Source organism: Heteronotia binoei, chromosome 9 (genome assembly GCF_032191835.1).
Source record: "Heteronotia binoei isolate CCM8104 ecotype False Entrance Well chromosome 9, APGP_CSIRO_Hbin_v1, whole genome shotgun sequence".
NCBI lineage: Eukaryota > Metazoa > Chordata > Lepidosauria > Squamata > Gekkonidae > Heteronotia > Heteronotia binoei.
Window position 1 is genome coordinate 83,859,218 of NC_083231.1, and position 144,179 is coordinate 84,003,396.

General features: G+C 43.4%; 2 protein-coding genes across 2 annotated transcripts; one reads left to right on the forward strand and one right to left on the reverse strand.

Moving 5' to 3' along the window:
• Window positions 1-9,724: 9,724 nt before the first annotated feature.
• On the reverse strand, window positions 9,725-69,200 carry UGT8 (UDP glycosyltransferase 8). Its single transcript, XM_060246869.1, has 6 exons — window positions 69,140-69,200; window positions 44,433-45,256; window positions 17,084-17,226; window positions 14,670-14,746; window positions 12,310-12,529; window positions 9,725-11,937 (listed from the first exon to the last, which is right to left on the reverse strand). Exons 2-6 carry the CDS (start codon window positions 45,252-45,254, stop codon window positions 11,574-11,576), a joined length of 1,626 nt encoding a protein of 541 aa, XP_060102852.1. The 5' UTR covers window positions 45,255-45,256; window positions 69,140-69,200; the 3' UTR covers window positions 9,725-11,573.
• A 25,079-nt stretch (window positions 69,201-94,279) lies between these two features.
• Window positions 94,280-95,596, forward strand: LOC132577593 (uncharacterized protein F54H12.2-like). Its single transcript, XM_060247381.1, has one exon. It carries the CDS (start codon window positions 94,280-94,282, stop codon window positions 95,594-95,596), a length of 1,317 nt encoding a protein of 438 aa, XP_060103364.1.
• Window positions 95,597-144,179: the final 48,583 nt, after the last annotated feature.

Here is a 144,179-nt window from a genome sequence, read left to right on the forward strand (position 1 = left end):
GTTGCAGCATTAAAATTCTCAAAGGAAATAATTACCCTTTTCCAGATTTCTGATTGGAAGAAGTTGTGTGGCAAAATCCTACAGGCTTTGAAGTGGCATGACTGATAGTCTGCTCCATTCATGCTTGAATCTCTGTCACAACAGTTTGTAAGTCTAGCCTTTGTGTGTGTTTACAATGGTATTCATTGAATGAGCATTGAGAGGGTGCAGAGCGAGCCCTGACAATGCTGGTACCACAGCAATAGCAGTCCAGACAAGGAAGATAACTTAAGTCCCTAAATTTTACACAAACCAAACACATACAGATTTGCTCTGAACTCTTGTACTGCTGGTTCTGCTGCTGCTGAATCTAAGCATATAGTTTTCATTTTTCAGCCCTTAGATGTGGGTGTGATGCTGACATTGATTTGCTACTGCCACTGGATGTCACCAAAGGCTTAGAGATAATTTTCATACACTTTACAAACCGCTTAACCAATTTATGAAGTTTTAATGTATTGGATCAGAGTACTCTGCAGGAATAAGTCCACAGTCAAAATCCATGACAGCATAATTTAAAACATATATATAACCAGGGCTTGAATTCAGCATAGCTCCTGAACCTCCAGCCAGGGTCTGCATGCAGTGTAGAATTCTCTCCCTGCTGCACACAGATCCCGGGGCATATGCAAACGAGATATGCTACTGAGCTCCTGCACCTTTTTTCCTACAAAATGACCATGTATATAACCATTTTACTGATTGTGTGCATATAATTGTATTGCTGAAAACAACTGAATTTAGAAACAGTATTATCCTGACATGGGTATCTAGGGTAGCCCAATCTCATCAGATCTCAGAAATTAGTAGGGTCAGCCCAGGTTAGTATTTGGATGGGAGACCACCAAGGAATACCAGGGTCACCATGCAGAACCAAGCAATGGGAAACCAGCTCTGAATATCACTTGCCTTTAAAACCCCACGGGGTCACCATAAATTGTCTTTGACTTGAAAGCTCTTTCCATCATCATGTTGTGCATTCATAGCACAAGATCCAGCCAAACATAATCTAGATTTCCCTACCAGGTATGGTGCACAGTTAGTGATTTCTGTTTTATGGCTAAAAAGGTAAAGGTAGTTGAAGGGGGACCCCTGAATAATTAATGAATACCCCTATGATAATGAATGAAAGCATGCTTCTGCCTTTAAAAAGAGGGTGTCTGATGCAATGTTCGTTAGAAGCACAGACAGCCTTCAGTGGGTGGGTGTTCACAGATGTGTATTAGGATAACGCAAAGGGGCCTCAATGAGAAGCTGCTTGCTGGAACTGATAAAGCATGGAGACAGGAGGTATGGAAAAGTACTAGAAGGAGAGCAAGGGGGTGGGGAATGTTGAATCAGATAAACTTGTGAGCCTGCCTGCTAAGCTTGTTTAAAAAGATGGTCTGAGGATGGGGGGGAGGTTCAGTATTTTGTAGCTATGATGCTCAACTGGACCCTGCTTTTGGTACCAGAAGTAAAAAACCTCGCTTCATACCAGTAATGTGTGTGGCTCTGTTATTTTCCTGCTACATAGTCCCCTGTGCAAGCACCAGTCATTTCCAACTCTGGGGTGACGTTGCTTTCACAATGTTTTCATGGCAAACTTTTTTTACGGGGTGGTTTGCCATTGCCTTCCCCAGTCATCTACACTTTCCCCCCAGCAAGCTGGGTACTCATTTGAGCTATTTTCTAGATCACTTGGTTCATGTCCTCTAAATAAGGGGCAGTTAAGATGGGGTGTGTGTCTGGATTGCTCTGATCTCTGCACTGAAATTATTGTAAATTACTTCTGGCATGGCTTCATCAGAAGCAGCTTCTACTAAAGAATTACTGCAAAATATCTGCCCATAAAGATGAAAGTAATTATTCCAATTACAACAACTATACTGACTGCTGCTTCTGGCTTTACATTTTCTTGCTTGTTTTCCAGGAGTAGCTGTAAGGAAATGGTGCATTTTTATAATGCATGACTGGCAGATCCAGGCCAAGACATTTTGTCACCATGAGCTATTGTACTGCATGAACTGAGGTACATGTTAGGATCTTTTGCAGAAGTTACTGAGAGGGGGCTACTCTCAGGTCGTTCATGCCTGCATGCAACTCCAGGGCTGCCAGTGGTGATGACAGGTATGGATTGGGGTGAGGCAGAAGTCAACACAGTGGAACTTAACTACTTATTACTGAGTAGATATATATGAACACCATGTGCATTTATCTGTGAACATGGGGCAGGATTAATAGATAAACTGACAAGATGTTAGTGTTGTGCATTATCATCCAATTTGGGGTTCCCGTAAGACCATTAGAGTTTAAAATTGCCACTGAGATCTGCATTCCAAGATCTTCCATAGTCCTCTGGTTGCTGTTGTTCAGTCTCTCCTACTTTAACTCTGATTGGATTTTTTAAACTGTTTGTTAACTTGCCAGCACTCATCAAATTCGAGACAAACACAGATATATGAAGGTCAACAATTCTCCACACAAATCATTGCTGTACCCAAACTTCACAGCCTTTAGCCAACAGTGCTGTGTGTGGGTGTGTGTTTTAATGAAAATATCAGGTAGCTTAGTAAATCTGCCCTGTTATGTACTTTTATCCTGTCAGGGTGGGTTCAGTTGCCTTAAGTTGTAAATAATGAAGAGGCATTTTTGAAATTACACCATGCTGCCCTCCCTCTATAATTTGGTAAAATGACCTGGCATTGAGGAATGCACACATTACACAAGTAGATGTTGAAAGTCGCGTACCCTACTTCTGTGTAAATATGAATGTGCATATTTGTGGAGATAGAGGGATGGGGTGAGACAAGCTTCCTAGAACTTCATGCTATGCATTACCATTTAAATGAGAGTTTTCATAAGACCACAAAGTTCAGAGTCTAAAACAGCCACTGTGAAACTTATATCTGCATCCCAGAATTCTCTGCATTCTTCTAGGCTGTTTAAGCAGTTGCATCAATCCTGGTGAATGACATGGAACTTTGCCAGAGGTGTGTTTTTACTATTCATAAATGACATGATGAGCATCCATTTAGGTGGTGGTACTAATTTTTTGGGGGGCAAAGTACATGGGAATTAACAGGTAAGCTCCCCCCAAGTATGGCCCTAACTGAAATCTCACACATCCAAGGCAGCTTATTTGTCTTGAAGAAAGCTGCATTTAGAAGTGCCTCCATTTTTCATCCATCAAGAGTTACCTTGCATCATAATTTGCTCAAAGGGGAAAACTTTGTTGAAGCCTTGGTATCCCAGATGGATCACTGTGCTGAGAGTTGGACAGAGGGAGAGTGATTCTGGTGATTCTCCTGGACCACTCAGCAACCTTAAATGCCATCATTTATAGTATTGTTCTGGATCACTCAGATCACTCAGAGTTACAACTGCTCTCCAGATGGCAGAAATCACTTCCCCTAGAGAAAATGGTTGCTTTGCAGAGTGTACTCTGTGTCATTATACCCTTCTGAGGTCGATCAGCTGTTTTGTGGGCCCTTTAAATAGCAGGCGGCTAGGGCTGCTTCTGCCTCCACCCCACACTATTTTAATGGCGGGGAAAGAAGGGTTTAGTGTTGGCAGGGGCAGGCAAGGAAGAGCTTCCCTTCCCTCCTCTCCCTGCTGCTTTCCCCGCCACCACCCTCCCTTCCTTCACAGCCACTTGCCCCTTCTCTCCCACCTAGCCCCCATCAACGCAACTTCTCCTCGCCCCTTCTCCTCCCTCCCAGCCCCGATCACCACCGCTTCTCCTCGCCCCTTCCCCTCCCATCCAGCCCCATCACAGCGGCTTCTCCTGCCCCTTCCCCTCCCTCCCAGCCCCGCTCCCCACTGCTTCTCCTCCCCCCTTCCCCTCCCACCCAGCCCCATCACAGCAGCTTCTCCTTGCCTCTTCCCCTCCCTCTCAGCCTCGATCGCCTCTGCTTCTCCTCGCCTCTGCTGCCTGCCTCTCCCCCCGCCTGTTCCCGCAAGTAGCCCCATGCCTGCCGCCTACTCGGAGGGCTACTCATGAGTAGGCAGCAGATCCGGTGACTGGGGCAGGGCAGAGCTGTACTGCCTAGCCAGAAGGGCTAGGGCCGGCCCTGCCTGTCACTAGAGGGATGGTCATGTGGGGCGCTGGGGGGCATCAGTGCCCCCTGAAAAATGTAAGTGCCCTCTGACCTTCCAAATCCTGGCTACGGCCCTGCAAAGCATCACTGCCCCAGACAGAGAGTTCCAAAAATACACTGTGCCTAATAGCCACTGATGGACCTCTGCTCCATATGTTTATCCAATCCCCTTTTGAAGCTGCCTATGCTTGCAGCTGCCACCACCTCCTGTGGCAGTGAATTCCATGTGCTAATCACCTTTTGGGTGAAGACGTACTTCCTTTTATCAGTTCTAACTGTCCTTTTCCTAGGTAGAGGCTGCAGGGAGGTGGAGGAGATGAAAAGCCAATGTCAGATCAATTCCCCTACAGAAAATGGCCACCTTGAGGCACATACCCTATGGTATACCAAAACACAATCAGGTCAGGCCAAAAAAACTAGGTCACGCCACAAGTTCACACTGATTCTAATTGTCGTAAGGAAAAGGTGGCAACAATGCACTGCAAACAAAAGAAATACTGAGCTTCAGTATCTATGTGATCATCATCATGCTATGATGCCACAACAAACTGTCACTGAGTACCCAATGCCAGTGTACCTGCCCAGAGCCTCTTTCTAGAACCTGTTGTATTTATTTTCACAATGGACCTTATTTCTAGTTTACAAAATATTTCACCTGATCCTACTGGGGAGGGGCTGTGGCTCAGTGGAAGAACCACTACTTTGCATGTAGGTTAGGTTCCTGATATCTCCAGTTAAAAGGATCAGGTAGTAGGTGATGTGAAAGACCTCTGCCTGTGGACCCTGGGAGCTGCTGTCAGTCTGAGAAGACAATACTGACCTTGGTGGATCAATTTGACTGATTCAGTATAAGGTAGCTGTGTATGTGTTCATTTTATATTTTAATAGCAAAGTCAATCAGGTGACTGGAGCTGCGAATAGGCATGACAGATCTTCCTACAAACCTGAAAAGGGCCCTAGGTTTGCAGAAAAAAATGTGAAATCTGAACAAAATACACCAGGCAGCTTAAAAAAAATCTGGAAAAGGTAAAAAGAGAGTCTGTAGCTTTAATCAATGGATTCCCTCAGTGGCTGTTGCTTGGCAACCACAGTATTCCAGGCTTCAGTTTCTGTGAGTAAAAAGGCAGGAGGAGGGGGGCCTTTGAGGGGCACTTTGGAGCTAGGTCTGACTAGGGTTGTCAGCTCTAGTTCAGGAAATTATTGGGAGATTTTGTCGGTGGGGGACAGGGTTTGGGGAGGGGACAGTCCTCAGCTGAGAAAAATACCATAAAGTCCACTCTCCAAAGCAGTCATTTTCTCCAAGGAACAGATCTTTGTTGTCTGGAGTTGTAATTGTAAGAGATCTTTCAGGTCCCATCTGTAAATTAATAATCATGGGCTTGGAAGAAACTTCTCGGTTACTTGATATCACTCAACTTCCATGACTCCACTCTCCAAAGCAGCCATTTTCTCCAGACACCTATGTTTCCAGGTGAGGGCTGGAAATCACCCCATATTACAACTGATCTCCAAATGACAGAGATTAGTTCCCCTGGAGAAAATGGTTGCTTTTCAGGGTGGAGTATGTGGCATTATACCGTGCTAAGGTCATTTCTCTTTCCAAACCTCACCCTCTCAAGGCTCCACTTGCAAACCTCCAGGAATTTCCTACCTGGCAATCCCAAGGAGAACTGATCTCTGTAGCTGGGAGATGTGATTCCAGAAGATCTCCAGGTCTCATTTGATGAGTGGCTACCTTAGAAGGAAGGATGGAAGCAGGAAAAAGGGAAAGGCTACTGAAGCTCTCAGGAAAGGGAAAGAGGAAATAGTGGGGGAAGAAAAAAAGATGCCTCTGGCAAATCCTTGTGGGTTCCCACTTGTGTGGATACAATTCTTAATTCTGTGTGTGTGTTTGGTTGTTTTGCAAGATACCATGTACAAATGGAATAAATTATACCCATGTATAAATATAAACTGTCATTTACAGAAGTAGTTGCTGAGATAAAATAGTTTTGTTTGCATTTTGTTTAGCATCTAACAGTTCATCAGTCAAGCAATTTTCTATTTGTTTAAACTGAATGTAACCACAATAAAAGTTTGATAGGAACTGTATTCCTGAAGAATTCTCACTTTGAAGATTGCCTCTTCTTTATTGAAAACACTGAGTGAGAAGTTCCAGAACCTCTACACCAGGGGTGTTAACCCTGCAACCCAGGGGCCGAATCAGGCCCTCAGAGGGCTGCTATCAGGCCCCCGAGCAACTGGCTGTCATCTGCTTCCTTCTCCCTCTCTTTTGCTTCCTTCTGCATAACAGCTTGCTTTGCCAGGCTCTCTCAATCACACAGCAGAGCTACTGATCCAAGCCTCTCTTCCTTCTATTGGCTGAGGCTTCTCCCCCTCCTGGTTCCATGGAGAAGGAAGGAAAGAGCAAGAGTTTCCTTTGCCCAGTTCCCTGGATGCCATATTTTAAGCAGGTTTTAAGTTTTTAAAAAACCTTTAATTGTGTTTGTCTGTATCATTTATAAAGTTTATATCTCTGCTACCTAATCGGTACACACATGGCTCAGCCCAACAAGATCTCATTTACGTCAGACCTGGCCCTCATAACAAATGAGTTCGACACCCCTGCTCTACACCACCCTCAAAACTGACCAAGAAAATAGTAGGAAATATACTTGAATAAATTACTTCCAAATTTTGGAAAAGAAGTGGTGGGTTCAATATCCTTAGCTGAAGAGGCACAGTCTTCACTGTAGAGATTCGCTCTTTGTATGCATCTATATATGAAAGCAGCTCCCCACCATGTGAAACATATTCAGACTGAAGATAAGTCTTGGGATAGTTAATGGGAGAATGATGCTACTGTCTTTCTTGCAAGGGATAGGATGCTATCATGGCAGATGCTACAACTTAGAGCACTGCAACTGCTTCGCTTCTGTAGTCTAACTTGTTCGTTTCCATGGCTGCACATTCCATCTATCACAGCAATTATGTTTTACGCAAAGCAGGACTGTTAACTACAGTTTCTTTTCAGTTACTTTAGCCTTCTTCCCCTTTTTATGCCCATCAAAAGGTGCCTTCTTTCTTGTCTTATGCAACAGAGAAAATGGAGATGCAGATCGGCTTTCACTGCACCCTCTATAAACACCTCTGTGAGGTCACTCTGCATCTCTTTTCCAGGCTTAATAATCACAGTCTTTGTAATCTCTCAGACATAAGGCACAGTTACCACTTCTGTTCTCTATTGTTTTGGTTTCTTAAGGGCTCATACAAAGGCAAAGAGCGGGGAGGGAGAGATAATAGCATCTATGTTCCGTTTTTACTTTTTAGAGAAATATCATTTCATTGATTAGCATTAGTTCCAACCTGCTCAACTCACCTTTGACATTAACTCCATTTAAAAGGAACTGGTGAGCTCCTAGCAGCACCAATATACACACTGGGCAGATTAAAAGAAATACAAACTACAACTTTTGAGCACATCCAGTGGAATGTATTCATTTTCCTCTTAACTAACCCAAGGATCTGCAACCCTGTGACTTGGTACAGTAGGGACCTAACCATGGCTCTTTAAAGGAGAAATCTGATCATAAATTAGGAGCACTAGGTAGGATGCGACAATAGCCAGTATAGGAACAGAGGGGCAGGCAAATTTTTATGTTATTAAGCAGCTTCTTTGATATGCTTTTGTGTATAAAGTGCTGTCAAGTCATAGCTGACTTACCATTGCCTTCCTCTATAGAGTCTTTGAGGAAGGGCTGTGACTCTGTGGAAGGGCATCTGCTTGCCATGCACAAGGTCCCCAGGTTCAATTATCAGCATCTCCAAATAAAAGTACCAAGTAGTAGTTAGTGGGTGATGTGAAAGTCAGTATGGTGTAGTGGTGAGGAGTAGACTCCAATTTGGAGAACTGGGTTTGATTCCCTACTCCTCCACATGAAGCCAGCTGGGTGACCTTGAGTCAGTCACAGTTCTCCCAGATCTCCCTCAGCCCCACCTACCACACAGGGTGTATGTTGTGGGGAGAGGAAGGCGAGGCAATTATAAGCCTCTTTGAGACTTCTTCGGGTAGTGAAAGGCAGGGTATAAAAGCAGCTCTTTTTTCCCCCTTCCTGAGAGCTGCTCCCAGTACTGAACTTAATGGACCAATGGTCTGAGTCAGCCAGCACAAGGCAACTTCCTGTGTTCCTCTGCAGAGTCTTCCTTGGTATTTTCCTTTCCATGTATGAACCCTGCTTACCTTCCAAGATGTGACAAGATTGGGTTATGCCATGCTGCCTTCCCTTCCCTGAGATGCTTTAACTTATATCCCAAGCTACCCCACAAGCGGGCACTAGGCAGCTGACAATACAGTAAAAACGCAATAAAGCCAATAAAATCCAACAATCAAACAATTTAAAATAGGATGGCATTAAAATACTAGTAACCCAAATCTCCTTCAGTATTTTATAGGCAATGGCAAGTAGCCTGAATCATAATGTTTGTCAAATGGTGATGGTACCCTGTTGTACAGGTGGTGCCCCCCCATATGTAGTAAGCAGCATCTGGGCACTGGACAGGTACCAGAAAGCATTGGAGGCTGAGACTGTTCAGTGCCCACCACCTCACCCAAAGGCCTGGCGGAACAGCTCTGTCTTGCAAGCCCTGAAGAACTGTAATAGCTCTCGCAGGGCCCTGATCCCAAAAAGGCCCTGGCCCTGGTTGAAGCTAAGTGTCTCTTGAGCTTTATAGAAAGGGAAATATTAGAGGAGAATAGATGCCAGTAGTAGAAGTGTAAACTATGCAGAGATTTATGCCAATGCAGGTATTTCTGTACATATTTATTACTTTTTGTGAGATCTTGTGCATGCACTTGCAAATAAAGCACTCACAACAACTAGTCTGGGCTGAGAAAAGATTATGGATTATTAGTCAACATGTTTATTGTTCATAATGTTTTTTTAAATAAATTATTATTAAGTTAGACAAATGGATTCTCTTTAACTTCGGCAAGTCACATTCCTTTCTGTACCATGGGGAATATAATTTTTTCTTCCTAAGGAGGCATGAATGATAACTGTTCTAGCTGAGCAGGACTATGACCTGGCTTCTTTTCAGACATACTAGACACACATTGCATTAAACGATGTTATTTTTAACATCTTACACTTGATAACTAAGTAAAACATCTTTGGAGTGAGATAGGGGTGTACAAAAGTGGGAACACAGAAAAAGAGTCAATTTTTGAAAGTACCATTTAGATCCCCTTCTTGGTTTCTTGGGTAACGGTGCAATTCTAAGAACCTTTTATAGGAATAAGTCTCACTAAATAGAACTGAAGTTCAGTAGGCCTGTTCAGGATTGCATTGCTCTCTAAATTAAGAACTCCTGAATATGAAAAGATAAGCTATTGTGGTTTGTCATCATGAAATTAAAATGTGTTGATCAAGGAAGAATTATCTAGGAGTTACTTTCTTAAATCAGAAGCTGAAGTAATTTCAATGCTCATTATTTCAGCATAACAGATTGTGCAAACTGAAGCCTATTCATATCACTATTTTGAGGCACAAGAATAATGAATTAAGATATTATTCCTGCATACATAAATGGACAAATGTGCTTGAACAAAATGTGCTTCCAACAATGTGTTTCTGTATTAAATCCATGTTTATTGCTTAAGTTTTTATCACAGTGGAGATTAAATTATTCTTAATCATCCGGTCAGTGCTTGTGTACCTTCTTCAATACGAAAAACATTAAAACCAGCTCATCCATACACTCTAGGTTCTGTCACTTTCCCACCATTCATTGCCTCTTTGTGTTCTTTTAGTTACCACATATTGATAAGATTGTAAAAAGATAAAGCTAACAGGCTTATTGATAATATTTTCTTCAAGTATCTGGAAAGCAGTACAATTGCTTGTACTGAATATTAGAAACATATTTCAATGCTACTTTATTGCTATTAAGATCGAGGCTCCTGATGGGACAAAATGAAATATCATGTCACCGTGTACGAAAATGATCTTAAGCATTCTGTATTGTTTCGGAACTCTTCCAATGTTAATGAACAGTACTCAGTAAATGGACCCCACATACATTGCTGTCAGTCATGGGACTGGAAAATGAAAATAAATAAAGCATACACTCACAACATGTGTAGTGCAAATTCCAAGTAAACAGAATGACATGGAGACTAATAAACTCATAGTTGCCAATGCTGGTTCAACAGGACTGTCCTGATTTTATGTCCAATGCCCTGTGTCCCCATTCTTTGTGTTAGACAGAAAAGTCCTGTATCAATACAGTGATTCAAAGAGTGTTGTGCTAAAGGGCTACTGTGGACATGAGAAAAGGCAAACATTCTAATCAGGTTTAATGTCATGCATGAAATCAAACCTCTATTAAGATGGTGGCAACTGACTGAACAGATAGCCTCCATCATATTTCTGGAACTGATGTTGGCAACTTAAGTGACATGGATTGTGTGACCCAGACCCAGTATAAGGAGCATAAATAGAACTATTTAAAGTGAACCTCTGAAACACTGTGATTTAGAGGGGGTGGGGGAAACTTAATTACAGTAATATCCATAGCAATAATGCAGTGAATTAAAAGGAAAGACATTCAACTTTATAACAAACCACCACAATGGTTTGATTCTGCATTGCTCAAGGGATATGGCAAAACCTTCTCAAAGAACCTGGGGTTTTTTCTCCACTCTACTTCATTTATTTTGTTCAGTATCCCATCTATCCACACAGCCCTTTTAATTCTTGGAGTAAAACACCCTTACAATGGCATAAATTATAGATGTGGGGAAAGACAAAAATGAAACAAAACTATACATAAATATAAAATTACAGCTTGCTATACTCTTGTGAAGAGTTAAATAGTCTATCAAAAGTCTGGTATATTGCTATCATATTCTTCAGTGCTTTTTAAGAATATGATCTATATGGCTGCATTTTGAGTCAGCAGTTTGTTAATTGCTGTGTTCCAAACTCGAGAAAAGATGACTATATGACATCATTCTCAGATAACATATCGAACCTTAGACAAATAAAACGAAGCTCTCTCTGGTAACATATGAATGAATCTAGGAAAACAGGAAAAACCCTTACAAGTAAAGGGAAACCTTTCCTTATTTGAGACACACATTTAGATTCACAGATGGAGAGTCCATAGATATACTTATTGAATTACGTCAGACAATTAAGGCTTCTAAAAACTTCAGTGCCAGAATAACCTTTCTGCATCAGTATTAAGAATAAAATACGTTCTGCATTTTAGGTTTGTATTTCTGCTTTGCATTTCTGGGTTTTTAAAAAAGATTCTCCTTAGTTCTGCAGAATTTAACCGCATAAGATTACATACTGTAGGGGAGAGTTAGAACTGTTTATTGAGGTTTTACTTTAAGTAGGTGTTAAACTAAGTTACAGCTATAAAATTCAATTCTAGAACTGATTCACTGCTCATGTACATAGGGAAGTTGGCTCATTTCACCTTTTTTTCATGCTTAATGTGGCCATTTCTTCTATACTTGCCATTTGGTATCCCATTTTGGTAATGTCCATTAACAGCAGTGTGATCATCAGCAGACCAAAGATGTTTGCTCTGCTTGCGGACAAATGTTGCTATCCTGGACAAAATGTAGCAGAGTAAGGCAGTACTGAGCAGTATGACAAAGGCAATATCCAATAAGAAATACTGATATAAAGAAATGGTGTAAACAGCAGCACGTAGATGTTGCGCTCCATTGTGCCGAAGGATATAATTAATCCAGTAGACGGTTCGCTCAACAGGATGACCAGGCTGGTCTTTATGAATTTCAGACAGTTTCTGAGCCCGTTGTCGGTAGCTGTGTGAAGAAAGAAGACAAATTCAGCAAATTCAGTGGGCATTACCCATTGCTACAAGATCCACACATAATTTTATGCAGGATAAGCTATGACACACAGGCTTGGATCCCATGCCTTTTTTCCTCTTGAGTAGCAATACAGTTGCAAAGGCAATCCTCCACTGCGGTGTGCATTCCTCCAGTATTTCTCCCCAAAGGCACCTATTGCTTGAGCAATAAATTCCACAGTGGAAGATTTCCTGCGCAACTGTCAAAGAGCTGTGCAAAAGGAGGTAAGGCACAGGATCTATGCCATAGCTATTAGCTACTTCTTAAAATTTCTATTTCCATATCAGTGAAAAGTTAGTAAAAAAGAAAAGAAAAAAGCATTACCTGGGATTATTAATAACTTCCACCAAAGCATCATATAATTCATTCTCAGTAATAGTCTTCCAGTTTAGTAATATCCCCATGCCTTTGGACTGAACTCGAGTCATAGTGTCATAATGGTCTCCAAAGAGAGGAATTCCCACCACAGGTACGCCGTGGTACATAGTTTCAAAAATGCTGTTCAGACCACCATGACTAAGGAAGGCCTTAATATTACAGTGACCTAAAGAAAAAAAAAAAGGCGTCAGAAGAATTGCTATCGATGTAAATGTATCTTATCATATAACAGAACAGAAATCCATGTGTCTGAAATAGGAATTGCCATTTGAATAAGCAGGAATTCCCCCATCTCCCTTAAATTTGTTTCCTCTGCCGCAGCTATAGCTGAAAATCACGTAACAAAACGATCGTTTCCCAACGCTCCTTACCTTTCATTTTTGAAATTATACATGAGATCAAAAATCTGCATCCTCGCTTCCTGTATGGACCCCACATTAACAACACTAACTTGAACAAAATAAAACGTTTCACTTTCCTAATGAGAGCAGATTAGGTCTGATAAATGTCTGTAGTGAACAAAGAAGTAATCTGCCTTCAACATCACCTTAGCAATGACAGTAATGATTGTGGTATACCACATACCAGTATGTTAGTTTCTATTACTGTGTTGGTGCATGGGGAAGAACATATTTACATAATCAATAAATAGTAAGCAAATAACATCAGTGGCAAGATTACAAATTACATAATAATTGGAAAAGGTCTCTAATGGAACATTCTTGAAGAATACAGTGTGTTGTTTAAACCAGAGGTTCCCAAATCCCAGGTCCCGGACCAGTCCACGGCCTGTAAGCAGCTGGGCCCCCACTCCCTGACCTATGACACCCCCACTTCAACAGGGACCGGCCTGATTCGACGTTCTTGGAAGAGCAGGCTGGAGGGGGAGAAGGGGAGGGGGAGAAGCCTCCTTCAGCATGCTAGAATCAGCCTGGTCCTGCCGAAGCAGCCCTAGCCTTCTCGTGGCTTCCCTCTGATCAGGCACGGGGTGTGGGGGGGAAGAGGCTGGCTTTGGGGCTCGGCTCTACCCTCTGCAGCAGTGGCCCCCTTTTGGGATGGAGTTGGTTCCTGCTGCCACTGGCCTGCCCGGGTGCTGAGTGAGCTCAGCGCTACTTTCCTATCTGATCAGGTGATTGACGGGGGGGGGGGGTTGCCTTTACACAGCCCAGAGTGGAGTCCTTCCAGACATTGAAATTAACCTGGGATGGGGAAGGGAGGGAAGAGGAGGTAGGGCAAGCTAGGCAGGACACCGTGGGGGGAGGCAAACGCCTAGTTTCCTCCTCCCTCCCTTCCCCACCCCAGGTCAATTTCAATGCCTGGAAGGGTACCGGAAAACAACCCTATTTGCTTTATCCCCCCCCCCCCTTCTGTCAGGCAGTCTTTTCCCGTCTTCCTTCCTTCTTTCTTTCTCTCTCTGTCAGGCAGTCTTTTCCTCTGTCTTCCTTCCTTCCTTCTCTCTCTCTCTCTCTCTGTCAGGCAGTCTTTTCCCGCCTTCCTTCCTTCCTTCTTTCTCTCTCTGTCAGGCAGTCTTTTCCTCTGTCTTCCTTCCTTCCTTCCTTCTCTCTCTTTCTCTCTCTGTCAGGCAGTCTTTTCTCCATCTTCCTTCCTTCCTTCCTCTCTCTCTCTGTCAGGCAGTCTTTTTCCTTCCTTCCTTCCTTCCTTCCTTCCTTCCTTCCTTCCTTCCTTCCTTCCTTCCGTCCCTCTCTCTCTCTCTCTTTCTTTCCTTCTTTCCTTCTTTCCTTCTTTCCTCTTTCTTTCTTTCTTTCTTTCTTTCTTTCTTTCTTTCTTTCTTTCTTTCTCTCTCTCTCTCTCTTTCTCTGTCAGGCAGTCTTTTCCCTGTCTTCCTTCCTTCCTTTTCTCTCTCTATTTCTCTCCCTCTCTCTCTCTCCCTCTGCCATTCTTTTCCCCCTGTCTTCTTCCCCTGTGACCCTTGTGCTTTTTCTTGATTTTTATTTTTAAAATTGCATTGCAAAATCCCCCTATTCTCCTACCTTTCCTAAACAAAATATTGCAAGAGTTTTAAGCATGTTTGTACATAATTTCTTGTCTCCTGGCTCCACCCCCAAATTTTAGTAGGCCACGAAGGAGAAGTGTCAAAATAACTGGGCCACGGGGGAGGGGGGAGTTTGGGAAACCCTGGTTTAAACCATCTGCTTTGCTCAAAGTATACATTAACAACTCAGGTAAGGTTACTATAACAAAATAGTGTTTGAGTGCACAGATTTTAAAGAATGTAAGAAGAGCCTTGCTGGATCAGACCAGAATCCTGTCTCACACAATGGCTAAAAACTTCCAACAGTACTCACCAAGCAAGTCATTTTGTGGTAACCAGTCTATCAGTTTTGTATTGTTGCCTAAATTCCTAGGTTTATTTCCTGAAAACCTAAAACACATAAGAAAAAAAAATCATAGTCACTCTTAAAGGGGTAAAGATGTGTATATGAATTTGTTAGTCACTTTTCTATTAATCAAAGTGACTAATCCTCAAAGGTTAAAAACCCCTGACAGAAAAATTCTTTAAAAAAAAATAAACAAGTAATACATATATGAAGTTGTGACTGTCTGGCCCCTGAAGGTGAAAAAGTTAATTAGCTATTAGTGCTTGAGCTTATATGAATGGTGCTTTAACATCCAATCACTTTTTAGAGGCTTAATTGAATATGAGTTGTGAGAAATATAGCAACTGACAGCTTCTAGTCTTCCTCAGCAAGAATGCAGCTCTGTCTCAGAAGGAATGCACTTCAGAGAGGGGTTGGCTCTACCTCAGAAAGAGAAGCATGACTGTTTTAGGTCTGTCTGTGGTAATGAGCAAACTTGTAACAATTAGTCTGACTCTTGGGGAAAGAAGAAATCTGGTGCAGTTGGAACCCGTTTATGTGACAACGTCTAACTTATAACATGGTTACTGTCTACCAAATTTATCCTTTAAATCCAACATTCCATTTCTTTTCCTCTAATTTTGTTTTGATCAAAGAGAAATTCAATGAGAGCAGGGTCAGGAAGGGAAGTTTCTGCAAAATTTCAGAATTTCACTCTGTAGATACTCAGTAGACAATGTCTTCCCATCACCCCCCTAAACCTTCCTATTACTCTACTAAATCACCTCCTTGTGGGATAGAACATAAAACAACTTCAAGGGCTGAAGCTACAAAAAGGTGCATTGATTAATCTGCAAAGAGAATAAAGGGAATCAGTGGGTGTACCTAAAAACGTAATTTTGAAAAAAGGAATTCCGCTCCACATGACAATGCTACTACATAGGTGCTAAGGCTGTTCAAGTCTATCTGAAACTATCAGTTTCAAGGGACATGATAAAAGGCTGAGGATCCTCATAAGGTGGTGGTTTAAGTCTTAAAACCTGTGGTCCATAGGTTACAGTGAACTTGAATTCCAAGCTGAAGCTGTAACTAACGAATAAGTACCAGTACCAAAGCCAGGCTACTTCTTGACAGAGTTTGGAAACCTATGCAGGATGAATGATTTTTTAAAAATTCTCTAACACAAATAATGCATCTATCTTATTTGTTCTTTTAAAATTCTTGCCTCAGATATCAAACTACTATTTCACATCAAAACTTATCCTTGAATTGTGAACTGGCAGTGAATTGTCTGCTTTAGAGATACTACCATATATTTTAAGTATAGAAGCAGATGTGTGGGGAAGATTTTATTTAAATAAGCTAGATGTCCCGCAATCTTAGGAGGCTGTGTATCCCCTTGATTTTTTGTCAAAGAAACACAGCTTTTTTTTTAGCAGGAACACAGTTCTGGCTGGCTTGGCATCAGGGGGTGTGACCTAATATCCAAATGAATTCCTGCTGGGCTTTTTCTACCAAAGAAAGCCCTGCAAAGAAGTATTTTGGTGTGTGTTGGGACATTAAATGAGATAAAGCTAGTGATGAATGTTACAGACAAGAAACAATTTACACGAACATGCTTGGAAGCCAAAGTACACAAAAAAAACACTTTAAATCAATTCTCAGCTAAAGGAAACTACCACAAAGTAGTGATCTTGTATAAGAAAGCTGGTATCCAAATGGAACAACTCCAAAATTTTTGAGTAAAATCTATACCTCTTTTTCTGCTGTTTCAAACACCTTGAATTTTTACAAAATCCTTCACCTATACCTCTAGAACTGTGTGGTTGTATTTTCTGGGACAAGATTGATTTCTACTACTGAAGTTGTTTTCACCACATTAAATTACAGATGTTCATGCTATGTTAATTACTGAATTTGGGGAAGCTACCAAATGCAATGCTTGGGTGACAAAGTTATAAAAATTAGACTTGCCTTGCTGGCTAGATCTGTGCCCCCAAAATGAATGACTTTCGTATGATAATACCCTAAATTAAAAACAAGTATGACTCAGAAGCAACACTAAGCAAATAAGTTGAGAGTTGTCTGGTCCTGGACACAGAAGTTCAAAAGAAAGCTCAACTCAAAAGCAGTATTAAATTATGAGACAACTCTGTAATATCTGGATGAAATATTTACCTCTTTTTCCTGGAGACCTTAAATCATTTTCCATCCTTCTTTCACACCTGCTGTGGACAATAACTAGAAAAGGTGGCAAATAAGGGTAGGTGAGGGGAAAACCCTTCTTAGAACAGGTAATGCCACTGCTGGCCATCTTCTTGTTGAACTTCTAAACCTTCCTGGCCAGCATCTATATACCATAAAAATGATTTAAACCAACTGCAAAAATGTGTAACACTTACCTCCAAATAACTCTTTGAGGAAGTCTTGCCAGAGCATGTGCTAATTTATGAGCTATATCTTCAGACAAATATTTCACTCCTGCTCCAAACGAAACAAGTACAAAGCCATTTTCATTAGCACCATCCACCCACGTTTGAAGATCCTGAAGAAACAGAGACCTAGTGTCAAGGCTAAGAAGCATAGTATCATGAACATTATCTTCAAATATTGCAAATGTGCCCTTATTACTAAAGGATGGGACATGGAGAATCCTCATGATGAAAAGCTTCAGCTGAAGCTATGTCAGCAATTATTTATCAGCAGGATCCAGTCTCTGTACATGGGGCCTGGGTAAAATGTAAACAACATTGCTTTGTGCCAGACCACTGCAGAATAAGCAGACAATCCAAAGGAAAGGAAGCTCCTAATGGCTCTCACAAGAACCCTTGCACTTACGGACCTGGTGGTAGAAACAAATAGGAAGGAACCAAACAAAAGTCCAGGGACATCACTGCCAATGCCGCCTTTCTACATTCTCTCAGTCCCATAAGTAAGGGTATAATGTGCAATCAGACCACAATCAAATAATGAATCCTGCTGGATAAACTGCTGAGGGGATTCAGAAGGCCCCCTATCACTGCTCCATAATGGTACACTGTGAGCTTTTTCCCACACAGCTTACCGCGGAGCAAAGTGCCTCCTCACCGCGCAGCGTCTGCTCGGATTTCCCACCAACTGCTCCACAGAAGCAGGAAGATCCGCGGCTTTTGCGTCGCTAACGTAAACTGGGTTTTAGCGATTTACATTTGCGACACAAAAAGCCCGGCACTTCCTGCTTCCGCGGAGCAATTGGTGGGAAATCCGAGCAGACGCTGCGCGGTGAGGAGGCACTTTGCTCCGCGGTAAGCTGTGTGGGAAAAAGCTCTGTATTTGAGATGATTATGGTATTGGATACTTTTTATGCTCACAGGACCTGGATACATGAAGTTGAAGGACCTGGGAGGCCAGGTGCTTCAACTTCATGTATCTAGGTCCTGTGAGCATAAAATGTATCCAACGCATGCTTATGTGCACAACAGCCTTCACAATCTGCTCTCTATGCATGCAAAGAAAGATTAAAATGTGTTCCAAGAATGCAGATTTAAAAGATGTTTTATTTCCTAAAATAATATCCTGCAGCCAAAAAGTATTAGCCTAACATTTAATAATTAAAACAAAATAAATAGCTTTTGACTTAAAATCTTAGAATGGTTTAGTACTCAAAAACTGGAAAGCTAAAGTCTCTTTTTATGTTTTATAAGAAAAACAAATGCCATAAGGAATACACAGACTACACTAACAATAATCAGTACTGGAAAAAACAGCTTCCCCAGCCCATGCCTTTTGCTGGTTCTGCTAACATTTTCCACTCACAGCTTCTGTAAATCAGTTATTTCTTGCAAACCGAACATTTATTTAAAAGAGAAATTAAATTAGCTGTCTGCGAACAAAGCAATTTATTTTGTATACATGTGAAGAAAACCATGTTTTGTACTAAAGATCTAAATGTGCAGTAAAGGACATGTCAGCTGTACAGAGGTGCATAAAGAACCTCAAACAATCCAATACATAAGTAACCCTGTCTCTCTATTCTTTATTAACTATGAACAAGTAAGTAATACACAAAAACTTTCCCACAAAAAAAGAGGTGGGGCTGGAGCTGGTTGGATATGCAGTGCTGGGGCAAATGTAGAAAGAGAGAGAGGACAGTGGCAGGAGCTGTTCTTGGATATATGGAGCAATGGTGCGCAACTCTTACATTTCAGAACACTGGCCATTCTAGTGAGTTGTTGCAACATGGTACTTAAACTATGACCTAGAAGGACCTAGTGGGATGATTCTCAACTCAACCTTAAATTTACTTTGCATACCTCAGGAAAGCATAATCACTCAGCTTCACATATGTCATCTGCAGTATGGAACCTTAATCCTAACTGACTTCAGGAGGTTAGTCAAGAGTGTATCTAGCACTAACTAAAAAGTTAAAAGCCTGACAAAATGGGTTCCAATATATAATAATTAAGAGGAAATGGGAAATTTTCACATGCAATAGGAAAAGCCCTGAATATGAAGGTTTCACTTGTCCAGTCTAGCACAAAGTAAGCCAAATCACACACAGGGCAAAGTTGGATGTCCCATTAAATACCTGATTCATTCTTAAGGACAGTTTATCTCAGCTTCCAGGATGCAAGGTGTGTCTGTTTATGGGTATACATTAAAAAACATTGAAACGTTACAAAAGGAAATCTCCATGGGCTGTATTTAGATGCTGAGAACGGAATGTTCTTTCCTTTTAATCCTATCTAACTTCATAATCTACAACAGGCTGCACCTTTGCATGTTACTACTGTTTTTCCAAGCCCTTAGCTAAACCATTGTCAGGGACACATTTCATGGCACACAAATAAAAAAGTGTATCTATCTTACAGTGTGCTTGTAGTCATTAAGACACCAATAATGCATGAAACTATTTGATACATGCAACCAGGCCTCGGATTCAGTGGGAGCTCACAGGAGCACAGCTCCTGAACCTTTCTGAGAGTTCCACCTCCTACTTCTGAGAGTTCCAACTCGTCCACTGAATAGTATGTGTAGCTGCATAACAATCCCTGGATGAGTTTCACCACCTATTTTTCTACAAAACGACCCCTGCATGCAACTCTTTACCTAAAATTGGTAACCATGGGCTGATTACAGACCGGCACTTTGGGCCGACTCAGAGAAGCTTCTGAAGTCAACCCAAATAATCCCTCCACACAGAAACATCTGCTGGGCGTCCTCAGCTCGCACTCACCCTGTCCTTCTGGCCGCTCCAACCGGCTCGAAAAGCAACCACTTTGAAAGTGGTAGCAAATATTTGAGCCGGCCGGTAGTTGCCTCCCCGCCATCTGGAGGGGGGAGGGCACAAGTGAAGCGGCTTAGCGGTGTGGAGCCGCCAAGCCGCCCCAAGCTGCTTTGGGGGGGGGGGTTGGAAGGACCCATTGAGAGCGCTGGAGCACTCATGCGCATCAGCATTTCCCCCTGAGGGGGAACAAAGAGGAATCCAGCTTCTGGGTCGCCTTCCTGTGCAGAGGCGCCCGGCAGCCGTGCAGACCGGAGGCGAGCGGCATGTGGGTGACTGTGAGGATGCTCCGGGGCGGCTCATTTTGGGCCGTCCTGGTTTGGGACGCCTCCAAACTGCCCCAAAATGCCTGTCTGTTATCAGTCACAGAAGCCCTAATTGCTGGTGGTTTCTAGTAGGTAATGGAAATGCTTGCTCCAGCCCAGAGCTAGGCAACTTCCTGGGCAGGCTACCATATACATACATACATGCATACATACATACATGGTTGTTGCCATCTTGCCTGTTCTGAGCTTCTACAGCTTTTGAAACCTGAAAGACAACAGGCCAAGCCAATGATAGCACATACTTTCTAAATGTGCAAGAACTAGGTATTACATTTCTGTTTTCTCTGCCAGGAAAAGAAACCATGTGGATGGCTTGCAACCAATGCTTCCTATGAGCTGTGGAGCAAAAATTCTACTTTGTGAGCTACTGGCATTAAAGGTGTGAGCAAGCAATTTGGCTACTGTATAAATTAGTTTGTTCTGGGGCTATCCTTCCTGAGCTAACACAAAAATGTGTGAGCTGGAGGTGAAAAAACTGTGAGCTAGCTCACACTAACTTAGCTTAGAGGGAACACTGCTTGCAACCCAGTCCTATCCATTTTCACCTACTGAGTGCAGTGGGATTCATCTAAAGTGTAGGGCATTCTCCTCTGGCAAAACTAGTAGAGAAGTAGAGTTGAAAAAAAACTAAAAGCACAAAGAACAAGACTGCAAAGAAAAGAGGGTCCCTAATTCCCCTTTAAACTAGACTGGATGTGAAGGACAATTCATGTGCATGAAATGAGAGAAGAAATCACTGAGTGTATCACTCATGCTGTTCCCAGGCACATTTTTGAAGTGAAGCAGCTTAAGACATGGCAGAAAGACAAAACAGTTGGGCCTTCTCTTCTACTCCACAACCAGAGATCTAAATAAAAAGAGAATATTTTGTTTTAATATTTCTGATCAGAATGACTGTACTCAGAAATCCAAACTGGGGTTTAAATGGCATTAGAACAAAGAAGGGAAAGTATGGATGTATTACTCATCTGTGATACAAGAAAGATGAAATACTTGAATTGTGTGATCACAGTCTGACACAGTGTTAGAAAAGATTTAAATTGCCTGAAAGTTATTAAATATCCACATCTACCATTTTAAAAGTACTTTAAATTGCCTTAATTCTAGACCATTTCCCATAATAGTCTAGAATAAAGTGCCTTAATGTAAAATACCAGATGCATGTTAATTCTTTCATCCTTTAAAACTGTGGTTTCCATCCTTTTTGGTATAGTGACTCACAAATCCAAACTTACTTGGTATGCAGACTCACTTAAACAAAAACAGTCACAAAATAAAACTGCAAAAGCCTGCAACCCACTTGAACAGGCTGCATGACCCACTTTTGGGTTGGGACGCACAAGTTGGGAAACACTGCTTTAGACCAGGGGTGTCGAACTCATTTGTTATAAGGGCCAGATCTGACATAAATAAAACTTCATTGGACTGGACCATGTCGGATTGAGCCAAGCCATGTTGGGCTGAGCCATGTGTGTACCTTTTTAACATTAGGTAGCAGAGATTTAAATTTTATAAAGAACACCGACAAACACAAATATATATATTTTTAAACTTAAAACATGATTAAAACGTTAGCATTCATTGCTGGTCTTAAAGATGCTTTTTTTGTATTTCTCCCACAGGATCAAGGGAACTTGGCAAAGGAAGCACTGGCTCTTTCCTTCCTTCCCCAGGGGACTGGGGGGGAGCCTCAGCCAATAGAAGGAAGAAAGGCTTGGCTCAGTAGCTCTGCTGTGCGATCGAGAGAGCCTTGCAAAGCAAGCTCTCCCTCCCCCTCTTCCTTCCCAAGGAAGGAGCTTCAGCCAATGGAGAAGATAAAGGTTTTGCTCTGTAGATCCTGTGTGATTGAGCAAGCCTTGCAAAGCAAACTGTGATGTAGAAGTAAGCAAGAGAGAGGAAGAAGGAAGCAGATGACAGCCATTTGCTTGGAGGTCTGATAGGAGCCCTCCAGGGGCCTGATTCGGCCCCCGAACTGCATGTTTGACACCCTGCTTTAGATAGTCTAATCTCAAGATTTGCTGTGCTGATAAGTAACTATTCAAAGTGGGCTGCGAAAACCAATGTGTAGGTGTAATGTCACAATTCAGGACTTTGTATTAGTCTCACAAACTTTCTATGATTACTTGATCCTAGCAGAAAGAGAAGAAAATGACATTTTACCAGGACATCACCTATAACATTGGTCCATTCACATGACACAGAAATTGGCAGAGGCAAGATTTGACATTAGAGAATTGCTGAGACAGCATCTCAAAGGACATACATGCATCTAGGTCTTCACGAACCCTTGGCCAACAGGTCAGCATGTGGCACAAGACGTATCAGAACTGTCAAGAAGTCAGGTTTAGAAGAGACTTGCAACTGTTTGTGCTTCTGAATGTGTGTGTGCCTTTAAATCTTGGCAGGAAAGCTGCAGGGGGGCAGGGTGAGCAGACAGAGCCACATGGCTCTCAGTCCCTCTGTTTGTTTAGAGGAAAACTCCACCCCCAGGCTGTTCTTTTCCTATTAGTCTGAAGAAATTGATTGAAATACAGTAGATGGTTATATTCAGCAATGTGAATGAATTGCCCCAGTGAGATCACAAAAGTGTATGCTTGCTGTGTTTATTTTGGCTGCTTTCTGATTCTATTTCAGTCACCTTTTACTTTGGATTCTCATCTTTCTTTAGCAACTTTAAGAGTCTCATCAGACATCCATAGAGGCTTTCAATTTCTTCTGGCTATAGGAATAGTCTTTTCACATTCTTCCTTGACCATATCTCTGATTTCAAACCAAAGTTCTTCAAATTTACTTGAGCTTTGTAATGCAAATCTGTTCTTTACATGGTCTTTAAACTCTTTAGAAATGTTGTTTAAATTGTATTTTGGCAATAGGGATATTTTAGTATATTTCTTGTTTTATTCTAATTTTTAATTAAAGTCTGTACCACAATCAGCTCCTGGTTTTGTTTTAGCAGACAGAAAAGAGCGTCTCCATTTTCTACTTCCATATTATCTAGTCTTCAGTAAACATCTAGATGTAGATCAGAACAGCATTTAAATCAATTAATAAAAATAAGAAGCACTGACTATAAGACAAGAATCACTACTTGGTGGACTCATGCATTGTCAGGATGTGGGAATGTGAAGGCCTGAAAAAAAATCTGGGAAAATGAAGCTGATGACGCCCACCCCCCCAAAAAAAATTCATTGGCGATACTAGGCATATGAACATATGAAGCTGCCTTATACTGAATCAGACCCTCGGTCCATCAAAGTCAGTATGTGTCTACTCAGACTGGCAGCGGCTCTCCAGGGTCTCAAGCCTGGACCCTTTTCAGTTGGAGATGCCGGGGATTGAACCTGGGGCTTTCTGCTTACCAAGCAGATACTCTACCACTGAGCCACCATCCCACCTTTGAGGGAGCACAGAAATAAAAAGCTCCTATGAGATATTTTCTCTTCTTCACCGAGTCACCTTCCACAGCAAGAACTTGTGTCTGGCAGACTCCACTCTGATGCCCTAACTTGTATGCCCTCCTCAAATTCCACCACAGAAATCTCCAGGAATTTCCCATCAACCTGTGAAGGTATGACTAAAGGTCTCTGGGCGAGTCCCCTCCAGCCTTGCTGTCTCCTCACCCACCCAAGTGAAGGCATTCACTCCTCCCCACACACACACCTCAAGAGGAGCTGATTTCTGCCATCTATCTGGATAGCAGTTGTAATTCTGAGAGATCTCAGTCCTCACCTGAAGATTTATGCAATCTGAAGAGAAACCAGCCATTTATGCGATCTGAAAAGAAACCAGCCATACTCACCTGGAGATTGACAACAGTGATTCCCCGGGAGGAAAGGCCTCTTCCTCAGAGGCCTGTATTGATACCTTAGGATTTTCACACCAACATGGAAAGGTACCACTAAAGGCCTCTGGGTGAGTGCCCTCCCAGCCTTGCTATCTTCCCACCCACCCAAGTGAAGGCATTAATTCCCTACACACACCCCTCAGGGGGAGGTGATCTCTGCCACCTGGAATTTCCTAACCTGGAGTTGGCAACCCGGCAGCATCTACATGGGAAAAGGACAGTCTTTCTTCACAGTGTGTGTGTGTGTGGAGAGGGGATACCAAGCACCTGGAGGTTGGCAACAGTGGTTCCCTTGGAGGAAATGGCTGGTAGCATCAAGCAGCTGACACTGTGAAGAAAGCCACTGCAAGCCTCCATTTCGCTCCCACTGAAGTGGCCCCTCCCTGCTGTGAACGAACATTCCTTGTCAGTTGAAGACATGTTAACTGCGACTGTGTGTGTGGATTAAAGGCAAAAAAGGTAGACAAACAGAATGAAATAAAAAGACTGAAATATAGAGATACAGAGAAAGAATGAGAAAAAGAACAGAAGAGGGAGGTAGAAAAAAGGGGAGAAAGGAGTGAGAGAAAGAAAAATGAGAAGGAAAATAGACAGGGCCCTGAGAGAGGCAGTAGTGATCCATAAGCCTCCAGCAGAGAACTGCCTCCCTCAGAGTTCAGTGGCCATCTGATAGTGTTCTTGCCTGACAGGGCCGGCAGTCAGCGAGGGAGAGCAGAATCAATCAATGGCATGCCAGAGACAGATTGCAAGCCCATCCTACAAGAATGTGGGGAAGGCTGCAGTGGGCAGGTGACACAGAGGCTACCAATGGTAGTGGAAAGTGGTGACAGAGTGTCAACCAATACTTGATGCAGTGCAGTCTCAGTGACTGCAACAAATCAGGATGCCAGAAATTGTCACCACGGCTTCAGTTTTATGACTAAAGGAAGGATAATAAAACCTTACTCTCCCATCATACTTTTAAAATTATTTTCTCCTATGTGGCTACAGTGGCATGATGAAGATTTACATCTGTCTGCTTTATATGGTTTTATAATTTCAATAAGGCTATATCATAATGCAATGGTTCAAGAAGCTGCTTTAATAAAGGGAATAGGGCAGTGGGCTATGCTACTATATAAGAAATACATCATCTGTTAGCCATATGCATTACCTTGCACTTACTATATTTTTTTCTACCTATGTAATTCCAGTTTTTGAAATTATGATTTGTTCTCAGATTTCTATAAGCCTAGTGTCACGTTCTCAGGGCGCAGGCAGGCGGGAGTCCAAAGTCAGCCCGAGGTCAAAGTTTAGGAAGTCAGGCAGGAGCCGAGTCACCATAGCAAAATTGCAAACCAGAAGCAGAAGTTAGTGACCAAAGCCAAAGGGTCAGGGTGCCAAGGAATTCAAACCAGACAGGAACTGGAATCAGGAAGGAGCGTGGATGAAAGTCGGGGAATTGACTTGTTGCTTCCATGAGGTTGCCAAGTCCCGGATGTGAGTTTTATGGGAGCCTCAATCAGCCTGCTCCCTGGGTGGCCATAATTCTCCTAGAACTCAGGGCTAAGAGATCAGAAGCATTGGCACGCCTCGTGCCTGCGTTCTGAGAGTGCTTTCCGAAGCCGGTTCTGCATTCTTGAGATGAGAGGGGGAGAGCTTGGAGGAGACTGATTGTCAACAGCTGGGTCTAGTGCCTGGAATGTGGGGAGAGTGATTGATGGACCAGCTGTTGGTTCTTCGCTGAGGTGCTGGAAGGCCGTTCTTCTTGGTCTGTTAACCCTTCCAGCTCCGCCTCCTCAGGGCTCATGACACCTAGTAGGATTACTAAATTTGTCTTATTTGATTGACTGCACTGACTTACATAATATAGCCGCCTTGGGAAAGGCAGGCAGACAAGCAGTAAGTAAATAAAGAATGCTGATTAAAGCACAATGTTTTCAATGTTATGAAATTTAACTTCATATTGATACATGCTGGAAGTCCCACATATTGTGACTGCATGAGAGTGTTTCTGAATAGTGTTTATTTTGTTTACTACATAATTTGTTTTCTACCTTCAACTTTTATTTTCTTCTATCTCTCAGATGTGCTAAGATAGCTCAGTGTGCAGCAGTTTGCAGTTCTCTCTCATGCACTGGGTATATTTGAAATACTTCTTACAGAGTATCAGGTTGTTCATGAAAAGTTATAAATGATGCATTTTACATCATTAAATCAATAACAAGTTATATTACTGATTTAACAATAATATAACAAAGGGCATTGTTGGCATATACAATGTTAGAAGATTAGCAATGAACCAATCTATGCAAGAAATACATTTTCTGGACACTACTGTAACAATACACAATGGACACATAAACACCATCTTATACTGGAAACCTAATGACCGACAAATATACCTTCATGCCTCCAGCTACCATCCTAAACATAACAAATGATTCATTGTATACAGCCATGGCTTTACCCTACAGCCACATATGATCCAACCCTACAGGCAGCGATTCTCACCTGAGAGATCTACAACAAGCTTTTTTGGAACTAAAGTATCCACCTGATGAAGTCAGGAAACAGATCAACAAAGCCAAAAAGGTACCCAGAGAAAACCTGTTGCTAGACAGGCCCAAAAAAGACAATAATAGAACATCACTAGTGGTTACATAAAATTCTCAACTCAAAAGGGTCCAATGCATCATCAATTACTTACAACCTCTACTAGACAATGACAGTTCTCTTTCACAAGTAATGGGGGGCAAACCTTTTCTTGCACACAGACAACCCCCCAATCTCAAACAACTCTTCACCCACAATAAGGCAACATCCAGGGGTCATTTTGTAGAAAAATAGGTGATGGAGCTCATTAGCATAACTCATTCACATATGTTGCCCCCAAGTCAAAAGCAACCTGATGCAAGAAAGGAGAGCCCTGGGCAAGTGAGGCCTGCTTGGACTTGGCATATGGAGCAGAGGTTCATCAGTGGATACTAGCCACAGAGTATTGTTGGAACTCTCTGTCCGGGGCAGTGTTGCTCTGTATCCTTAGTATTTGAAGGGGGGTACAGTGGGAGGTCTTCTAGCCAGTACTGGTGGTCCTCCTGAGAGCCAGTTTGGTGTAGTGGTTAAGTGTGCGGACTCTTATCTGGGTGAACCGGGTTTGATTCCCCACTCCTCCACTTGCACCTGCTAGCATGGCCTTGGCTCAGCCATAGCTCTGGCAGAGGTTGTCCTTGAAAGAGCAGCTGCTGTGAGAGGCCTCTCCAGCCCCACCCACCTCACAGGGTGTCTGTTGTGGGGGAGGAAGGTAAAGGAGATTGTGAGCCGCTCTGAGACTCTTTGGAGTGGAGGGCGGGATATAAATCCAATATCTTCTTCTTCATCTTCATCTGATGGCACTTGTTTCTTTGGCCACTGTGTGACACAGAGTGTTGGACTAGATGGGCCATTGGCCTGATCCAACATGATTTCTCTTATGTTCTTATGACTTACTAGAGATCCAGCCAGCCCAAGCAGGCCTCGCTCGCCTGGGGCTCTCCTGGGCTATCTCCCCCAGTCAAAAGGCCAGCACTGCCCAAAATCACATAAAAAGTAGAGAAAGGGTGGCATGGGCTTCTCCAGAGGTTAATGAGTGCTTCTGGGGGTGTGGCAAAGCCCTTAGTGGCTGGCTGGCTGCCCGCTCTCCTAATCCAGGGACTGTTATGCAGCTGCACATACTATTCAATGGACAAGGTAGAGGAAGAGGGAGAACCCTCGGAAGAGTTCAGCTTTGTTCCTGTGAGCTCCTGCTGAATCTGAGGCCTGGCAACATCTATTTTGAACACTGACACTGGTACCAGAGCTTGCAGTAAACCCAAATGCCAACTTTTCTGCCATATGAACCCAGACAACACAATCAATGGACCTAACAACAGCAACTGCAATATCTCAGGCTCATTCACTTGCTCATCTTCTAACACTGCACATGCCATTAAGTGCCAACAATGCCCTTCAGTTGTCTACATAGGACAAACAGGTCAAACCCTACACTAAAGATAGTGTCATGTGTTAGATCCTGTTTCATAGTAATTCCCAAAAACTTCCATTCTGTCACCTGTTCTACCATAACCCCATCAATAAACAACGGCTGAATGTCCAGACTACTCTTCCTATAATCCACTATAATTTCCTTCGTCTTTACATTAAAAATAAGATTATTTGCTTTACTCCAGAGGGACAGCTGATGAACTTCCCTCCTATAAGCAGACTCATCATTCTCAGAGATGAGCCCCACTAACGTCGTAAGTAGGTTTGGCCAAGGGTAGCTCTCCAGATGTTTTTTGCCTACAACTCCAATCAGCCCCAGCCAGCATGGCCAATGGCTGGGGCTGATGGCAGTTGTAGGCAAAAACTTCTGGAGAGCTACCATTGGCCACCCCTGCACTAAAGGATAAATGGACACAAATATGACATCAGGAATCACAAAACTGAGAAGCATGTAAGTGAACACTTCATCCTTCCAGGACATTAAATGGGTGACCTAAAAGTAGCTGTTTTACTGCAAAGGAATTTCAAAAACAGAACGGAAAGAGAAATTGCTGAATTGCAAAATTGTTGTTACAACACTTAGAACAAACACCTCTCCAGGGCTCAACAGGATATTGTGTTTTTATCGTAATACATATGCTAAACTCATTCAGTCCTTACATCTGTATTCCCACCAAGAAAGGCTATGTATCCTCTTTATTTTAGTGTATTCCTTATTTGAAATAGCAGAATACTGACTGTAACTGTAATGCAATGAATCAGAATGGTATTTTGGAATGCACTCCTCTGGTCTGGCAACATAGGAGACTACACCAACATCTCAGCTAAGAAAAAGATACTATTAGTTACCTCCACACTTGAGAGGGGATGAGACAGAATTGAATCTAAACTATAATCACTTTATGAACTTAGCTTGTTATTTTTATTTGCATCTGTAAAAACATTTCATTATATTGTATGCTTGCATGCTAATTTGATGTTCAACCTCTACCTTATATATATATACGGACAGGCAAGTCTGATTCCATCCTGTTTGACAAAGTGTGCAAGTACATGAAAGCTCACAGCCTGAATAAAACTTTGTTGGTCTTAAAGGTGCTATTGGACTCTAACTTTGTCACATTGCTTCAGACCAAGGATGGCCAAACTTGCATAACATAACAGCCACATAGAATAAATGTCAGATGTTTGAGAACTGCAAGACATGAAAGTCAAATGTTTGAGAACTGCACGACAGGAAGGAAGTGATCTTCTCAAAGGTGAGAAGAAAGCAAACAGATGGGGGAGGGGAGGAGAGGTGGAAAGGAAGCAACTTTAATTTTAAATTCATTCTTCAAGCCACAGGCCAATGTGGTGGTGGGGTTTGAGAGCCACACCATATGTGTGAAAGAGCCACATGTGACTCCCAAGCCACAGTTTGGCCATCCATGCTTCAGACCAACACAGCTACCCACTTGGATCTATCAATAATATAACTTTAAGTTTGATAAGAAAATATTGCATACTTTATCATTTCCCACAAAATTTCCAATTTGTTTTCCTAGTGGAAAAAAAGGAAAAGGGAAAAAACTTTCCCCTCATGGTTTCAAAACCTGTGGAGATTTTATATTTCTAGTGAGAACAGCTCTTAGCATCCATCCTTATAGGAGCCTAGTTGTATGCTGCCTTCTTGCAGTTTGAGTCCTTGCAGGCGCTGTGGAACAGTGAATTTAAAGTAGTGGTTCTCAAACCTTTTGTATCTTATATCCCACCATAACAAAAACAGAACACTCATTTTTTCAAGAAGGACATTTGTATGTTCACAGGCATTCTGTTATTATGCTTATAATTTACTGTAAATTTAAGGACCTTAATCCTCCCAAGCAATCTGGGTGGTGGTTGACCCTGGAACAATGCAGGGGACGGGGGCTGATTTACCCATTTAAAGCTTTCTACAGGAACCAAACTCCTAATAAGCCTTCTTCTCAGTGAACTGTATATAGTGCCCTGAAGTCCCTCTCTTCCCTCCCCACTGCCTTTCTTTTTTTAATTTTTTATCAAAAGTGAAATAGGGTCAAACTGCCCCCCAACAGACTTGGCTTGAAAATGAAAACACTACGCATAATAGTTACTGGGAGTTCTACTGACCCCAACAAATCCTGAAAAAAATTATTTTAGCACTGTTTTTGTGTTTATATAGATGGACCAACATCTATTATCTCCATATTACTGAAAGGTGGAACAAGCAGTGAAAACAACAAAAAAAAATTCTCACCATTTATATCTATTTTTGGGGGGCTTTGAGACTTTAGAACACTTTTGGAATTGGGGTTTGCAATGATTCCAAGGGAAAGCAGTCTTTGCGGCCGTAATTGTTGAATATATAGTAGGAGCAGGAAAAGACCTGTGTCTGTGCTCCGTCAAAGCTTCCCTCATACCCACAGCCTCATGGAAAAGCTCAAATTGAACTACACTGCACTTTTGGAAAAGGGATCATTCTGTTGACAATCAGAAGTTTGAGAGCCGCAAGACATGAAAGTCAAATGTTTGAGAACTGCAAGACAGGAAAGAAGAGATCTTCTCAACTTTACATATCTGGGGGGGGGGGGGGGAGTACTCTAAATAACTCCAGCCACCTATCATCTCAACTTTACAAGAAGAAGTTACTCTAGATGACATACAGCCACCTTTGTACTGAACTGTTCACCTTCAAATTTTCCAAACCTCTGAGTCACCTCAACTTTACATACTTGGGGTATTGGGTGTGTGTGTGTAAGGTCACAATGATTGCTTTCTTTAAATAAACAGTTTTATAGATTCCCAACTGTGTCTTCTGCTTTAAAAATGGTGGGGTCATTTTGACTCCATTTATGTTTTTGTGGGGTTTTGATATTTTCAGTGGTGGGTTATTTTTGAGCCAATTCCAAATTTTACTCTCCTTTGGCCTGCATTTCTGAAGGAAGTTATTCTTGAGATCTGATTTTTTTTTCTTAGTAGCTAATGCCACGACTGAGAGAGCTATGAGGTCTCCATTGCTTTTTGCTGTAATGTGGGATTATACTTTGATCCCTATGCCAAAGTAGTATAGCTCATTTTTTTTCCCCCTTGGGAATGAGCCAGGTTTGTGTAGTGGTTAAGTGCACGGACTCTTATCTGGGAAAACTGGGGTTGATTCCCCACTCCTCCACTTGTAGCTGCTGGAATGGCCTTGGGTTAGCCATAGCTCTCGCAGAGCTTGTCCTTGAAAGGGCAGCTTCTGTGAGAGCCCTCTCAGCCCCACCTACCTCACAGGGTGTTTGTTGTCGGGGAGGAAGATAAAGGAGATTGTGAGCAACTCTGAGACTCTGACCAATTTCGCACTCACCTTACTCCACTGTCACGTTCCTCTTCTCACCGCAGCATCCTTCGGATTTCCCACTATCTGCTCTTGGGTTGCGGCAAACATCATGGTTTTCGCGTGGCAAACGGAAACCAGCTAAAAACCAGTTTCGTTTGCCACGTAAAAACCATGATGTTTGCTGCAACCCCAGAGCAGATAGTGGGAAATCCGAAGGACGCTGTGGTGAGAAGAGGAATGTGACAGTGGAGTAAGGTGAATGCAAAATCGGTCTCTGATTCAGAATTGAGGACGGGATATAAATCCAATGTCGTTATCTTCTTAAAACAGCACTGTATTGAAGGGAGTAAATTGTGTTGCTATTAAACATAATTAAAAAGAAATCACAATTTTATTAGTAACTAAAAATTGTAATAATGTTGAGTGTAAATTTTACTGCTATGGTAACTGTATAACCAACATAGTAAATCAAAAATTATAGTAGTGTCATTGGGGTAGAGAGAGTCAGAATTATTAATCATTGTTACTCCTGTGATACCACTGTTATCTGTGTCCACCTGAACTATTTCTGCATCCCACTGGTGGTACCCATCCAACCATTGGTTTAGAGTTCTTCCAGTTCTAAAATCCTCTAAAATCCTCCTAATTGATTAACACGTTGTTTAACTAATATCCTATTCTGAAACACTGACTTTATATTCTGAACAAGCAATGATCCAGATTCATGTTATTAACCTGGTATTCTCTGTGATTCCAGCCGCAGTTTTTTCCCCAGAATGAATTCTAATGTAGGGACTATTACCAGTGTTTTAAGCCAAAATGTTAATTATACTGACCATAAAAGTTCAAATTCTACATAAGTGACCATGTAAAAGACATGAAATGAAATTAGCTGAATTTAAATTAGTGATATACAAAACCCTACATTTTATAACTAAGGATATAAGTGTGCAGATGTGTTATACTGAAGTTTCCGTTGCAGTTGGACACTCAGAATTATGGCTCAGTTCACTAGCCATTTCAGTATTCATAAAAATACATTATATCAGACAGCAATGGTATTGTGCTTAGTCTACTATGTGATCTTTGTTCTCTTTGGTTTTTCTAATTAGATATTCTTAGCAGGTTTAAATGCTAAATACACAGCTGTAACTATAGTGTGAGGTCCCAGCTGGCAGTAACCAGTGGTGCCTAATACTGAGCTTTGTTTCAGATAAACAAAGCACACAAATACAAACATAACTGGGTTTCAAATGTCTGAAGCTCTCCCTGCTCAGCTGCTGGAATAAGGATGTGCAAAAACATCAGTGGCCATTTCCCCAATACTTTTGTGGTGGTCATAATTCACAGAAAAATACTGATTCTGCTTTAGAAGGGGGGGGAAAGATCCTGAATATGGAATTTCGAAAACAAGTGAAAAAGTACTTTAATAGCTACATAACAGCGATTATTATGTAATATTATGTGATAGTTCAGAAACCAAAGTATCAACAGTTGCTTCTTTCTTATTATATTTGGCTTTCTCGATTTAGTTAAAAAGAGAAGGTGATTCTAGATCTAGGTCTTTGCTGAAGAGAATGTTCTTTTAGGGTGTTAACAGACAGGCATTTTAAGCTGCCCTGGGGATGGGAGGCAGGCGGATCAAAAAAGTGTGTCCACATGTGCACATCTGCCTGCCAGCCCCATCCCACCCCAGCTTGCCAAGAGTCAGCTTGAAAGTGGTGCCTTTTTGCCAGGGTGCCTCCGAGGCACCTCCCTGGCCATCTGGAAGGTCGGGAAGCACCCAGGGAGCTGCAGACAGGGTGCGTGAACATCCAGACACTCCCTGGGGTGCCCACAGCCTGTCCCAAGCACCATCCAGAAGCTACTGGGTGCTTTATTTCCATCTGGCTCTCTTCTATGGCGGCTTGATGCCGCCCTGAGCTGTCTGTTGTCAGTCTTAATGTACCTGTTTCCTGCTCTGTGTTCAACAAAAGTAAAATTTGACTTTCAAATTAAATTGTTAAGCCCTATAAAATATAATGGCTGAATCAATATTAATTAGAATATCCCTCACACCATGACTTTATATCAAAAACCCTTATGAGGATTCCAGCACATTTGTTACATGCAGCTTGATGCCAGCATCTTAAAATGTTCTGAAAATCAGGATTGTATGCATTGATTTACTGGAATTTACTTCACAGAACTTGGAGAGACCTGCTACTCAAAAGGATTTCTAGTGGTACATTTTAAAACAGTAACCTCTATCAGAAAATCACAAGTGGCAGCATCAGAAAGAGAGCATAATTAATCCTACCAATATCAAAATAATATGATTGCTGGACTCATATTGCACTAAGCTGGTGCATAAACAGGAATATTTAGAAAGTTTCACACATTCTGCTTTCAGTCAAAGTATCTGACCCTTGTTCAGCGTTTTTTCAGCTGCAGCTCAAGTATTACTGTAGCATCAACAACAAAAAAGAGCTCCCAAGGGTTGGTTATTGGCAGCATAAAACTGCAATCAAGAAACATTCATTGCTTTTGAAATAACAAAGAACTGATTTCCATGGAAATCTGCAACTAGACCTTTCCACAATACCAGTTAGAAAGTTGGAACAGAACTTTCTGTAACTATGTTCCCCAGAGAGCACTACGATCAAGTTCAAAAAATCTTCTCGAAATCCCTGGGCCAAAAGAAACCAAACTAAAAACTACCAGAGAACAGGCGTTCTCTATGAAGGCCCCCCAATGGTGGAATCAACTGCCGGAAGAGGTGCGGGCCCTGCGGGATTTTAACCAATTTCGTAGGGCCTGCAAAACTGTCCTCTTCCAGCTAGCTTTTTAAGACAGAACCCCTGATAACATCAATAACACCGAGCCATCTTATACACAATTTGATTATATTATAATGTTATATTGTTTTATTGGTTTTACTGTTTAAATTATTAATTATATTATGTATTGTTTTATGGTATCATGGTTTTACTATGTCTTGTTAGCCGCCCTGAGCCTGCCTTGGCAGGGAGGGCGGGATATAAATAAAAGATTATTATTATTATTATTATTATTATTATTATTATTATTATTATTATTATTATTATTATTATTAACTACTGTCTGTTATAATTGACAACAGGAGCAACACATAAGCACAGAATTTTGTGCTATAGTTAAACTCATTACAAAAGGCCTGTGTGATTTCGTTTTGATTATGGGTTGAATCCAACCAATTTTTCCACTGGTGAAAAGGGGAATTAAGGGTCCCCTTTGACCACCAAAAAGTCTCCACTGGGAATAATGGGTTTTACATGGATAAAAGCCATATGGGACACAGAATAGTTGTAAGGTGAAAAAACTGGTCAAGATTGAATTTAAAAGATGGTGGATCCAACCCTCAAAGTCCTATGCTTTTAATTACAATGATGATTAATTTTATAAATGGTTGAGTTATAATATGTATGTACTTATAATATGCATTGTTTTAACTGTTGAAGTGTCTGTGTTGTGAGCCACCCTGAGCCTGCTTCAGCAGGGAGAGTGGGATGCAAATTAAATATTATTATTATTATTATTATTTGCATACACAAAGGGCATCATTCTATTCCCAGAGTAAGGGGAACAGTGTACAAAGTTCATATAATGTCAGGCCTACAGCATGATATGTTTTGATCCTCCCACTACAGCACTGCCCCAGACTTCTGAAGCATGTACTATGTCTGTGCATACTGTACCTGCCCAAAGCAGCAGTGTGTGCAGTTATGTAGCATGGCCTGCTCTTACATCTCCTCCTACAAAATAAACAAAATGTGTGCTGAATGTGAAATGAGAGTAACTATTCCGCCTTCCATCTCTTCAAATTTCTGCCTCTTCAGGCACTATCTGCACATTCAGAGAGGACTGTGCCCATATATTTAATATTATTTATGTATTTATCAAATTTATACCCCACCACAGCCTTAACAAGTGAGGTTCAGGTGGCTAATATCTGAGTATAATTCAATTCAATACGTCAATCTTAAAAACAGTAATAATACATATGTAGCATGATTTAAAACCAGCTATATAAATCTCCTATTGAACGTCTGCATCCAGCAAGCCAACTGTAAAGTGAGCCAGTGGAAATAACACAAACAATGCAAACAATATGCAATGACTCCTTAAAGGCCTGTTGGAAGAGCTCTGTCTTGTAAGCCCTGCAGAAGCTAACAGGGTCCCACAAAACATTTGTGTCCTCTGATAAAGCATTCCACCACAACAGGGCCACCACAGAGAAGGCCCTAGCTCTGATAGAGAGCCTTGATGGCTGGGCATCATCAAAAGACTGTGTGATGGAGAGCACAGGCAGTGTGGGGGATTGTAGTGGAAGAGGCAATTCTTCAGGTATGATAGACTGCAGGTGAAGATAGCTAACATCAGTGCATCTGCCATAGCTCGCATTTTTATGGCAGAGGTCACCAAGTTGTGCCAGCTGCCATAAAAATATTCAAAGACAAAGTGATTTCACAACTTCTGTATGGCATCCCAATCTGGATTGGATTTTATGAAGGTGCTATCAATCCAAATTGATGTCCAATCCAAATTCTTGCGTAAAATTCTGGGCATGCCAAAATGTATCCCATATGCAGTTATTTGCTTAGAAACTGGCATGTCTTTAATGGTTACTAGTGCATGACTCATGACCTTCAAATTGTGGCGACGCTTGCACTACAGCTCTGAACCGGGGAGCTATATCTCTCAAATGCTTTCTGAATTTAATTTGTCAAATTGGTCAGCACAAATTGAGAGAAAAATAAAAGCAATGGGTTTATCCCTAGAACTATTGCCCATGCTGTCCTTCACCACCGCAGTCCAACAAATTAAAAACAGGTTGCTAGATACTGAGCTCCAAGACCTATACAGTCTGGCTAAGAAAACTTGTTCCCCACTGAGTTTTGAGATCTCTCTTAGTACTATGAAAATGGCCTCATATCTATCCGTCTTGCAGGTGCCACAGCAGCATAGAGCATTTTCCCTTGCCGGATGCAATGCCATGCCCTCTGCCATTCTTTATGGCAGATTTAACAAGACAGCCTACTCAGTCAGATACTGTCTCTGTAAGCAAAAATGTGTGGAGTCAGTTACTCATATTCTTCTTTATTGTAATTTGCATACAGATCTTCGTCACAAGTATTTACATCCTCTTTTAGTTAGCATGGTTGATTGTTCCGATGCACTTAAGGTCTATAATCTTTTGAACGATACTTCATCTAGTGTCACTGAGAAAATGGCTAAGTTTCTTTATTCTGTTTTAAAGGCACACCAGAGGATCTCATAGAAATAGTTTATGTTTATGCTTTTCCTGTATGCAATCGTTCCATTTTATCTTTTTTGTTTTTAACCAATTTGTTCTGATATATTTATGCCAATAAAAGCTAACTTGACTTGACTTGATAGACTGCAGACTATTTAGGGTTTTAAAGATTAATACTAGCCCCTTGAATTTGTGGGGAGAGGCTTGGTTAGAGGAACCACCTCATCAGGCCCCACCACAGTCTTGGTCAAGCTACCCTGCTAAATAACATTACGGTTCATTGAAGAAGAAGATATTGGATTTATATCCCACCCTCCACTCCGAAGAGTCTCAGAGCGGCTCACAATCTCCTTTACCTTCCTCCCCCACAACAGACAACCTGTGAGGTGGGTGGGGCTGGAGAGGGCTCTCACAGCAGCTGCCCTTTCAAGGACAACCTCTGCCAGAGCTATGGCTGACCCAAGGCCATTCCAGCAGGTGCAAGTGGAGGAGTGGGGAATCAAACCCGGTTCTCCCAGATAAGAGTCCGTGCACTTAACCACTACACCAAACTGGATTTATATCCCACCCTCCCCGCCAAAGCAGGGGCTATTATGCAGGGGCTATGGTCTTATTTCTTATAGATCTGGCATTGTACAACATCAAGGACTAAAAGGAAGGAATAATAATAATAATAATAATAATAATTCCCTTCTTTATTTAATGGAAGGAATGCACCCCTACCCTATACTTTGCAGGTATAACCTCCATTACAACAGAGTAGTGGAGGGTGCATGAAAAGCAATTCACAATGTTCATGTTTCACCCAGTAATTGTTCTCAAGCTTGCGGGCTGAAGCTTGCATTGACTTTGGCCTGGTTCAAATGGCCTTGGCAGTATTAAGCAGGCTTTGCAGCATAGGTACAGCAATCTGTCCCAATGAGCTGGAATAGGTGACCTGAAGAATAAGATTCAATGGCTTTAGAAAAGAGCAAATCATTTTCTATTAGAGAGCCTCAGCCATTCTAGTCAACTGCTCCGTGTAGAGGAACAAATATCTCATGGTAGATGCTGGAGTGGGATTCCCCCATTTTCTCATCTGGCAACAGATTGGAGGCAACGTCTGAGCTGGTGTCAAAGCAACAAGGGAAATTGGATTCAGAATCACCTGTCAATGGGAGGAGAGCAGGAAGGGTGATCGATGCCAACTTGATGTCTTCCAGATCAGAGTCTATAGCCGGTGGCCTCAGAACCATAGGCTGGAACTACATATAACCACATGTGAGGGCTATACATCAGTGTTGGAGGATAAGAATATCAAGGTGCCAGAACATAGTGGCAGGCAAAGCAGGATCCTGTGTAGGCCTCTTATTCTTAGGTTTAGGTTTAGAAGCCACTGAACCATAACTTTCTCCACCTCAGAATCAAGACGGCTCTCTACACATTCTGTATGAGATGACAGTGCTAGGCAAAGGGAAGACAATGTCAAGTTTGGGAATGGATTTCCTCAACAGCAATGAAGGACCAGCAGGACAGGTGGAATGCTTCTGCTTTGACTTCACCATTTTTAAAGGCAATTCTAAGGCACTTCTTGAAACCGAAGCTGATCTACAGGAATGTCAGGGAGTTGGAACCAAAGAAGACACTGACAGTTTGAAGGGCATACAGACCCATTTCTCACCTTCAGTGGGGTTAGACAGCTGAGCTTCAGGGGCTGCCAAAGCATTCTCCCATAAAGTCACTTTCGACTGTCATGCTGGGCCTTTGGGATAAACTGTTTGCACACATTGCAAGACTGATATTATGAGATTTGTCCAAACATAACTGACACAGGGAGTGATTATCCATTTGTACCATTTTGGTACTACACTTGGTACTTTTTTTGAAGGCGGCCATAACAAACATTAAATGACTACAATTTCAACATAGAATTTTTTTTTTTACCAAAAGAAAAGTATTAGCCGCTCGAAAGACTCCTTTTCATCTTTTCTTTTCAAAGGAAAAAGGAGGTCTTCGCAGAGGCCAAAAACTACCTCAGAAAAGAAGGAGGAAAGAAGAAAAAGAAGACACTGGATTTATATTTCACCCTCCACTCAGAGTCTCAGAGTGGCTCACAATCTCCTTTATCTTCCTCCACCACAACAGACACTCTGTGAGTTGGTTAGGGCTGAGAGGACTCTCACTGCAGCTGCGCTTTCAAGGACAACCTCCATCAGAGCTATGGCTGACCCAAGGCCATTCCAGCAAGTGCAAGTGGAGGAGTGGGGAATCAAGCCCAGTTCTCCCAGATAAGAGTCTGCACATTTAACTACTACACCACACTTAACCACTACACCAAGAAGCACATCATCATGGCAGCAAAGGGAAGACTGAGGGAAGGAACATTCCACCTCCCTCTAATCACATGTCAGTTTAGGCAGAAAAGGCCTACCTAGACAGAGGAGGAAGAGTGCTTCTAGTGCTATGAAAAGCACTAGAAAGAAAAAGGTTTTTTAAATTCAATTCTGCAATAGTAAGCCTGACAGCATGCACAGTTCCACTTGGGACAGCACAAAAGCCACAAAGATGAACCCGCTTTTCTGCCTTCACAAGAGCCACAAAAGCAGCAAACAATATAAAACATCCATGACAAAATCACATTTTAAAACCATTAAAATCAATGCCCCCAACACACATAATGAAAACAAATTTTAATAAAACAGAGTTAAAATACATACAAAAATGTAAGAACTGCAATCAAAACACTGGTCAGGAAGGATTGCTGAGGGAATGCCAAATGAAACACAAGAAGTCTTCACCTGGTGGTGGAAGGTGGCAATAAAAGGTGACAACTGAACCTTATGGGCAGAAAATTCCAGAGTTTTAGTAACATGATCAAAAAGACCCTCTCCTGGGTTCTCACCAATCATATATATGAACATATGAAGCTGCCTTATACTGAATCAGACCCTCGGTCCATCAAAGTCAGTATTGTCTTCTCAGACTGGCAGCGGCTCTCCAGGGTCTCAAGCTGAGGTTTTTCACACCTGTTTGCATGGACCCTTTTTTGGAGATGCCAGGGATTGAACCTGGGACCTTCTGCTTCCCAAGCAGATGCTCTACCACTGAGCCACCGTCCCTCCCCTATGATGATTTCTATCCTATGGAAAGCTTCATCTGCTGAGCTCTGCACATCTGATTGCTGTGTGAAGCATACAGAAAACGGAATGTCTAATCTCATAAGGTGGGGCATCCAAAGCAGGGCCTCCAAAGATGACCACAGTGGTTGGACAGGTTCATAAGGAAGTAGACAGTCATTTGTTATGTCAGCTCCAAATCATACAGAACTTCCAAGATAAACAGCTGCACCTTGAATTGTGCCTGGAAACAAATTGGGAGCCAGTGTAGATGGGCTAAGACTGAAGTGATATAGTCCCTATAATCCACTCCAGTCAACATTCTGGCTGCAGCATTCTGTACCAAATGAAGTTTCTGAACACTTCTCAAGTGCATCTCATAGAGCTCATTGCAGTAGATACAGATATCAAGATATAACCAAGGCATACATCACAGTGGCAAGATCTTTTCTGCCCAAGAAAGACCACAGCTGGTTAACCAGTCAAAGCTGGTGAAAGGCACTCCTGGCCACAACAGCCACCACGTAACCAGCAGTAGGCCTGGGTCCAAGAGCACACCCAGACTATGGACCTGTTCCATCAAAGGGAGTGCCCTTCCTAAAACAAGTGACAGCTTAATTCCCAGATTTTAAATAGTTACTACACATGGAGATTATACAAAAATAAATCCACAAATGCATTAACAACTCATGATTTCATCCACTGACATTTTATGCCATTTTGTGCATCTGTAACAGTCAGGTGATACAGCCTTTGATAATTTCAGTTTATGGATAGCCATATGTATATGTTATAGCCACAAAGAGCAAAATAAAACAACAAAATAGTATAAGTTAAACCTACACTCTACACTAACAGTTTACTGCATGGTAAAACTGTTCCTAGAATGTACCAGATAAGCATATATGAGCAGAGTGTGTGTCTGAAACCCTGTTATCAATAAATTGGCTAAATAAAAATATTGTTCCTACATGTTAGGACAAGGGCAGCCTACAAAATTTCTCCCTGGTACTCAGTTTTCAATTTACAGGCAATTTATTTTAGAGGAAACAGTCAATCATACAATTCTTAAATTGGCTGTTCTCTACCCAATAAACTTGTTTAATTAATGTAAACCTTAATAATTACCTCATATATATGTGGCATTAATACAATATTTAATCATAGCACTAAAAGTGTCTCACAATTCCTTCCCTAAAAGTTATTAAGATACTTCAGGACAAAATTGAACTACTGGCTTCTCATATTACAATTTATCAGGCCTTTTTTTGAGCAGAAACCCACAGGAATGCAGTTCTGATTGGCTTGGCAGATATTTCTTGAATTGGACTTGGCAACCCTATGCAAGTGGCTCTCTCTCTCCGGTCATGTTGAGGGGGTGGAGCAAAACTAGGCCTCTCATTGGGCTGTGTGAGAATACACATTCATGAAATGCAGCTGATGGCACTGTACTGTTCTGTGTCAATATGGAGAAAGTAACCTACTGAACAGGTGATGTCACTTCCAGTAATGTCAAGGTGTGTGGCCTAATATGCAAATGAGTTCCTGCTGGGCTTTTTCTACAATTTGTATTGACAAGTAGCAGGAGTATACTTGTATTGACAAGTATAAGGAGTATACACAGAAACTTTATTCAAATCCCAGTAGATTTGTTGGTTTATAATTTTGTCCAGATTCTTTAATATTGCAATGGCATGTTTTTAGATTAGTTAATCAAACAGGTTTTAACAGAGAAACACATTTTAACCTGTGTTTTCCCCACCCAACCAATAGGGATGAAAATCTCAGAGATGGTACCCCCTCACTCAGGGATCCTTTCTCCCAAATTTCTGAAAGACAGGGAAAAGGATCCGTTTTACTGGTCATTAGAATACAAAGCAGACACATGCAGGCATGGTGATGCCACTGTTGGGACCCTAAAATGAAGGAGTGGGAGTACTAACCCACTCATACATTAATATAAATACTGTGCTAAATCATTTGTTCAGAAGTGAGTTTAAACTAGTTGTGACAGGCTACCCAGAAACAAACTACCTGGTAGGGCATGAAAAGCCATTGGACCCAGCAGCAAGACTCACCTGGGGGGAAGCAGGGTAGGACCAGGGCAGCCTTGGCATTCTGACTCAGGGTGTGGAGGCAATGAGCAAGACTGGGTGGGAGAACAATGACTCTCTGGGTCCAGGTGTTTTGAGGTATGGCAGGGAACAGAGGAAGACAGAGCTTAGCTCAAGGGCCAGGTGTGAAACTGAAGCTAAAAAAGGGGAGAGAAAGGGGAACTGGGAGTAGGCTGGCAGGAAAAGAAGACAGGAGAAGTTGGAGGCTGGTTGCAGGCTCTTTTCCTACAGGATTCAGTTCAAACCTAGGCTGGGTGAAGTAAACCATACCTTCAGGTGCCTGGAATGGTAAATAAAGCAACCTGTGTAAGGAATCCATGTCTGAGCTTGTTATTTCAAGACCCAGGTGGATTTGCCACCAAAGGACACTACAGCAGCATTATCAGTTGTGAAAACAACATCAAGTTATGACACTCCAGATGAACTGATCTGGCATAATCAAAATCAAAAGGAAAGTGTGAGGGAGGAGGGCCACAAAAGTTGTGCATGTGTCTGTTCCAATGTTAGCTTGGCAGAGTTTAATACACTTGTGGTGGGAGTGGAACAGGATTGCAGCATAGAGCTGTTTCCTCTTCCCCAGGCTGGAACCTAATAAAAATGTATGCCCAGCTGAGGGAAGGGAAGAAGGACTACTTAATGAAGATGAAGATGAAGATGAAGATATTGGATTTATATCCCGCCCTCCACTCCGAAGAGTCTCAGAGCGGCTCACAATCTCCTTTACCTTCCTCCCCCACAACAGACACCCTGTGAGGTGGGTGGGGCTGGAGAGGGCTCTCACAGCAGCTGCCCTTTCAAGGACAACCTCTGCCAGAGCTATGGCTGACCCAAGGCCATTCTAGCAGGTGCAAGTGGAGGAGTGGGGAATCAAACCCGGTTCTCCCAGATAAGAGTCCGCACACTTAACCACTACACCAAAATGGCCATCAGCTCACTCAAGACAGAAATAGATATGGTTCTCAAGGAACAGATAGGCCTCAGAGACCAAGAGAACCAGGCAGCTGACAACAAGAACTGGCAGAACTCCTCCCTGGTGAGGCAGGGCCAGCAGATGGGATCCAAACCTAGAGAAAGGACTGCAGAGGCAAATTAAAGGGATAGTACTCTTTAGCTGTGTGAGTGGTCAAGAACAATAAATAAAGGGTTTACAGCAGCAGGTTAAGAGGATGGACAAAAAAGGGAACACAGTGTAACAGGTGACCTTGCCACAGAACACGATTGAACACAAATGTGACATAGAGATATGTATATGTTCATTCAGCATACAAATGAGCAAACATGTAAGTTAAAAAAGTTTTTACCAGTTTCCCCCTTCATTCTTGTTAGTTTTTTTCTTGAAAAGCATGTAGCTTCTCCATTAATTTTTGTCAGTGTATTCCAATACTATTTCAGGTACAACCTTGCCATAGAAAAGAAAAACTATGAAAACTCACTGTGGCCCCATCCACTACTACTGAAAAATCCTTTTTTTCATTTTTAGAGATTATGATCCCAAACTATGATCTGGCTAGAGCTACAGCAGCAACAGACAGGTTTTACTTAAAATTGAGGTTACTGATGTCTCTCTTCACCCACAGCAGTAAAAAGATTGTTTAAAAACACCTCTTTATTTATTGTAAATATGTGTCTGGAATTTTGCTTTCTTTTTATTATTTTGTATGTTCAGGACTTGTATTATAAATTTAGTATTATTGAATTTCACCTACTGAATTAATAGTTCTGTTTATTAATAAACTTTCAGCTAAGCTCAAATTCACTTGTAGCTAATGACTAAGACAATTCCCTACTACAATAAATGAGAGGCCAAACAAAATCATAAACATGAATTACAACATCTTGCAGAAGAATTATTAGAAAGATGACAAACTATATATATATATATATCTCCATCCAGGTTGGCAGCAGCCCTGTTGATGTGAAGCAACAGAACAAAATTGGAGTCCAGTGGCACCTTTAAGATCAACAAATTTTTATTTAAAGGTGAGCTATTGTGTGCCAAGCACACACTTCCTCACACAGAATGAAACAGAAACAAAATCATACATATCTTACATAAAGAGGGTGGGTAGTAAATTAGCATACAAATAATATTTGCTAATTTACTACCCACCCTTGTAAGGGGAGGGATGGTGGCTCAGTGGTAGAGCATCTGCTTGGGAAGCAGAAGGTCCCAGGTTCAATCCCTGGCATCTCCAAAAAAGGGTCCAGGCAAATAGGTGTGAAAAACCTCAGCTTGAGACCCTGGAGAGCCGTTGCCAGTCTGAGAAGACAATACTGACTTTGATGGACCAAAGGTCTGATTCAGTATAAGGCAGCTTCATATGTTCATATGTTCATTCTGTTTCATTCTGTCTAAGGAAGTGTGCACAAAAGCTCACACTTTAAATAAAACTTTGTTCGACTTAAATGTGCCACTGGACTCCAACTTTGTTCTATAAAAATACATAAATCACTTAAGTATAAAACACAGTAATTATAAAATATCACCATAAAAGTAAAAAATTAGCAAACCTTACTTCTGGTAGAGGACTGGCTGGTTTGGTAAGGATTCCTCCCACATATACAACATTTGGTAGTGTGGGTCTTGGAAACTCTAATGCTACATCAGTACACAGCATCCACAGGCTGGATTGATGCACCAGTTCATACATGGTCCTTTCTGGCTGTACGTTGTACTTCTGCATTATCCTTTCATATTTTGGCAGAACCAAAAAACTGACTCCAAATCTTGAAACCAGATAAACAACAGTATTCTTAATCCTCTCTAGCAAATTCATATGATCCGTGAGAAGTGAATTAAATTCTGGAACGTATGCTAAAGGTGCTGGAGCACCTACTTCTGCGGGATACCAAAGACCAGTGGAAAAAACAGCATATTTAACCCTTAATAGATGAGCAATAACAAATCCACACATCTCATTAGGATCCACTAGCAGCAGGTCAAATTTTTCTTGTTTCATGGTATGGAGGAGCTTCTTGTTGCCTACAATCATGTCACAGTTCTTGGAATAGTGATCCAGTATGTCAAACAGTTCCAGAATGGTATGTCTCCCAGAAAAGATATTCCTCATTTTGGATTGAAGAAACTCATCTGAGGTGGTGCTATTAAAGATCCCTGGGTAACGGAGCAGTCTATAATGATTAGATGGAGGGATTTCTCTGCCCTCAGAGAGGAGAAAAACTGTCTCATGGCCTTGCTCATGCAAGGCAGAGGCCACGGTCTTGAAAATATATAGATGGCTTTCAAACATAATTGGGGGCACAACAACGATTTTGGCAGCCCTTGCAATCCCAACAGCACTCCACAGAAGAATGAAAATTGGAATGTAAGACTTCATAGCTGAAATGACAAACAAAAAATTGCTTTGATACATCCCACATATTGAGACCACAAAACTCCCACATAAAAACAGTGTAAACACCAATATTATCCAATCCAAAGTATTTTATTGTCAGCCCAGCAACTAGAACCTTCTTGTTGCATACAACTAATGACTTGTGCCCTGACCTGGATAGCCCAGACTAGCCCAATCTCTTCAGATCTCAGAAGCTAGGCAGAGTCAGCCCTGGCTAGTATTTGGAGGGGAGACTACGAAAGACATCCAGAGTTGCTACATAGAGTCAGGCAATGACAAGCCACCTCTGAATGCCTCTTGCCTTGAAAACCTTATGGGGCTGCCAATGCGCACACATACAGTGGCATTTAGATCTCTCCCTTTATCCTTCTTCTGTCTGACCACGGGAGAACACAAATGGGGTGGCCAACGGTAGCTCTCCAGATGTTTTTTGCTTACAACTCCCATCAGCCCCAGCCAGCATGGCCAATGGCTGGGGCTGATGGAAGTTGTAAGTAAAACACATCTGGAGAGCTACCGTTGGCCAAACCTGACTGTCTACTCCATTATCGATAAACCTCCTTTTGTATATGAGGGGGAATAGATAAAGACAATGAAGTTGATATCCTCCTCATGATTCCATATACTGTAAACTCTTATTCTACTACAGTCAATAGTCAAGATTCTAGTTATACAATGAGCGGAATCAGGCAATGATTATTGCAGTGTAGCACATCAACCTACAGAAGTGAGGGTGGACGTTTTAATGAACCTTTAAAGGGGGGGGGGGGGAAGAGATCATTACATACAAAAAAGCACACCAGGAAAAGAGAAGGCTGAACAATTTCTGAACAATTAATAGATATTTCAGCTTTTTTGCTGAAGCAGCAGAAAAAATAGTCAACAAAGCAAATTTAACTATATATTTCTCAGTGATCATTTTAAACTGTATACATGCCATCTGTTCCATGGGGTTCAATGCTATGCTTCAGATTATTTCATATATCTTTACAAAAATCAGACCTCAGATTCACCAAGAGCTCACAGAAGCGCAGCTCCTAAACCTTTCTGAACCCCTCCTAAATCCCTCTTCCTCCCCACCTACCTTGTCCACTGAATAGTAGGTGCAGCTGCATAACAATCCGTGGATTAGAAGAGTGAGTAGCCAGCCAGCCAGCAGGGGCTTTGCCATGCCCCCAGAAGCCCTCATTAACTCCTGGAGAAGCCCACACCACCCTTTCTCCACTTCTTATGTGATTTGGGTGGCTTGTTGGCCTTTTGACTGGGAGTGGTGATGGCCCAGGAGAGCCCCAGGTGAGCAAGGCCTGCTTGGGCTGGCTGGATCTCTAGTCAGCCCAAGCAGGGCTTGCTCACCTGGGGCTCTCCTTTCTCGCATTGGGTTGCTTTTGGCTGTGTGTATGTGGGGGGGGGGGGATATGCTAATGAGTTATGCTAATGAGCTTTGCCACCTATTTTTCTACAAAACAAACCCTGACAAAAATTATTTTATATTTATGCTCTACAGCTAACACAAATTTAATCTGTTGAAAAATTAAAATTTCTGTTGTGAAATGCTGTAATTTAATAATCCAAATCTAAATACCTTTATCCGCACAGAAATAAAAAGTACAGCAAATAAATAAAAAGCACTTGTAAGTAATAAAAAGTACTTGTAAGTAATTTAATATGTATTCCATATTCTGAGTACTTTTGAACCAAAAGAGAGATGTCTCTCTTCAAAGAAAAAAAAAGTTGCTCTTTGGAAACATAAATAGGTCTTAAAGTTGTGTGAAGTTGAAACCACCACTGTTATTAGCCAAAAGCACTTTAACTACAGTTAGGATTATATGTATAGACAGATGCTTAGAGTAGTGTAAATACTGTGGCAGTCTGCATAATGGAGTGTGGAAAGAAAAGTTAAACTTTAAACTTATTTTAACAACCTCACACAGAAGGGATGGTACATAATAAACCTTAACCGGCTGTTAAAAGAAACTGAACAGAAATGCAAACTTTAGATTTTTTTTTTAAAAAATCATCATGCTGTGACTTGAAGAGTTACAGAAACTTTCCCTACTCTGTGAACAAAGTTATAAATTGCTTACACACATGTGGTTGCCAATTCTGCCTTGGGAAATTGGTAGAGCCTGAGGACATAATGTAATAGAGCCTCAGTAGGGCATAATGTAATAGAGTCCATCCTCCAAAGCAGCAATTTCCCCCATAATATTTATTGTTTGGAGGTCAGCTACAATTCCAGGATATCTCCAGACCCCACCTGGAGGCTGACAATCCTACACATATATAGAATGACTTTGCATACAAATAGAATATAATATGTTCTTGTAAGGTTTGGATATGGTCTTCCTGAAAGCCAGAGATACACAAATAACAGTGATACTTTAAAAAAAAAAACCTACACCATGCAGTACTCTATTGCAAGCATGCAGTCTTATCTTTCTGGATGAGATCTAATCTTTTGACTATGACCAAATTATAAGAAGGTCTACATTTACAAACCTCACTGATATAGTTTTCACTCATGTTATCTGCCATCTCAGATAATAATTTTTTACCCTTTAAAAGCTGGGATTTCACAACTGTACACTTGTACAAGTATGCACAGAGAAATGTGCAAGTATACAAAACAAGGAATATCTGGTTAACTAACCTGGCTGAACAGAGAACACCAGAAGAGGAAAGGGAAGACAGAAAGACCCAGCCAACATACAGCCACTCTAATACCCAGATTCAGGCTAATTTATTAATGTGGCAAAACATAAAAACAGGGGGAACAGTGTTAGGAGTATTGATATTACCTTATGTTTTCTTTTTTTCTGTTACATTCACTTCTCTTTAACTTGAGCAAGATATAAAGCCATGACTAAAAAAGTCCTTCAAATCAATCAGAAGCACTTCAGTGCCAGCAGAACAGTCCTTTTTTCATAGAAGATTGTAAGCTATTTGTTTCACAGCAAAATATAGCAAAGCAGGGCAAGAAATCTCAACACTGTTTAATCAATGGAACTTTAACCTACATTCACATTTCAATTAGTAGGAAATTAATTAAGAATTCTTTCTAACTTCCAATGAATCATTTAAAACAGTAAAATCATGTAAACAGTGAAGAGAATATCCTCAAAGTAAACTGATCTATCAGAGACAATGAGACATATGAGGCTTAGGTACTATCCCTCCAATCTTTTACTCTTTTTTACTTTCTTTTCTGCTTATCAAGATCTTAAACTGTACACATATCCTAAAATAACTTGTTCAATTTTTTTTGATAATTTAGCTGACTCTTGTGTGAATCAGCAGGCTAATTCCCTGTTTGTGTTGGAATTTCAGTTAGAATGTGGAAGTTTGAAATCAAGGAAGCCCTATCTGAACAGTTACAGCCAATAAGCTTCAGTTATGCAACTAGGCTGGAGAAAGGGAAATCTTAGTCACACTTGATAATAATGATGTTTTAGGATCTGTATTCTATAAAGACAGAGTTTTAAGTTCCTCTGTATAAACAATATTGTTGTCAATATGTTTATCTGCAAAACATACATTTAAAGGGCAAAATAATGCCTTTTAGAGAATCAGCTTCAGTTACACATGACTCTTCATCAGGAAGTATGTAATGATAATCAAATTATGACTACACTGAAATACATACCAACTATAAATTAAATACAGAAGCCTAGTAATTTTAAAATGCAAGACAACTGAGCAAAAGCAGATTACAGCCTTTTTTTTTTGTCCCAGAAGTCGAAGACTTCTAATCCAGACACCATTTTATCTTCAACCCAAATGACTTTTTAGTGTTCTGCACAAATTACCTTTTGTTCTTGAATATGTCTTCAAAAACTGTTATAACATTTAGGACAAATGTCAGGAAAATTCGATTAATAGTAGTTGTTCGAGCACCGATATTTTGTGGGAGTTTTGTGACTTTTAGGGAGGGGAGGGATGTCATTGGGATATAATGACATAGAGTCCACCCTCCAAAGGAGGCATTTGCTCCAGTGGAAGTGATCTCTATAGTCTGGAGGTCAGCTGTAATTTCAGAAGATCTCCAGGTCCCATCTGGAGACTGATAACCTTATGAGGCAAACAAAAATATTTAAATTTGCTCTACACTCTGTTCTGTGTATAGCAGACTACTTCTTCCTTTGTGACTCCTGACAATTTTGGTGCAGTTTAATTAAATAATTAAGAGTTCACAGGGAAGCTGTGGTGTTGTTAATAGACTGGGTCCACACCGCCGGCTCAGGGCGGCAGCAAGCCAACCCAGAAGTGAGCTGGTGGAAACAGGAGTACCTGGGAGCATTCAGACGGTGTGCAGCCTGCCCCCGGAACAGGGACGGGCTGCATGCACCCTGGAGGAGCATCCAGAGCACTCATGCGCCTGTCCGCCACTCCCAGGATGCTTCCCAGCCATCCAGATAGCCGGGGAGGCACCTTGGAGCCACCTCAGAAATTTCTGAGGTGGCTTTCTTTCGGGCCAGGATGGGGTGAGTATGGGATGGGGACAGCAGGCAGATGTGCACGTTTGGACACACTTTTTAGATCTGCTTGTCTGCCATCTCCGGAGCAGCTTAAACCGCCTGTTTGGACGCAGCCATACAGTCCCTGATTCCATACAAAATCTGTAAAAGAATTATATGGAGTTCAATTCAACAGAGCTGCTATGTTTAGCACACAAAAGCTCACATTTTGAATGAAACGTCGCTGGTCTTAAAGGTGCCACTGGATTCCAACTTTGTTCTGATGTTTCCTGTCCCTTAGCAATCTTTCGTTATTTTGCTATGTGATGTTTTTCCTACTTCTCCATTAGCTACTACAATACCCTACTAAATATATATAATATAAAATTACTTTAAACAGAAGGACAATTTCCATTTATATTGATATGGTTCTGATAGAATAAAATCACCACAGTAACGGCTAGGGAGATTACATTACTGGGTAATATTTACAGTAGTCAATGAATCTATTGCATAACATTCTCAGCCTGAAACACTTTTCACACAAAGCATAAATTTCATCACACAATTGAAGTCTCTGTAAGTCGTTTGTTACAAGATCAGCCTAGGAGTGGAATAACTAGGGTATTCTAAGCCTTATATAGTTCAATGTCAACAGTGAATCAGCAAACAGATCTAGGCTATTGCTGACAATGAAGGTCACCCTTTACATGTGAGGGGGAAAAAATGAAAAATGTAGCAATAAAATAGCTTAATGATTAGTAAACCTACATATGGATAATCACCTACACCCTGCTACTGTCAAGGCTTACAATGATATGTTACAATTTAATAGATTAAATTATAAGGAAAAGAAAATGGGGAGGGGAAGGAAGGAAGGAAGGAAGGAAGGAAGGAAGGAAGGAAGGAAGGAAGGAAGGAAGGAAGGAAGGAAGGAAGGAAGGAAGGAAGGAAGGAAGGAAGGAAGGAAGGAAGGAAGGAAGGAAGGAAGGAAGGAAGGAAGCCTCCTGAATCACATATTCAGGTTGAAAAGAATGGCTCATCAAATAGAATCCGAGAAACCAATAAAAACATGTATTATAAAGCCAAAAGGATAAAAAGCACAATATGGTCTTCATTACATATAAAAGAACACATATACAAATGGCACACATTTATTTTTATGCAAGAATTAATTCCACAGACTAATTCAAGACAAATAGTGGCAACTTTTCTCCCAAGTTCCCACAAAAGAGTCGAAAAAAATCGGATGGGGAAGGCCACCTGGCTTTGAGAGAACCTTCACGTAGTTTATACTGTGTGTTCTTTTTATAGTTAATGATGTATCATATTGTGTTTTTCATCCTTTACTTAAACGAAGAGTGACTCATGAGGAAAGGAGTTACTGGTGAGTCATAAAAACTGGTTCAGCCATATTCCAAAGTAGGAAAATTTATTTTTAAAATACAGAGAGCCATTGCGGCACAGTGAATACAGACAGGAATCTGGGAGAAGGAGGTATGAACCCCTGTTCTGTAAGGGAAGCTTGCTGGATGATTTTGGGCCAGTCATACACTCTTAGTCTAACCTACCTCACATCTTTATTGCAAGGATAAAATGAAGGAGACAAAAACATAAGCAAATTGGAGAAAGAAAGGGAATGAATGAGATTTTATGAAAAGAGCAGACCCTTCTTAGAGACACTTTAAGGCAATCTAGATCATTACCATTACCCTCAGATAATGAATGAGCAATACACTGTCTTATATGTGGTTGGAAGACTTTGTAAATACATTTTGTGCTCCTAAACTTTGGGGGTGGAGCCAGGAGCAAGGTTGTACAAGCATAATTGAACTCCAAATTGAGTTCTGGCCATCACATTTAAAGAGACCGCACACCTTTTAAATGCCTTCCCTCCATTGGAAATAACAAAGGATAGGGGCACCTTTTTTGGGGCTCATAGAATTTGACCCCCTTGTCCAATCTTTTTGAAATTTGGAGGATGTTTGGAAAAGGGGCACTGGATGCTATGCTGAACATTGGTTGCCTCTTCTTCAAAAACAGCCCCCCCCCAGAGCCCCATGCCTAGCAGACATTTCCCTCTCCCCTGCTTTCATATGACCCTGAAGTGGGGGGAGGGTCTCCAAACCTAAACTCGATTACTCTGATTTTTAAAGGTAAATGGTCATACAACCAACTATATACATCTGATGAAGTACACTGTTGCTTACCACATTTAAAACCAGTTGATCCCTAAAAGGGATTCTGGATATAGGATTCTATTCTGGATGTAACTATAGGGTTGTTTCTGATATACCTACCATTCTGAAATTTTTCCTTGAAATAAACATGTTTCTAATAAAATTAGAAAGCATAACCTTTGTCTTTCTATAATTCTTTACAGGAAAATTTGTGCAGCTGGTCACAAACAATACTCTTACAGAGTCAGGATTTTTGTTGTTGCTGCTGCTGGTTTGTTTAATAAAATCTTAAGGGGGTTACGTTAGCACACTTTAATTTTTTCATTCATAAATTTTTGTCCCCAAATAGTTCTATTAGTTCAAATTCAAAATCCTTTTGCCACCATCAAAGCATTCTGACTCTCTCCTAAATAAAACTGGATCATAATTTCACTGCCAACCTACAGAATAGGCATAATCTGTAAAGGAAAGGAAGAACTGCATATGAACAAATGAAATATATTTTACCTGTTGAGGCCTGCAGCATAATACAGTGCAACACTGTCAGGGGAGAAATAACTGAAAAACCCCTTGGTAAAAAGTTCTGGTAGGGGAAAGGGAAACAAAGGGAACATCTAACTTACAGCCTGTCAGCGAACAGCGATCCAGAAATGCTGGAAGAAATTAACCTTGGCAGAGTCAGAGTGGGAGAGAGACACAGACACTCTGCCCCAAGGCCTTAGACAGATGAAGGCCTGCCTAAGGCCTTAAAGCTTTACAGAATTCTATCTTTGTAAGACTGATGTGTCTTATTAGAAGAAGGAAAAGCCCCAGTAAAAGGTGAGTATGTGTTGTCTCCCTCTACAGGACAGGAGGATGCAAAACCACCCCACTACAGAGGTAAATAAATCTTTCCAATATATTTTCAAAACAATACATAACTTTTATAATATTCATTTCCAGTCATGTTATTAATGAAAAATACACTGGTGGTTGCAGTTTATGAATGTATCAGAACAGGATTTGTTTGTTTCAATGAAAAAGGAAGCAAGTGTTAGCTCCTCAGCATGATTTAGCGCAATAAACTGAAAAAAAAAAGTGCAATAACTTTGTAGAAGCATTATGAACCTCAGTTTGCCACAGAAGGAGAAAATAAATATTTTTATTTATGCCTTAAAATTAGGTGGAGCTTGAAAAAAAGCTTATATGTCACAACAGACTATGACAGTCAACAATCTCAATGCATTTAAGCAGAAATAAAGAATCTCTGTCCAGTTTCTGACTTCTTCTGATCACAAGAAGTGACATTTCACAATTAGAATCTCAAGGTAAAATACACCAAAGTCATTCAGCTAGTGTGATTTCTACTGCTTAGATCCCACTTTTTTCACATAATTTATACCTTGCCCTTCTCCCTAATGGAGACCCAAAGCAGCTTTCATATTCTACTCTATTCCATTTTATCAGGAGTGTCACTCATTTATTACTTGGGCCAGATTTGACACAAATGGGACTTTGTGGGACCAAGCCATGCATGTAGCAGATATAAACTTTATAAAGGATAAAGATAAAAACAATTAAATACAAATACAAAAGTGGTGAAACAGTGGGTTTTGGCAATGCAATTTTAAAAATAAAACAAATATTTTTTTAAAAAAAAATAAAACAAAGATCACAGCAGAAACTAAAAATATAAAATGCTCTGAATCTAGGATACATGAAATGGCTGGGCATTGCAAACTCCCCCTCCCTTCCAGGTCCACTCAGATTGACAATAGCTCTCCAGTGTAATATGGCTGTGGGCTACCAGGTTAGAGTACTAGGCACCAGTTCTCAAGTCCATTCAGCATAGAAAATATGGCTAAAAGCATCAGGCCTTTAATTTCAAGTAGTTTTTAACTGGACATAAACACTGCAAAAAGTGAAACTGCCTTACCGCATTGCAGCAGAGACCTTAATGGAAAATCCATTCTGTGTTTTCCTTGCAGCTTTGCAAGCCCAGAAGCCAGCAAAGACAAGGAAGAAGGTGCTGCGAACATCGTTGGCAGCCTCAGAGCTTCAAAGGGTGAGGACGGAAGGTGGAGGAAATTGCCAGGGGCCAGACTGAAGCACTAGGTGGGCTGGGTGTGGCCCATGGGCCAAGAGTTTGACAGTCCTGCTTTGTTTCATTTTACCCTGTAAAGAGATTAGGGTGGGAAGGTGTGACTGGCCCAAAGAGCTTGGATTTGAACCTGCGTCTCCAGATCCTTGTCCAAGTCTAACCACTACATCTCACTGGCTAAATGGCCTAAAGTATGCTTCAGATCAAAATAATATTTTAAAGATATTTACATATAAATACATTAAAATACTATTTTCTTCTTTGTTTAAAAATTGCTTAGGAAAGGTGACAAGTCACAAAGGAAGACAAGTGGAAATGCTGAGATTATCAACTACACCCCCCAACAGCCCCTAACTCTTAACATAAGAAACAGTTGTCTTTTCTTAAAGGGGGTGAGAGGAAAAGGGAGAGGGAAAGAGGAGGAAAAGTATAAAGAAAAGTTTGAAGATAGTTATGCAGCAAGGAACTGGTCTCTGAGAGGTGGAAAAGCATCTATGAGAATTGTGGAAGTTGGAACAAAGGAGTCCTACCATCAGACTAAAATAAAGGTAAAGACACTGGCTACACTGGGAGTAGTGCTGTTACAGGAAGTGAATTTTCTTTTTTCTGAGCCCTGGGAAGTAGAGCCTGGATCTCAAGCATTCATATTGCTCACCTGAGAAGTGCAAAAAGCATAGCTGAAGCATTCACAATTTGGAACCTTATTAAGGTTTCCCATTCCTTCTTAGATGAAGCTTCCCTGTTTACCTACCTCATAATTCTTGTTTCTGTAAAGTACATGTCAGCATAGGTTTGCAACCCAGCAAGGTTGATACAGAAGTTGTTTGCCCTGAATTACATTATATGCCATTTACTGCTTAGATCAGGGGTGGGAAACAGTGGCTCTCCAGATGTTTTTTTGCCTACAACTCCCATCAGCCCCAGCCATTGGCCATGCTGGCGGGGGCTGATGGGAATTGTAGGCAAAAAACATCTGGAGAGCCACTGGTCCCCACCTCTGGCTTAGATGATAATTACAATATGATGCAAATCAATGAAAATATATTTAAATATGTAGATCAGTACATTTAGGCGGTATCTTTTTCTGTTTCCAAATTGCTTAGGAGACAGATGCAGAGGAGAAAAGTTTGTGTCTTTGTTCCTTTAATGGTAATACTGGAGAGGAAACATCACAGAGTACATGATATGCAGGCTTATAAAAAGCTATATTATCTATAATTCATGATTATTACTGAACACTGTATTCTTTGCAACTGATATTCGGAACAAATTACAAATAATCAGTATGTAAAGTATAAATAAAGAATACAATAAGACAGTGGTACTAAATCTGTGGCTTGTGAAGAGCCACATTCACAATTACCATCAATCAAAAGAGCCAGGGGATTACTGTACACCCTATGTGCTACCAAACACACACAAGATATAAATATTATCATTACATATATAGTTATAATCTTTTTAATTACCAGAATACTTCTGGATATATAGGGTCACCTTTCCCCACCATTGTTGGACCTTAGCCATCCTGTGTATCTGGAGTGAGGGGAAAGGCTTGCCACACAGACTTAAGACACAAAACAATGTGCAAGCTTTTAAGTTCATTATTAGGCCGGATAATTTAAAGAATGCTTCCCTATGTTAAAAGTTCCTTTCAAACTGAATTCTAGCATTGCTAGACATTGTATAGTAGTTAGAACCTCTCTCCATGATATGTTTTCTACTTTCAACAAGTTTTGTTTTGTTCAAAGCTGGGAAGGGTGCCTACTCTTAGCTGCAATAATGCCAGTGCAACTCAGGTCATCACTGGGGCATGCCTCCACAACACACTGGAGGTCCAGGCAAAAGCCCTAAGTGTGCTGCTAACTGTGCACCAAGGCTACACAGATTTCACCCAATGGCGGCCCAGTGGGGGCAGAAGCCAAGAGTGCTGTAGGTCACATGAGAGTGTTGAAAGAAGTCCACCCCAGCAGGAAGATAGGGGAAAGTCCAGCTGGCCTGGCCAGTCTCATATGAACAAGATTCCAAGGGAAAGAACTTGCAGGGGCTTTGAGGAGTCATTTAAGCTCCCTCAGCTCTAGGCTTCCAAATCCCTCAGGTCCAGCAGGGGTATTCCTGGTTTTCCAGGCTCAACCCCACCCCAGGCCAGCCGGCCAGTGGGGGAAGCCCTGCCCCTGCAACCACCATGTGTCTTAGATCTCAACATGTTTAGAAGCCTGCAAACATCTTGTGTTTTAAAATGTGTGCGCGCCTTTAAATTTGAGTAGGAAGTGAAAGATGCATGGGTGAGGCAGTAGCAGACCCAAGTGTATGAAAGAGAGTGAGAGTTAAGTCCCTCTGCTTGCTTTCATTTCAAACATTTTTGTATAGGAACTAGAGCCAGTAAGTGTGTGTGTGTGTGTGAGAGGGAGATAGATAGATAGATAGATAGATAGATAGATAGATAGATAGATAGATAGATAGATAGATAGATAGATAGAGAGAGAGAGAGAGAGAGAGAGAGAGAGAGAGAGAGAGAGAGAGAGAGAGAGAGAGAAGGAAAGAGAAGGAAAACTCTAACATCAAGCCTGGGCAGACAGAGCTCGTTAATGTAACTTCTACCACCTGGAGGACTCGCTGCCGGCGTCCCGGCTTACTGGGCCATGGCAGATGACCCCATGGTGAAAGGGTGGAGCCAGTACTGCGCACACTGCGCTTCACCTAAAAATTCCTCTGTACAGGCCTGAAGGGTATCCACACCCACAACCCACAACATACCAAGTCCTGCAGCGATGGGCAAGGGGCGAAACGGCAGGTGGAAGATGCCACTGGAAGCTGCAGTCCTGATCCTGCATGTAGGTGGTTCAGGGTATTGGTTGCCTGATGCTGACCCGGAGACAAAAGCATTTTTCGGCAGCACCCTGAACGATCAAGCAGCCTTATTTAGGGACAGCACTGCTTGCTCCGTATGGAGAGGGGCCTAGAAAAGGTCGCCTAAACAAAGCTCGTCTCCTCTCCCCCCCCCCCCAAGTTGGCTAACCGCGGTCAACGGACATACTTACTTGCGGTCGAAAAATAACAACAAAGAAAAGGCATGCACCTGCCTTACAAAGTGTGCAAAGACTAAAGTTTGCGTGCTGGAACATCAGAACCATGCTTGACGCAGTAGACAGTGGTCACCCTGAATGACGCTCTGCTCTAGTTGCCCACGAACTTCTCAGATTGAATATTGACATAGCGGCTCTCAGTGAGGTCCGTTTCGCTGAGGAAGGTAGTCTTCAAGAACACGGTGCTGGCTATACCCTCTACTGCTCGGGTAAGTCAAAGGCTGAGAGCCGCCTTTCTGGCGTTGGCTTCATGATCAGGAACTCCATTGCCTCTAAACTCGAAAACCTGCCAACAGGTCACTCAGATCGCATTATGTCTATGCGTCTCCCACTTCAAAACAAGCAGCATGCAACACTCTTCAGTGTGTACGCCCCAACCCTTCAAGCAGATCCTGCAGAAAAGAACAAGTTCTATGCTGATCTACGTAATCTCGTATGGAAAACCCCTACAGAGGACAAGGTGATCATCCTTGGCGACTTCAATGCCAGAGTAGGTAAAGACTGGGAAGCCTGGAAAGGAGTACTTGGCAAACATGGCATTGGCAACTGCAATGATAACGGGCGCCTCCTGCTAGAATTTTGCACGGAACATCAGCTCACCATTACCAACACTATCTTCCAGCAGAAGAACAGTTTGAAGACAACCTGGATGTACCCACGGTCCAAGCATTGCCACCTTATTGACTACATTCTGGTGCGCCAGAGAGACCTTCGAGATGTCTTACACACCCGAGTAATGCCCAGTGCAGAATGTCATACGGATCGTCTTGTACGCTGCAATCTCCGTCTTCACTTTAAATATACACCCAGGAGAGGCGGTATCCCCCGGAGGAAGTTTCATGTTGGCAGCCTTCAGTCAGCCGAAGTTAAAGCTGCCTTCCAGGCAAAACTCCAGACAAGAATTGAGGACCCCAGTTGCCTCGCAGATCCTTCTCCAGAAGCACTCTGGAAACACCTAAAAACTACCATCCTGTTGACCTCTGAAGAAGTCCTCGGGTTCTCCACAAGGAAGAACAAGGACTGGTTCGACAAGAACAATCAAGAGATCCAAGAATTATTGGCGAAAAAGAGATCTGCCTACCAAGCACATCTTGCTCAGCCCTCCTGTCCCGGGAAAAAAGCAACCTTTCGTGCTGTATATAGCAACCTCCAGCGCAAGCTTCGAGACATTCAGAATGAGTGGTGGACCAAGCTTGCAGAGAGAACCCAGCTGTGTGCAGACACTGGTGATTTAAGAGGGTTCTAAGAAGCCCTGAAGGCAATATATGGTCCATCATATCAGGCTCAGAGTGCTTTGCGTAGTGCAGACGGCCAAGTGCTCCTCACAGACAAGGCATCCATACTGAACCGGTGGTCGAAGTATTTTCAGGTTCTCTTCAGTGCCAATCACGTAGTTCAAGATTCAGCAATCCACCTCACCCCACTTCAACCAGTGAAAACAGAGTTGGATGAGATCCCCACCCTAGAAGAGACTGTTAAAGCCATCAAGCAACTGAAAAGTGGCAAGGCAACAGGAGTTGATGGAATCCCACCAGAGATCTGGAAGCATGGGGGCATAATACTACATAGGACACTTCACAAAGTACTTGTTACCTGATGGGAACAAGGCAAACTACCACAGGACTTTCACGATGCAATCATGATTACTCTACATAAGAACAAAGGGGGAAAGTCAGACTGCTCCAACTACCGGGGGATAACCCTGCTCTCCATCGCAGGCAAAATCCTTGCTAGAATACTCCTGAACAGACTGGTGTCCACCATTGCAGAAGAACTCCTCCCAGAGAGCCAGTGTGACTTCAGGGCTAACAGGAGCACCACCGACATGGTATTTGTTCTCAGACAGCTCCAAGAGAAATGCAGGGAACAGAACAAGGGTCTATATGTGACTTTTGTCGACCTTACCAAAGCTTTTGATACCGTTAGCAGGAACGGCCTGTGGCAAATTTTGGAACGTTTAGGATGTCCCCCAAGTTTCCTCAGTATGGTCATCCAGCTACATGAAGACCAGCGAGGCCAAGTCAGACACTGCAACGATCTCTCGGAGCCCTTCCCAATAGGCACAGGTGTAAAGCAAGGCTGTGTTCTCGCGTCAACTCTCTTTACGATCTTCTTTACCATGATGCTTCAAAGAGCCTCAGTAGATTTAGATGATGACGATGGTGTCTACGTCCGCTATCGCACCGATGGCAGCCTGTTCAACCTGAGGCGACTAAAGGCCCACTCTAAGACAATGGAAAAACTTATCCGAGAGCTACTGTTTGCTGATGATGCTGCACTTGTCTCCCACTCGGTATCAGCTCTGCAGCATATGACGTCCTGCTTTGCAGAGGCTGCCAAGCTATTCAGCCTAGAAGTTAGTCTGAAGAAGACAGAAGTTCTCCACCAGTCTGCACCCCAGGAAGACTATCACCCTCCTTGCATCACTGTGGGTGAATCAGTTTTGAAGACAGTCCAGCAGTTCAGCTACCTGGGGTGCATCATCTCCTCAGACGCCAAGATCGACAAGGAGATTGACAACAAACTGGCAAAGGCAAACCGTGCATTCGGCTGACTGCATGAAAGAGTGTGGAGCAACAAGCATCTGAAAAAAGGCGCAAAGATCAATGTTTACAAAGCGGTTGTGATGACAACCCTCATCTACAGCTCCGAATCGTGGGTTTTATACCGTCATCACCTGCGACTCCTTGAGCGCTTTCATCAGCACTGCCTTCGCACCATCCTCAACATCCACTGGAGTGACTTTGTGACCAACACTGAAGTCCTCAAGCGGGCAGAGGTTACAGGCATCGAGGCATTGCTGTTGAAGACGCAGCTGCGCTGGGCAGGGCATATCTCCAGGATGGAAAACCACCGCCTTCCCAAGATTGCCTTGTATGGCGAACTTTCCACCGGCCATCGAAATAGAGGGGCATCAAAGAAGAGGTACAAGGACTCCTTGAAGAAATCCCTTGGTACCTGTTGCATTAACCGTCACCAGTGGTCTGACCTAGCCTCAGATCGCAAAGCTTGGAGGCACACCATCCACCAGGCTGTCTCTTCCTTTGAGAACGCACGCATAGCTGGTCTTGAGGACAAAAGGAGATTGAGGAAGAATCGTACTGCTAAGCACCAACCCCAAATCAGACTTTTCCCTGCAGCCACTGTGGCCGGACCTGCCTGTCCCGCATTGGTCTTGTCAGCCACCAGCGAGCCTGCAGCAGACGTGGACTACTGCACCTTTCTTAAATCTTCGTTCGCGAAGTCAAGCCGAGAGAGAGAGATTGTCTTAAATTTAAAAAATCTTCATGATATGCATTTTTAGCGAGCAACGTCTAGTCTTAAAAAGCATTTCACTTATTCCAAAAGAGAAAATATTTCATAAGGTTTTCCTTAGTTGCACCATGGAATGAGCCCTCAAAAAAAAAAAAAAACCCTTGCTTTTTTCCAGGCCACCACATCTTTATGTTAGAAGATATTCCCAGCAAGGTTGAAAGGCTCACATATTTAAATTATAAAACAGCAGGTACAGTAATTGTAGTTACCTTTTCATATCTCATAAATGTGAAAACATAGGTCAAAGTCACTCTTATGTAACTTTGGCATAAACTCTTAGTTCACAGACACATTTAAATTACAAAAACTGGCCAGAAATATAGGTGTTCCTGAGACATAATCAAATGTAATACAAAATACAGAAAGTAAGTAAAATGACCCCTCCTGAATTGTACTTCCATTTTTCTGTATAGCATGGCCTCATCACTCCTGCTGTACTTCCATCACCTATCCTGCAAGCCTCAATCATTTCTCCATATCATGTAGCAAAAGCCCCCTTCCTATCCCTACTTCTGTCCTCAACCTCCCCCCCCCCCACCTCAAGCTTCTGTCACCAAAAGCTCACTACTCATTCCTAAAGCGACCTTTCATTTAAGCCCCAATGTCTCTTCTGTCACTTTTCCAAACTCTTCTCCCAATATTATGTTGTGCATTCCCCATATTTCTGAGGATTGGAGACAAAACACTGGGCTCACTAGGAAGGAGACATTAGTTCCTCAAGATCCATCACTTCCACCCAAAGCAGGGCCATGTCTTTTTTTCCATTTATGCTATTGCACCTCCATGAGGATAAGGACAGAATAACCCAAGCCTGGGAAAGGATGTTACCTATTATCAATCACATGCTCCAACAGCCTTCTCTAGTGTGGGATGGCAATTGGGCATGCAGTCTTCCATAGAAAAGCACAGTACCTAAAGAGAGACCAAAATTCAGCCTACATTGATTAATATTTCTCCACACATACAACAAACATACTTGAATCTCAGTTATTGGGCTCCCTAATTAACAAAGGAATTTGAATTGTTAAGGGTACTATCATACTAAATGGACGGCTGAATATTATAATGTTATCCAAAATAACATTATTACTAGAAACGTTGAAAACAGGATATTTTTTACATTTCTCACCAAAAATTCGCAACACTAAACTTACCTCATAACTCCAGGAAGTCAACTGAGCCAAATCTCTAACAGAATGCATGAATGTTTGCTCCAAAACATTAGAACTACCCCAATCATGCTCTAATTATGCTTTATAGAGGTATTTGTGAATAATTAGCTGTGCTAGGTGGTGGGTTTTGCATTTGCATTCATTTACATGCACACATCCCATTGCAAGTAATTCAACAAGAACAGATAGAATCTTTACATTCTGCTACTCATTCTGAAGAACATTTTGATGTCTGTCCGATTTATCCTTGAAATTACTGATCCAGAAAGTGATAGCTGTGCAGAAATCTGCTCCTGGAAATGGGTTTCTGATAATATGATTCCTACTTTGAAAAAAATGACATGCTTTCAGATATTAACTGCCAAATTTTAATTTACTATTTCCAGCAAAGATTCCTGGAGACAATTCTGCGACGAAATCTGAGTAACCCTTTTTATTGTGTGATGAAGTTTTGGCTGCACTTAATCTGCCACTTGGTGAAAGGATAACTCAGTGGCACATAATATTCTAAAACAACTAAAGGTTTAAATAGGTCACTAAATTACTGATATTAAAATATTAAAACTACTGCTATTAAAATGCTCCAGCTATCTTTAAATATTTCCTTGGTAATTAGTTTAAAATTATAGGTTACAGAAATGTAATCAACAGCCAAAATATGTTTAAACAACAGCTTTGATTATTTAATCTACAATGTCATGATCACAAAGGACTGTCACTCTGCCAGATTATCTCTCCATACCAAATTAGTTTTTAAAACAGTGATAAAATAAACAGTCATATTAAAGCCGTTTTTAATTATTTCTGTAGTTCATTTTTATATTTTAAAGATACTGAATACCTTGCATGACTAGCTAAGAATGTGATATTACAGTGTTGAGAAGGACACAGAATTAGAAGAAACTGTAGCATTGGAAGGAAACAGATGGAGAGGAGGCTTTTACTGCAGTGGTGCAGCAGAAAATCAGCAAAGTCAAACTGTAGCTGTGTTTTTTTCTTCCTTAAACCATGAGGCCTTGCTACTCTTTGCTGGAAAACAGGAGCAAGGTGCCACATGCTTTGCTTTAACATTATTTATTTGACTTATAATATTTTAAAGCAAATATGGACTTCCAATAGCATTTGGTCCTGGAACTCAGCATCCCTATATTAAGGAGCGGGCCCAGTGCAGCTTAACAAGAGGTATTTGAGGATGTGGGCACCAATGTTCACTCTAAACTGAAGAGTCTTGTGAGCAAAAATTCTACTCTGTGAGCTACTGGTATTAAAGTTGTGAGCTACAACATAAATTAGTTTTCCTGAGCTAAGGCAAAAATGTGTGAGCTGGAGGCTAATAATCTGTGAGCTAGTTCATGCCAACTCCACTTAGAGGGAACACTGGTGGGCACTACAAAATTCAGATAGAGCGTTCATTCTCCAATGCTGTGTCTACCCTGTTTTGCATTCTTCTTAATCTGTCAAAGAGCCAGCTAAATTCGTATTTCCCAATTTCCTTTCTGTATCATGTCCCTTCCAATGACACTGACCTATAGTTGCCCACAAAGGTCATTTCATAGAAAAAGAAATGCCGGAGCACATTAGCAAAACTCATTTGCATGCCATATGCCATACATCCCTGACATCACTAGGTGTACTAAATTATATTACCTCAGATCTACCTTAAAATGCTTCTTCAATTATAACTGTCATAATAAAACCTTACTGCCATCATATTTTCTAAATTACTTTCTCCTATGCGGCCACAGAGGCATGATGAAGATTTCCATCTGTCTGCTTTATACATTTTATTTATTTTCCCATTTTTTCTAGGCGGGAAAATATTAGTAAGCTTGTCAGAGTTCAGCAAAATTCTCACAGGGGGTTTGAACAATGGAGTCCAGAAGCAAGGGGGTTTTTTTGGGGGGGGGGGCAAGAAAGAAAGAGCACAATAAAATTTAGAGGTTCTGGAGCTCTGCTCCTGTGAGCTGCCCAAAATGAGGCCTTGTTCCCCATAGGAAGACTTAATTCCTACAATGCTGAACCTCCTTACAAAGCCAGACAAGCACTCTGCCTTGTTCCACCTTGCTTCAGATATACATATCTCACTTTCATCCATATCCCTTCACCTGCTGCCCATAGTTCCCTTGTTTCTCCCTCCTCTCTCTGTCACAGATTTCAGAGGTCCTAGAAAGGAGCTCTTCTTTTTAAACTACTAGAACATAAATCACAAATGTATTATAATATGTTTTGGGGGATGTTTGGTAGAAAAAGCCCAGCAGGAACTCATTTGCATATTAGGCCACACTCGCTGATGTCACCATTGTTTCACACAGGGATTTTTGTAGAAAAAGCCTGACAGGAACTCATTTGCATATTATGCCACACACCCTGCCACCAATCCAGCTGGAGCTGCGTTCCTGTTCAAAAAAAGCCCTGATATGTTCAAATGTGACTATAAATCAACATTCTGAATTTGGTATGAGTTGCTCACCAACAACAGAAAAAGAGCTGAAACACAACTGAAGTGGCATAAGTGAATTTGATGAAACAGCAGCCCACTTACATCTTAAACACTAATACCAGTTATTCCAGCAGGAGCTTTCAGAATTCAGAGCTTGCTTTTTAGATGCTATGAAAAGCAATCATATTAATCAGTTTTCTAGGGGAAATTTCCAAAGGGTACACGGGGGTGGGGGTGGGGTGGAAGAGTTGGAGTGAATTTGGCCTAAAACTCACCTATGTCCTGTTGGCAACGGTTCTGGCAAACCAGCTGTTCCTAGGTGCATGTAATCCACAAAAAAGCCTCTACCTCTATCCCCTTTTGTATTCAATCTTTTTTTTTTAATTATGTGTACTCTCTCTTCCTCAAACCCACCACCTCTCCAGGATCTAAATTCCTTCTTGACAGAGTTCCTAACTGACAATGGTTGCCTCATTTTTCAATAGGGTTGTGGATGGTATACAATCCCAGACAAAAAGTCATTATGACTAGACCAAATAAAAGATATGACTTGGTTTTTCTTTCTTGTTCTGGAGACTTAAGGTCCTAACCACACAGACTTGTGCTGGGAGTTCTGAACTGAAACTTAATTCTCAGAAGCCTATGGGCCTGCTTTAGACTGGGACCAAAGGGAGAGTGGGCTTAAGCCTCCTCCTACCTGTATGATTTTCCTTACCTATAATAGCCCCATAGGGGAAACTTATGTGTAGCCCATTAGTACACACATGGTTCTCAGTACAGCAAATAATAGCCCCACCTAGGACAGCCAACCTTCAGGTGATGGCTGGAAATTTCATAGAATCATAGAGTTGGAAAGGACCTCCAGGGTCATCTAGTCCATGCCCTTGCACAATGAAGGAACTTCACAAATACCTTCCCCACACACATACATCCCCAGTGACTCCTGCTACATGTCAAGAAGATGGCAAAAACCTCCAGGATCTCTTGCCAAACTGGCCTGAAAAAAAATTGCTGACTGACCCTGAAGTGTCGAAAAGCATTTCCCTGGGTGTGTATGAAAGAGCCACAAGAACTAAGCATAAATGCAAGCCTTCCCACCCTTCTTCTCAGGATCTGCCTAATTCACGGAATCAGCATTGCTGTCAGATGGCTATCTAGCCTTTGCTTAAAAACCTTCAAGGAAGGAGAGCCTACCACTTCCCAAGGAAGCCTGTTCCACTGAGGAACCACTCTGTTAGGAAGTTCTTCTTAATGTTGAGCCGGAAACTGTTTTTGATTTAATTTCAACCCAATGGTTCTGGTCCTGCCTTTTGGGGCAACAGAAAACAATTCTGTACCATCTTCTATATGACAGCCCTTCAAGTACTTGAAGATAGTGATCATATCACCACTCAGTCATCTCCTCTCCAAGCTAAACATGCCCAGCTCTTATCTTTCAACACTCCAGCTTGTCTATATCCTTCTTAAATTGTGATGCTGAAAACTGAACACTCTAGGTGAGGTCTAACCAGAGCAGAGTAAAGCAATACCATCATGTCACATGATCTGGATGCTATACTTCTGTTGATACAGCCCAAAATTGCATTTGCCTTTTTAGCCACTGCATCATAATGCTGACTCATGTTCAGTGTACAGTCCATTAAGATCTTTAGATCCTTTTTGCACATACTACTATCATACCAAGACAAGTTTCACCCATCCTATAATTATGCATTTGATTTTCCTACCTAAACGTAGAACTTTACATTTATCCTCATTCAAGTTCATTTTATTTGTTTTAGCCCAGTTTTCCAGCCTGTTAAGATCATCCTGTAACCTGTCTATGTCTTCCACTGTATTTGAGACCCCCCCCCCCCCATTTCCTTGGATTACAACTTGTCTCCAGGTGGCAGAGAACAGTTCACCTTGAGAAAATGGCTGCTCTGGAAGGTTGACTCTGTGGCATTATACCCCACTGAAGTCTTTCCCCAAACCCTGCCTTTCTCAGGCTCCACCCCCAAAATTTCCAGGTATTTCCTAACCCAGAATCAGAACCCCTAGTACCAGCCTAGGGGTGTTTCAGTGGAGAAATGGTATGGGGTGGGTGACTTTCTTCCTATATAACATACTCCCAATGTAGGGGTCCCATTCCTCCATTCCCCCACCCAGCTCCTGTTGCCCAACGCCACTGAGCTGGAGCCAGTTTTTTTAAAACAAACAAACACAGTGCCTTTTTTTGGGGGGGGGGGGGGAACACAGTGCCAGTTGCAGCGCTATGTGACTTCCTTTAAAAAAACAGAAGTAACATAGGGTACTGTAGAAATTGCTGTAAACTCTATGGTAAACAGCGTTTCCAGCAGTTTCCAGATCTGAATCAGGCTGCCCCTCCCCCCTAATACTTGACAAGTAAGTTTCAAAAATTGCTCTAGTCACAGAATTCCCAGCACCCATCTGGTCTTACAGGATAGAAGATTAGATGGGGGGGGGGATGTAACACATGGTTAGGCCTGTAATTTTTAAAAGGGTTTTCTTTAGAGACATAACTTCCATTTAAAACATGAGGGTTTCTGGGCTGTCACTGGATTTGAATTCCCCTTCTGATACCATCACTGCTAGCAGGATTAGGCACCTAACAGGGGTAAGGCATGATTTACAAGTACAGACAAGCACCTATAACCTGAGGACAAGATTCTGCCTGTCAGCATCAAAGGACACCTATTCTCCCCCCCCCCCCCAAAAAAAAAACTGTCTAAGGAAAGCCTAAGAACCCGACACTCGGCAATGTAAATAAATCAAGTCCTACAGTTTTCTGTCTCAGACCAAGTGGTCCACCATATGAAGACCCCAGGTTTATAATAACTTCGTTTCAATAATTCTTCCACAGTGGTGTAGGCTTCAAACAACTCAATCCGGATGTCTAATTGTTTTTCATTCAACAAAGAATATATCTTCTGATTCAAACCCGTAATTCTTTTCCAAGAATTATATTTCTGTGTCCACATGTAATAACTTCAATCAATTATTTTACTGGACACTAGCCAATGTAAATAAATCAACCCAATGGGAGGCATTTGAAGGAGGTTGCAAGGGAGGTTGGCTTGATTCCAATAAAAATAATTGATTAAATTTGAAGTTATTACATAAGGTTTTCGTATAGTGCCTGAGACAGAAAACTGCATGCGACTTGATTTATTTACATTGCCTAGTGTCGTGTTCTTTTTTCTATTACTGTATTTAACTGTCACTCCAATTTTCTATATTAAGGAAAGCCTAAGCCTCTGAGTGATAGAGCTGCCAGCCTCCAGGTGGGAATTACAAGTGATCTCCAGTCCACAACATGAATTACCCTGGGGGAAATGGCTTCATTGGAGAGTGAACTCTATAGCATTATACCACACTGAGATCTTTCTCTTTTTCCCAGGTATACCCTGGCAATCCCACACATGAGGAGAGCTGGAAGCAGTGCCGGATTAATCTCTGTGGAGACCCCTAGGCAGTCAAAACCCTGGGGCTCACAAATTATCTCAGAGTTGGAGCGCCTGCCCCACAGCTTGTGGCCCCTGCAACAGCTTCTGTTGGCACCTTCTCAAAAGCCCTTTTGACAAAGTTGCGGGGGAGCGACAGAGAGAGACAAACTTGGCAGCAACGGCAGCAACAGCCACACCAGGCAAGTTGGGCAAAGGAAAGGTCCCCTGTGCAAGCACCAGTTGTTTCCGACTCTGGGGTGACATTGCTTTCACAACGTTTTCATGGCAGACTTTTTACGGGATGGTTTGCCATTGCCTTCCCCAGTAATCTACACTTTCCCCCCAGCAAGCTGGGTACTCATTTTACCATCTTCAAAAGGATGGAAGGCTGAGTCAACCTTGAGCTGGCTACCTGAACCCAGCTTCTGCTGGGATCAAACTCAAGTCATGAGCAGAGCTTAGGACTGCAGTACCACAGCTTTAACACTGTGCCAGGGGGCAAAGAGCAGCTTAATTGCTGGCTGTGCATGCAGGATGGGAAGGCTGCAAGCAGGGGGGAAACTGAGGGGGAAAGCTGGCCTGGGGCCCCTAAAGGCATGGGGGCCCATAGGCCAGTGCCTACTTGGCCTAATTATTAATGCAGCCCTGGCTGGGAAGTAGCCTCCCCTTCGATAACTAAGCTAAGAATCGCCTCCCACCACCCCAGCTCTTCCCCAGCGAAAGACAGACGCTCCCCCTCCAATCAGATATATACAATCCTGCCTATTTCCCCTCTTAAATCTCTTCCAACCCACCTTCTAGACAAAGGCCCTGTCTTCACTCCCCCATTGTCAACCTCTAGGTTAGCTTCCTTCGCAAGGAAAGCCGACACACACACGCCTAGCATGGAGGGGAGGGGGGTTGGCTTGTCACTCGAGCTACTTTCGTTCTTGTGGGGACTCTCCTGTGTTTGGCTCGCCTCAGTTCCTCTCTCCCAAGAGAGACACCGGCCTGCCCGCAAATTAACGCGAGGGGGGTGAGGGGAGAGAAGAGATGGGATGAAGAGGCGCGGGGGTGGGGGGGGGGGAGAGTAGCCGCCCAACGGCTCTTCTCACCTCACAAACTGCGCCTGGCCACGCTTCTCGCGAAGGCAGAGACAGGGAGGGCGAGGTGCCCATTTCTCTCCTCCCCTGGCGCGCCTCCAAAGGGCAGCAGTGCCAGCGCGCCCCTCCCGCTCAACTTAGATGACCATTATGATTTAGAGGAGCGGCGCGCGCTCACGCTCCCTAGCGGGGGGGGGAGGGGCGCACTGAAACAGCGACGCTTTTCTCGGCCCCTCCCCCCAGTACATCCTCGCCTCTCTTGTCTCCCGCGAGGTGGACGCAACTCCCCCACCCCCTGACCTGCCTCTTCCTCGTCCCAGCTCAGCTTTGTTTTGGGTTGGAGGGGGAACGCGCCCCCACTCCCAAGCACCTGCCTCCCTCTTCGACCTTCCTGCTCCTTCCAGCATGCCTGACAACCCGCAACCCCGCCCCCCTCCGCCAATACACACACTCCGGTGCGCGCCGTCACCTCCACACCCGCGCGCTCTTCCTCCCCCCCCCCACCGCCGCTAACTTCGCCGCCTCATCAGCGCCCCTCTCACCTTCAGCGTCCCTTTCCTCCCCCCCCCCCCCCGGTCCCCAGCCACCGCTGACAGTTTCTGGCTTTCTTACCTCGCTTCGAAAACTGCTCTCTCCGCTCGCTCTTGTCTGTAAAGAAGCTAGAACCTCGGGGTGGGGGCGATATGCTGCTTCTTCCTTTCCTTGCAGAACAATTTTTCCTCTCGCTCCCCCTGCTTCTCTTTCAATTGAATGGAGGGTTCGGATCTCCCTTTTCCCTCCCTCCGTTTGCCTTCTTGTGCCCCCCTCAATCCGCTGCGGCTATCCCAGAAGGGGCGTTTTCACCTCTTGCACTTCCTCTCTTCCAGCCTCTCTGCACCTGCTGCGGGACTCTGAGGCTGCTGCTCCTGCCACCGCTTTGGGGCTTGGGGAGGGAGGCAAGAGGGGCTCCAACTCAAGGCGCTCTCAACTTCTCATCACTTTCTTCTTCTGCCCCTTTCTCCTCCTCCTCCTCCTCCCCTGGCTTTAGATGTAGGCCCTCGATATCCCCTGGGCACATGGGCCGCTTGCTGACATTGAGCTCCTGTAGGCACGCTTCCCACAGCCGCACCTTGTCCCCGGACAGGGGAAGGTCAGGCGGCGGCAGCGCGGCTGCTGCTGCTTCCAGGTCTCTCTGGGACAAGGTTTTTTACCCTTCCCCGTCCCGTGCTGCTCTCAATGGCCCCCAGGCACCTTCCGTTTGCATACACTGACCAGGCTCCCAGCGCGGCAGGGATCTCTCCATGGGGCAGCCCCTATCCACACCTCCCAGCAGGCGGGACCCAGTCTCCCTCCCTCTAAGCAGCTTGTCCACTTACAGAACGGGCTCTCCGACAAGAACATGAGGCGGAGGCGGCATCTGCGTGGAGCGAGTTGCATGCAAAGAAAGAAGTTACAACCTGCCTCTGGATTACACACATACACACGTTTCTTCGGCTCCCAGTGGTGTGATAGCAAAGAGGACGGCTTGGATTGCACATGGGAGGGACTGTTGGATTGTTTTCTGCTAAAACTATCAGTAGCACTTAAATCTTAGTACACTGGCCACACTACTACACTTTTTAAAGCATCTTAGCACAGCAGGAACATAGGTGAAAAGATGCTGCGTGCTTCTTTATCCTTCTAATTCCAGCTAATCTTCCAACCAACAGTACCCAAAAATTCATAGTGTGCAGCGAAACTTAAGGTATTCACTCATCAGTACCCAAATGTTTCCATGTTGTTTCTATTTGCTTATCAGTAAGATAAATATCAATGTGGTTTAGTGTTTAAGAGTGCCTGATTCATATCTAGAAAACCCAGAAATTGAATTGAAGCCAGTCATAGTCTCTCAGCTTACCTCACAGGGTTGTTGTGAGGATAAAATGGGAGAGGAGAATGATGTAAGTCATTATGTAAGTGGGTCCCCACTGGGGAGAAAGGCAGGGTATAAATTAAATAAATTAATAAAATGAAACTTAGGTGCTCCGGAAAGGTTTTTAGTTTTTTTTTTTTAAACTGTCCTTCTGTCTCATATTAACAATATTCACATATGCACAGTTAAGATGAAGAATGCTTGCCCAAAGTCAGGGGTGTCAAATGTCCAGCTCATGGGCCTAACCCATTCCCCCAGAGGACTCTAATAAGGCTCACCAGAAACTGGCCATCGCCTGCTTCCTTCTCCCTCGCCCGCTTCCTTCAGTCACCATTTTTTAATTTATCTCCTGCCGTTGAGGCAGCCAAGCAAAGCAGCCTCTCACTCTTTCCCCTCCCTCTTCCCAAAGGGAGGAGGAGGGAGGAGTAGACTCAGCCAATGAAGGAGCTTGGCTCTGTAGCTGTGCTGTGTGATTGAGAGTGCCTTGGTTGCCAGGCTCTCTCAATCAAAAAGCAGAGCTACTAAGCCAAGCCTCTCTTCCTTCCTAAGGCTCCTCCCCCTCCTTGTAACCTGGGGAGGAAGGGAAAGACCTAGATCTTCCTTTGCCCTTCCTGCAGTCTCTACATAGGCCGTCTTTCTCCACAGTGGGGGGAGGGAGAACTGAAGCAGCTTACATAATTCTCCTCCCACAACCCTGTCAGGTGGGCTAGGCTGGAAATCTGTGAGTGATCCAAAATCACCCAGTCAGCTTCCACAGCAAGAACCTGTGTCTGGCAGACCCCTCTCTGAAGCCCTAACTCCTATGCCCTCCTTAACTCCCCCATAGAATCTCCAGGAATTTCCCAGTCCTGAACTGGCCCCAATGAGTTCTGCCTCAGAGGTCTATAGTGATACTTTTCAGACCAACAGTCTCTTCTCTGGCAACATTGTTGGTCTTAAGCACAGGACTTCAATCTCCCTCTCTCTCTATCCAGTGTATTGGCACAGGACATCATCCCCCCTCCTCCTTTCCAGAGGAGGATAGGGAGGAATCCTCAGCCTTTCTCTGGCTGTCTCCCTCCTCCTCCATCCCTCAGCCAATTGAAGAAAGATTTTCTTTCTCTGCTCTGTGAATCAATGCAACAGGTGGCCTAGCCAATGGGAGAGTAGGGAGAACCAGTAATTGCCAGAACTAAGGTTGTTTGCCTTAAACTGACAGAACCACCTTTGCTGGGTAGCAACAGCTACTCAGGCAGGAGAGAGAAGTGGACTCAACCAATAGCACACAAATGCTCTTGATTGATAATTTGATGGGCCAAAAGTTGATGAAGTACAAGCCCACCCAGTCCCAAACAATCAGGGTGCTTGAATTTGCCAACATGAAACTAGTTTTATGTCTATATAGGATGAGCTTTTTGCATTGCTACACAGAGAGAGAGAGTGCGTGTTTTTTTGGCTCATTATACCAAGGCTGAGCAGGGTCGGTGGGGTGCTGCAGCAGTGGGCACACTCAAAGCCAGGCTCCAAGCCTGCTGATGCACCGAATCTGCTCCACCCTCTTACAAAATACTATGTAAGTTATGGGCATGGCTGCATTATCCTTCTCCTGTGCAGCTATGATAATGTTACACAGGTGTGTGATTGTCATTCTCTAACTCTTGTATAATGAGATGCAATAAGTGTTGTGTGCCATAATATGCTACTTTTGATGGTGTTACCTCACATCCAGTGATATTAAATTCTCTGCACACATAGTAATAGTGTGTGTGTATATGGATATACACATATAAACATGTATATGTGTTTTTAAAATAAGTTAATCTCCTCTATTTTTTAGAGAACCATAATGGTGAATATTTTGATGTGTTAGTGAAGTCCTCAAGACTATCCAGAGATGACTTACATTGTATAATTTTAAGTAAGCACACCACACATCATTTAAGGTAACAATAAGTTTAAAGTTAAAAAAATAGAATTTTAAAAATTAAAATAATAAATTAAATTAAAATCAATGCATATAATTTGTTTTTTTCCCCTTTTTTTTCTTTATTTGATACTTCTAGAAGCAACACCTGGCTCTCTATCATTTTATTCCTGGGTATGTGTCTTTGTACATTTTATATATTGACCACTGAAGAAGGCCCTTAGGGGCCTGTCATGACCCAAATGGAGGTGCCACCTGACGCTGCCACCACTCTGCATTTATGGTCCCTTGGGAAGGCCTAGAGTACCCTCCCAAGCCCAACCAAAAATGCCCCTTTTAGCCGATGAACACAGGCATGATGACCAGGCAGAGAACATTAAAGAGATAAAGGTTTATTAATACAGGGATGGGTATTTAAACAAGGTAAGGTGCTTAATAGATATAACAGTGTATAAAGGAAAAAGAAAATAAACCCTAACGCAGCTACCTGTACTTCCCCTAGCCTGTTAGTCATCAGGGCCCACAGCCCTTTTCCCTAGGCCGACTGCCTGAGACTCACTCTACCTTAGGCTTCCCAACCCCCCCACCCACCCCGCACTGGCGGAGGACCTTCGAATTTGCAGCCTCCTCCCCCGCTCTCCAAATATCCAGAAGCGGGGGGGGGGGAGAACATGTGTGTAGGCATCATATAGTTGTAGAGCTCCTGCAGGTTTAGAAACCTGCAAACTGATCCGTTTGTAAAATGTGTGCCTTTAAGGCTGCGCAGGAAACAGGAAGGGCTTCATTGGAAAGGGTCAGTAATAGTTTCCTTGGAGAACGACCCCTCCCTTTCTTTTGCTTTCGTTTTCACAGTAAGTAGAGTTCTGCAGGAAGATCTAGTAAGTATTTGTGTGTGTGAGAGAGAGGGAGGGGACAGGAGATTCCCTGGTTTGGAGGCCCTCCCCCCCTTTAGAAAGCGTGGGGGGAGGGAAATGTCTACTGGGCACTCTATTATTCCCTATGGAGAACGATTCCCATAGGGAATAATAGGGAATTGATCCGTGGGTATTGAGGGCTCTGGGGGGCTATTTTTTGAGGTAGAGACACCAAAGTTTTAGTATAGCATTTAGTGCCTCTCCCCAAAATACCCCCCAAGTTTCAAAAGAATTGGACCAGAGGGTCGAATTCTATGAGCCCCAAAAGATGGTGCCCCTATCCTTAATTATTTCCTATGGAAGAAAGGCATTTAAAAAGGTGTGCTGTCCCTTTAAATGTGATGGCCAGAACTCCCTTGGAGTTCAATTATGCTTGTCACACCCTTGTTCCTGGCTCCACCCCCAAAGTCTTTTGGCTCCGCCCCCAAAGTCCCCAGATTTTTCTTTAATTGGACTTGGCAACCCTACTCTACCTTCTGAGTGAGGGATCCTTCTCTCAGCCACAGACTGTCCTTCCAGCCTGACTCTGTGAGAGAAAAGAACACAGTTCCACAGCCCACAAAGTTTATGTAGCAATTCCCTCACACAATCCCTGGACACTGATTGGTTACAGTGGGTGCCAAGCATTGTGGGGTTTGTAGGCTGTGTCTGCTTTCTACTTCCACACTGGTCTTTAGGCCCAGGCTTCTCTAGGCCTTGTCTCCCAGTCCTGCACAGATCATGACAGGGCTGAAATGTGTATGGTTATTGTGGTGATTGTAAATCCATGAAATGTATATGTTAAATTATATGGTTTGCATATTTTATGCAGTCTGACATTCAGACAATGTTTTAAAATTCATTTTTGTGTTTATTTTTATATTAAATGTTATACATTTTATGAATTGTGTCAGAGGAGTAAAGCCCAAAGTGTGCCAACCAGATTTGCCATCTCAAGAGGTATACTGTCTACTGAGTGCATGCATCCAGGATGTGACAAATGATAGGAAGACTCGTCAAGTCCACGGATTATTATCCTTTCTTGCTGATCCATGTGAGAACAAATGATACTGCCCAGCACAGCCCTGAGACTATTAAAGAGACTATGTGGCTCTAGGTAAGAAGGTGAAGCAGTTGAGTGCATGTTGTGTTTGTACATTCTTCCTGTAGTAGGCAATGGCTTAGAACAAGAAAGAACAATACTTCAAATAAACTGACTACGTTGATGGTGTCATCAGGAAAGATTTGGATTTCTGGACCATGGCTTACGCTTTCAAGATGGTGGTCCTATATCAACAAATGGTTTGCACTCATAAAGGTAGGGAAAAGAGTGTTTGGTAAGAGCCTTGCTATTCTAATAAGAAGGGCTTTAAACTGAATTGTATGGAGGAGTGAGACAATAATTCAGAACCAAGTATGATGCCAATAACTGGTGATTAGAACGCTATAACTACCAAGCTTCTTCCTGGCTTCTTCCTTTTCCAGGACATGCAGAAGGAAACGAGGATATGCTATCTTGGACTTTATTCTCACCAAGAAAGAACTGGTTGATGAGGTGGAAATAGTGGGCACCCTGGGTAGTAGTGACCATGTGAGTTTGGAATTTACAGTCTTTGGGAAGGGAAAAACTGTACATAGTCAGACATAAAGGTTGAACTTTAGAAAGGCAAACTTCGACAAACGTAGAACTATGCTGGGTAAAATCTGGGTAAAATACGTAAGAAGAAGGGGTTCAAGAGGGGTGGGAATTTCTTAAAAGCGAAATATTGAAAGCACAATCACAGACAATTCCTATAAAAAGAAAAAAATGGGAAAAGCCTAAGCCAACGTGGCTCCATAAACAGCTCTCATATGACTTGAGAAATAATAAAGACTCATTTGGGAAATGGAAGGAGGGTCTTATAACCAAAGAGGAATATAAACAAATAACCAGTGCTATGTCGGAGTCCAGCTCTGACACTTGTGGTGCGAAGAGAAAAGAAGAACACAGGAGAAAGAAAAACACAGGGGAGACATCTGATAAAGTACAGAAGCGTGCACTAGGTGGTTGCGCAAGATCAGTTTCACTTTCCCAGCCACCTCAGCACCTCCTTGTATTAACTATATGACATCACAGCATTCCACCTGCAACAGCCTATAAAGCATCGAATGTATTCTGCCCAACAACAAGGGACACATGCGTACATAACACAGACATAGCATATTTTTTCACACAACGCTACAAAGCTTCTATGCACGGCACTCCTTTTGCCGTCTCAGCTCTCAGCCCTATAGAGCCTTGCACATTACACTCCCACATCTCCTCTCTTTTTATTTATTTTTCTTCAGTGGAAAGTACTTGATATTTTTGTTGGAATACTTGTCGTCTTGCAACCATCAGGGCTGAAGGAAAACGTTGACCACATGATCTAAATACATTGATTAATGAGCGAATACATTGAATAAAACAACAACATGTTATTAATAATATGAGTATCATAATCACTGCCATTACAAAATCTCGCAACCACCCTCAGTTTGGAAGCCAAGACCATAACCAACTCCACCCCCCTATAATAGCGTCTTCATTTTTCCGTAGAGAAGTTACAGCGTCTTGCATTTTATCCAAGGCTTCCTCTATAACCCCTGATTCATTTATATAAAAACAACAGGATTGATTTTAAAAAGCACATAAACCCCCATTCTTTAAAAATAGAAAATCTAAACCAAGACGATTCTGAAAAACAGTATTCGCTAAAGAATTCATTTCAATTTGCAAAGCAGAAATAGCTAGTTTTGAAGCATTAGCAAATAATTCTATATCTTTAGAAATGGCTAACAGTTTCAAATCATCACTAATAGATGTCATAGCAGGAATAAAAAAACTTGCAATATCCAATAACACTGTCTGCAGCTTACTCAATGTTCGCTTATATATATGAGGATTATATGATACCATAACATCAGAATGCTTAGCAATATACATATTATAAGGACCAAGAGTGGTTAGGGTACATTGGCCCCTCCAATAAGAAGGCAAAACCTTATAAGTACTATGTCCACAGACAAAAAACACACCATCTTTCAACCCATAACTATAATTTCTGGGGCATGCCCTCTTTGAATATCTGTTCGTTGCCAACTTAACGACCTGAACAACAAAAAATCGTTATATTCAGCATGATCCTCCCAATTTGTGACTGAATATCTAACAATGTCATCACTCCACCCTGTAATATTCGTTGAGCTGTCGCACCCAAAAACACATTGTTTCCAATTACAGGGGCATTTGGGTAAATACACATAAGAACCATAGTCCGATATGGAATTATTCCAATCAACCAAACCATCTGGCAATGTTAAAGTCACTACACACCGAGGGTACAATCCCAAATCATAAGTCCCATTCAAAGACTCTATGCAAATGGGGGCCTCTGGCCATTGGGAGGATTCCGCAAGTGTCAATGCACGAGGAGTCCGTCGTGTAGAAATAGCTATCCTCTCTGTTCGCAATGAAACATTTGCCCATTGAACAGCATCCAAGAATTTGAACGGACCCACAGGCCATATCTTCTCATGACTGGAATGTACACATAACCAACAATCAGCTTTATGAGCAACATTTACCAATATGTTTGTGAGTTTTAAAAATTCATTTTCGTTAATTTCCACTTTTGTCTTTCGTTTCTGAACTACATCTCCCACCCCGACTGTCACTCCCAGCACTACAATTACGAAGATAATCCAGATTCTCCACGCCATGGTCTGACACATCAAGCAGGGATCCACAGAGGTCCTTTCTCTAACACTACTGCAGCGTATCCTCTTTCCCAGGTGATCAAGGGGACAGGTCCTTTCCACTCGGGATCAGGAAGCTTTCGATAGGCAACAAGCAGTCGAGGCAGTTGTTCCTCCGACCTAAAATGAAGCTCAACAGGGGTGTGAGACCTGTTATGGGGAGTAAACAAAAAATTTAAGGTATAAAGCACTCTAGCCACGACGGTAGGGACATCTGCTGTTGGAACCCCTTTCCTTTATTTTTTTTTCCTTGAACTGAAACAAAGTCCTCAGGGCCAGATGAACTGTATCCAAGGGTACTAAAAGAACTTGCCGATGTAATTTCTGAGCCTCTGGCTATTATTTTTGAGAATTCTTGGAGAACAGGTGAGGTGCTGGAAGATTGGAGGCAGGCAAATGTTGTCCTCATCTTCAAGAAGGGGAAAAAGGAGGATCTGAGTAATTACTGATCCATCAGCTTGACGTCTATACCTGGAGAAGTTTTAGAACAAATCATCAGTCAGTCCAGAAACAGGGACGAATCTTGTGGAAACACAAGCATGGCTAATGTCACTTAAATACTGGCTTCGGCTACATTTCCGCTCTGACTCAGAGAGCCTTTTATATCAACTACTCTCAGAATCTAATTTGTCAAATTGGCTAGTATTTATTGAGAGGAAAATAAAATCTATGGGCATTGATTTAGATTCACTTCTTATGCTATCCTTAAAAGAAGCTTTTTTGAAATTTAAGCTCAGAATTCTAGATATTGAAATGCAAACGTTATATAGCCTGGCCAACAAGTCCTGCTCCCCGCTGAATTTCAATCTTCCTCTTTCAGTAGGGAAATTAGCGTCATATTTCTCCTCTCTGCAAGCTCCACAGCAACGGCGTGCATTCTCGTTAACGAGATGTAATGCACCATCTGCTATCCTATTTGGTAGATTTAACAGGATTGAGTACTCCAATAGACACTGTCTTTGTAATTCCAAGTGTATTGAAACTATTTCCCATGTACTACTGAACTGTCCTCTTTATGAAGATATTTGTTGTATATACTTGAAAGATATCTTAGCAGATATGTTGGGCTGTGCTGATTCAGGCAAAGTCCACAAACTTTTAAATGACACTTGCGCTGAGGTAACTTTAATGGTGGCTAGATTTCTCCAACAGGCCATGGAAATATGACAGAGAATGGTTCTGGAATGACCACATTTTATCTTTTAATTATTTAATTTGGCTAAACTCGACTCATATATATTTTACTTATTTTATATATTTTAGCTCCCTATGTACTTTATAATATAGGATTTTATATTATTTATATTGCTATTTTACTGCTAAATCTGTTTTATGCCAATAAAGGCTTGCTATTTGCATATTTGCAGTCAGTCCTGGAACATCTAGAAAGGATGGCTATGATTACTAAGAGCCAGGATGAGTTCCTTAAGAAGAAGTAATGTCGGACTAACCTTATCTCTTTTTTTGAAAAAATTACTACCTTACTGGATCAGGGAAATGCTGTAGACATAGTTTATCTTGATTTCAGTAAGGCTTTGATAAGGTTCCATATACTATTCTTGTTGACACTTTGGTAAAATGTGGTTTGGATCCTGTTACCATTAGGTGGATCTGTAACTGGTTGACAGATCGCACCCAAAGAGTGCTTGTGAATGGTTCCTCATCCTCTTGGAGAGAAGTGACAAGTAGAATGCTTCAAGGATATGTCCTGGGAGCTGTTTTGTTCAACATCTTTATAAATGATTTGGGTGAAGGAATAGAGGGAATGCTTATTAAATTTGCTGATGATACTAAATTGGGAGGGGTTGCAAATACGGTAGAAGACAGAGACAGGATACAGGATAATCTTGACAGGCTGGAAAACTGGGCTAAAACCAATAAAATGAATTTTAACAGAAATAAATGTAAAGTGTTGTATTTAGGTAGGAAAAATCCAATGCATTATTATAGGATGGGGGAGACTTGTCTGGGTAGTAGTATGTATGACAGGGATCTGGGGTCTTAGTGGACCATACACTGAACATGAGTCAATAGTGTGATGCGGTGGCTAAAAAGGCAAATGCAATTTGGGGCTGTATTAACAAAAGTATAGTGTCCAGATCACATGAAGTGATGGTATCCCTTTGCTCTGCTCTGGTAAGACCTCACCTGGACTATTGTGTTCATTTTGGGGTACCCCATTTTAAGAAGGATATAGACAAGCTGGAACAGGTCCAGAGGAAGGTAACAAAGATGGTGAAGGGTTCTGGAGATCAAGTCCTATGAAGAAAGTTTGAAGGAGCTGAGTATGTTTAGCTTGGAGAGGAGATGACTAAGAGGTGATATGGTCACCATTTCCAAGTACTTGAAGGGCTGTCATATGGAGGATGGTGTAGAATTCTTTTCTGTTGCCCCAGAAGGTCAGACCAGAACCAACAGGCTGAAATTAAATCAGAAGAGTTTCTGGCTCAACATTAGGAAGAGCTTCCTGATAGAGTGGTTCCTCAGTGGAACAGGCTTTCCTGGGAGGTGGTGAGCTCTCCTTCTTTAAAGGTTTTTAAGCAAAGGCTAGATAGCCATCTGACAGCAATGCTGATCCTGTGAACTTAGGGAGAGGTATTTGTGAGATTCCTGCACTGTGCAGGGGGCTGGACTAGATGACCCTGGGAGTTTCTTCCAACTCTATGATTCTATGATTCTAAATATGTAGCAAAGACAGCTACAGGAAAGCAATCAGCTGTTGAGAAGCAATCAGTGTTCATTTAAATGTAAAGCATAGACCAGGGGTGGCCAAACTTGTATAACATAAGAGCCACATAGAATAAATGTCAGATGTTTGAGAGCCACAAGACATGAATGTCAGAAGGGAGGAAGGAAGGGAGGGGGAGGGAGGGAGGGAAAGGTGGAAAGAAAGCAACTTTAAATGCATTCTCTAAGCCTCTGGCTGACTTGGCTTGGAAAAGTGATTTAAAGAGACAAATGCCTTCTTCAAGCTGGCTGATGGGGTGGGGGCTTCAAGAGCCGCACAATATGTGTGAAAGAGCCACATGTGGCTCCTGAGCTGCAGTTTGGCCAGTTTGGCCACCCCTGGCATAAACTTTACATTTAGGTGTTTCTCCCATCAGTGTCTTAATTAAATTGTTAATGCAGAACAATTACAAATGCCTTTGACAGCCTTTGACAAATGCTTTCTTTAAGTCTGTTGTGGTGGCCAAATAGAATGCATCCCATAAATCATTGGCGCATCACGGCTCAGTCAGCATTGGCTGACTCTCCTGCCTACTGCAGCCTGAGAATGTTGAATAAACTGCCAAAACAGTCTTACCTCAGAGACAGACGCATCTCCGATGCTTCTCGGTGTCCTCTCTGTCAACTGGCCTCAGAAACGGCTGCTACCGTACTGTGGCCTCATGAAAGGCATTGCAGCCAGCACCAGCAACAGACCTCTGCTGCTCCATCAACAGCCCACACAGATGGCCTCCCAGCACATGCAGCCTCTGAAGGCCGCTGAAATAACCATGGAGCCACTGCCCACACTGTAATGCAGCTAGACAGCAAGGCCTGGCCCCACAGGGAGTATTTCCTCAGAGGCCATGGCTGCTGCCTCTTTCCAGACACTCCCTCTCTCCCTCCTCCCCTCAGGACAGACAAGCATTGGGCCACTGGGGAGCTGCTAGCCAGAGGCTGTTGCTAGGCAACCAAGTCAGAGACTTTCAGCCTAACCTACATCACAGGGTTGTTGTGCAGATCAAAAAGGGGAGAGGAGACTCATGTAAGCTGCTTTAGCCCCCACTGTGGAGAAAGACTACACTCTTCCTAGGTAGAGGCTGCAGGGAGGGGGGAGGAAATGGAAGACTGAAGTCTGATCGGTTCCCATCAGAAACAGCCACTCATCTGCTTGCTTCAAAAGGCACTCCTCTGCTTCCCTTACTCATATAGTGTTATTCAGGGTATCTGCCAAGTTGTTGTGGAGTTACTTTGTGGACACCCCTTTCAGAACTCTGCAGGATGTCTGCCTTTCTGTCCTTTGGAGACTTGGGGGACTGCAAGCATAGGGAGGATTCTGGCCTTGCTTCCTGGCCTTGTGGGGGGGTCTGCCCAGGAGAAATTTTCCTATGAGTTTGGTGTCACTGGCTTCTTCCTGAGTCATTCCATAGACTCCTGTAACTGCAACTATCTTTTCCAGAGAGAAAGCTGGGGATAGTGGGAAGGGGGGTATATCTATAAGTGGGACCCCAGAAATGTAATCTATTCCCAACATGGAGAGACTGTAGAGGAGTGGTTGGCAGGCTGAGGTTCCCTGTGAGTTTGGTGTGTGTAACTTGCAGGGGGTCCATTCTATACACTTTTGAACCTGTGCCTGGCATATTTCCTCTGGACATCTTTGGGGGTCATAACTCATACCCCCGAAGTCCAGTCTGCGCATAACTTGAGGACATGTAAAGGAGAGTCATCCAAAGATCCCCTGCAGGTTTTATGGCTCTAGTTTGCCCAGGGTTCATTCTATACACTCCTGAAACTCCGAACCTGCACCTGGCATTTCTGCCATTTCCCCAGAAAGCACTTTCCTGGGGGCACCTTCTCTGGGGACCCATAACTCAGAGTCTGTGAATCTAATTCCCACCAAACTTGGTGGGCAGATGGAGGAGAGTCAGCTGAAGATCACCTGTGAGTTTGATGTCTTGAGCCCACCAGAGGAGGGAATGTTCTAGTGTATCACAAATCTCATGAACTGGTTCATTCAGCACCAAAAAGTTCATGATGGTTCATGGTTCGTAAACTTGGCACACCACAAACTGAACTGCATTTTCCCACTGTGAAAGATCAAGTCAGAAGCTTACTCGGGAGGGTGACCACTTTAAATTTCTTCCCGGTCACCTTCTCTCAGTCCCTCAGTCAGACTCTCAGAAATCCTGTCAGAACTCTTAAAAATTGACACCAGACAGTTTTAAAGTCAAAACCACAAAAATATTTATTAGATAATAAAAGGCAAGGGAGAGGGATAAAATAATATTGATTATAACTGTTCACTATTCAAAAGGCAAATCAGTTGGCAGATTGTTGGCAAATAATCAAATACTAAATGCAGAGATTTTATCAGGCTGAGGTAAAAATATAACAAATGCTTTGGCAGAAGATCTTTAAAATAAACAATAAACCAGGCAGGCTTCAGAATCTTACTAGATTCTACTTCAGGCAGGCTGTGCCTTCTGGGCACTCCGAATGCCGTTACTTCAGATGTTTAACCCTAGCTTCGGCAATGCCAAATCATAAAAATAACAATCACTTTTTCCACACACACATAGAGAACTCCTGACTGGTGTCAGTATATTCTCCCTCACAGACCCTCTCACACTAGCTAACTTCCAGAACTTGTACCCCTCAATACCAATGCATCTCAGCCCCACAGCTAGTCCTCTGGTCTGAGTCTTGGGTAACCCTGCTGACCCCCAGAATCCAGTTCTCCCTTCAGTGTGTATTTGTGTGATCTAGTTTGTACACGGAGATTGCCTGATGTGCTGGCAAAATCTCCCTCAGAGAGTTTCTAACCGTCTGAAAACTCTCTCTTTCAGACAGAGACTACACCACTCTGTCTCCCACAAGGTGCCCAGCCTCACTGGCTGCTCTAAGCCCTTGGTTCAGTTTTCTTTACAACTGACCATCCTAAACCCACTGTCTTCACTTCAGACTCCTTCTCTGAAGACTGTTCTCGAAGACCCGCTGGCTAAGACTCCCAAACCTGAGGTGTTTTTCTGCTAAGCAAACCTCAAAAGGATACTTTTTCATTGCTCGGGCAAAGTTCCAGCCAATCGCTGCAAGCTTGTTCCCCAGCTATTCAGGCTAAGTTCCTGAGTCCATCACAGCACCCATCCCTATTCACAGACTTGTTCTATGGAATTCATCCCTCGTGGTCATGAGTATACAGAAAATAGCTGATGTTTCTCAGTGGGAATACCAAGTTTTAGCTCTGCCCATGTTTAGGGGTAGCCTTTACTTTACACATGGTTTATAAGAGCATAGGAAGGATTTGGTTTACAAACTGATGCCCTACAAACTTTAAAAGTCACCAACTATTAACATGATTGCAAATGCAAACAAGTACACTATAATATGCATGGTCTCTTCCAGAAGTCTCATTTGATTGAATATGCAAAAGCTTAGTGGCCCACAATAGAGAATGGCATGTGGTTATTCCAGCCACAGTGGCTTATCTCACCTCGAGCATTGATATATGGCATAGCAACTATCAGCCAGATTGATACAAAGATGGAGAGGGCTGCATAATAGAGAAAATGTATGAGAGATCTTGGATAAAATATTTATTTTTAAAATATATAAACTTGTCTTTCTATCAGGCACCAAATGGGTACTTTCCTAGGAATAAGTCCATTTGAATAGACTTGTGTAGAATTTTGAGTAGACCTACTTAGGAATACTTTCTTTAAAAATATCTGATGCTTTTTGTTTCACTAGATTAGCAAAAACTGGTGAGGTAGTCTGAATTTATTTTGCTGCTCTGGTCACTGGTCACTCTGGTCTGAGTGAAAGAGAAATGAAATGGGTAGTGCATGTTTCAGAACGGAACAAGTGAAGTAGAAAGGTATGAAGGACATTCTCTTGTGTAGGCTTTTATTATGACCAAGAAAGGGAAGGAGATATTTATAGTGGTGATTAACATTTTTTTAAAACCCTATGGGACACAAAATCTAAAACAAAAGACAGTGTTTTAACCAAACGGTCATTTGACCAAACTCTGCTTCTGATCCATCAATACTTCTTTGTGAGAGGGACATCTCTAAAATATGCCTTTGTCCCAAGTGGAATGTTTCCAGAGGCGTTTAATGCAAGTGTCTCAGTAGGCAGGCTGATCTACACAATGGAGCCATACAAAGTTTAAGATTAATTGTGTATATATGTATGTTTCCCTGTACCATGTACTATTCATTACCTGGCTGAAGAACAAGCTAGAACAATACAGAATAACAGCTTGACTTTAAAAATGAAGAACATAATACTTTCATAGCAACTATTTTGCCTTGCAAAAAACGCAAAGAAGAAAATGATGTTTATATTTCTTTGTGTAATGATGTTCTACATGGTATATAATACTATAGGTTTGCATAATGAATGAAAAATTGCAGTAGAAAAACAGTCTGTGAAAGATGCCAGGTAGATGAAGTGGATTGGAGCACCAGAAGATTCCACAGAGATACAAGTAGCAATTGGATTCTGACAGCTGAAGGTGGCTGGGAAAAACAAAAAGGGCTAAAAAGAAATAGTTGTGGTTGTGGTGTGACATCACCAGTGTACTTAAACATTTAAATGTGGGGAATTTACAAGAATCTCTAGGACAGGGGTGTCAAATGTCTGACCCATGGGCCAGAACCAGCTTGCTCAGGGCTTTAATCAGACTCCCGGGGGACTGTTTTCTCCCCCTCTCCCCATTGTCCTCACTGTCTGAAGCTCCGAGGGTGACAAAGTTTCCTGCTGTATCAGTTCCCTGTCTTTTCTGCCTTTGCAGTCTTTGCAGGCTGCAGCACAGACAAAGCTGCAAGGAAAACATGAACACTCCATCAAACCTGCAGAGTGAATGAGGAGTGGATTTTCCATTAAGGTCTCTGTGCCCAGATAGATAGGGCCCAGGGACTTTGATGGAAGATCCATTCCACATTTTCCTTGCAGTTTTGTCTGTGCTGAAATGTGTTTCAAGTTCCTATATAGATAGCTGAAGCTTAGGCTTCCTAGAGTTCTTGAAAATAAAGGGTTGAGGCTTTGAGCCAACTTGTCTCTGCTCAATGGACCTGATCTAGTGCGTACTCTAACCTGAGAACCTACAGCCAAAGGAGGATATTATACTGGACAGTCATTGCCAATCTGAACAGACCCCGGGGCAGGGGGGAGGAGGAAAAGCTTGCAATGCCATTTCACTGTTTTCCCAGGCTCAGAGCATTTTATATTCTTAGTTTCTGCTGAGATCCTTTTGCCTTTTTTATGTTTTATTTTTAAAATTGCATTGCCAAATCCTACTATTTTCCCATTTTGAACAAAATATTGCAAAAGTTTTAAGCATGCTTGTATTTTAAGTTTTAAAATATCTTTAATTGCATTTTTCAGTATCAAAGTTTTTATCTCCACTACCTCATATTGCATTTTATGATACACATGGCCCACATTATTTCCCCTTTTCCTCCTGGAAACTCATATCCACACCTTTCCCTTCTTTCTGTCCTTCCTACCCACCCAACCTACCTTTTATCTATCCCCATCTTCACCTATACTTCCTATTTATTTCCTTCATAAATACCCCACCTTCTTCTCCAGTGATGAACAAAAGCAGCTTACATCATTTCCCTTCCCCACTTTATCCTCAGAACAACCCTGTTAGGTAAGTTAGACTGAGAATATGAGACTGACTCAAGGTCACAGTGAGCTTCCATGGTAGAGAGGGTATTCAAACCTGGGTTCCCCAGATTCTGATTTGAAACTCTAATCACTATACCACCCTGATTTTTGTGGTTTTTCATTGAACAGTAGCAAGCCACAGGGCATAGGTTGCCAGGTCCCCTCTTTGTCATGGCAATGGGATTTTTTTTTGGGGGGGGGGGGTGTTCTAGGGGTGGATGTGACATCATGTGCAATGTCCCTGATGCAATGATATCACCCAGAAGTGATGTCATGCTTTGGCAATATAAGAGGTTTTGGGGCAAAACTCTATGGGTTTTTTGTTTGTTTGTTTCAAAACATAAAGGTACCAGCTCTATGTACTCTTCCAGAGTACCCAGGCTAGCTATTTGTACCCATCAGATTATTTGTAATATTCATTGTACTTTATCAGAATATCAAGGCTAGCTTGCATCTCATCAAGCAATTTATAGTACTTAACGTACTCCTCCAAAGCAACTTAATTAGCCTGTATCTCATTAGACAATTTACAGTCCCTCGTGTACTCTTGTATAATACGCAGGCTAGCTTGCATTTTGCAGTGTTTTAAATTGTTCTGCTGGGAGGGGGTTTAGGGCTATTGTGCCTCTACAAATCAGTAATTGTGTGAGTTAAGTATATACCTGAAATGGAGAGTTCTCCTTTTTTTTGGGGGGGGGGGGAGGACTCAAAACCCAGTGAAGTTTTATATGCACTTTATGATGAGTTGTGGGGAGGTGGGAAAGGCAGGGAGGGGATGTAAAATGAATTTTGGTTTTTATCTATAATGATTAACTACTATATAGGTCTCACAAAAATCGCTACGGAAAAAAATATTGATTTGTGGACAGCACCTCAAATGATTATTTTTTCTTTTGTAAACATCATTTTCCTTATGTGGCAATGGGAGATAAAATCAAAGTAATTCCTTTGAACTGTAGAGGTCTACACAATAGATTAAGACTAAAAAACTGGCTACCTCCTTATCTAGATTACCACCAACTATACTACTTTGACAAGAAACACACGTCAAAAAAAACAGATAACTTATTTTTTAAAATCAAACTGGTTCTCTGACCAATACCAAGTGGCAAGTACCTCAAAATCCCAAGGTGTAGCAGTCATTTTCTCCAAAAACATTTGTGTTCAGTCTCATTACAAGGTAATTGATCCAAATGGTCATTATTTTTTTCTTGAAAGGTATGCTAAATGGTAAAAAATATACTTTGGTCTCACTATAGGCACCCAATCAGAAATAAGAACAATTTTTGAAAGATACCTTTTTAAAATTAGACTCTTTCCAAGAGGGTAATGTTATAATAGGTGGAGACTTTAATTGCATTATTGATCCTTTATTGGACAGAACCTTCCAATCGCATTGCAGTGAAATTAAACGTACTACTCAGAATTCTACTCCTCAGCACCTCCTCACCCAACACAATTTGACTGATATCTGTAGACTGCATAACCCTGGAGTAAGAGATTTCACACATTTTTCCCCTACACACTATATTTTTACTAGAATTGATTTCATTTTAATATCTTCCTCCTTAGTTCACCAAGTCATATCTTCAGACATTGGTTCACAAACAATGTTGGACCATGCATGGACAGAGTGTACTTTGAGAGACAAAAAGATGGAATGACACTCCAATTCTTGGTCTTTAAACAGGAGCATTTTATTTAATCATGAAGCCTGCGTTCAAATAGAGTTAGAACAAGGAATATTTTAAATTGAACTCTTCTTGTGGCATGCCCCTAAAAATAGTTTGGGATGTGATGAAACCTGTTACATGAGGTAAATGCATCTCCTTAACTTCTTTCTATAATAAACAAAAAAATTAACAGAATCTTTATTAGAAAATATTAATCTTGAAGAGAAACATAAAGCTATTGGCTCCAAAAAAATCTATAAGTTACTTTTACTAGAACATAAAAAACTTGAAGCCCTTGAAACGATCCAAGTGCAGAAAAACTTGTTACATTGAAAACAAAAATATTAGTTTCAGAACCGAAATCCCTTAAATTACTTAAATGTAAACTTAAAAATGAATGCCATTTTTAAGTTTATTAACTTCCTTAAAGATGCGAGTGGAAAGGCTGTGTCCTCTTCAACTGATATTCTGAATTAATCTGTGCAATATTATCAACACTCATATTGTTCAGATAATTCAGTAGAGAGTAATATTAAAACTTACCTTCACTGTAACCAATTGGTTAACAAAATTTCTGCTACCCATAGAGAGGCCATGGACTTCCCAATAACACTACAAGAAGTTAAAAATGCTATTTCTCACCTGAAATTAAACAAAACACCAAGTAGGGATATTCTCCCTGTGGAGTTTTATTAAAAAAAATTGTAGAGATACTAGCTAACCCTTTAAATTACATATGTAACTTTACTTAATTCGGGAACAAAACCCAGAACATGGGATGAAGTAAAAATAGTTGTTATATGGAAAAAAGACAGAGACCCCACAACTCCGAAATCATTCAGGCCAATTTCATTATTGAACTGTGATCATAAAAGTTTTCACAACAATATTAACAAATAGACTCAATACGTTTATAGATCAACATATACACATTAATCAATCTGGATTTATTCCTAACCAGGATATTACTGATAAAATAAGGAAAACTGTTAACATAATTCAGTATTGTAAAAATCAAATGCAAGACACTTGTATTTTGGTCCTAGGTATCAAAAAAGCATTTAACAAAGTTGGACCGCTTTTCCTGAAATTGATACTTAAAGAAATGGAATTTGGGGGGAAATTTCAAAAGGTAATAGATGCTATATACACTTTGCCAAAGGCTCAAGTAGCACTTAATGGTTTTTGCTCTAAAGACTTTCTGCTCTCCAGAGGCACCCAACAAGGGTGCCTTTTGTCACCTTTCCTATAGCTATTGAACCCTTAGCTAATATGAGCCGCCATTCTGAAACTCTTAAGGGTGTACTATTAAAGCAGACCAATTTCAAAATCAGCCTTTTTGCCAATTATATTGTGTTATATCTATTGGACCCACAACAATCCCTTCCAGTCTTAGTATCCATCCTTACTGAGTTCAATGAACACTCAGGTTTATTTCTTAATCATGTTAAAATGACTTTATATCCAATTAATCTCTCTGTCGATTCTGCAAATTATATTAAGAAATCTTTTTCTATTGAATGGACAAGCAAATCCTGGAAGGAATTAAGATCCCATTGAATATATACAAATTATTTGAGGTTAACTACTTAGATTCAATGCATACAATTACCAATTTATCCCAACAATGGAGTGTCAAATATTTAACCTGGCTAGAAAAAGTATACATGATTAAGTCCTTCACCTATTCAGAGTCTCCCACTATTAATTCCCAGATCTACACTTCAAAAATGGCAAAATAAATGGAATAAAGTCATTTTGGAAAATCATAAGTCAAGAATCAGTTTTGCTATCTTGAGAAGACCCCTTCATCAGGCGGGTCTAGCCTTACTAGACTTAACCTTAAGGACAGAATGAGTAGGCACATTGATGAACACGGGTTATTGAGGAAGACTCAGCATGGGTTCTGCAAGGGAAGATCTTGCCTCACTAACCTGTTACAGTTCTTTGAGGGGGTAAACAAACATGTGGACAAAGGTGACCGGATAGATGTTGTTTACCTTGACTTCCAGAAAGCTTTTGATAAAGTTCCTCATCAAAGGCTCCTTAGAAAGCTTGAGAGTCATGGAGTAAAAGGACAGGTCCTCTTGTGGATCAAAAACTGGCTGAGTAATAGGAAGCAGAGAGTGAGTATAAATGGGCAGTCTTCGCAGTGGAGGACGGTAAGCAGTGGGGTGCCGCAGGGCTCGGTACTGGGTCCCATGCTCTTTAACTTGTTCATAAATGATTTAGAGTTGGAAGTGAGCAGTGAAGTGGCCAAGTTTGCGGATGACACTAAATTGTTCAGGGTGGTGAGAACCAGAGAGGATTGTGAGGAACTCCAAAGGGATCTGTTGAGGCTGGGTGAGTGGGCGTCAACGTGGCAGATGCGGTTCAATGTGGCCAAGTGCAAAGTAATGCACATTGGGGCCAAGAATCCCAGCTACAAATACAAGTTGATGGGGTGTGAACTGGCAGAGACTGACCAAGAGAGAGATCTTGGGGTCGTGGTGGATAACTCACTGAAAATGTCAAGACAGTGTGCGTTTGCAATAAAAAAAGGCCAACGCCATGCTGGGAATTATTAGGAAGGGAATTGAAAACAAATCAGCCAGTATCATAATGCCCCTGTATAAATCGATGGTGCGGTCTCATTTGGAGTACTGTGTGCAGTTCTGGTCGCTGCACCTCAAAAAGGATATTATAGCATTGGAGAAAGTCCAGAAAAGGGAAACTAGAATGACTAAAGGGCTGGAACACTTTCCCTATGAAGAAAGGTTGAAACGCTTGGGACTCTTTAGCTTGGAGAAACGTCGACTGCGGGGTGACATGATAGAGGTTTACAAGATAATGCATGGGATGGAGAAAGTAGAGAAAGAAGTACTTTTCTCCCTTTCTCACAATACAAGAACTCGTGGGCATTCGATGAAATTGCTGAGCAGACAGGTTAAAACGGATAAAAGGAAGTACTTCTTCACCCAAAGGGTGATTAACATGTGGAATTCATTGCCACAGGAGGTGGTGGCGGCCACAAGCATAGCCACCTTCTAGAGGGGTTTAGATAAAAATATGGAGCAGAGGTCCATCAGTGGCTATTAGCCACAGTGTGTGTGTATATATAAATTTTTTTGCCACTGTGTGACTCAGAGTGTTGGACTGGATGGGCCATTGGCCTGAGCCAACATGGCTTCTCTTATGTTCTTAACCTTAGCATGTTGCAAATGTATTCAACCATGCCACCATCTACAATGTAGTATATATGTTTACATATATATAAGTAGTAGCTAGGGACCCCTATCATCATCAAAGTGACAGCTGCCCCGCCCACACATGCACACCTCGCCCACACAAAAAACAAACGTCCTATGTTTCCTATAGCGGAGTGACGCTACAGTCCCTGAGGGGGCGGCTAGGGATCACCCCCCCCCCAAGGAATGCCAGCTGTTTCCTAAGGGGGGAAAGGAGGGGGCAGCCACTGGTGTAGCAGGCTTTGTATTGTTTGGGGGAAAGCGTGTTTTGCAACACAGACGTTATTTAGAGAATTGTGGAGATGCAACGGTTTTAAAAAAACAGACGCTTTGCTTTAGGACCCCCTAAGTCAATAGTTTACAGGTGGGAAGTGCAGGCGCCAGAAATGTCGTTGTACAATATATCTGAAATGTAGCCGGCCATCCCTGCGACATTTAAACACACCAATGAGTGTCGGTGGTGCTTTCCCACGGAACTCTTTAAAAATAGGGGAGATCCCCCCACTCCCACTCCATGGCATGCATTTGTTGCTTTTGGTTTCCTGGCTCTGTTGAACCATCATTTTATGAAGAAATGAATGCTGTGGAGGCTGACGGGGTTCCGGCTTTGGAACACGCTGTTCATGATGATATGAACCCAGTGGAGACCGATGGGGGGAAAGCCGATGCTGGTGAGGAACCTGTTTACGAGAAGTTGATGCATCTTTCATCCAAAAGCGATGGCAAGGAGTCAGAACATGGAGGGAAGGCACAAGAAAATATGGAGATTGTGGAGGAAATGCTTTATCTGGATGTAAGGCCTAAAAATGAGGTGTGTGTGGAATTGAGGGGTGCGCTCATGAGGCAGGATACTATTTTTTTTTTTTTTGCTTCTTCAAACTTCTAGATAGAGAATGTGGCAGCAGTCAACTCAGGGAGGCCTGACTCCTGTCACTACCCATACTGTGGGGGTCTAGCTCACTTTCAAGATTCAGGTGATGAAAGGGATGATGAGGAAGATTCCCTAGCAGATGCTGAGCACGGTACCGCCGGTGATTCTGGAGCAGACATGGAGGATACCTCTGGAGATTCTGGAGCAGACACGGTGCCTGAAGCCATGGAAAAGGCGAGGGAACCCCCGACTTATGAAGCGCAAACACATGTGCCTCCAACGGATGCTGATCCAGCCCAGAAGGGGGGAAAAGAAGACAACCGCCCATGCATTGAGGCTTTATTCCCCGATGTAAGTGTAATAAAACTGCACCAACTGTGTGAATGTAACAAAGCAATATTTGAGCTAAAAATGTGTTTTCTTCTTTGAACACAGGTGTGGGACAGACCTGTTGACTTTGCACTACTGGCCAGATGTGTTAACGAGGAAATAAACCCAGGCTGTTGCTACCTCTGCGGACTGGTTGCCCTGTTTCAAAAGGAGGGATATGGTGCCCAAAGTGCGTCTGCGGATGTTCCAAAGTTTACAGTGTTTGAAGTAAAGGGGGCAAACCTGTGTAAATTTCTGCAAAGGAAAGCCATGGAGCGTGCTGAGAAGCAGAAACAACTCGGAGAAAAAGATGAGAATCAGAATGAGTCAGAGTGAAGATCCAGTTTTTCTGTATATATGCAGCATAATAAAAAATACTTTCATTGTGGCAAAAGAGAGCAAAGTGTCATGACGTGCCACGGGGATTATGCAGCATAATAAAAAATACTTTCGTTGTGGCAAAAGAGAGCAAAGTGTCATGACGTGCCACGGGGATGTGTTAAAAGGGATTTATTATAATCTGCGGGAGGTTGGTAGTTTTGGGAGTATTGAACTGCTATTTCAGGCAGCATCTAAGAGGGGGTATAAACTGAGCAGAAATGAGGTGAAAGAGTGGTTGGATGATCAGGATGCATACGGCGTGCATAAATCGGTCAGGATGCGTTTCAAAAGGAACAAGGTAATCGTGGGCAATGTTGACAAGCAGTGGCAGGCAGATTTGGTAGATATGCAACAATATTTCAATTACAACAGGGGATATAAATATATTCTGACAGTGATAGACATCCTGTCTAAATAAGTGTGGGTGGTGCCTCTGAAAGACAAGGGTGGGGCCGAGGTTGCAACTGCTTTTAAAAGCATTTTCAGAGGATCAGGGAGGGTCTCTCAGAAGCTGCAAACTGACAGGGGCAAGAAGTTTCTCAATAAAAAAGTGGGTGCTCTGTTAAAGTAACACGGCGTTCGCCATTTTGTCACCAACAATGAGGTGAAGGTGGCCGTAGTGGAGAGGTTTAATAGAACTTTAAAGACCAGGATGTGGAGATATTTTACACACAATAACACTTTTAAGTATACGGATGTGTTACAAGATCTAGTCAAAAGTTATAACCATAGTCACCATAGAACTATTCAGATGTGGCCTGTAGATGTCAAACCCTCTAATGCTCTTACAGTGTGGAGGCCCGTGTATGGTGCAGTACTGGGGTCTCCCAAAAAAAGAAAGACCAGTTCTGTTTAGAAAAGGGGACCGTGTGAGGGTCTCTAGAACAAAGGGGACATTTGAGAAGGGTTATGAACAGAATTTCACAGAAGAAATTTTTATTATAGAAGAGGTGAGGGGAAGGGGTGAGAGGCCCGTGTACCACCTGGTAGATTTTGACAATGAACCGATCCTAGGAGGGTTTTACACGGAAGAGTTGCAGAAAGTGACTCGTTGGAAAGACAGAACATACAAGATAGAGAAAATTATAAAAACCCAGACAAACAAGAAACAGAAGCAGATCTTAGTGAACTGGAGGGGGTGGCCACCCAAATTTAACAGCTGGATCCCAGCCGAAGACATCGTTGAACAGGATGGAAGATGATGGTTTTTACATCACGCTCCCCAGCAACGCTTCTAAGAACCTATTTCCTGAAAACACCAGTTTGGCTTTCACAGTGCTCTTGTTTAAGCCTCTGGATTTGAGGGGGGAGTGGGAAGTGGGATTGGTGGAAATTCAGTACTCCCGCACCTGGTGCACGATCAATAAGCCACAGATGTTCCAAATCTGTACCGAGACTACTAGAAACGAATTCCAGGTGAAGCAGGGCTATTATGAAGACTTTCGCCATATATTAGATGCCATGCAGACGGCTATACGGAAACACGCCGACACACCGCCCGATGTGCATTTCCTTTATGACCAAACAACAGGGAAAACTAGATTTGTCGATTCGAGCGTTACACACTTCATCGTGGGTGACGAATTAGCACTGCTGCTGGGGACTCCCCCTAACACGCCGTTCAAAAACATTCAACACGGATATTACCAACGGGTTTAATTCTCTGTACCTATATACCGATATCATGGAACACCAGCTGGTAGGGGACACAGCCGTGCCCCTTCTGCGCTGTGTTCCGATAAGAGGGAAAACTCACGATTTTGTCACAGTCATCTATAATGAGCCCCACTACATCCCCGTCAACAAACAGCATATCGAAATGATCCGCATAGAAATAAAGACGGATCAGAATCAACCCGTGTCATTCCATTACAGCAAGGTCAACATAAGGTTGCACTTACGACCGCAGAAAAAATGGTGATTGTGAAAGATTACGGAGACCCAGCACTGTTTAGGGGCTATTGCCGTTCACAGGCCGGTTACGCTCTCCCTGGATTTCATGGTGCACCCGTTATGTATGGGTCAGGAGTTGGAGGGATTTTTCAGAGGCTTTTCCGAATGGCCGTACCGCTTTTTAAAAAAGGGGCGGACATTGTCAAGCCGCACTTGAAAACTGCAGCTCGCAATATTGCTCAAGATGTCGTGGGCCATGTGACACATCGAGTTATGAATAAACTTGACCCTCAGGAGGGATCGGGCTTTCTGTATCTTAAAAGAAGGGGTGGACTTAAAAGAAAATGGTCTACTACACGTAGAGGCCCCCAGGACCCGTTAAAAGAAGCCATGGGGGCCCCAAGAAGCAGAAGGCCCTGAGGAAGAGGGGAGGAAAGAGGAAGAAGAAGAGGACTCCTCACGGGGGACTCAAAGACGTTTTATAAGCGGGCCATGGCATTCATCCACTGCGGCTCGGAAGAGTGTGTGAAGTCGGAGCTCGATCTGTTCCAGATAGCTCCAACACAAACTTGCATCGAGAAAAGCCTGTATATCAAAGTCCCACACCTATCAGTCCTTACAGGATCTGCACCTCTAGAGTTCTACATAGCTGGTAATGGGGAAGATTACATCGATTTAAACAATACACTCCTCTACGTGAAATGCAAAATTACTCAAGAAGATGGCACAGACCTCCCTGCTGACGCTAGAGTGGCGCTGGTGAACTACTCGATAGCATCCATATTCAGTCAGCTGGATTTGACCGTTGGAGATTGGCTGATCAGCCAGAGCAATAATTGCTACCCCTATAGGGCAATGATTGAAACTCTGCTCAATTACAGTGGGGAAACCCTAGCCACACAATTTTCAGCGGGTGGTTTTTATAAGGATACGGCTGGCCAGCACAAATCCACCATCCTGACAAACCCCGTCAACAAGAGGTTTGCCAAGAGAGCAGAACTAACGGCTGAGAGCAGGGTGATAGACTTTTTAGGGCATCTCCACGCGGACCTATTTTTTCAAGAAAAACTGCTACTAAACGGAGTGGATGTGAAAATCAAACTAACCTGCAGCAGGGACACCGTCTGCTTGATGAGCGGTGCGAGAGACAGGACACATTTTAAGCACCAGATGGATTCAGCCTCTCTCTTTGTGAAAAAAATGAGGATGTCCCCAGGTGTTCGACTGGCCCATGCTAAAGCACTGATGACCTCCACAACAAAATACCCTGTGGACCGTGTCAGCATGAAAGTGTTCAGTATCTCAGCAGGAGCCCGTGTAAGCAACCAAGACAACTTGTTTTTGGGACAGCTTCCCAAAATGGTGGTCATGGCTCTGGTGGACAATGACGCTTTCAGCGGCGGCTTCACCAAAAACCCTTTCCACTTTAAAGATTACAACATTAACTTTGCAGCCCTATATGTGGATGGGGAGCAGATCCCCCCCAAACCCTTCCAGCCCGACTTTGCCGCGGGGAACAATGTGAGAGAATACATGAGTTTGGTGCAAATGGCGGGGAAGCATCTTCAGGATAGACCGCTCCTAATAGATCATGATGAGTATCGGAACGGGTACACTCTGTTTGCCTTTGACCTCTCTCCTGATCAGGAATGTGCAGACCATTACTCCCTGATCAAAACGGGGAACCTGAGAGCTGAAATACGCTTTGCAGACGCAGTCCCCCAAACGGTGAAATTGATTATGTACGGTGTGTTTGACAATGTCATTGAGATCAACCAAAACCGCAACGTGCTCTTTGACTATATGTAACATGGATACTGTCCACCTAACATGCGTCTTACTAGACAATCCTCACACCCAAAAAAGCTTCTTGAACGTCTTCCCCAGCGATCAGCTACCTGTTGAAAGGCTGTCCCAGAGGCCCGTCTCTTTAGTGGTGAACACTCATCCCCACTACCTCCCGGGAGAACACTGGCTGGCGATTTATCTCAGCAACCCCGGGACCTCCGAGTTTTTTTACTCATTCGGCAACCCACCCTCTAGCCCCCTCTTTCCATCCACCATTATGGACTTTTAAAACAAGAATTCTAACGAGGTGTGTTTTCAGAGGAACCGTCTCCAAGGATCAACATCTAACACATGCGGACAGCACTGCCTGTTTTTTCTCCACCACCTCTGCAAAGGTGCCCCCTTTCACGAGATTGTGAAGATGTAGTCTCCCACCCCCAAACTGAATGACAGGATGGTCATGAGTTTTGCAAAAAGCACCCTGAAGAATTCAAGGACTTTACAAAACATGTACACCCGCACCCAAACCTGTGTTTCTTGTGGTCCCCCTAATAAAAATCTGTTGGAATATTAAAATGGAGTAAGCGTGTGCCTTTTGTCCATAAAATACTCAGAGCCGAAAGATTTGCGTTTACAAAAAAAAAAAATTCTTCCGTAGTCAACCACGCAGGCTGTCTGTTTTTTCTTTTAGAAGAAATAAGGAGAGGTGAAATTTTGTGTTTTTTAGAAGAAATTACAGGTTTCCGCTTTAAAGCCGGAGGCTGTGGTCTTTTCAGGTCTTCCAGCATTTTTCTAGCAGCCGGGGTGCCCACCACTGAAGAGGGGACGTTGAGTTCGGCCAGAGCCCTCATAAACACATCCATGCCTTTAGGTGAGGGGGCAGAAGAGGGAGGGCGAGTCTGAGTAATAGCCTTGACCAAGTCAAGCAGATGGCTTCCAGCAACAGGGGCCCCTCTGTAAAGAAAAGTTCCCCTTTCATCCCAAGAGGCAATTTTTTTGTTTTGATCCATTTTCTTTAGCAGCACACGGGCATTGTTCCTGTTTCAATGTGGTAGATTCTCTATCACCTCTTCAAACACTGTTGTTTTTTTTTTTTTATCAACGTCGGGTGTTAACTCAGTTTGCAAGAGATACAGATCCAGCTTAGTTTTTTCTTCCTCACCCATTCTGATGTGCGTGAGATATTTCTGAAGAAGAGAGGCATAGACCTTGGCCTTCTGGTATTCGGACAAATCCCCCCTCTCTAGAACTGTTTTCATCTCCTTGTCTAGAGAGTGCACAATGGAGTGCCTGATGGGTTCACTCTCAGAGGGCTGCTGAATAGTTAGATGATCTAACTGCTGGCTAGGGACCAGGTACACCTTCTCCGCATGATCTATCAGGAGGGTGTTAAAAAGCTGGTGAGTAAGGGCAGAACAAAACCCAGCAAGGACCCTATAAAGCCCCCCTGCTGTCTCACCAGTTTCTTCTTCTTTGTAAGGGGAGTCTTAGAGCTGCTCAGGGTTTTAATCAGGGACCGTTTTTTTCACAGGACAGTCTTCTGCCGCTGTGACAGGGGGATGACGCCTTTTAGTGTGTTTAAAGCTATCTCCCCGATAGCCTTTATTAAATCGTTTGGAGCAGCACACAGAATAGCATTCCTTAGATGAGGGGGTGATTTGGAGATGAGTCTCAGGAGACTTCCGTTTCTTTTTAAGCATGCAGACATGCTTCCTCCGTGCCAGGCTGACTCTCCTTAAAAGCCCCACAGAGTTGAGCATCAGCGCCTTTTAATCCCTCTGTGTTTTTTAATAACATAGACCAGGAGGTCTGGGGGGAACATCCCTGTACGAAGTCTGTAAGATTCCGGCGTGGTCATGTTTAAATCCACCATCAGGTAGCCAAAGGGCTTTCCCGTGGCATCTTCATAAGCCTCCATAAAAAAGGCAGCTTTCCCAGGGTACATCTGTCTGGCTAGAGTCGATATTTGTAATTTATCTCTGGGGTTTTTAAATAACACCATGTACTTGGTGTTCAGATTGATGGTTCTGCTGCTCTTCCCCTGGCAGAATAGATTCTGCACGATGTAAATAATACTCAGATTTCTGTGATGAACGTATTTGGTGAAAGCGTTTTCAATTTTGCCGTTATCGGAGGCACACGCCATCAGATCATCCACAACGACAAGGTTTATTTTATTAAGAGGTAGCAATTCATCATCATTCAAATAGTGTCCGAGCAATTCTTCATACAATGGTTGCTAGCATGTGTAAAAGCACACAATATTTTCAAGCATGACAGAAAGCGTAGACTTTGCGTTCACAAGTAAATTTTTTATAAAATAACTTTTCCCGCAATTGCTGGGTCCTGCCAGGATGGCCGAGAAAGGGTGACACCACCTTGTATCCATTTTAATAACCATAGGGCAGACTCTTAAACCCCTCCCTAAGCACTCGTTTGTCATAAACCACCTTCTGAGTTTTTTAAAGAAGTTTTGTTTTAATAACAAAGTTCTTTTTGTCTCTGACTATGCCTGGGTGACTCACCGTGATATCACCAGGCTCAGAGCCAGAAACGTGTGTGAAAACCAAATCCTTCAAACTGTCAAAATGGATCTTTTCACTATTAGAGGCATTCAGAGTAACACCCTTAACTTTCAGACAGGCTTTCCCTCCTGACAGCTTGTATCCGTAAGTCTTAGGACCTGCAGAAACAACCTCCGTTATATACTGCCCCGCGGGAACTTCACTCGTTAGCTGACCTAGATAGCATCCTAGGGGGGTGGATTAGAGTCACAGGGACAGCTCACAAAGATCATGGAATCAGTATCTGAGTACAAGCACCTCTCTCCTAAACTTTCGATGAGAGCGTGGAGTTCTAATCGCGCATAAGCTGTGATGAAAGCAGCTATGAACACATTTGTGTATCTGGGAGCTGTCAAACGCTCCTTAGCGTGCTTCCAAGACACCCGTGCTACATCCTCACTGATGAAACTGCAGGCTGTGGGCTCGTAATTCTCTGAAAATACCAGCTCAAAAAAGCGGTTTGGATCTCTCACAATTTCAGTGTTTGGCAAGTTCGTTCTCTGTGCAAATTAACCCCACAGAGAATTGAGGAAAAGCTTAGCAATCTGGCACTTTGCAGGGTTCGGGCAGATATGCTCGGGGCGGAGGACACCTTTTTGTAAAAATCAGTGACGTATTTCTCATTATCAGCCTGTGTCACACACCAATCTGGGCAGCCGGAAGATTCCTGCTTCTGCCTGAGATGTCTTTTAATGTATTTTGCAAAGAGCTGCCTGCTTTTCCCCTCAAAATGCCAAACTTCAAAGATTTTCACAACCCTATAGCCTTTGGCCAGAGCCGCGTGCAGCACTATGGTGACCCACGTGCCCGTCAGAGCCCTCTCCTCATCGGAATGCCTACATGTTTCCTGTTGTTCTGTTTCAGCGCAGGTCCTGCATAGTGTAAAAAACAGCTTCCCATCCACCCGGGATGGCAACACAGGGGAAAAAAGTCCCCCCGGGGGATAGACTTTAACCTGTGAGAGGCGCAAAATTATTTTGAATGATCTCGGGGTGGCCTAGAGGGTACACCTTTGTTGCATTCACAAACGGGTACAGACTGGTGAAATCATAGTAGTGTATTTGCTCTCCTTCTCCAGCTTTGTAGTACAGGGTAATGGCATTAGTCCGCCCCCCAAAAAGGCACATCTCTAGGAATCAGAGGATCAGGAATCAGAGGATCAGGAAAGTCTGCTGCTTTAAGAAAAGCTTTCACAACCTTATCAGTGTTCTTAAGACGGTTCCACTCATGCTCCCATATGCTCTCAACTTGAAACCCCATCCTTTTAAGGTCATCATACTTCCGCCTTGTAGCACAGTAAAGCTGGTCAAATGTTTTCCCTGCTAATCTATTGATTTTGTTAGGTTCATAACATTGTGGACAGCCATGCCAATAGCAGCCGTTAAACTCAAAAGCTGTTTTCTTCCCATTCAGCACCACAAACCCATCTAGGAAATACTTCCCAACCTTACGTTCCTGTCCCTTTAACGCGTGTTGGATTTGGATCTTTTCAGAGTGCTTCAAGTAGCAGAGCCACTGTATAGAAGAAGCTGAAAACCTCTTTGTTTCCCTGCGATAGTGGTCTGGAGAAGGAATGGCCACCGAGAGAGGTGTCAGAAAATTAAACCTGTACAGGGCTAAACAGACCCCCGCCAATGTGAGATATTGTAGGGGATCTATACTGAGACCGTCCTGGGCTGTCATGCTCATAATTTCGGTTCAGTACAACGTACAAGCCTGTTCCAGAATGTTCACATATTGGTGGCAATAAAAAGCTAGTTCTTTTTGGAGATCAAAAGTTCTAGACTTGTTCTCCTCGTGCCATTTTAAGAAAGCCTCCCTTTCTTCGGGCATCATCAGGTCTACCCCGTAGTATTTGGGCTCTGGTAAAAGTCCCACATAAGACTGATTTTCCTCAGGGTTGAAAAAATGAGGAAAACAGCCCTTACTCTGGGAAAATCCTAGAGCTTTTGGCAGCTTAGAGAGGGTCATGGGAAGATGGTTCAACGAATCAATGAATTTTATGTCGAGACTTTTTATGTTCACACACATTAGCTTTTCCCCTAAAGCTACCAGTTCGGGATCCAACCTCTCCTCAATCAGCTGCTTAACAATAAAATAAGAATCGTAAGCCTTGGAGTTATGGGCAATGAAGGTTGTATGCTTAAACTGCTTTTGTGTGGTAATTGTGTTAACAAACTGATACACACATGTTTTACCCCTGAATTCCCAAGATTTACCACTAGCTCGCCATTTTTTATCTTCCCCCAAGGCTTTAGCAAAAACATAATTGGGCCGATGCAGCCCACCTACGTTGTCTTGTGTGCATTCAAAATCATAAAATATGTATTTTGATGAAACGTTGGGCTGTTTCAGAGGTTCTAAATAACACAGACTGTGGGAATCTTCACGATCCTCCAGCTTCCCACCGCATTGTCTACATGCCCTCCCACGACACTCTTCAAACAGATGCGTAACGTCCTTGTAAGAACTGCATTTTGTACACCATGCCCTGGAGGGACATGCTGTTTCATCTTGGGCCGCCAGCTCACATGCCTCTTAAAACAAAAGTCACTGCTACAATACAAGCAGCAGTTGGGACATTTCTTAGGCGTCCCTAGGATCATTTTACATTCTGCGGTGGAACACATTCTACAAAATTGAGAACAATTATGGTAAGACAACCCTCTTCCGGCTAGCCTACACCTAGCTGAGATGAGAAACTAAATGTAGCTTTGCCAGACTCCTGTTATATATATTTTTGTAATGTTTAATGGTTTTAAGGTTTTAACTGTTTTAAATGTTTTAATTGTTTATAAATGTTTTAATTGTTTAAAAATTGTTTATATATTTAAATACTTGTTTAATTTTATGTATGACTATTTGTTGGGAGCCGCCCTGAGCCACTTGTGGGAAGGGCGGGATATAAATAATAAATAAAAATAAATAAATAAATAAAAATAATGGTTGTATAGGGTGTAACAATACCTGCAATAATTCCTAGTCCCAAAAAATCTCTTAATGTGAAGAATGCCATAAAAAAAGCATAAAATGGGTCTCTGGAGATTTGGGGGGCTGCGTTTTAAATATACTCCATCCCTTATCAGAACACAGCACAACATGAATGTTCACTTTTAAATGTTCCTCAACTGTTGATATGTCACAGAGACCTACCTTTTTCTGATCAGACCATTCTAATTCGCTGTGTAATTTTCTAGCTGCCTCTAACAGGATTGCATCAGAAGGATCCCCCGCTCTTTTCATTACACCCATGAGCCCCGCCACAAAGCATAGGTTGTTGTTATAATCTGAAAAATCTACCAAAAACGCCGTTTTTTTTCAATTATTGAACTGCAAGGGATAGACTTGATTTTACGACTAGCACCACCCCTCAAGGGCTATGAAACAGTCACAATTAAGCGCAGTGTGTCGGTGCTGAGTATTTCTCTATTGCTTTGCAGCATATTTACCACAAACTCCAGAAACCCATCAGCATTGAGATGGTCTTTCTTTTTCTTAAATGAAAATAATGGGTTTTGTAGACCTTCCGCCTGTAGGCGCATTTAAACAAAATCCCCCTCATCTATGCCGCCGTTAATCTCATCCAGAACATCCTGGATCCCCCTTGTTAGCACCTCCAAGGCATGTGCAAAGGAGCACATGTGTTCTAAATTTACAAAGCGAAATTCCTCGCTGGTTACCAAAGACCTAAATCTTTCATAGGGCCTCTGCCACCCTCTCACATGTTCCACATAGACTTCAGGAGGTTGTGGGGAGGCAGTTGGACCCCCCAGCACCGCCTTTACTTCCTCCAAACCATCGGGGCTGTCGGAGACTTCGAGAGGTGATGGAGAGGTTGCACATCTTTCTGCTGTTCCGTCCCCAACCCCATTGGTGCTAGCAGAACGTGCTTCCCCATCCTCCTCTCCCCCCCACCTCATTAGCTTGAACAGACATCAGGTCTGGGGAGCCCCTTACCCCTTCAGAGAAATTGTAGGGCAGAGCCCCCCCCATACTGTATAGCGCTATCAGCACACCCTGGGTACTTTGCATATTTTTTAATCAATTCAGTCTCATAGTTGTCAAAGAGCTTGGAGATCTTGTTGCAGACAACATCACGAGCCTCCTTGGCTTTCTTAATAAGTTTATCTTTCTCTTTCAATTGTTGAGTGAGTTTGAAAAGAGATTCAGTGAATTCCATCCGTTTTTTAGGTTGATCGCCGTTGCTTATTACACCCCCTTCGTTGGTTCTTGCACTGTCAGTTCTTCTCTTTTTAGGCTTAGGCCCCTTCTGGCTGTTGGTAGACAAAGAACGTTTCTTTTGAGGTGCACCATCACCCTGCAATGGCGTAGCAGCTTGTGATGTTCCAGGTACAGCTTCTAGAAAATAAACATACATAGATGTAGACCAAAAAACACGCTATGATCATTTATTTTATTTATTTTATTTATTTTATTTGATTTATATCCCGCCCTCCCCACCGAGGTGGGCTCAGGGCGGCTTACAACAGAAAAAAAGCTAACAGAGATCAATTTAAATACGTTAATAATTATACAGTAAAATACATAAAAACCTAAAAATACATAAAACTCACATCGATATACACTATGCTACCTTTCCTTAAATCAGTCTTTCAAATTTTCCAGTATTCAATAATCTGATGTTCGAGATTTAATATTCAGGCATTCCGATCACAATTAATGATATGCCAACCGGAAGAAGGTTGTTTTACAGGCCCTGCGGAACTGTTCAAGGTTCCGCAGGGCCCTCACCTCCTCCGGGAGCTGATTCCACCAACAGGGAGCTGCAATCGAGAAGGCCCTGTCCCTGGTCGCTTTCTGACGGGCCTCCTTTGGCCCAGGGATTGTAAGGAGGTTCTGAGACCCTGACCTCAGCACTCTCTGGGGAACATGTGGGGAGAGACGGTCCCTAAGGTAGGCAGGTCCCAGACCATAAAAGGCTTTAAAGGTCATAACCAGCACCTTGTACCGAACTCGGTATGTTATCGGCAGCCAGTACAGTTCCCGAAGCCCCGGCTGAATGTGCTCCCGTCTAGGGAGCCCTAACAACAGCCGGGCAGCGGCATTCTACACTAGCTGCAACTTCTGGGTTCGGCACAGGGGCAGCCCCATGTAGAGGGCATTGCAGTAGTCCAGCCTCGAGGTGACCGTTCCATGGATCACTGTTGCCAGGTCGCCATCCTCCAGGAAAGGGGCCAACTGCCTTGCCCGCCTAAGATGAAAAAATGCAGACTTGGCAGTGGCTGCTATCTGGGCCTCCATAGTTAGAGTAGGCTCCAGTAGCACCCCCAGGCTCCTAACCCTGTGCGCCGCTGACAGAGGCACACCGTCGAGGGCCGGTAAGGGGATCTCCCTCCCCGGACCACGGCAACCCAGGCAAAGGACCTCTGTCTTCGTTGGATTTAGCTTCAGCCCGTTCAGCCTGAGCCATCTAGACACTGCCTGCAATGCCAGGTCCAGGTTTTCTGGGACACAAGCAGGCCGGCCGTCCATAAGTAGATAGAGCTGGGTGTCATCAGCGTACTGGTGGCAACCCAGCCCTTATCTCCGGGCAATCTGGGTAAGAGGGCACATATAGATGTTAAACAACATCGGGGATAGAACTGCTCCCTGAAGAACCCCGCAATCCAGCGGGTACCTCCAGGACAATTCACCCCCAATCGCCACTCTTTGTCCCCGACCCTTGAGGAAAGAGGTAAGCCATTGTAAAGCCAACCCCTGAATCCCCACGTCGGCGAGACGGCAAGTCAGCAACCAATGGTCGACCGTATCGAATGCTGCCGACAGGTCTAACAGCATCAGTACCGCCGAGCCGCCTCGATCCAGATGCCACTGGAGATCATCCACCAGGGCAACCAGCACTGTCTCCATCCCATGACCCGGGCAGAAGCCCGACTGATGGGAGTCAAGGACGGAAGCATCCTCCAGGAAACTCTGTAATTGCAACGCCACTGCCCTCTCAATGAGTTTACCCAAAAAGGGTAAATTCGAGACCGGCCGATAGTGTGCCAATTCGGCCGGATCCAATGTTGTTTTTTTTAAGAGGGGGCGGACCACTGCCTCCTTAAGAGGTGTTGGAAATTGCCCTTCCATCAGGGATCTATTTATGATATCCCGTACAGGATACCTAAGCACCCTCTGGCAAGATTTAATAAGCCAGGAGGGGCAAGGGTCCAAATTGCAAGTTGTAGGGCGTGCAGACAAGAGGATCCTGTCAACTTCCTCCAGGCTGAAAGCGCCGAAACCATCCAGAATACAATCTGAAGACAGGCAAGGAGCCTCGGGCTCGGATACTGTCTCCAATATGGCGGGGGCATCACGGCGGAGCGACGCGACTTTATCTGCAAAAAATTTCGCAAAAGCCTCACAGCCGATTTCCAATTGACTAACGTTTTGGCTGCCCTGTGGCAGCGTTATAAGAGTCCGAATTGTGTTAAACAATTGTGCTGGGCGCGAAGTTGCAGATGCAATCTTAGCCGCAAAGTATGTTTTCTTTGCGGCTTTGACTGCCATCTCATAGGACTTCATACACTCTCTATAAGATGCTCTAGTCGCTTTGTCTTGAGTACACCGCCATTGCCTCTCTAGTCGTCTGAGTCCTCGCTTTAATTGCCGCAACTCCTGGTTATACCAGGGTGCTAGCTTTAGTCAGGGGCGCAGAGGACGTCTAGGTGCAATCTCGTCGATGGTTCTGGAGAGCCTATCATTCCAGGACTCCACCAGGTCATCAAGGGAATTGCCAGAGGGCCAGGGATCCCGTAGAGCCATCTGGAACTGTTCAGGGTCCATCTGCCTCCGCGGGCGAGCTAAAATAGGCTCGCCGCCTAAACGGGTTTGGAATGGGATATCCATACGAGCCTTAAGGGCATAGTGGTCCGACCATGGCACTGTCTGAGCAGTAATATCGTCCACTAAAATTCCCGCCGCGACGATCAGGTCTAACATGTGCCCCGCCTGGTGAGTAGGCGTTGTAACAAACTGGGAGAGTCCTAGTGTCGCCATGGATGACACTAGGTCCATCGCCTGACTAGAGGACATGTCATCGGCATGGACATTGAAGTCGCCCAGGATCAAGAGCCTTGGGTTCTCCAATGCCCAGCCTGCTACGGCCTCCATCAGGGATGGTAAGGCATCGGCTGGTGCGTTAGGCGGTCGGTACACCAGCCAAACCACCAACCCTTCCACAACGTCCCATGCCAAACCGGCACATTCAATGCCCCTGATCTCCGGGGGCGGGAGAGCCCGAAAGGAGTAAACCTCTCGTATGAGTATAGCCCACCTCCCCCCCACCCGCTAGTCCGGGACTGGTGAAAGACCGAGAATCCTGGGGGAACCAACTGGGAGAGAGCTACAGTCTCTCCTTCGTGCACCCAGGTCTCGGTCATGCATGCCAGGTCCATATCCTGTTCGGACAGGAACTCCCAAAGGGTAGAAGTCTTATTATTGATGGACCTGGCATTGCATAGCACCAGTGACGGAGGCAGGTGATTTATTCTGGCCCTACTACTTGCCACCGTCGGGATGGGACGTAGGCTGGAAGGGGGTCGAGCCCTGTCGTGTCTCAACCCCCTTCCCTTATAATTCCGCCTAGTCCCACCGTCATACCTTCCCCTCCCCAGGAGTACTGGGATCCCCAGACCAGTCATCTCCTAGTTGTGTCCGCTCCACTGATGAAATAGTTGAAGCTGAAACTGCCCCCTCCTCAAACCCTCCTCCTCTCAGCCGATCTATTTATGAAACTAATCTGCCAGTCAGTCTAATAGTTATTTAATTAAAAGTCCCACCCCGATCTTCCCAATAAATAATTAGCTAAAAATTAATCAACTTTAATCTAATTCTAAAGGCTCCTTAATTATAAAACCCCACCGATAAATAAATACACTTCCCAAATTAATTTGCCACAGATAAAATTTTTCTCAATTTAGCTAATTAATTAATAATCAACATCCAATTTAAATAACTAACAATTTAAACCACAGTCCATATTATTAAATTGGCAGTTTAGATTCGCTGAGGTAAGGGTTAAGACAAGGGACATAAATAGGGTGAATAAAGTGCAATAGTTTTAAAGTGGTAGTGCCTATAAAGTGCAATGTTCTTGTTCTTATTCCTGTTCTTGTCTTGTCTTTATCTCTGGGCATGCCGATGACCATGTGGAGCCCGTTCTTTCTTTGGGTGATAGTTGATAGTTAGGAGCAGTTAAGAATGGTCTTATACAGGATAGTTCTCATACAGGGTTGTCGGGCTGTCTGGCCGGTCTTGGCAGCCTGCTGCACAGCCTTGAGGGCCCAGGGGGGGGTGTAAGCCTCCCTGCGCCCTTTTGTCGCACAGCAGTTGCCTCCACCGCCCTCAGGGACCCTAAAGATCTCAGGCGTCTTACCAGCCTATCAGATCAGTCCCTTCTAGCATTCCTCCCGTCTTTGCGCCACTCGTCCCAGCTCGTCGCCCACACACAGAGGGGGGAGATAGATGGAAAGTCCGAGGCAGTCGTCCCGAAGCACACGGAGGACACGAAGGGGGGGGGGGAATAGATGGAAAGTCCGAGGCAGTTGTCCCAAAGCGGCCTCTGCCGCCATGGTACTTCGCCTCGCCCCCCCCCAATTCAGCCGCACAGACCGCACCCAGCACACGGTCGGCGGCCGGCCCGCACCTCCAGCGGCTCCGGCGTTGTCGACCTCACCGCCCGCTGCCATTCTCCGCCCAGTTGCACTCCAGCTCAGCTCGACTCGCTCCGGCTCAGCCCGCACCTCTGCGGCTCCAGTGGCTTGGACACAGCTCGGGCTCTGCAGCCACGCCGTCCGCCGCCGCTCTCCGCTCTGGCCCCACTCCGGCTCCGGCTCAGCCCAGCCCGGCACCACTGGCACCACACACGATGTTTTCGGGGGAAAGGTAAGGGTGAAACATTCACAACCACCCTTCACCTTCACCTCCTCGGTCGCATATCATTCTGCCTAAAGATGTAAATGCGTAGCATAGGTTATACAGCGAGAAAAGTTGGTAATTCAAGGAGCAGTAGCGCTAGGCTCCTTGACCGCCGCCATCTTGGATCATGTAAAACTGCGCAATTGTATTGGACAAAAGTACATTAAACTTGTACAGAAAGTTTTAAAAGATGATTATGATGTTTAAAACTAAATTATTTTTGTTAAATATGACTCCACAAAAAACCCTACAAGAATTGTAACCAATTGATAATACATACGGGTTATACATAAGGGGAGGGATGGTAGCTCAGTGGTAGAGCATCTGCTTGGTACGTAGAAGGTCCCAGGTTCAATCCCCAGCATCTCCAACTAAAAAGGGTCCAGGCAGGTAGGTGTGAAAAACCTCAGCTTCAGACCCTGGAGAGCCACTGCCAATCTGAATAGACAATACTGACTTTGATGGACCAGGGGTCTGATTCAGTATAAGGCAGCTTCATATGTTTATATATGTATGTTGGTTTATGGTAACTAATGCTGGGATAATTTTGCCAAGCAGTGGGAAAAGTTGGAAGCCTCAACTATAGAAAATACCTGAAACGGCTGAAATAAACATCATGACAGTGGTTCTAAATGTTGAACCTATGCAGGAAGTGTTGGGAGAGTTGGGCTCCTTTCTATGAATGGGCCTTTTTCACAGAATATTAAGGTGTGTCAAAATGTTATTCAAAAAACCCCTAAAATCTGTTGATAAAACCTTCTACAAGTCTCGTGCCAGCATTACAATGTTGTAAAAACTAAGCAGCTTTAAGTGTTAAAACTTTTATACACAAACCTTTACTGTAATGTCCAAATTCTAGTAACCCCCTAAAAACCTATACAGCTCTCATTAGTTTCATATAAAATGCAAAAGCAGCTGCATTACAGAGTTGTGCAGTATTGATTTTGAATCCCATACGCTGTTAAAAGTGACTCTCTCTCTCTCTGTGACTCTCTCTCTCACACACACACACAGAGTGAGATCTGTTTGGCAAACAAGGCATTTCTAAAAAAAACAACAATTAAGATAACATAGAGCTGATTAATTAATATTCTTACCAGGCTCCTTAAACACAGTGGCTGCCTGGGGGTGCGTTTGTGCTGCTAGATCTTCCTCATCCGAAATAACCTCTTTCAAAAAACCAGATCAAATTTCAAAAAAAACAGATCAAAAACCAGAATAAGGTACTTGTTAAATGTCTATCTGCTGGTAGTTCTACATCCACACAACCCGCCCCCCCGCCTCATACCAAAATTTCTTACCTTGATAATCATTGAGCTGTGTTGCCTTGATGCTGAAAGTTATATGTTTACAGCTGGTCTTAAAAGTTTTACTGCATTAAAGATCCTTCACACCTCGTTAATATAATTATTTGGGGGTGGGAGGGGGAGTCAGAAAATATGCGGCAACTTGACTCTGAAAATATATCGCATGAGAACCTAATTTCCTCAGTTCTCACAATTAGCAATATATAAGATTGATCAGATTAGAAGGCTGATATATATATATATTTCTACAGTTATGAACATATGAAGCTGCCTTATACTGAATCAGACCCTTGGTCCATCAAAGTCAGTATTGTCTTCTCAGACTGGCAGTGGCTCTCCAGGGTCTCAAGCCTGGACCCTTTTTTGGAGATGCCGGGGATTGAACCTGGGACCTTCTGCTTCCCAAGCAGATACTCTACCACTGAGCCACCATCCCTCACCATAAAAATCACTGCCCTTGAGCAGTTGACCTTTTATGACAGTTTGTGGGGTTAAATACTTTTGACTCACAATTAGCAATATATAAGATCGATCGACTTAGAAGGTGGGAAACAATACATTGGAATTCACTTTCCCCAGACACGGTTCTGCGAGAACTCATTTGCAAGGTTGTGTGTTTTGTTTTGACAGCCAGAGCTAGATTCTCCAGCCTGGAGACTGGCAAGCTCCCTGTGTTGTTGCAGAGAACAGAGGCAGTTTTCATTCCCCCTACATGGAGAAGATGCAGTCTTTATCCCCAACAATGAAGACAGGGATGGGTTTTAAGCTATATAGCTGTGACCAGACACAGTGATTATTTTTCATTTCAAGGGGTGAGATATCAACATTAATACAAAATTTTAAAAAAATGATGCAATAATACCATTTATGATATGCAGATAGTCACAATAATTTGCAATGTTATAAGCAAATATTACTAAGGTAGTGTTGTGAATGCCTAAGTGCTTAATAAGTACTATACATTGTGTAAAAAAATAAAATTTCTTTATTGGGTGATTCATATTGTGGCAGGTAGTCTCAGACCACAGAATTAATTTTTTTTTTAAATGGCCATTGCTTTGAAGTGTGCGGGAAACTAATTACTTTAAAACATATAACAATCAGACACAGCCCAATACAAACCAGGGCAGCCAACTGCGCTTATAAAAACTTCCCCTTCTCTATTTTCTCCTCATAACAACCTTGTAAGGTTAGGCTGAAAGAGAGAGTGATTAGCCCCAGGTTACGCCCTAAGTCCGTTTGCGAAGAGGGTGGGATATAAAGCCAGAGTAAGTTAATAAATAAAAAACAAAATTACCACCTAGCAGGTCTTAGCAGAGTGGGTGTTCAAATTTGGGTCTCCCAGTTTCCAGTCTAACACTTTAACCGCTATGGCACGCTGACTCTAGACATTCTGCCAGTGGATTTCTCTGAGCTGGATATATTTGGAGATCCTTAATAAGAATTATAAGGCTTTCCTGTTTAGGGCAATGTACAGAAATCTTTTTGTAATTTGCCAAGATTCTTTTGTTTGTATTGTTAGCTTTGGGCTTCTGTTTATATCTTTTTGGGTGGGGGGGGGGGCTCAGAAAATATGTGGCAACTTGACTCTGAAAATATATCGCGTGAGAACCTAATTTCCTCAGTTCTCTCTCTGTTTATCTTGACCAGTCTAAGCACTTGGCCTTGTTAGATCAGGCCAACACTCTGTATCACAGTGGCAAAAAACCAAAACAAAACAAAACCCATGTTCCATCAGAAGGTTCACAAATGGTGCTAGAAGGCCTTCCACTTTGCCCCCCCCCCCCCCCAAGCATCAAGAATACAGAGCATCACTGCCCCAGACTGTTCCAATAAAATGCTGTGGCTAATAGCCGCTGGTGGACCTCTGCTCCATATTTTTATCCAATCCGCTCTTGAAGCTGGCTATGCTTGTAGCCTCTACCACCTCCTGCAGCGGTGAATTCCACATGTTAATCACCACACATTGCCAATCTTAAAAAGGGATCAAGTAAGTAACAGTGACTTTAAGCGTGCACCAAGTTGTGAAACACAAGTTCCAGATCATAATAAGAACATGAGAGAAGCCTTGTTGGATCAGGGCAACACTCTGCATCACACAATGGCAAAAAACAACAACAACCCATGTTCCATCAGAAGGTTCACAAGTGGTGCTAGAAGGCCTTCCACTTTGCACCCCCCCCCCCACAAGCACCATGAATACAGAGCATCAGTGCCTCAGACTGTTCCAATAAAATGCTGTGGCTAATAGCCGCTGATGGACCTGTGCTCCATATTTTTATCCAATCCCCTCTTAAAGCAGGTTATGCTTGTAGCTGCCACCACCTCCTGCAGCAGTGAATTCCACATGTTAATCACCCTTTCGGTGAAGAAGTACTTCCTTTTATTTGTTTTAATCTGACTGATCAGCAATTTTATTGAATGCCCACGAGTTCTTGTATTGTGAGAAAGGGAGAAAAGTACCTCTTTCTCTGTTTTCTCCATCCCTTGCATAATCTTGTAAACTTCTATCGTGTCACCCCGCAGTCGACGTTTCTCAGAGCTAAAGAGCCCCAAGCGTTTTAACCTTTCTTCGTAGGGAAAGTGTTCCAAACCTTTAATCGTTCTAGTTGCCCTTTTCTACACTTTTTTCCAATGCTATAATACCCTTTTTGAGGTGCAGTGACCAGAGCTGTACACAGTATTCCAAATGAGTCCGCACCATCGATTTATACAGGGGGGCATTATGATACCGGCTGCTTTGTTTTCAACCCCCTTCCTAATAATTCCCAGCGTGGTGTTGGCCTTTTTTATTGCAATCGCACACTGTCTTGACATTTTTTTTCAGTGAGTTATCTACCAACGACCCCTAGATCTCTCTCTCTCTTGGTCAGTCTCTACCGGTTCACACCCCCATCAACTTGTATTTGTAGCAGGGATTCTTGGCCCCGATATGCATTATTATACACTTGGCCACGTTGAACCTCATCTGCCACGTTGTCGCCCCACTCACCCAGCCTCAACAGAACCCTTTGGAGTGTGTCGCAGTCCTCTCTGGTTCTCACCACCCTGAACAATTTAGTGTCATCTGCAAACCTGGCCATTTTGCTGCTTACTCCCAACTCCGGATCATTAATTAACAAGTTAAGGAGCATGAGTTGTATCGACATGCAACCTGATGTTAAAGGGACGTGTTACACATATAAGGTTAGCCGTGCTCAGTTTTAAGGCCATCATTTTATCTCTTGGGTATGTTTCCTCTCCAAACTATGGCCGCTTAGAACTGTTGCATCTCCACAATTCTCTAACATCTGTGTTGCAAAACAAGCTTCCCCCCAAACAATATGAAGCCTGCTACACCAGTGGCTGCCACCCCTCCTTTCCCCCCTTAGGAAACAGCAGGCATTCCTTGGGGGGGGCGGATCCCTCGCCGCCCCCTCGGGACTGTTGCGTCACTCTCCCATAGGAAACAGCTGGTATTCATTTTTGTGTGGGCGGGGCATGCATGTGTGGGCGGGACAGCTGTCACTTTGATGATGATGGGGGTCCCTAGCTACTATATATATATATGTATGTTTTAACTGTATTTTATCTATTTTTAATTATATAATCTGAATTATTTAATATGATGTTATCTGCCCTGAGCCCATTCTGGGAAAGGGCAGAATACAAATAATCTAAATAAATAAATATAAATATATTTTGCCTGCTGAGAGTTAGCGTGTGTATCTGTGCTCCCGCCCCTCAGATGGGGTAAATGACACCCATACATACTGTTTCAGCTTGGAAAAACAGTGCAGACAGGACAACAAGAGCCCCTTCTCCCCCTCCTGCACATAATTACAATCCAAATTGTACCCTTGCAGCATTTTTACTAGGACTTCCAGATTTCTGGGAGACCTCCCATTGGCAGGGCTCTTTCCCAGCCACTGCTCAGTGGGCTGGCTGGTAGAAAATGGAGGGTCACCATCCTCAGCAATGAACTGATATGACTTCTAGTGGAACCCAGAAGTGTCATCATCACATAGGGGAAATGTTCTAGCATTTTTCTCACACTCATAGAATTCTACAGCATGGCCTCTGCATATCAGAAGTGACATCACTGCATCACCAGAGGCTCCCCTCCCATGCTGGAAAGTCACCTGCTGATTTCCAAGCTTGCCACTAAGAACTTGCACCAGCAATATCGCCACCAAACCCCATTGGGAATAATAAGTATATGTAGTATGGCCCCAGTGTAGTGTTAGTTGTCGGTGCTAAATGCCTCATGGACTGTGTGGACTTAAAAGCCTTTAGCATCTTCCCCAGAAGAAGTTGTTGTATGGACAATTACCCAAACACAAATGAGTGATCTGCCTGGACCTATAATGAAAACCCATTTATCTTTAAACATTATGATGTTACATCAGTTTTATGCAACTAATGCCAAGGAAGAACAGAATTGGAGGGGGGGAGTGCTACAAAGCACTATACTGCATAATTATAATGGACAAGATTCAAGATCATTCATCAATGATCAAAGAAAATTGGTAAGGTTGTGATTCTTAAGGAATAAAAGTACATTCATACGGTTCAAAAAGAGTCCATCACAAGAACATCTTGAAGATATTCTTTAATCTTTGTACTTTGATCATATAAAGAGAGCCAGACTTTCTTATAGTAGATTATTGTCTAAGAATAGGGATTTAATGCTTGAAAGTCAGTTTATGGTTTTCCATCCTGCATTCTTCTGATGAATATTTATTTTGAAACAGGACTATATATCCGATGCATGTCTTGTGATGGACTCTTTTTGAACGCATGTGAATGTGTTCCAACAGCACACATGAATGTACTGGCATTCCAATAATCATCTCTTCCTTAGGAAACACTGCCTCAAGAACTTCCTGTCCATTATAGGGTTCTCTCCCATTCACTTTGGGGGAGAGCAGGTGACTAGCTGGGCTCCATGGTGCAATTCTGACAAATGGTTCATACTGCCTTGCTTGCTACAGCTTTGTCAATGTCCCTCTGCCCCTTTGGTTTCAGAATGGGACAGGAGGGAGTTTCGAACTCATCTCTATGCTCCACCTCCTCTGGAAGGGTTGATAATTCCTCTGAAAAGAGAGACTGCTCCCAGGAGATAAAAATGACAGCTTTATTGTAGTTCCATAAAATACAACATCCTTCACACAGCTGCAGCTGCCAGCAAGCCAAAACTGAACAATGAAGCATGGAAGGTAATCAGCCTAATTAAGGGCTGATCTCCAGCATCACCACGTACCGCAAGCCAAAGAGGCCAATACATGACAAGTTGGCTGACTGTTTCTCCTGTCTTTGGATCATCCTCACAGATGCAAGTCTCTCTCGTTCACTTTTCCCCAGCCAAGAGTGGCTACGGTGCCCAGGTCTGTCTCCTTTAACCAGCACCCCATCCCCTGCTGCAGCTGTTCCTACAGTCTTCTAAACCTATCCCACCGTCTGGCCTTGGGCAATTAGGCAATGCCTCAGAGCATCATTTCCTGCTTAGATATGGAGGCATGGCCTTTGTGTCCTGGTACTTGTTGCCAATAGCAGCACTGATTGAACCCATGCTGACGCTGTTGCTGCTGCAGGCCCATTCTGTGCAGCTTGTGAGCTCTCTTGGGGCATTGGGCTGAGGGCTCTCTCTCTTTATCCAAGGTGAGTAGCAACGGTGCTCAGGCTAGAGGCACAGTCCATGCCACCCTCCAATATATTCACATCAGTTTAGTAGCCTGGTGTGTGGATGTCAAATTGGTACAATCTAAACAACTGGACTTTGAAGCTGGAAATTGCACAATAGAAGATAGATACCCCACCTTTCTCCCCAATGGGAATCCAAAACAGCTTGCATCATTCCCCTTCCTCAATTTTATTCTCACCACCACTTTTTGAGGTAGGTTAGGATGACAGTGTGTGACTGGTCCAAGATCACCCAGTGAGCTTCCATGGCAGAGCAAGGATTTGAACCTGGGTCTCCCAAGTCGTGGTCGGGCATTGTAACCACTAATGCAAACAATGAAGCACTTGAAAGATCAGGGCTTTTTTTCTAGAAAAAGCCAAGCAGGAACTCATTTGCATATTGGGCCACACCCACTGATGTCACTATTGTTTCACAATATTGTTTTTTGTAGAAAAAGTCCAGCAGGAATTCATTTGCCTTTTAGGCCACACCCCTGACATCAACATTGTTTCACAGCATGAACTCATTTGCATATTAGGCCACAGCCCCTGATGCCAAGCCAGCCGGAACTGCATTCCTGTGCATTCCTGCTAAAAATATATATCTTTATTAGCAAATATGAGTAGTTTTCCCACAGCTACATGTTTGCCAGTACCCACTAGCTTTCTCTTCACCATCCCTGCTCTCTGTGCAACTGCCTCCAGAGGTGAGGTGGGTGAAGACTAGAGACAGAAGTTTTTCATTGGTGGCACCTCATCTCAGGAATGCCTTCCCCTTGGGGCCCACCTAGCACTTACCCTACTCTCTTTCAGATGTCAGAACAAAACAGTTCTTTTTAGCCATACTTGCCATTATGGGGTTGATATTTTAATATTGTTTTTATAGCCTGCTTCTTGCTTGGAGGCAGTTTATGAGAATAATTTAGGCTTTTGAATGCTTTATGCTGCTTTATACTTTGGCTGTGTTTTTAATTGGTAATCTTTACAATTGTGTTATGTTTCAATTTATAAACTTACTAATGTCAATCCTCTGGAGACGCAGCATTAACATTTTCAGTTTAAATAATTACCGTAAAAGTGTGGGGGAGTGCGTGCGTCTTATGGAGCGAATACTGAAAAAAAAAGGAGACGAGGCGGGGGGGCTGCAGCCCCGGGAGACAAGCGCCGGGATCGCTCCCTCCGCTCCCTCCGCCCCCACCGCAAACCCAGACTCACTGGACCATAAATGCCAAAAAAGGAGACGAGGCCAGGGGGGAGGGGGCCTGCAGCCCCGGGAGACAAGCGCCGGGATCGCTCCCTCCGCCCCCACTGCAAACCCAGACTCACCGGACCATAAACGCCCCCACTTCGCGGTCGCCAGCGGGACACATGGCTGGCTCCCTCCGCCCCACCGCAAACCCAGAGCTTCACGCGCACGCCTGTGTGCCTTGCTCCAGCCCGAAGGCTGCAATGGCGCCTGCATCCTGCGGAAGATGGCGGAAGACGAAGGTGCGTCTTATGGTCCGGTGCGTCCAATAGTCCAAAAAATACAGTAAATTGTCCTTTGACCAAGAAGGACTACCAATCTTTGACGGAAACAGGTGGAATATTCTCTACTAGACAGAGCATTGCTGTTTACAGTCAAGATAGTTATTTATAGAGGTCAAGATAATGCTATAGCAATATAAATCATATAAGAACTGTCTTGTTTGATTATATGTGGGCTGAATATGGTGAAACTAACATGTTTAAAAACTCCTATGCCAAAATGACCTTTTTCTCTTGTTTCCTTGTGATTACACTAAAGGTCTATAAGAGTACATAAGAATATAAGGCGAGTCCTACTCGATCAGACCAATAGTCAATCCAGTCCAGCATCCTGTCTCACACAGTGGCCAGCCAGTTCTTCTGGACAGCCAACAACAGGGCATAGAGGCAGAGCCCTCCTCTGATGTTGCTTCCTGGCTCTGGGATTTAGAGACATAGTGCCTCTGAAAGTGGAGATCCCCCTCAGTCACCATTGTTAGAGTATTTTGCACGCAGCAGAAGAGCTGAAGGAGAGGGACAGGCAAAACACAGGAATTAATAGACAAGAGAAACAGATGTATTCAACAGTAGATATATTTACCAGTGATAGTATCCAATATTCAGAGTTGTTGCCAGGCCAAGGTCATACACAGTAATCAGTACACACTTCAGTAGATAACAGTATACAGCAGTAAGTATACACAGCACGATCCAAGCACAGTAGCCTAGGATCCAACACCAGCAGTGTCTGCTGCCACCCAGACAGTGGGCCGCACAGTACCCACGATCCTTACAGGCAGACTGAGCAGGCTCACTGAGCTTCCCTAAGTACACGTACCAATCATGCAAGGTTGCATCAGCTCTGTGAGTCAGCACAAAGCCTAATTACAGGTGAGGTCATCCCACCTTACCTCAGTAACAGGTAACAGCTGGACCATGATGCAGCATGACTCAGCATGACATTGCAGAAACAACATTACTATTACTAAGATGGAGTCAGTCAGCCATTTTAGGACTGAGTTCCAACAACCATGGCTAGTAGTCACTGATAAACTTATTCTCCATGAATCTATTTAATTCTTTTTTATAACTGTTTATTCCTGTGGCCACAGAACAAAAAGGGAAAAAATGCTAGGTGATAGTTGATTGGTTTATTATTGTACAAAGTTGCTACACGTTTCAAAATGCAGGCTTTATCAGGGGATCTATAAAATCATATTTTTACATTAATACACGTAATACAAATAATAGGAAGACTGCTTGTTAAAATTATTACAGAAGTTTTTAAATAATTATTGGAATGTTTTAGACTTCTCACATGTCTGTAAAATGAAAATGAGAGTGTTTGCTATCAAAAGGATACAGCTGTCTATGGTTTTTCTATGAAACAGAGGCCTCTTGGTGGTGCTCCAAATGGAAGCTTGTGGCACTGGAACCAATGTTTGGACCAGGCACCACTGTACAACTTCTCTCTGGGGACAGTCTCCTGAGCATGGGGATGTGTCTTTTTGGGTGGTCCAAAGATTGTTTGGGGGGTGCAGCATAGTTCAAGTGAAAACAGAAAACAGGTCAAGACGAAGAAAGGTAATATGATAAATGGATTGAGCTGTGCTCTGTAAGATCAGCATATGCCACAGTTCTAAATTTCTCCATCACTAAAATTTGCTTAAGAGAAAGAACCAGGTTGACATCAATAAAATTTCTACTGATGGAAGAGGAAGGAAAGAGCAATTTCACCTGGCCACCTCTCCTCACTGAAGCTATCCCTGGCTATGTGGCTTCTTGTTCAGCTTGTCCTACAACCTCCAGCACCAACATTCTGTAGGTCTCAGGAGGTTGCTTAGGAAAGGGGAAGGGGGTGGGTGCAAACTTCACAGTATCCAACTCATGGATCTGCTGTCATCATACTTATTTTGTTCCTTAGCAACCCAAGCCACATATAGAAAGTAAAATAATGAAAAACTAGATGTGAAGCAGGGCACTTTTTTTGTATCAGGAACTCCTTTGCATATTAGGCACACCTCCCTGCTGTGGGCCTACTGTAAGCTCCAGGAGGATTGGCTATATCAGGGGTCTGTGGCCTAATATGCAAACAAGTTCCTGCTACAAAAAAGCCCTGACATACCAGTAAAAATGCTAGGATATGAAGGCAGGTTTTTGTAAAGCCCTGAAGTATGCCAAGGGAAGGAGTTGCATGTCAGGAGGCAGCAAATGATAATGGGTGGAGTCAGGGAATGGATTTTTGCACAAAGAATTGAAGAGATCTCCAAGGACAATGGATAGTGAGAACCAGTGTTCCTTCTAAGCTGAGTTAATGTGAGCTAGCGTGCAGTTTTTTAGCCTCTGGCTCACACATTTTTGTCTTAGCTCAGGAAAGATGGTTCTAGAGCAGGGTTTCCCAAACTTTTATTTCCTGTGGCCCGGTTATTTTTACACTTCTCCTTCATGGCCCACTAAAATTTGGGGGTGGAGCCAGGAGACTTTGGGGGTGGAGCTGGGAGACAGGAATTATGTCATTTCCTGTGATGTCAAGGACCAAGTGATGTCACTTCTAGGGCACACTGAACCAAAATTCCACCTTTTCCTGTGATGTCACTTCCAAGGCACTCCCCCAAACCTGCCTCTTCTTCGGAAGTAAATTCATTTTCAGAAAAATCTCTCTGAAACTCATGCTGAGCCAAAATGGGGGTGGAAAGTGGGCAGTCCTCTCTTTTCACCCCCACACCTGCATGCATCTATTTGTTTGTGTATTCTTCTCCAGCTTGCAAGCACTTCTAATGCCCATGTTCAATTGCCTGCCCTACCTACACATCCCTTCTTCAACAGCACTGGCCAGTGTATGCAGTTGGAAGTGCTGTTGCCATTGCCATCAGGAATGCCAGCACTATGTACCACCCACACTGGGCCCTGGCAGCTGCTGTACCTCAAAATATGCTGACACATTTAGTAGGCCCTTCTTTCAGCTGCTACTACTGGAACCCTGCCTCAAGCTACAACCAAGCTTGCTTGGTTTCAAGAAAATCTTTTGACAGCTATTTTTCATACTTTTCTTTGGTTGAAACACGGGGAAATTGCTGTGAAAGGTAGCAAAGAATTGTACTGCAATTAATGAATTAATTTCAAGTTATATGAAGTTCATACAAGCTTTTCTGCAGTTATCCCAAAAAGGATATTTATGAGGGGCTTGCAGCTTTTTACTGGCTGTGTTTCCCATGCCTTTAAAAGCAACCTGTTGTGCAGATACTTAGCCAGTGAACTACTTTAATCCTTTTTAATATCTACAGAAGGAGTTAATTTTGGTGTCAGACAGCTGCTAAAAGCAGGACCAGTAAAATGGTGCCAAGTTCATAGTACCATCTCTTCCAGTGCTGTTGAGATATACTGCAGTAATCTCCAATAATCTCTTTCTGCCCCACACCTCTTACTCTCACTCACTCACACAGAAATCTCATAGAAGGCCACCTGGCTACAACTGTGGGTGCCAACTTTTCATTGGCAGAGCTCCTATGTCTGCAACAACAGTATGATGAACAGAAAAGTTTCATCCAGTAAAAATGGAAAGAAAGAAAGAAGGAAGAAAGAAAGAAAGAAAGAAAGAAAGAAAGAAAGAAAGAAAGAAAGAAAGAAAGAAAGAAAGAAAGAAAGAAAGAAAGAAAGAAAGAGGGGCAAAGAAAAAAAAAAGCCTTCCTCACCATCAGATGACCCCAGCCAGCAAAAATTCTGCCCAATCCCCCTTCAGTGTTGCCAGAAATGGGGGGGGGGGGGGCAAGTCCGCTGAGTACTTCATTATTCTCTATGTGGAGATCGATTCGCATAGGGTATAATGGGGAATTGATCTGGAGGTTTTGGGGGCTCTGGGGGCGCTGTTTTTTGAGGTAGAGGCACCAAATTTTCAGTATAGTATCTAGTGACTCTCCCCAAAGTATCCCCCAAGTTTCAAAACGATTGGACCATGGGGTCCAATTCTATGAGCCCCAAAAGAAGGTGCCCCTATCCTTCATTATTTCCTATGGAAGACATTTAAAAAGGTGTGCGGTCCCTTTAAATGTGATGGCCAGAACTCCCTTGGAGTTCAATTATGCTTGTCACACCCTTGTTCCTGGCTCTACCCCAATGCCTCCTGGCTCCACCCCCAAAGTCCCCAGATATTTCTTGAATTGGACTTGGCAACCCTATCACAGGCTGTCCATTGTCAAGAGAGGAAGGGAAGGCAATTGTAAGCCACTTTCAGACTACTTCAGGTAGTGAAAAGCAGGGTATAAAAACCAACTCTTCTTTGAAATAGATTAGAAGATGAGCTTGTTTGGAAAATTATAATTTATAACCTGCAATTTAAGTCAATGACATGAGAGCACAATATAAGGTTGCTAGGATCCCTGTTCAAATTAGGTTTGCCAGCCCCCAGTTCCTGGTGGGGGATCCCTGGTTTTGCAGGCTCCTCCTCACTGCCAGCTAGCTGGCCAGCAGGGGGAAGCCCTTCCCCAACATCCATAATGTGCTTTTCCATCTTGGCACACTTGCAAACTGCTTATGTTTTGGAAGGGGGCTGTAAGCCTTTAAATCTCAACAAAACTAAAGCTGCAGGGGAGGGGGCAAGAAGCTAGTGTCAGACGTTGTAACTTACTTGCTTAAAATGCTTTAAATTGTTCATGTTCCCTTGCCCTAACTAACTCCATTTTGAATGACTCTACTAATCCTTTGAATAAGAGCTTGCATTTCAAACACTGTTGCAACAATAAACAGCTCCCATGGGAATTCCTCACATAGCCCTAACAAATGTAGCCGGGCTTTGAAGATAGCTATGCGCCTCAAGGTAACCAGCAGGGGCCCTTCCTTGGGGAAGAAATAAGGGAGCCTGAGAACCATCTATTGCCTCCCAAATGTGTGAGAATGACTTTATTGTTTAGCTTTTGATGTTAGAGGTTAAAATGGCATGTATCACTTTGAAATGTATTAATTCCAATTCGTCCTTGCTACAGACAACTAGTTCTCAAATAAAATGGATTAAGCTGCTACAAAGTATGGTCCGTTTGCTTTGAAGTTCCAAGTCTGACAGCTAGAGCTATGTGGCTCTTCCTAGTGTGTGTGTGAGAGAGAGCCCACTCCCTCTGTTTGTATTGCATTCCTTTCATAAGTCATTTGCATTGTAAGAGGGATAGTAAAAAATTAACTATAACTTGATAATGAGAAAACACCACCTCTTAGACTGCTCTGTTCAGTATTTTTGTTTTCCTGTGTTAGTCTGAAGAAGTTGGTTGAAATATGGCAGACTGCTATATCAAGCAAAACCCGTGAGTAAATTGCCCCAGTGAGATCACAAAAGTGTGGGCTTGCAAACTGTTTGACTGCTTTGTGAGTGTGTGTGTGTGTGTGTGTTCACTTTCACTTAGTGCAAGTGCAACTGCTGGGTGAACCCTTTGAAGGCAAAAAAATAGGAGGAGGAAATGAAGACTGTATTCATGGGAGCTGCACTGCTGTATTTTTATTAGTTATTTGGAAAGGTCTCCCAGCTCCACCTCCAAAGTCTTCTGGCTCCATCCCAAAAGTCCCCAGATATTTCCTGAGTTGGACCTGGCAATGCCTGGAAAATATGGTCTCCCTTGTTCTGCTGTTTCAGCTGAAGTATATGATTTCCATAGTTTTAATGACAGTGAAATTCAATTTCTTGCTTTAAGTGGTCGCTTCAAGATGACCACGAGGATTACCAGTGCTCTGGACACACCAGTTCTACTCTGCTACCTGCACCACTGTTCCTTACTCTATCACCACTCCACACTATTATTCCCAGGGAAAGGGTGACTAAGAAGCACCTTGCAAAACCTTGCAAAACTCTTTCCCTTTGTCCTAAATCTGGCAAAATGGTCTTGGGTGCCTGGGTCACATGCGTTTTCTAAGGTCCTACATAAAAATAAAATGGCTTACTAAACTGCACATACATATGCTGAATGTCGGAGCCTTAGTTCTGTGAGAGAACCTGGAAACACTTAAATCCATCCCCTGGAGGCATAAAAGCCCAGATAATTAACTTCTGCTAGTTATAATTCTTGAATCATTAACCTGGAGGGGAAGAAAAAACCTTTTAGAGGAATAAAGAGGCCATACTCTGCATTAGTGCAAATAAACTGGCCTTTTATTGAAATGTTCAGGGTGGTTCTGTTTGAAAAACAAATTCTGCCGTTTGGTAGACAGCTGTTTTCAGTTTAACTGCACAACGTATACTTCATTTCATCTGAAAAAAGACCTAGTTGAAGTCATGCAAATATTTTTTAGGTCTTCCAAATTCATCCATTTTGAACTTAATTCCAACCTTTCCTGTTAGTTTTAAGATCTGCCTATTTTGCCCTAACCATGTATTTCCCTTTAATTAATATGAATTTAACACATAATAGGGGCCCAGGGGTTGGTCCAGCTAACTTTTCTACTGGTAAAGAAAGGAGGAAATTGTCTCCTTTGACCACTCAAAAAGTTATGCCAGGAAATATGGGAACTGCGTGGATAGAAGTCACAAGGGACATGGACAAGGAAGGATCCAGCCGTAGATCAGCAGCAATGCTCCCTCTGAGCAGTGGAGTGTTGAGAGCAACAATTTGACTTCATGAGCTACTGACATTCAAACTATGAACTACTGCATAAATTAGTTTGCTCTGGGACTATTTTACCTGAGCTAAGACAAAAACGTGTGAGCTGGAGGCTAACAAACTGTGAGCTAGCTCACACTAACTCAGCTTAGAGGGCACACTTAGCAGTATCTGTATTATTCCACAGCACTGACAATCTCACTGAACTAACATATCTGAAACATCAGAATAACTAGAACATCAACATGTATTTTGGACTTTTAATGACTATATAATGGAAATGATTTTATTGTATATTTTGTCTTTAATATTTTATGTTGTTTTTATTTGTTGTTAGCCTCCCTGAGCCTGTCAGGGGAGCGCGGAATATAAATCTGATTAAATAAATAAATATTATTATTAATAGCTGGGAATCATATTAGCATCAAGATTATTATCCTTGGTTCCATTCCAGTTGAAATTTGGACAAATAATCCCAATTTACTTTGCAGCAGAACAAAATGGTGCTGACTAAATTGTTGTTAGGGTTGCCAAACCCCAGTTGGGGGCAGGGGATCCCCTTAGGCTTTCCAGTCCCCAGATCCCAGCAGGGGATCCCCGGTTTTGCAGGCTCCTCCCTGCCACCAGCCAGCTGGCTGACAGGGGAAGCCCTGCCCCAACAGTCGCTAAGTGCCTTTCCACCTCCAAAGGCTTAGAAGAAGCTTGAAAGCTTAGAAGAACACTGGAAACTTGGAAGATATGTGTGTCTTTAAATCTCAGTAGGAACAAAGTGAATGTGGAGAGGCACATAGCTGTTTCTAGTGAGCCTGTGAAGCTGTGAGAAAGGAAGAGAAGTCCGCACAGTTGGCTTCTCTTTCTTTCCAATGTAAAACCATCTGTTTTACATTCCTTTCAGGAGTCATTTGCATAGTAAAATAGATAGTAAAGAGTAAACTAGAACCTTTCATTTTCCAATGTTAGTCTGAAGAAGTTGGTTGAAATACAGTAGATGGTTACATCCAGCAACTCCCATAAGTAAATTGCCCCAGTGAGATCACAAAAATATGTTTATTTTGGCCGCTTTGTGCATGTGTATGTGTGTGTTCATTTTCATTAGTGGAAGTGCAGAAGCTGGGGGATGAAAACTGTATTCAGGGTACTATGCTTTCTTCTTACCCCTCCCCCCTTATTGTGGAGTAATATGTATGTGGCATCTTTTAAATAGACTTTTTAAAAAAGACTGTATTCAGCAGAACTGAACTGCTGTATTTTTATTTATTTATTTATTTTAGGGAATGGGAAAGTCTCCTGGCTCCATCCCCAAAGTTCACAGATATTTTCTGAGTTGGACCTGACAACCCTAGATCCCCTGGTTTGGAGGCCTTCCCTCCACTTCAGGGTTATCAGAAAGGGGGAGGGAGTGTTGAATGTCTGCTGGACACTCCATTATACCCTATGGAGATTGGTCCTCATAAGGAATAATGAAGAATTGATCTGTGGGTGTCTGGGGTTCTTGGGGGGATGTTTTTAGAGGTAGAGGCACCAAATTTTCAGCATAGTATCTGGTGACTCTCCTCAAATGCACCCTACCCCCACGTTTCAAAAAGACTGGACCATGGAGTCCGATTCTATGAGCCCCCCAAAAAGGTGCTCCCCTCCTCCATTATTTCGAATGAAGGGAAAGCATTTAAAAGGCACAGTCCCTTTAAATGTGACGGCCAGAACTCCCTTTGGAGTTCAATTGTGCTTGTCACAACCTTGCTCCTAGCTCCACCCCCAAAGTCCCCAGATATTTCCTCAGTCGGATCTGGCAACCCTAGCTTACCTTTAGACTCTGACTTTCTAGTTCTTACTAGTAATGTCCTTAAGCACTCTCACATTACCTCTTTCACTTTGTTTAGAACATTTTAAAAACTTGGCTTGATCATTTTACAGTTGCATTATTCCAACCACATGTAACTTTGAAAATCTGCAGTTGCTGCAATTTTTAAAAAGTAATCAGTGGCATAAGAGCAAGTGCAGAATGGTCCCAAGCTATAAGTCTCCTTGCTTTTAAACTAGGGTTGCCAGGTCCAACTCAGGAAATATCTGAGAATTTTGGGAGTGGAGCCAGGAGAATTTCCCATTCCAAATAAATAATAAAAAATATAGCAGTGCAGTTCCCATGAATACAGTCTTCATTTCCTCCTCTCTTTTTTTTTTGCCTTCAAAGGGTTCACTAGCACTAAAACGAAAGTGAACACACACACAAAAAAAAACCCAGCCAAAATAAACAGTTTCCAAGCCCACACTTTTGTGATCTCACTAGGACAGTTTACTCACAGGAGTTGCTGGATGTAGCAGCCTGCCATATTTCAACAAACTTCTTCAGACTAACACAGGAAAACAAAAGTACTGAACAGCGCAATCTAGGGGATGGATTCTTCTTCCATCCCATAATCAGGTTCTCGTTAACTCTGTACTATCCCTTCTACTATTCAAATGACTTCTGAAAGGAATGCAAAACAAACAGAGGGAGTGGGCTCTCTCTCTTCCTCTTTCACACACTCACTTGGAAGAGCTGCATGGTACTGCTTTCTCACCCACCCATTCACCTCAGCTTTAGTTTCACTGAGATTTAAAGGCACACATACTCCTTCCTAAACATAAGCAGTTTGCAAGTTTATAAACCTGCCAAGATGAAAAGGCACATTGTGGGTGTTGAGGGAGGGCTTCCCCCTGCTGGCCAGCTGACTAGCAGCAGGAAGGAGCTTGCAAAACTGGGGGATCAGCTGCCAGGACCTGGGGGCCAGCAAGCCTATCCAGGCAGCAAATGGATCCCCAGTGGTTCATATGGATCACCAGCAATACAAAGGAGAGCATTATAATTAGGTATGGGTATGGACCAGTGTGGTTCAGTTCAGTTCAGGGGCCATGGTGGTCCACAGACCAAATTTTGTACTGAACTGGCCTCACCTGCCAAATTGGCCCAGCAAATTTGGGACAGCAGCATGAGGGGAGGGGTCTCCCATGAAGGAACTTTCCTTCCCCTTTCTCCTGGCCACGGCTCACTACAGACAGAAGAAAGGGGGTGGGATCACCTTGGAAGAGGCTGTCCTTCTCATTTCTGCTGGCCAGAGTGAGCCCCAAATCAGCCCAAGCTAAGCCTGAATTTTGGCTTGTGAGCCAGTCAGTGCCCATCCCCGATTACAACTCTGAGTTATTTTCCAGTTTAGACAGAGATGAGAACAGGAGAGTGACTCTGTCTCCTCCTCCTGCCTTCTACTGACAGAACCAAGCTTGTAATGCTGTGGTTGCCTAGCAACAGCCAATGAGGGAACCTGTTGCTTAAATCTACAGGCACTCTGTTTATCATTTTGCGTCTTTTTAAAAGCCCCCAATTTTATGGTGGGTTTTTAAAAAAAGATTTCACATTTGTCTGCATGCTGGGATTGTTTTTCAGGTTTGTACAAAGATTTGTGATGTCTGCTCACAGCTTCAGTTACTGGATTTATGTATTCTCAATCTGGCCAACTTGGCTAATGGAATATAAAAATGAGGACACACAAGAAACTTGCAAAGAAGTTGCATCTCCCACTTTGCTTCCTTCCCTCTTCCCCTTTCTCCAACAATCTTCTCCCTCTCTCTCCCCTTCTATTATCTATCAGCCTACCCTCATCACATTTGAAGAAGAAGAAGATGATGAAGATATTGGATTTATATCCCTCCCTCCATTCCAAATCGCAGAGTCTCAGAGTGGCTCACAGCCTCCTTTATCTTCCTCCCCCACAACAGACACCCTGCAAGGTGGCTGGGGCTGAGAGGACAGCAGCTGCCCTTTCAAGAACAACGTCTGCCAGAGCTATGGCTGACCTAAGGCCATTCCAGCAGGTGCAAGTGGAGGAGTGGGGAATCAAACCAGATAAGAGTCCACACACATAACCACTACACCAAAGTGGCTCTCCAGTTTGCTCCCACTCCTTCTTCATCAATCTACCCTTCCCCTTCTCTGTCAATCTACTCCCCCATTTCCCCCTTTCTCCCATTCCCTTTATCTGTCAACCTACCTCCCATCTGTTTTGCCTCTTACCTTTTCTCCATCAGTCTACCGAATCCATGCTGCTCACCCAACCTAACCCTCACCCTTGGCACATCACTCACCTTCTTTTGCTCTTACCCCTTCTCCATCAATCTACTCCTCTCCTTCTCTGTCAAAAGCAAATGGATGGTGAACTTGTTGGCTTGGCGGGGGGGGGGGGGGGAGTGAAGACTTCCTTCCCAGCTTGCGGGGGGAGGGGTGGCATGTGAAACTCACAGGAGAGGGAATCCCAACTCCCCCCACTTTCTTGCTGGGCCTGCTGTGGCTCATGAACTGTGTCGCTGCTGAGTGCGGCACAGCTCCTGGGCTGCAGTGCCACCTCTAGGTCCATAGCAACTTCCGAGCTGTGATGCCGCCTAAGGTAGGTGCATTCTCTGCACTTGCACAAAGAACTTTTTTTAAAAAAAAATGTTATGGGGAATTTAAATCTTCAACGTTTTTTTAAAGTCTGATTTTTTTTTTTTTGCAAATTTAGGGGTTTTCCTAAATTGCAGAAACATTTGTTCAGTGCAAGTGTGGCCCTGATCCATGGATTTAGATATACACAGATGCAGGGCACACTTGGGAAATAGTATATAGATAAGTGGGAACATGCAAAGTCTTAAGGGATACATTTCCCCTCCCACACTGTTTCCTCTTTCCCTTTCCTGAAAGCCTCCATAACCTCTCCAGTTTTCCTGTTTCTTTCTCTTCCTCCCGTCCAACAGCCAACCTACATTTATCTGCCTCTCTGTCTTCAGCTATCCCTCCTCACCCAGCAGCTAGGAAAACTATGGCACAGTCGTGTGATGGTGGCCACTGGACCAGGCTTACTTCTATAGTAGGACCCCGTATCCCGTTCCCTCCTCTTTCCCTCTCCTGTCAGCCCCCATATCCTCTTTCTATACCTTCCCTCATTTTTTCCTTCTCAACCATTCACCAACCTGGTTCATGGCCCCTAACCCCATTGAAAGCGACTGCAGTCCCTTTAAACAGGGTTTTCAAAAAGCCCCAAAAACAACTATTTCAAATTGTCTTGTACGGTCCTTTTTAAAAACTTGGCTGGTTTTGCAGCTTTGGCAGGGAACAGAAAGCAGGGGTTTAAAGGGATTTGGAGTCCCTTTAAACCCATGTTTTCTGCACTAACCACAAACAAAAATGAACTGTCTTAAACATTCATGGAAGTTTGTGATGTTAGACCACAATCATCACAAATCTTGGTTCACAAATCATGAACAGAGCAAAATTGTGAGGAATTTTGCTTTGTGGTTCGGTTCATGGCGATTCCTAGTTATTAGATATATAGATATATGATGAAGATGTACACACACGCGCACGCACACACAATCTTCCTTTTAGACTTCCAAATTCTGTCAACCCACATTGAAGGTCAAGGCGAGCATGAAACCAGGCACTGGGAATGAACAATGTCACAATACTCTTTATTCAGACATTTGTACTGAAGGAAACATATAATAGCTCTCATTGTCTGTATATTGTACGACCCTTCTTGGACAATTATACCCTTTCTTTCTGTGGGCTTTCACTAATGTTATTGTTTGCTTGTTGATCAGTACCTAAACCTAGGTTCTTTCTCATCATCAACACTTTATAGTATAAGGTGATCTTATCAGCATATTGTGTGTGTGTAGAATTCCTAGGGCAAAAATAAGTAGTATTTTCTATATCAGTAAAAAACCTTGCTACAATTAAAGCAGAAATGACAACACCATAGATGAGAATGATTTGTGATTCTCCAACCAATTAAACTCTAATTTATTTAAAGGAAATGCCCAGCATTCATTCAATTTCTCATGTAAAATAAACTTTTCAACAATGTATGCAGCATTTATCTGAACATCTCTTTGACAAACAGAAGCAATGGTCAACATTTCACAGTGCTGCTGTTTCCTTGTTAGGCAGACAAATAAGGATGCTGTATACTTGGAAACTCCTGGCCAATTCCTTTAAGTATTCATCAATAGGGCTAACACTAAAATTAGAGCAGAAGTAATAGAATTCTGAATAAAGGCAGAACTTTGTGGGTTCTTTTAATAATAATAATAATAATAATAATAATAATAATAATGTGCATTTCTGAGAATTAGGGAAAGTTGAAGAATTCTCAGCAACCAATATAAAAAGAGTTGAAGAAGAAGAAGAAGATATTGGATTTATATCCCTTCCTCCACTCCGAAGAGTCTCAGAGCGGCTCACAATCTCCTTTATCTCCCTCCCTCACAACAGACACCCTGTGAGGTGGGTGGGGCTGAGAGGGCTCTCACAGCAGCTGCCCTTTCAAGGACAACCTCTGCCAGAGCTATGGCTGACCCAAGGCCATTCCAGCAGGTGCAAGTGGAGGAGTGGGGAATCAAACCCGGTTCTCCCAGATAAGAGTCCACACACTTAACCATTACACCAAACTGGGGGGGATTAGAATGTGACTCACAAGCCACATGCCTAATTAATAAGAGACATCTATCCAAATCTGCTGTTTGGGTACTTTCAAAAGGGATGCTACCTGCCACCAAATCCGCAAAGGTTCAAGTGAAACATAGAAATGTCTTATCTAATGCATAGTGAGACGAGAAATTGTTCCCACAACTCACTATAGTAGAAAGTCTTTATATGAATACATTTGTGAGAAAAACACAATGTAGACTTTCCAGTCTCAAAGTATCACATCATACATGCAAATATGAAATAATTTTTCAAGTGTTAGTGAGTACTAGTGACACCTCCGTTGTCTTTAGAGCAGCAGAAAGTACCAAAAGGTTCTGTACAAGGGAAGATCTTATTTGTTTGTTCGTTTGTTTGCTTGCAATGACTCACCCATATCTTATCAAATGCTCAACAGTTAGATGGCAATAATGAAAGCCAGGTCAAATTCCTTACATAATAGCAAGAGCGCAATAGTACTTAATGTTTGTGGCAGGGCATGAGTTTTCATGAGTCACTGCTCACTTGTTCAGATACAGCTAGAATATGGGTCCATCTGTCCTTATATACTGGAGAGTGATATATCTTCTTGATATGTTCCAGCAAACATTCTGTAAGATCCTTCAGATGCCGAATGACAATAGCAGCCATTGGTAATGAGAGAAGAAACCTAGGTCTCAGTTCAGCCCAGGAGGATGCATTGAACTTCATCATCAGTTGCAATTCAGCAGTCTCTTTTTCTAAGCTCCCTTTGAAATTCCTTTGTAGGAGAACTGCTACTCTTAGGTCAGCAACTGAATGTTCTGGAAGGTTAAAGTGTCTCCCCACTGATTTTTGAATGTTGTGGTTTCTTATAGCTGTAGAAAGAGTAAGAGTCCAGTAGCACCTTTAAGGCTAACAAAATTTGTAACAAGAAATGAGGTTTCATGAGTCATTGCTCATTTCTGCAGACTTGTGTCCATTTATCAGCTGCATCTTCCTGGACTGAATCCTCCTGACCAAACTGAGACCAAGGTTCCCTGCCTCTTTACCAATGATGATATTTCCACACCTACTGCCCCTCTGCATATCACACCTAATCCAATAATCCTATTGCCATTCAGCATCTGAAATAATCTTTATAAAGTTTATATCTCTGCTAATCATAAGAACATAAGAGAAGCCATGTTGGATCAGGCCAACGGCCCATCCAGTCCAACACTCTGTGTCACACAGTGGCAAAAAAAATTATATATACACACACACTGTGGCTAATAGCCACTGATGGACCTGTGCTTCATGTTTTTATCTAAACCCCTCTTGAAGGTGGCTATACTTGTGGCCTCCACCACCTCCTGTGGCAGTGAATTCCACATGTTAATCACCCTTTGGGTGAAGAAGTACTTCCTTTTATCCGTTTTAACCTGTCTGCTCAGCAATTTCATCGAATGCCCATGAATTCTTGTATTGTGAGAAAGGGAGAAAAGTACTTCTTTCTCTACTTTCTCCATCCCATGCATTATCTTGTAAACCTCTATCATGTCACCCCGCAATCGATGTTTCTCCAAGCTAAAGAGTCCCAAGCGTTTCAACCTTTCTTCATAGGAAAAGTGCTCCAGCCCTTTAATCATTCTAGTTGCCCTTTTCTGGACTTTCTCCAATGCTATAATATCCTTTTTGAGGTGCGGCGACCAGAACTGCACACAGTACTCCAAATGCAACACCTTTTATGGTCTGGCCCAAAAGACTGACATTTATGTCAGATCTGGCTCTCACAACAAATGAGTTTGGCACCTCTGTGGTAGAGCATTAGATTAATGAAGTGATAATCTGAACTTGATAGCATGGCACCATGCTATTGTTGAATCTGAAGGAGCCTGAGTTCTAGCCAAACTACAGCTGAGGATACACTGGGAGGAGGAGAAAGGATCTTACAGAATGTTTGCTGGAACATATCAAGAGGATCCAGTTGCACAGTTGTGGAAGCAAGAAAAAATACCAGAGAAATGGGATTGGATTATAAAAGTTATGACATGGAGTGAAATGGACAAATTAACAAGAATATTAAGAGACTATGATTTAGAAGTTTTTAAGACAGAGTGGAAAAAGTTTAGAAGATATATAGAAAAAGAGTGGAAAATAAAAGGACATTGGACAATTTTTGATAATAATTAAGCTTTAAAAAGAAGACGAATATAAATTTTTGTTTTAATAGTTAAGGGTACCTTTAATATTTTTTAAGTAAATAACACTGGCGGGGGTCAAGTAACTGGGGGAGGGATGGGTGGAAAGTAATATATGGGGTAGATAAAATAAATCTTTAAAGATGGAAGATATAGATATAGATTTATTACCATATGTTACTAATAAAAAATTGTTTTACAAAAAAAGAGGATCCAGTTGTCCCTTGACCCAGATTGGGGCAGCACGGAGTATTTTGGGAAAATTGATAGCTTTATATAACTTTAACAGAAGCAGGATAAATTGGCCACCTTTTGTATAAAATAATTTATTGAGAATGGTTAATATCATTTGGGTCTTTTTATTGACAGAATTCATATGGGAGTTCCCGGAGAAATCATAGCGAAACAGAACACCAAGGTATTTAAACTAACTTCTTTGATTGTCTTTCCATAAATTTGCCAGGGATGTTCCTTCAAATGCCTTGACAGAATCTTTGTTGTGGCAAAGTTAATTCTTAACAACTAATGCTCACAAAAGACACAGAAATTGTTAATGAGTTTCTTCAAGCCAACTGAGGTTCAACTGAGGAGAACTAAATCATCAGCATATAGAAGTTTTGGTAGAAGTTGGTTTGCTAAAAATGGTACATGTTTTGTTTTTGTTTGTTTTTTTTTGCAGATTTTGGAAGAAGTTATTTATATATAAATTATTATGGAGCTAGGACACACCCTTGCCATACATATTCTTATTGATCTCTGAGATGAATTCATATTGAAAATTTTAAACTGTAGAATATTCCCAATATATCAATTCTTAATCAGGGCCAATATTCACTTAGGAATATTTATTTATTTATTTATCTAAGATTTATATCCCGCCCTTCCCACTAGCTGGCTTAGGGCAAATAGAGGTAGAATCAACTTTTCCCATACACAAATATGAGATACCAAATCAAAAGCTGCTTGAAGATCAACAAGGGCAGCAAAAATTGATTCTCCATTTGTTTTAATACATGTATTGACAAAAGTCAATAGGATTAAACAATATTGCATGCATTTATAGCCTTTCTGAAAGTCAAACTGCTCTTGTCGAATTAAGTTGTATTCTTCTATCCAATCTTTTAATTTATTAATTAAAAAGGCAGCATATATTTTGTTCAATATGAGAAGTCGCTAATTGGCCTATAATTGGAAGGATCTGTTCTTATCCCCTTTTTAAATCTCTCTCTCTCTCTCTCAGCTTGACTTCGCAAATGAAGATTTAAGAAGGGTGCAGTAGTCCACGTCTGCTGCAGGCTCGCTGGTGGCTGACAAGACCAATGCGGGACAGGCAGGTCTGGCCACAGTGGCTGCAGGGAAAAGTCTGATTTGGGATTGGTGCTGTAGCAGTGCGATTCTTCCTCAATCTCCTTTTGTCCTCAAGACCAGCTATGCGTGCGTTCTCAAAGGAAGAGACAGCCTGGTGGATGGTATGCCTCCATGCTTTGCGATCTGAGGCTAAGTCAGTGATGGTTGATGCGAAAGGTGCCAAGGGATTTCTTCAAGGAGTCCTTGTACCTCTTCTTTGGTGCTCCTCTATTTTGATGGCCGGTGGAAAGTTCGCCATACAGAGCAATCTTGGGAAGGCGGTGGTTTTCCATCCTAGAAATATGCCCTGCCCAGCGCAGCTGCGTCTTCAACAGCAGTGCCTCGATGCTTGTAACCTCCGCCCGCTTGAGGACTTCAGTGTTGGTCACAAAGTCACTCCAGTGGATGTTGAGGATGGTGCGAAGGCAGCGCTGATGAAAGCGCTCAAGGAGTCGCGGGTGATGACGGTATAAAACCCACAATTCAGAGCCGTAGATGAGGGTTGTCATCACAACCACTTTGTAAACATTGATCTTTGTGCCTTTTTTCAGATGCTTGTTGCTCCACACTCTTTTGTGCAGTCGGCCAAATGCACGGTTTGCCTTTGCCAGCCTGTTGTCAATCTCCTTGTCGATCTTGGCATCTGAGGAGATGATGCACCCCAGGTAGCTGAACTGCTGGACTGTCTTCAGAACTGATTCACCCACAGTGATGCAGGAAGGGTGATAATCTTCCTGGGGTGCAGGCTGGTGGAGAACTTCTGTCTTCTTCAGACTAACTTCTAGGCCGAATAGCTTGGCAGCCTCTGCAAAGCAGGACGTCATATGCTGCAGAGCTGATACCGAGTGGGAGACGAGTGCAGCGTCATCAGCAAACAGGAGCTCTCGGATGAGTTTTTCCATTGTCTTAAATTGAGCCTTTAGTCACCTCAGGTTGAACAGGCTGCCATCGGTGCGATAGCGGATGTAGACACCATCATCATCATCTAGATCTACTGCGGCTCTTTGAAGCATCATGCTAAGGAAGATCGTAAAGAGAGTTGGCGCGAGAACGCAGCCTTGCTTTACACCTGTGCCTATTGGGAAGGGCTCCGAGAGATCGCTGCAGTGTCTGACTTGGCCTCGCTGGTCTTCATGTAGCTGGATGATCATGCTGAGGAACCTTGGGGGACATCCTAAACGTTCCAAGATTTGTCACAGGCCTTTCCTGCTAACGGTATCGAAAGATTTGGTAAGGTCGACAAAAGTCACATATAGACCCTTGTTCTGTTCCCTGCATTTCTTTTGGAGCTGCCTGAGAACAAATACCATGTCGGTGGTGCTCCTGTTAGCTCTGAAGCTGCACTGGCTCTCTGGGAGGAGTTCTTCTGCAATGGTGGGCACCAGTCTGTTCAGGAGTATTCTGGCAAGGATTTTGCCTGCGATGGAGAGCAGGGTTATCCCCCGGTAGTTGGAGCAGTCTGACTTTCCCCTTTGTTCTTGTGTAGAGTGATGATGATTGCATCGCGAAAGTCCTGTGGTAGTTTGCCTTGTTCCCAGCAGGTGACAAGTACTTTGTGAAGTGTGCTATGTAGTACTGTGCCCCCATGCTTCCAGATCTCTGGTGGGAATCCATCAACTCCCGCTGCCTTGCCACTTTTCAGTTGCTTGATGGCTTTAACAGTCTCTTCTAGGGTGGGGATCTCATCCAACTCTGTTTTCACTGGTTGAAGTGGGGTGAGGTGGATTGCTGAATCTTGAACTACGCAGTTGGCACTGAAGAGAACCTGAAAATACTCCAACCATCGGTTCAGTATGGATGCCTTGTCTGTGAGGAGCACTTGGCCGTCTGCACTACGCAAGGGACTCTGAGCCTGATATGATGGGCCATATACTGCCTTCAGGGCTTCGTAGAACCCTCTTAAATCACCAGTGTCTGCACACAGCTGGGTTCTCTCTGCAAGCTTGGTCCACCACTCGTTCTGAATGTCTCGAAGCTTGCGCTGGAGGTTGCTACATGCAGCGCAAAAGATTGCTTTTTTCCCGGGACAGGAGGGCTGAGCAAGATGTGCTTGGTAGGCAGATCTCTTTTTCGCTAGTAATTCTTGGATCTCTTGATTGTTCTTGTCAAACCAGTCCTTGTTCTTCCTTGTGGAGAACCCGAGGACTTCTTCAGAGGTCAACAGGATGGTAGTTTTTAGGTGTTCCCAGAGTGCTTCTGGAGAAGGGTCTGTGGGGCAACTGGGGTCCTCAATTCTTGACTGGTGTTTTGCCTGGAAGGCAGCTTTAACTTCGGCTGACTGAAGGCTGCCAACCTGAAGCTTCCTCCGAGGGATACCTCCTCTCCATGTTCTTGAAGACTACCTTCCTCAGGGAAATGGACCTCACTGAGAGCTGCTATGTCAATATTCAACCTGAGAAGTTCGTGGGCAGCTAGAGCAGAGCGTCGTTCAGGGCGATCACTGTCTACTGTGTCAAGCATGGTTCTGATGTTCCAATACGCAAGCTTTAGTCTTTGCACACTTTGTGAGGCAGGTGCATGCCTTTTCTTTGTTGTTATTTTTTGACCGCAATTAAGGATGCCCGTTGATCGCGGCTAGCCAACTGGGGGGGGGGGGGAGACGAGCTTTGTTTAGGCCACCTTTTCTAGGCCCCTCTCCGTGCAGAGCAAGCAGTGCTGTCCCTAGATAAGGCTGCTTGGTCGTTCAGGGTGCTGCCGAAAAATGCTTTCGTCTCCGGGTCAGCATCAGGCGACCAATATCCTGAACCGCCTACATGCAGGATCGGGACTGCGGCTTCCAGTGGCATCTTCCACCTGCCGTTTCACCCCTTGCCCATCGCTGCAGGCCTTGGTGTGTTGTGGGTTGTGGATGTGGATATGCCCTTCAGGCCTGCGCAGAGGAATTTTTAGGTGAAGCACAGTGTGCGCGGTTCTGGCTCCACCCTTTCACCTTGGGGTCATCTGCCATGGCCCAGTAAGCCGGGACACTGGCAGCGAGTCCTCCAGGTGGTAGGTGTTACATTAATGAGCTCTATCTGCCCGGGTTTGATGTTAGAGTTTTCCTTCTCTTGGCTGGTGAGGTTGGTGAGCCATGCCTGCCCATCCGGTTATACCGCCAGACATTCGGTCGCACCATGACGTGGCTAACTCTGTGAGAAACGAGGGGGACCAGCGGGAAGGTGTTGCCACGGATGTAGTAATGCAGGAGAGGCCATTGCAGTGACCATCTGCCAGGCATAGCTGGACAGTGACCACGCGGCGTTCACTACACCGGGAAAGGAGAGGTTATGTTGCGCATACACTTTCCCTGGGGGGCAGGATACCCATGAGGGAGCCCACCCCCCTCCCCTTTTTAAATATGTACCTTTTTAAATATGGGGGTAATTAATGCCAAGTTCCAGCTTTTATGAATTACTCAAGTTTGACTGATTTTTGTGAAGGGTTGGGGCAAATAATTCTGCCCACCATACTGAGTCTAGCTCAGGGGTGGCCAAGCTGCAGCTCAGAAGCCACATGTGACTTTTTCACACATATTGTGTGGTTCTTGAAGCTCCCACTGCCCTCTCGGCTGGCAGCTAGGGGAATGCATTTGAAGTTGCTTTGTTTCCAGCTATCCCACTCCCAATATATTTTCCTTCCTTCCTTCCTTCCTTCCTTCCTTCCTTCCTTCCTTCCTTCCTTCCTTCCTTCCTTCCTTCCTTCCTTCCTTCCTTCCTTCCTTCCTTCCTTCCTTCCTTCCTTCCTTCCTTCCTTCCTTCCTTCCTTCCTTCCATCCTGCCCTCAAACATTTGATGTTTATTCTATGTGGCTCTTATGTTGAGCAAGTTTGGCCATCCCTGGTCTAGCTTAAAGAGTTGAACCACAAGGAAGTCACACTCAGGAGCCTTTCCAATTTTCATTTGTTTAATCATAGCCAGAACGTCTTCCGGAGACACTGGAGATCAATCAGGTAACTGTGAGATGTCAATGCTGAAAGAAGAGGTGGAACCTCTCACAGTTTTTTTAAACATATCTTCAAAGTAACATTCCTAGGTGGACAATGGGATATTAGAGGCTAAATTGTTATCTCACTCAAAAAATCTAAGTTCTTGCTGGGTGCAGCATAGCAGCTGTGCTTCGCTATGCAGCGTTTCTTTTGGGGTTTTTTCCCCCTTTCTTGTTTGATACCATCCTATATTTGTAAGAAAGAAGCCAGTGATGAGTCAGCTAGGGAAAACTCTGGTTTGAACTTAAACTCTTTAATTAGGATACTCCTTTAGCTTGGCAGTCAGTTATCACCTCAGCAATGAGACTGATAAAATTAGCCAGTGGGACTTTGCCCATCTAATTGATGGGCATACCTCTATATTTCTCTTTCAAGCTCTAAGCTAGCTATAGTTAAAATATGAACCATTTAACCAGTGCTAGCCCTAGGGCTCATGGCACCCCAGGCAGGTTCCCTGCCCGCTGCCCCCTGCTGCCACCGCCACCTTCCGCCCTCCCTCTGCAGTGCCACACTCCATCGCACCCTCCCATCAATCAGAGGAGGGTGCCACAATGAGGATCAGCCCTACCAGCTTCAAGGCGGCCGACATCTGAGCATTCTTTGAAGAGTGTGCTGGAGGAGGCTTCTTCCCCCTTCTTTCTGGAACTGGAAGTGAGGGGGGAGCAAAGCCTCTTCCAGCTCTCTCTTCAAAGAATGCTCAGATGCCGGCTGCCTCAAAGCCAGTAGGGTCAATCCTCATTGTGGCATGCTCCTCTGATCATGTGGGGGATTGGGCAGAGCACTGCGCAGTAGAAGGGAAGGGAGGGGGCTGGCAGCAGCAGTGGGGGGGAGGCAAATTTAGGCTTGGGCACCAGGAGGGGGGGATCCCAATTCATCACCCCCTCCTGGCACCCTAGGCAATCACCTAGTTTGCCTAGTGAGTGAGCCAGCCCTGCATTTAACACAAACTTATTCTTACATTTTTTTTTCCTGCGGCTGTGTTGTCACAACTTCAATAGTGCATGCTCTTGCTTTAATTAATAATCTCAGAACTTCTAGCATACAGAAAGGGTGTTGGCCTCTACAGGAAGAAGGAATGTAGTGTTTCTCCTAATGTTATTATTTAACACACAATGTCAGCTTTGTACAGAATCAGCCTATTCAGTCTATCAAGTCTATCTATCTATTCAGTCTATCTATTGTCTACTCGGGCAGAGGTCTTTTACCTCACCTTCTACCTGATCTCCTTAGATGGAGATGCCAGGGATTGATCGTACTACTTTCGTAATACTTTCGACTGAGCCACAGCTCCTCCCAATGTTCTTACTGGGCTTTGGAGTTAGATCTACCTAGGGGTTTAATACAAAAATTATTCTAAGCCACATGAAATAAATCCTTGTTGAAATAATGAAATATGTCCCCCCCCCTTTTTTTTTACTGAACATGAAGTTTCTGTTTTTCTGCTCTATTTAGCTAAAGTACTTTTTCATAACAATTCACAAGAGGCTGTCAAGAGTCACTCCATCTTGTTTCTCTTGTCATATGTATTCAATTGTACAATGCTATGCTGTGCTTCAATGCTATGCTGCACTTGCTATGCCCTTGATATAACTGTAAGTTATTGCTTATCTGGAGGGAGAATGGCATGTCTGGGAATTAGCTAGTTGCTAGGTAACCAAGGTCAAAGAGCTGGAGGAGATGCGAACCATGAACTGATAGTGGGTACATGCGGTGATGAGAGCTTAGCAAAAAAACCCGCGCAAAACCCCTGCTTTTGCTTGACGCACTCTGGCTTGAATTATAACGATCAGGGCAAAGGTTTATAAGTTGGGGGAACTGACAGAGAGGTCAGTTTCGACAACGCGTGTGTATGCCCATGAAGCTGGAATAAAGATCTTGAACTTCAAGGTCTTTTCGTTGACTCTGGGTCTGACAGAGGCTAGAGAATTAACCATAGTATACAATTTTTTATACAGCCAACCACCACTACACTGGAATAAAATAAATTATTTATTTATTTATTATTTATTATTACTTTGCATTTATATCCCGCCCTCTCCACAAGCGGACTCAGGGCGGCTTACAGTATCATAAAAACAATCATTCCATAAAACATATAAAACCATAATACATTTATCAGTTTAAAACTATTACGCTATCTCGATCCAGTCTGGCGGTATTGGGTTCTGACTATGACCACCAGCTTCTGTAGGATGTCCGGTGGCAGCTCATTTTCAGTCAACCAGAAATGCCTGTCTAAACAGTTCGGTCTTACAGGCCCTGCGGAACGCCGACAGATCCCGCAGGGCCCTTATAGCTTCTGGGAGGGTGTTCCAGAACTGGCATAATCTGGTGATGAGCATAAACTGGCATAATCTGGTGATGAGCCAGAAAATGCCCTGGTACCACTGTGCCAGTGCCAGGCTCTGGTGCAGTCCACTAATGCCACCTGCTGGGGGGGGGGGAATTAGGCTCTTTGGTCGGTAGGAGGGGAGGGCTTGCATTCCATGGTCTGGAGATTCCCACAGTGCATGGTCCCACCCTCACATTCTCCTGTTTCTGAGTGGCATGGTCATGATGGCTGCTGCAGGCAGTGATGCCCACTGCTAGCCAGCTGGACTGGCAGAAAAGGTGCTATAGCTGGTGATGGAAGATGTCAGTGTGACCCTTGTGACCACCAGAGGCAGTTTTACTACCATTATGCTTTCTGGAACATAGCAGCAGAATGGGTCTTTGCCCTAGGCTATGCTACATGGATGAAGGCATCCATCCTGAAGTGATGAAACATCTCCCATGGGCTGGTCCAGAGGCATTTATATACTGTCATAGCCCAAGGTATTCCCTATATACCAGGGGTGGCCTGTTGGAGAAAGAATCTATCTTAACCCAGCTTTGACAGCTCTGTAATGACAGCTGGTGATCTAGCCGGCATGCTAGGTCACAGTGACCTTATCAGCAGGCTGGTTTGAGCCGGCTGAGGACAGGTGAAGGAACCTGCTGAGTCAGCATGACAATGCACTGCCGGGATTGGCTGACTGGACTATAAATGAACTGTGTCTGCAATGCACAGGTCTCTTTCTGAGAATTGACTTGCTGGCGGAGCGTTTTGTTCCTGTGATCAATATATTGGACTGCACTAAAGAGCACGTACTGTATATAATGTAAATACACTACTTTGGCACTAGTTGCAGGTGTCTGGCTGGTTTCTTTCCTGGAGCTCAGTGTCGGGCTCATCACACCACTCACTCTGCTAGCGTCCGCACCGAACAGGGTTATGGGCCCAGAGCGGTTCCGCTGCGCGGAGGAGCACCGTGAGAGTTGAGCTGACCAAGAGTTCGGAAGGAGCCGGAGGCGAGGAACGCCGGTTGAAGGACAAAAAAAGCACCAGCTATCTCATTTTGAGAGCCAGAGGGAGGACGGCAGCCAGCTGTGTGGAGGAGTCGGCATCATGGCTCAGCAGCAGCTTGCAGTGGCCGTCGAGAAGCTTAACTCAGCCAACTACGCGGTGTGGAGCCTGAGAATGGAACACTACCTTAAGCGTGAGGGGCAATGGCTGCTTGTAAGTAATCCCCCTGCCGTGTTATCTCCTGCCCAGACTGTGTTAGCCGATAAGGCGCTGGCAAACATCGTGCTAGCAGTAGGAGATGACCAACTAGTATATGTGCGTGGGAAGGACACTCCCAAGGCTGCCTGGGACGCGCTCAGTGGGGTTCATGTTAGTACCACTGCTGGCTCCCTTATGGCCTTGACTAGAAAGATGTTCCGCACTTTAATGCCAGCCGGAGGGTGTGTAAGGCAGCACATCAAGAAGCTAACGGACTGCTTCGTTGAGCTTGAGGCCAGGGGCAAAACTGTAGCTCCCGACGACAGAGTTTATATTTTGCTGTCGTCATTGCCGCCTGAGTTTACTCCCCTGATAACATCCCTGGAGACGGTTGATGTGGCGACTCTGACAATGGAGTACGTGTGTGCCTACCTGCTTGACTTCCAAGAGAGGATTGCGGCAGTGAGCTGTCCGGGGGTGTTGGCTGAGGAGCGTGTGGCTATCGGCTCGTCTGGGAAGGCGTCCAAGAGCGAGCCGGCTTCTGCTGCTGGCAGGCAACCAAAAGCTAAAGAGGAGCCGACTGCACTGGCTGTCCGACGTTGCTATGGTTGTGGATCGTCCTTGCACCTGCTCCGAGCTTGCCCAGAGAAGGGGAAGCGGCGTGGACGGAGGCAGCGAGAGCAGAGGACCACCAGCCCATGTGAGGAAGAAGCCCGGCTGGTCATGTCTGCAGGAGAGAGCACAGGGTCTGCCTGGATTTTAGACTCTGGTGCAACGAGCCATCTCTGCTGCGACAAGGAGCTGCTGAGTAATGTTGACATTCCTGAGCACAGTCATGTCAGATTAGCTGACGGGACCTCCGCAGCTGTTATATGCTCAGGCAGTATTGAATTTCCTGTGTTAAATTGCACTTTGCAGCATGTTCTGTGCGTACCCACATTAAGGTCGAACTTGCTAAGTGTGAGCATGTTAATTGACCAAGGTTACCAGGTGAAGTTTGAAAAAACCTGTTGTAAAATCCTAGGAGGTGGGGGGAAGCTGCTTGCAACTGGGAAAAGAGAGAGAAATATATATGTGGTTCAGAGTCATTGTGCCCAGGTGGCACAGGTGTCAAATGTGCCAGTGCACAATCAGTGTATACATCTGCTCCACAGGAGACTCGGGCACTGTGGGTTTAGAGCGTTGAAAAAGACCTTGCAGTTGGTGCCAAGTCTGAAAGTAAAACCCTGCAAGTGTTACCTAGACTGCCAGGTCTGCAAAAAGACCAAGAGCAGGGCTTGTGCTGTTGCTAAGCAAAGCAAAAGAGAGAGTAAACGTGCCCTAGAACTCATTCATTTAGATGTTATAGGCCCATTGCCAAAAAGTCTGTCGGGGAGGAGATACTGCTTAGTGGCCACCGACGACCACACAAGGTACTCTTGGGTGTTTACTATGGTGCATAAATCCGAGGTGTACAAGGCATTCACAAAATGGGTCAAAGCGGTGGAGAGGGAGTTGGATATGCGTGTCAAAGCTATTCAGACCCACTGCGGGGGTGAATTCTTGTCTAATGAGTTTAAACGTTGGCTGGCGAGCAAGGGCATTGCCCACCATTTAGTGAACCCAGCCACACCCCAAGAAAATGGGCACGGAGCCATATTACAAACTTTGATGTATTGCGTGTTAGAAGATGCAAAGTTGCCAATTGCTTATTGGGCCGAGGCCATGCATTCAGCAGTTTTTGTGTATAATCGCATTTGGTCCAAAGCTGTGAATGACTTGCCTTACAGAAGGCTGTACAATAAGTGTCCAGACTTAAGGTATCTGAGAGTCTTTGGGACAAAAGCCTGGGTTGGCATCCCCTCCGAGAACAGGAGGGAGGGGGATGGCCAGGCAGAGAGCCTAACTTTTCTGGGCTACAAGCCAGAAGCCAGGTGTTATCGCTTTTGCGATAAGGAAGCGAAGATAACGCTCAGTAAGACTGCCCAGTTTAATGAAAGCGCCAGCTGGCCGCAATTACATTCTACTGAGAAGGAACTTGTACTGCTGCCAAGCACTGATAACGGTGCTGGAGTCCTGCCAAGGGTAATTAAGCAGGAACAGCAATCTCCCGACCGGGAACTGGTAAGCAGACAAGCAGAGGAAGGTGAGCTCCAAGTTGGCACAGAGCCTCAGGTGCAGAGTCAGGAGGTAGAACTTGAAAGTCAGGAGGTGCAACCTCTGAGTCAACAGGAGGAACCAGGCCAGGAGGTGGCAACAGATCAGCTCGAAGGGGACGAGCCCGGTCCGAGCACAGGGCCACGAGTATCTGCTAGGGCCACAAAGGGTATACCTCCTGCCAGGTACAAGGTGCCTTATGTTACACTGGTAGTTAAACCAGACCCACCAGGGTTCCAGGAAACGCTCAGGAAAAAGGCTGAGGCGTGGAAGGTCTGGGTGGCAGAGTGCGAGGCACGGAACAGGGAGGCTGAAGCCAAACGCCAGAGGGAACTGGCTGACCAGGACAGTGACAATGAATTCCTGGATTGGGAATTGTAAATCTGTAAATATGATAAATGCAATGTTGCTGTCTGTGAACCAATGTGAAGGCATGTGTGTATAACAATGCAAAACATTGTGAGTGATGTACAGTTACCAGGTATGAATGTAAACTGTATCCAAAGTTAATATTCACTGTGGTTGAGTGCCCTGGGTTCGATAGATTAGGAGGTGTGTTGGAGAAAGAATCTATCTTAACCCAGCTTTGACAGCTCTGTAATGACAGCTGGTGATCTAGCCGGCATGCTAGGTCACAGTGACCTTATCAGCAGGCTGGTTTGAGCCGGCTGAGGACAGGTGAAGGAACCTGCTGAGTCAGCATGACAATGCACTGCCAGGATTGGCTGACTGGACTATAAATGAACTGTGTCTGTAATGCACAAGTCTCTTTCTGAGAATTGACTTGCTGGCGGAGCGTTTTGTTCCTGTGATAAATATATTGGACTGCACTAGAGAGCACGTACTGTATATAATGTCAATACACTACTTTGGCACTAGTTGCAGGTGTCTGGCTGGTTTCTTTCCTGGAGCTCAGTGTCGGGCTCATCACACCGCTCACTCTGCTAGCGTCCGCACCGACATGGCCAACAGTAGCTCTCCAGATGTTTTTGCCTGCAACTCCCATCAGCCACAGCCATTGGCCATGCTGGCTGGGGTTGATGGGAGTTGTAGGCAAAAAACATCTGGAGAGCTACCGTTGGCCACCCCTGCTACATACGGTGGTACCAGAGGACCTGCCTAGTGCTGAGACTGTCCTGGACACAGTGATTCTGCCCACTGTAGTAGATAGCCACAACACTGACATCCTGTCCAGTAAGCATGTGGCCTCACAGCCACAGAGCACCCATGAGATGGCAGAGCTGATTGCCCCTCTCAGTCACTCACTCCTGCCTTTCCCCCTGTAGGCAAGTAGCTCAGCCAGGACAGAATTGATGGCCCACCAGGTGCTGGAAGACAGGTACTACAATGGCCAGCCAGGAGGAAATAGAGGTGCAGCTAGACCCAGAACAAAAATTGTAGTGGGGATGGAGATGAGGCAGCCAGGGGATGCACATAGTAGTGGGTCTGCATGGCATAGGTGGAGCACATGGACTAATGTATTGCTCTCCATTGCTCCCAGACTCCATCACCCAGACCTTCTCTTCACACCTCACCACTTTGAGAAGGCTGTGGGTGCCAGGTCAATCATCCTCCAAACCTTGGGCATCGGGGACTCCCCAGGGTGGGTTGGTGTGGATGAGGCATCACAGTGGGTGGATTCCACATCCCTGGGCATCCTTGGACAAGTGTGGGAGTGGTAGTGGGGTGGGAAGAGGCTTGAGGGGAGAAGAGCACCCTGGCCCAGCCCCAGATGCTGCAGTCTTTAGTGAAGCTGGGGATTGGAGCCTCTGTCAGGTCCCTGAGCACAGGGGCTATGGCCACTGCATTGCATCTGTTGACCTTTTTCATGTGGATGGTATCAAGGCGGAGCAGGGGCAGCCCCAGCATGAGGAATGCTGTGTCCTGGGGTCAGCAGTGCTTTAAAGTCATTCTGGTGACTCAAGGAAGCTCCTGGGCACCTGGACTAACACAAGGGCCACGGATGGCAGGAATGGGTCTTTGTGGCTGCTGCCCTATGATTGATTAGTTCCCCTACCAATCCATGCCAGATGTTCCATCATGCTTCTGTCTTGTCCTGTGGCACAATGACATGTTTGCTAGGGGCACTGGTATGGTTGTGGCCTATGTGGCCTCCCTGTCAGGTCACTTGTCAATCCCCCATCTATGCAAATTCCCTTTGGGAATGGACAAGCAGTGCCACTGTTTTGCCAGTAAACTATGAAAAAGTGCGCAAAAAACTCCAGCTTTCTTTCTTAATAATTTCAGTTAATAATTAATAATTCCAGTTGTGTTTCTTAATAATTTCTTATAATAATTTGATAATATTGTTTATTATAAATGTAAAATATAAATAAATATCTCAAAACAGTCCATATTGTAGTAAATGGAAGCAGTCCAATCCAAAACTGACATGATTCTAACAGTAACAATACTGCCAGAATATTTGTGCATAGATCAAAGCATAGTCCATACTGATA

Bases quoted from the DNA above. Each gene is read 5' to 3' on its own strand.
- UGT8 (XM_060246869.1), bottom strand. From the start codon at position 45,254: ATGAAGTCTTACATTCCAATTTTCATTCTTCTGTGGAGTGCTGTTGGG. The intron at 12,530-14,669 runs GTGAGTACTGTT...TTTTTTCTTTAG, and splicing joins ACCACAAAATGACTTGCTTG to GTCACTGTAATATTAAGGCC. The intron at 11,938-12,309 runs GTAATGCTTTTT...TTCTTCACACAG, and splicing joins GAAGTTATTAATAATCCCAG to CTACCGACAACGGGCTCAGA.
- LOC132577593 (XM_060247381.1), top strand. From the start codon at position 94,280: ATGGCATTCATCCACTGCGGCTCGGAAGAGTGTGTGAAGTCGGAGCTC.